The following is a 128984-nucleotide window of genomic DNA, read 5'->3' as shown; positions in this document are numbered from 1 at the left end:
CAATTGCACCACAAACTGGATGATTTCTGTTTGGGCTGTTTTTGTTTGTTTTTATTTTGGTTTGCTGTTGTTTTTTTTGTTGTTTGGGTTTTTTTGTTTGTGTTTGGTTTTTTTCCTGGTGGAGTCTTTTGGAGGTTTGCTTTGCTTTTTTTTTTTACTATTTCCTTCACCATAAGAAGCCAGACTTTTCTTTGTTTGCAAGGGTCAGGTAGAAAAATCCACACTTTCGGCATCATATTGTTCTTCAAAGCTCTTTAATTTTCAGCTTCACTTGCTGCCCACCTCCTCAGGTGGCAAAACCTCTGCCACAAGACCCCTAACTTTCTGCTGTAGATCATATTCAGCATTTTCCATGTCTTGGGACTGAGGAGCTATTCAAAAGGTTTAAAAAGCAAAAGTATCCTGAGAATCCTTCCCTCTTGCTTTTTAAGACCTTCTCCACTTCTGTCGCATACTATGGGACAAAGCACAGCTAAGGACACTATTGAGACTTACTTGATTTATTATTTATTTGTACTCTAATCATCTTCACAGTTTCAAGACACAAAACCTGGATTAAGCCCGCTGACTTGTTTTCACAATAAAAGCCTTAGCAGCTTGGGCATTTATGTCTGCGCTCAATTCACCTAACAGAAAACACACTCTTCAGAGCTAGTTACAAAGTCATGACAGGTCCAAGTTTCACAATAGGGATGTGCTCCTATCAATCCCTTATGGTGGGCTTATGAAGTAAGAAGAGCTTTATTTCTCCCCATTCTCTCTTTACTTGTGATATGCTCAGTCATGACAGTCACCTCTTCATTCTTTTCCAACGGTGTCATGCAGTGCAGTTCTTCACGCTTTTATTTTCTGCTTTCTTATAAGGTCCTGCATTTTAGACTTCTACTGCTGATGATACACGCAACTCTGCTCTATATGAAAAAACCCCTAACCGCGTAATTTTTCGTGCCTAATGATATAGTGTCATCATCCAAGTAGAACGAGATGAATAAAATCCACAACAACCTCAGAAGAGTACAAGCAGTTCTGAGCATCATAAATAGTTGCACATATCCCCCCCTTTGCCTTCTCTAAGGTCATGGGTACCAGTAACAATTCTTCTTTTGGTGGATTTACAATGCATTTTTCAGGCAATTCTATGGCCTACAAAGTCAGAGGGTCAGGTAGTCTCAATCATTTCCCATGTTTTCTTCAATAAATGTATATGAATATCAATGCAAAATTTCAATTTCTGAGCAATTTTATAATATGTCCAAAGGTCAGCTGGAATGATCCTCCAATACCCCTCAGAAAGGCTTCCGGTCACTTTTAATACAGCTGAGCTCTAAGACCTATCTGCCTCATTCCCTTAATGCTATAATCATCACTGCCTCATGAAGCAGAGAGCTGGGAATAGAGCACCTCAAGTCAGAATTCATTCAGTGAGCTTTGAACCTGTCTCCTGAGCTTCAGCTTATGCAGCTGAACGAGAACCAGTCTAAAAAAGTACAGCTATTAATGAAAATTATAGGAAGCAACACTCAAATACTCACAGGATGTAAGAAAAGAACTGACACAAAAAATTAATCTCAGCAGTGAATAATTTCCTTTGATATCCGTTATAAACTGAAAAAAGAACAGCAGGATTTATATAACAATAGATAATTAAAAAGTGGCATAGAAGATATTGAATATTTCACTAATATTATTTATTACAGTGTTGTTTGAATTCTGGAGTCAAATATAGGAGTACTCTGAGCCTGACAGAGATAAAGTAAAACCAACTGAATCTAATGCCTGTTTCTGAAACTTTTCCTTCAGTAAAGGATGTACTAATTTTAGAAAGCAAGATCTAACTTTCATTTTGTGCTGTACATGCTATCACACATGGGTGGAAATAATTAGAGATTATCAGAATTGTTTGGACTAAGAAAAGGTTGTGAAAGCCTAAATATTTCAGAGACTAATCAATAAACATCTCATTAGGAAAGGGTGGCTGGGGTTTGGTCTAAGCAAGAAAGTGAAACATTCTCATTGCACTAGCCTCAAAATTGAAGTCTTTGATGTACATAGGTAAATTCTCATTTAAAACCTGCTCTCAGCAGATAGCAGACAGAACACAGGTGTATGCACATGTGCCCATTCCCAAACCAGCTTTACCAGCCTAACTGGATGTGTATGCATCATCTTCTAATTGAAATCCCAAAGTTTGAATTCCAGAGATGACATCCCAGTACAGCTCTCGTGGTGGGAACGTATAAATGAAGCCAAACTCCTCCCAATGTAGAAGAAAATGAAATGTCAAAATCTCAAAAAAGTCTTATGAAACTAAGCTGGTGTTATGTAGCCAGCTGCTATTGTAACATTTTATGAGCAAAATTATCTTCTTACTGAAACAGATGGGAAGAATGAAAATCTATAGCTAATTTAAAATCTGCCTGGTACACACAACATCTAGAATATTTTGCAAACGCATAGTGGCAGAACAGTTCTCCTAAACAAGGGATTTGCCCAGCTACCCTCCAGATCATCAGCAACATTCTTTTAACTGTTCCTTAGTCTGTGAAAAGGAATTAGAAAGTTCATTAATTTTCTTTCAGAAGGTTTCCTGACCAATGTCCTGAGGGAAAAAAGGATTGAAAACTGAGTTATATGGAAGGACATGATATCTCCCAGCCTCAAAAAAGCTAAGGAACCTCTAGAAAAGTTAATATTCCTTCTCTCTTTAAAAAAAAAAAATAAAAATTCTTTTTTATAGTAATAAATTCTCACAGCAAACCAATAGCAACCTAGGATTTCACCTATGCTATACATTCCAGTCAGATAATCAAGGAATAGAAATCAGACCTGTATTCATGATAATAAAGCATTTCTAGGAAAGAAGGTTATACTAGTTAATAATTATACTTGTCCTGTAGTCACACAGATCCACAGTTCTTGCCTCAGTGAGCAGAGTTCAGCAGCACTCACATTAAGATTGAGCAGGTATTACTACCTTAATGCAATTCACAGATTTCTAACTCACTACAAGTCAAGTTTATTCACTGCCTAATTAGCAAGGCCTCAATATTCCTAGGAGACAGGAAAGCATTAATCCTGCTAACCCCTTTAACTAGAAACTGCAAACAAATACATATTTTCACACAGTAGGTCAGAAGCAGCTCCAAATATGCAAGTCTATGCAACAGTCTTTCAAGCAGCCTGAGAAAAGCCACTGGTGGCCTCTGTACAAAACCACCAGACTTTCAAATAAACATACAATACCAAACCAGAATATCACAATAAACGTTTGAGCTGGTCCCGTACAACAGAAGCACAAAACTTAAATGAGAAGTGAAACTCTAGAGTGTAAACAACCTTCTGGACTGAAACCACAGCAACCATATTATTCTAACACCACTCCTTAAAAAGTGATGGGAGTGAAGGATAATAGATCCAAATACAGTATACATGGTTTAGCATCAGTAATTAGGCCACCATCCTGAGACAAGCAGTATTTACTTTAGAGCTAATCTGAATTTCAGCAACAATGAAATTTTCAGTGACACTGCTGCAGCACCAAACAAGGCTACAAATATTGTTTTGGCAACTCAGAGAAACATTAGTATGTGGTGCTCCTAAAAAGTGACTCACACAGAACAAGAAACCAGCGCATTACAATGTTACCATCAACCTGAAGATTCACATGCAAACTTCCTGACTAAACTTAAACTCAGCCAGGATCACAAACTATCACATCTATTCCTGTTAGTTACTTCTTCACCTTCCAGAAGCATTTCTTAAAAATTAGGACAGATATGACTGATATTTTTCAACTGCCTTTTCTTAAAAGGGGGAGTTTCTTTCTAGTCCGCAAAAATCACAGACTTCATTTCTTCAGGTCTCTGTCCATCATAGAAAAACTCCAGCTAAGCCTCTCTGAAATGCAAATAAAGGAAAAGGGAGGCTAACAGTGGTGACTTTTTATCTCTTGAAGATATTCAGGCTGACAGGCACCTGCTGCTTTTCCTTTTTCGTTTGGTATTTTTATTCTGCACTGAAAACATAAAAATCTGTAGGTGTACATACATTCTTATTGCACGACCACCACACAAAATGGGAATCAAAAAGTGGTACACAAAAGTTGCAGCAAAGGAGAATGAGGACTCACAAAAACTACTGAAAAATCAATAGAGCTGAAGGATCTAGTTATTTCATGAATGCACAGAAAAGGAGGACCCTCCATCCCTGAATGCAAACTACAGATTACGTTCAAGTAGTAAAGATGGGACAGGAAACAAAGACTGACTGGAGAAGCAAATCCAACTTTTCACAATTAAGACATCATTTGCTAAAAGATACCAACCTTTTCTACATCTTATTTTTCATCATTTCAGTTAGCACACTTTTCCTAATTATGCAATGTCAGAACATAAACAGTGAGCAGATTAGAAAACAGTTTGTAACACCAGCCCTTACTCTTCTCAGTAGATGCTCACACACAGACTTTCAAGTGTCATTTGATCTTTAGCAGAGATGTTGCCTAGAGGTATTCTCTACGGCTATCAGTTTACAGTAGGCATAGGTATTTACTTTTCTGAGTAAATATGATTACTGACCTGATTGAAACTGCACAGCATTAAATGAATCCTGGATCCTTTGTGCAAAAAAGTACAGTCATACAACACAAGAAGATGAAAGCATATTACTATGAATTTATTGTTTCCTATGATGGAAAAATCTATGTTCCAGATAAAGATAAAACTTACAATGTGTGACAAAAAAACCGAAATGCTAAAAAAAAGCCAAACAACTTGAAAATAACCAGATAAACATTTTATGACCCAAAGTTTAAAAAGCATCTCTCTAAAGTTAGTGGGACACTTACACACAGAGAACAAGAGGCAATCACCTTAATTTTTGGCAGCCAAGGAATACAAAAAGATTCTAAAAGATGCCATAGTCAGCTGAGCTTGTTTACACTGAACCACGACTCCAAATTAAAACAACTTATTTTGAAGCAATTCATTTAAAAATCTTTTGTACAAGTGTCTCCACTATAAGTGTAAGAATTGCTGCTTTTAATTAATTAGGAATACCAACCTAGGTCAGTGAAAGTTGGAAAGTGAAATAAGAGTATTCAGAGGGCCCACTGTCTCAGTTTCATAAAGCCATGATTTTGTAATGGTTTGACAAGCTTTTGGTGGCCAAATTCTTCTCATAATATTGAAGGGATATGGGCAAAAACTTGAAGAAGTAGCAGTAACAACCGCAACTCATACACTCTTTCATTGACAAGACCTATTTTGCCATCAGGAAATTGGGTACATCCCAATACAACCCTGAAAGAATTGCCAGAACTCCAAACAAGGTCCCTAAATATGTGCAAATTTGGTCTCTAGCATGCACATTACAACCAGAGTGCTCCAGATACTGGAGTTAGAACTGTAAAAGAACAAGAAATCAAATATAAACAGTGTGCTCAGGTCACATCCAAAGTTGACAGAAGCAGGCACAGTAAATCCAGAGCACAGTAGAGGTGTGTGCTTCTTTCCAGGAAAACCATGACAGAACACCAGGAACTGTGGTTGTTTGTTGTTTTTACAGATAATAAATAAATAACAAGTTTCATAATAAATCAAAAGTGTACCTCTAAGCCCAGTAATGGTATTTGCTAATACAGATTATCCCACTGAAGTACTCAGTGATCTGAATTGCAGGGCAATAAATTGTCAATGTTGTCTACACTGTCAGAGCAGCACTGGGATTTCTGCAGCCAACTCCCTGTGTGATGATATGCCCCCTTGAAAAGAATGGCACTTGCTGCTGATCTTACTGGGATGTTGTAGATCAGCTAATTTCAAATTCTTTCCCAAAAAAAGTTTGCTGAAGCACGACCACAGGGACTAGCTCAAACCTCTGACATTCTCACCCTCTCCTCCAACTCCTCTGCTTTCCCTTCTGTTCTGTCAGATTTATTTCCATCATAGTTACAGAAATTTCATGCTGAGCAAATAAGCTGATGATAGTTCCTTCTCTAAAAATGCTTTGATTTTCCAAAAATAACTGCATTTACCAGACGTATGAAACAGACCAAAATATCTTTTTACTAGCATTCAAAGACAGAGAAGAAAAATGACACCATGTATGGAAGCCTAGTATATTTCTCAGTGCAGTCCTTTCCAATTAGTCTTCTTCTGCTACTTTACTGCTCAGATCAACACAGGTGTCCATTGTCCATTTTTTTTTCTGAAAAGAGGCCAGTTTACTTGAAGCTGTGATCAAATAAATCACATTCCCACCTTGTAAAAAATTAAAGCAGTAAATTAACCTTCAGATGAGAGATACACCAGAATGCAAAATATTAGATTCCATCAACTAAGAAAGAAATGTTCTTCCATTTATTCTAGATAACTGCTTTTGCCATAAGTTTTCTCACTGGCATCTGCAGAGAAAATAATTTCTTCCCATCTGTCAGACCTGGCATGTGCCCAGAAGAGGAGGCATAAACATACCTCAGATCCCCTCGGCAGAGTTTGTTTTGTTTCATAAGCTGCACAGGCACACAGTCAGTCTCAGACCCAAGCACATTGTCCCTTTCAGCAGTGCTGACTAACTAATGCTTCACAAAAGCAGAGCTTGGGCCTCCCTCACCTGAAGAACACCACCAGGTCCTCTCACTACGCTGCCACTGACCCTCCACCAGGTCACCAATGAGATATTTTCTGATTTTTCAGTTTGGTTGTAAACTTTGCCAGAGCAAAAAACTTCTCACTGCATTTGTACAGCACCTGGCATAACCAGCACCTGATGTTGGTAAGAACCTTCTGCCATACCTCTTACTGCAGGTTTGCAGGATTATATTCAAGCAGAAAGAGTACTTTAGCTCGACAGTGCTGTTCTGTAAGTTTGGATTCCCATATCATCTCATTTTGCTAAAATCTTCGTAACTGATCCGTTTGCATATAAAAAACAGTTCATTTGGCATAGGATTTCCATACCTGGCTACTTGTCAGAGCTTTGTGCAATATGATCAACCTGTGCTTTCCCTTTAGCATTCACTGCAGAAAGGTGATGAAAGACACCGAAGATGAGTTTATCCAATGTGATTTCTTACTCGTCTTCATCCATTTACTGTGTACCCCATTTTGTTTGCTTTGTTCTCTTTAATCTAACCTGTTACATTTTTTTCATTATTACCATTTTCTACATATCCATGTGCCTGACCCAATGTTACTTTGAAAAAATTCCCATTGCCTTCAAAAGACACTGGAACTGGCCCCTATGGAGACTGAAAGCTTCTGGCATACCTAATACTGCAGTAACACCACCTACTTGTCCCCTTTGTACTCTGTATACTGTCTTTTTTGGGGCTTCACCATTCACTGTGCCTGTCCACAAAATGCCAGCATTTACCCCTCTTCCTTGCATTTCATAAATGCCACCAGCTCTGCCCATGCTGACAACATGCAGCAATCCTGCGTGAGACTCGGTCTGCACTCTAACCTCCTTTGACAGCAGCATGTTTCACACCCCAAAGCAGCCAAGTATCAAATGAACTTGTCCATCCATGAACCAGCTGGAAGGTCACACCATTTTGTGACATGCAGCTTACACCATGACTGATCTTGGCCCCTTTTAAACAGTCAAACACTGAGCTCTACCCAGGAGGGGAGGAAGAACGTGTTGAAAGCTTGTGGCCAAGAATTAAGGGACATGTAAACGTGGCTGAAACTGTTCTGGGTGCCTACTATAGACCACCAAACCAGGAAGATGATGTTGATGAGGCTTTCTACAGTCAACTGGAAATAGGCTCTAGATCATGAGCCTTAGAGTTCATGGGTGACTTCAATCACCCAGATACTTGTTGGAAAGCTGACACAGCTAGGCATACTCAGTCCAGAAAGCTCTTGCAATTCATCAGTTATTACTTCCTGATGCAGGTAGTGGAGAAACCAACAAGAAAAGGTGCATTGCTGGACCTTGTATTAACAAATAAAGAAGATCTGGTTGGGGACATGAAGGTTGGGAACAACCTTGGCAACAGTGACCATGACATGGTAGAATTTAGTATTTTACTAGGAAGAAGCAGGGCACTAAGTAGGATTACAACCTTGGACTACTGGAGGGCTAATTTTATACTCTTCAGAGATATACTTGTAAGAATTCTGGGGGCTAAGACTCTGGAAGGTAGTGGGGCCCAAGAAAGTTGGTTAATTTTCAATATCACTTTGTCCAAACTCAAGATAGGTGCATTCCTTTGAGTAAAAAATCAGGCAGAGGAGGAAGAAGACCTGCATGGATGAGCAAGGAGCTCCTGAAGAAAATCTTGTGGAAGAAAGAAATTTACTGTTTGTGGAAGAAGGGTGTTGTCACTTGGAAGAAACACAAGAATGTTGTCAGACTATTAAGGAAGGCAACAAGGCAGGCCAAAACCCTCCTAGAACTAAACCTGGCTAAGGAAGTAAAGAACAAGATGTATCTTCAAATATATCAGCGGTAAAAGGAAGAATAGGGAAAAATGTGGACCCACTGCTGAATGAGGTGGGAGGTAACAGAGGATGCAGAGAAGGCAGAGCTACTGAATACCTTCTTTGCTTCAGTCTCTACTCCTAAGACCAGCCCCTGTGAATCCCAGACCCTGGATGTAAAGACAGAAAGCCTGGAGGAAGAAAGACTCTCCACTGGTCAATGAGGACTGGGTTAGAGATCAGTTAGGTAAACTGAATATACACAACTCCATGGGCCCTGATGGAATGCACACACGACTGCTGAGAGCTGGCTGATGTGTTGCTCTAGCACCTTCCAGCATTTTTGAAAGACAGTGGCAAACAGAAGAGGTCCTCCTGAGGACTGGAGGAAAGCCAAAGTCATTCCAGTCTTCAAAAAGAACAAAAAGGAAAATCCAGGAAATTACAGTCAGCCTCACCTCCATCCCTGGAAAAATGATGGAGCAGCTCATTCTGGAAGTCATCTCTGAGCACATGGAAGAGAAGGTTACCAGGGGTAGCCAGCATGGATTTACCAAGGGGAAACTAATTAAGATAGCCTTCTACAATGTTGTAACTGAATGGGTAGATGCAGGGAGAGCAGTGGATGTAGTCTACCTTGACCTTAGCAAGGCTTTTGACACTGTCATAGAATCATAGAATGATTTGGGTTGGAAAGGAGCTAGAAGATCATCTCGCTCCAACCCCCCTACAAGGGCAGGAACACCTTCCACTAGACCAGGTTGCACAAAGCCCTGTCTCCCATAACATTCTCATGAGCAAGCTCAGGAACTGTGGAGTAGAAGAGAGGACAGTGAGATGGATTAAGAATTGGCTAAACAATACAGCCCAGACGGTGGTGATCAATGGTGCAGTCCAGCTGGAGACCTGTAACTAGGGGTGTTCCCCAGGGATCAGAGCTGGGTCAACATCAGTTCTGTTCAAAATCTTCATCAACGACCTGGATGAGGGGACAGAGTGTATCCTCTGCAAATTTGCTGATGATACAAAGCTGGGAGGATTGGCTGATTCACCAGGAGGCTGTGCAGCCATTCAGCAAGATTTGGACAGACTGGAGAGCAGGACAAAGAGGAACCTAATGAGGTTCAACAGGAGTAAGTGTAGAGTCCTGCACCTGGAGAGGAATAACAACATGCACCAGTACAGGTTAGGAGATGACCTGCTTGAAAGCAGCTCCCTGTGGAGAAGGACCTTGGAGTCCTGGCAGACAACAAGTTATCCGTGGAACAACAATGTGGCCATGAGGGTCAATGGTATCCTGGGGTGCATCAAGAAGAGTGTGTCCAGCATCTGGAGGGACCTTCTCCTCCCCCACTACTCTGCCCTAGTGAGACCCCACCTGGAGTACTGTGTCCAGTTCTGGACTCTGCAGTTCAAGAGGGGCAGGGATCTACTCGAGGGAGTTCAACAGAAGGCTACAAGGATGATTAAGGGACTGAACACCTGTCTTATGAGGAAAGACTGAGGAAACACCTGTGGCTGTTTAGTTTTAAGAAAGGCTGAGAGGGGATCTTATTAACATATGCAAATATCTGAAGGGTGGGTGTCAAGAAGGAGGGGCCAATCACTTTTCAGTCATGCCCTGTGATAGGACAAGGGGCAATGGATGCAAACTAAAACACAGAAGTTCCACCTCAACAGGAGGAGAAACTTCTTTATAAGGGTTAAGGGCTAGGGAGCACTGGAACAGGCTGCCCAGAGAGGTTGTGGAGTGTCCTTTTACGCAGACTTTCAAGACCTATCTGGATGTGCTTCTGCATGACCTGACCTAAGGGGGGGTTGGACTTGATGATCTCCAGAGGTCTCTTCCAACCCCTAACATGCTATGATTCTTTGATAAGCTGTCCTTATTAGAGATTTCCTGAACTGAAGCACTTATTATTCTGTTCTTCTCTGAAGGTTGATTCTATATGCAAATATCTGAAGGGTGCGTGTCAAGAAGAAGGGACCAGTCTCTTTTCAGTCGTGTCCTGTGACAGGACGAAGGGTGATGGATGGAAACTAGAGCACAGGAAGTTCCACCTCAACATGAGGAGAAACTTCTTTACTGTAAGGGTTACAGAGCACTGCAAGAGGCTCCCCAGAGATGTTGTGGAGTCTCCTCTAGACACTTTCAAGTTCCATCTAGATGCATTTCTGGGTGACCTGCCCTAAATTCTATGGTGGTCCTGCTCTGGCATTCTGTGATTTCTCCACTATCTACAGAACACATTTTTTCCGAATGTAACAAAGCAAGTTTTCCCCATTACAAATAGTTATGTAGCAATCTTCACCTTAGGACTTTTATTTTCCTATTCATTTGCAACTTTGCAAAACACGCCACTACAATTGAAAAATAAATCCAGAAAGCATCCAGCTCAACCTCCCTCTCAACCAGCCCAGCCAAAGGGACCAACTTTTTAATTATCTAGCAAGAGTCAGTAAAATATCCCAACCTCCTTAAAAAGATCCTCAGGCTCCAAACTCATTATCAGATCACTTTTTATCTCTAAGAGTCAGCAGTTTAAACTCCCTCCACTGTTATAATCACCACAGCAATTATAGTTCCACAATGCAGTGAAGTTTTAGAAGGCTACAGAGTTGTAGCCCACTGCTACTACCACAAATGCTGTGATGCGCAGCCACCACCAGGCAGCACCACACTGGGAAGCTCAGTGTGCTTGCTGGAACAATCTCGAAATAGCATATAAACTGGCAGACAGTGTATCCTTTACTCATATTGCAGCAGTGCCAGGGGGATGTAATGCCTTCCAAAGAGAAGATAGCTTATGACTAGCACCTAGTGATAAGCAGCCCTATACTTGACTCTTACTTGAGAGGTTCATCTCTCCTGGAGCAGGAAAAGGCAACAGAAAAAAAAGTATATTTTAAAAACTCTTGCTTGAAAGAGAGCATTATTTTTTTGCAATAACAATTAACAACAACAACAAAAAAGGAGAATATTTTTTTTTAAATTCTAGTTGATTAGAAATAGTAACTCAGAGACAACAGCTCTAATGCTATTTTATCAAAGAGAAAAGAACACTCCCATACGTTTCAGCCACACAAACTTGAAAGGTGAATGTGAAGCAGAGTAAGATGAGTTTGGATCCAGCTTTATCAAGTGCTTAGCAGTTACCAGGTAAGATTCAGGTATTAGTACAGTTTGGCTAGACTTTAGAAGTAACTTCTATACCTACATGGTGTACCTAGATACCAGTGAGGGATCTGGTCTCTCTTGGAAATCTGTTCTTACTAGATTCAATAATCACTCTTCTGAATGACAGCAGAGGGGATTTTAATATAAATTAGTTTGAAGATCTGAAAAGCTCTCTTGCAGCATGATAATTACTGTGTTTCCATTTCTGTTAATGACATCTAAGAACTGGGAACACCAGCAGCAGTGAAGGATTAAGTAATTATAGCGTATTAGATGCATTTGAAGAGCAGGGTCACAGAAAAAGACAAGAGGAGAAAAGAGTGAGTGTGCTGAGGGCTGCTTATCAGTTTGAAAGCTATAAAACATCCCACCTTATTCACAGCTTGCTATCTGTAAAGGACAAAGGCTCACTGTATATACCAGCTATTCTTTATTGACCCCATTCTGAGAGATACAGCTTTTATGGGTAAGTAAAGCTCTTGTTAGCTATAGATAGATATGATCTCTAATACGTGATTAATTTTCTCTCATACAGGAACTGCAAATGTATGTGATAGAAATAGAAAACTAATCTAGGATAATTTAAAAATAGAAGTGTAGTTCTATGATAAATGCACTATAGGTGATATGAAATTCTTATGTCCTATTTCAAACAATACTTAACACTTAGTAACGTGAAAATTGAGGTTTGTTTAAAGAACACTAGCAACTTGTGAGAATGGCAATGAAAAATAAACTTAAAAGCATTGGAAATTTGAGAGTTGTTATTAAGTATTTTGAAGGGAACTAGAATTTGCCATTCACAATTGACAGTACAATGTTCATCAAAGCAAAGCTGCTCACATGTGCCTCTGCATAGTTGTTCCACTTCATCAAGTGCTGCTGAAAATACTGAAGCTGCATTTAAGTGGTCCAGACTTTGAATACGGCTCTCTATGGCTCAGTTCTTAGCCCAGATAAAGCTCGAGTGTAATTGCTCCATATGAAAGGGGTAACATTCATACTGGATTTAAAGTACACCTTTGAGATTTTAACTTCCATTATTCTCCAGATCACTCAAAGGTAACTGGATCAAGGGGTTCAGCCTTCCACCCTTCATTCACATGATAGTAAACTTACTCCACAATTAGACCTCATGACATCAATGGAACTAATCTTAGTATTACTCACCATGTTTAAAGGTGAAATAATCTGTCCCTAAGGATCATTTAAAGTAATTATTTTCCTAGTCGATTAAATACTTATTCAAATGAAGTTAAACATCTCAGTAGTTTTGGGACATCGATAAAACAGCAGATAAAAATTTAATTGAAAAGCACCTTAAAAAGTCAGAGGGATGGACAGAAAATGCATAGGGACTAAATTATCTTTTCACTATTCTAATAAGATCTATACAGAAAAACACTTAATTCAGGACCCAGTCCAGCAAAAGGCCAGAGACAGTATACTCCTATTTATAAAATTGGTCTGGAGACATTGCTAGGGCCTTTTGTAGACTGGAGTATAAAATTACTGTCCTATTTACCCTAAAAATATTTGGAGATAAAAGCTGCTCAGTTCTGTTTAAAGACCTCTAGAAACTTCTCCAAAGACATCGATTTCAGAAAGAACAAGTAAATACTTATCCACTTCAGAGAAATTAGGCCATGTTACAAATTAGAGAATATTTTACTTCTAAGATAGTAAGAAATATCAGAAGTATTTGGAATTAGCATACTTAAATTAATTTGTTGAAACATCTAGCACCCAAAAAACTCATCAAAAGCATTTTATTATTCTTTAACTTACGTCTGCAGGAAAAGTAAATCAATAGGAAGAAATCCAGTCATACTGTACTTAGACCAAAATGCACAATCTCACCACAGCAAAACAATCTTATGACTTTTTCATAGACACTTCCATTCTCCCCTATATTAGATGTTGTTGGTTTGTTTTTTTTTTCCCTTTCTCCAAATGCCCTCCCATAAACTTTGATATACATTTTGGTTTAAAAAAACTGACTTAGGTAATTTCTAATGAATGTGCTTCTTCCAGGCAAATAAAAGTGAGAGCACCTACAAAGACTTTTGTACCTGATAGATAGCTACTCTCAAAAAAGCTTATACAGCATTATTTACATTTAAGTTTGTACATTAAAACCTTATTGCACTATTCAGCTCAGGAAAAGATACCGAAGAAAGAAGTTATTAATGTTATCTCGCACAGGCTGGAACTATTGCAGACACAAACTCACATCTAAAATGCTGTTCAACTGATGGCATGCTAACTGCTTTATTGCATTTATTTCATTAATACAAGCAGGGTTTTCTCAAGATGTCAGTGCATATAGGCCTGCTCCCTTTCAAACAGCACTGTCTGCTATAAACACCCTCTTATTAAAGAGGGTGAGAGAACAAACAGCTACTGGGAGGTCCCAGAAGTAACTAAGTCCTCTGCAGAACTCAGACTGTACTCCCCCCTTTCAGTGCCCAGACAATGCCAACCCATTTGTGCAGCAGAGCTCAAACACATTCAAATAGCACAGGTAACACCGGGTCAACATATTTAAGGTAAAACAAAAAAAAAAGCAAATTGCCTTTTCAAGAGTGTTAGGACACCTGTGCCCATCTACATACCTTTAAAATCTGATTCTTCTTGCTCCACTGGGAATAAGCACAAAAGTAACAATTAAGAGGAACTGATAAAGTGAGGTACCAGTAAGCAGATTCTGCTGAGCAAGTCAGGGTTTGGAGAAGAGCTCTAAAATATAGGTCATATATTACACCAACATACTACTTAAGCAATGACAGATCTTGTAAGGCCTAATTTTTAAAGTGTGTCAGACCTCAGAATATGCTTTTCTCAGTATAAGGTATCTTATATTGCATAAAAATAGCCAAACACATAACCTCACTAAGCAGGAAAAAATATTACTAGCTTGTCCATTATTCAAACAACTTGAAGGCTATCCTCCATGGATCACCTTCACATCCCTATGAAGTCATAAAACAGGTTAAATACATGTCACGATTGACACTGTAACACTGGTACTTCAAAAGCTTTAGAAAGTGCCCTCCAAAAAAATTGCCAAATTTGATGAAGTTCCCACTACAATCTGCTTTATTCTGGAAACCTCTGAAATTAATAAGGAAACTCACTAACTGCAGCATAGGTCATGTGGCATGCTTATCTTCCTTAACAGTGCAGAGACAAGATCCTTCTCCCTCCATGGCTTTTTGGGATAGAGTCATATAAACAACTAGCATTGTATTAGAGAAGCAAAGGAAAAAGCCATGTCCTTTCAAGTCTGACAACAAAGCTTTTTACTATAGCCTCCTAAAGCTACATGACACACCTATCTCAAACACCACTTGTCACACTTAAATGGAACAAATGCTCAGGGCTATGAGTTGCCTTGCACAAACAATCATTTAACCCTCGAAGTTCAGGAGTCTGTGGGACCTTTGTGCTGTGCCTCTTTAGGTGGAGTCCAGGCATGAAAGGCCAATTTGGGACCAACCAAAATATCTAGAGGCAACCAGACAGCTTTGCAACAAGTCCCTGTGGAAAACCAGGTTACATTCACTGCCATGGCCAGGGAGATGAAGCTTCTCTGCCTCACTGCAGAGGTGGTAGACAGCTGGAGGTCAGGGATGGCACATCTTCAGCCCAACATGGAGGCCCAACACCCATCAGCATATTTTCTTATGACAAGACATTCTGGGGTCTGGACACCACCAGCTTTATTGTCACTGTCAGTAGTCTCTAACATCCACCTACACTTTTAACAGACTGTTTAGCGGGGATAGCTGAGGACTGGGCTGATGCTTTGATATCAGTGCAAAGGCTTATTTTTTTCACAGCTGTTCTTTTACTTGGCTAAAAAACCCCTTGTAGGAGTTGTCAGCCAAAGGAAATTAGTGTTTTCTCTGCTGTGGAGTCTAATTGGTTTTTCCTCCACTGACAGCTCTTCAAGCTAAATTTAGGGATCCAAGGAAATTAGACTGAATGCTCTTTGGCTGAGACTATGGCCTACTTCCCATACACATGTAATGACCAAAGGGTAGGGTTCCGATAATTGACTTCATGCTGCAAAACTACAGAATGTGAACAAATAACAATCCCATCATATAAAAGATAATCTACTTAAAATCTATAACTGTGATCAAAGGTACCCTTAGAGACCAACATCATGCAGAAAACTAGACCTCCAGTGACCAAGACAGAGGGATTTCATTCATTTCCATAAATGAAGTCAGACAATTTATACCTAGCTGTCACAATTTGTCTCAATACTTACCTGCTTACATTGTTGTAGTCAGCACATAGCCTTGCCAGCTCTGACAATTTACCTCTGCATTTCACAACACCTGGTGAAATCAACACCTCCTAAAACTAGAAAGACTATGAAAAAGCTGAATTTGTATTTATACCAGCAGCTTTCCTGACCTCTTGTTTACAAAGAAAAAACTTAAAATATGAGCCAAACACAAATTGTTCATGCTGAAATAAAGTAATTTTTAGGTGCCTTAGTCATTGCTTTCACACACAGTACATCTGTTGCTCTTCCTGCAAGTCTGACTTCTAAACCTGAAAGCTGGTGTTCCTCTTACTTGCGTAAGGAATTAGAGTGTCTGGGAGCTCAGGCTCAGCATTAGCCTAGGAAGCTGGCATATGTCAAACAGACCTACTCCATAAGCACTATCACATTTAAAGTATCAGGCACATATAAAAGGCCACATACCTGTACAGAAGTTTACAACAAAATTTTTATTCCTTTACACTAAAGTTAATTTTATTCCTGTCCTCCATCCCTCAAAAAAGGAGTAAATTTAGTAGAATAGGATTAAGCAGCTTTCCATGCTATAGGTCATCTCTTCAGCACATATGTTCTCCCTAATTGCACTCAGTTAGCTGTCTTTCAACTTAGTCACTGATCTGTTCTAAGTTATCCTAGAATAATTATATTTTTCCTCAGAGTCAGTGTTCTGCAGCCATTTTTGCTATTGACTCCACAGAGCACAGCATCAGCCACAGGCTACTAGGAACTGCTTTCTACTCCTAGCTTTCCAACACGTACACACTCATTTATTCTCTTCTTGGTGACATTAAATTATCCAAGAATACGTTTGCCAAAAATAAGAGTTGTTCTCCCCATCCCCCACCCTCTATCTTCATTCCATAATCAATTGCCATTTATCTCATCAGCAGCAATTTATCACTTTGTGTTACCACAAGGAGTATCAGTATCACCTTTTAACCAGGACAACCTCTGAGCCTGAGCTTCTCTTCAGGCTTTCTGCAAGTATCTTCTGATCATGTGAAGCATAGCTGAGTCTCTTAACAAAGAAAAAGGCCTTTCCTTGTTGATGCATTTACAGCCTTGTACTTCAGTCATTGCACTGTGAAGCTCTAACATTCAACCATGTAATTCCCACGCAAATAATGCAATATTTCTGTATTTCCTTTGCTTACATTTTCTTCACTCACTTCTGTTTTGCTCAATTAAAACTATGTGCAGGTTCTCAAAAGATAAATGTTACCAACTGAAACCCTTTCCTGCATCAGTGCATTCTCTTCTTTTTAAATTTATCAGCCATATAATGAAGCTGTCTTTCAACACACAGGGCAATCACACTGTTAGTAAAACTCTTGTTCAGAAGCAAGCAACTCTGTCCACCCATCTGTTCTCTGATACCCCCTTTGAATATGGCTGGAACCAAGCCTGGAATCAAAGCTAAGCTTTCTGGACAAACGGCAGGCCAAGCAGCAAATGAACGGTGGGAAGCCCTGCAGTAGCAAAGGCTGAGGGGTGGTGAGCAACAGCTGAGAGATGAAAGAACATATTGTAGACATGCCAGCACCGCAGTAAACTCCCTCTAGTACTTGGTGCTGCCCATCTCCTTGCAATGCTCTTGATTCAAGCATTAAAAATGCAACATTCAGTATCCTTCTGTGTCAACCAGATGCTGACCCACTGGTGTTAAGTACCTATTTCTTTTCTCTGCTTTACTGCAAGGTGGTTCCTATAGTTCTTTGCCTCATTTTTTGACCTAGCAGCTCAAAAAAAATAGTGCCAAACATGACAACACACCAAAGAAAGAGTGTTTGTGGCTGTCTTAGCTGATCTAGGACAACTAAGAGAATTTTAGACATGGATTATAGACAGTTTTCTTAAATTCTTATGATTAATAGAGAACACAAATCTAAGTACTAGCCAGTAAGGCCTGAATTCCTGTTTTCATCATCCTTTCAACCTGCAGCACGGCTAAACTGTAAAAATCTCCCTGAAAAGCCACTACATTCTCATGTTCTTTGAATAGTGAAATGTCCAAAAGCGCATCCCACAGGATCACAGACACTGAACAATGCTTTAAAGAGTTCAGGATGGGTCAGTGCAATCCAGAGAGGCTGCAAAAGAAATGGGCAAAGGCTATTTTTTGTGGACAACTCAGTGGGCTTTCCTCTATTTTCTAGTTCTTGGCAACAGGTATTTTTAAAGCATGCTTAGAAACTGTATTTGGCCAGGAACGCTGAGAATATTTAGCAACAGTCTAGACCAGGAAAAAAGAACATTGGAGAAAATACAGCCCTTTTCAGATTCTGAGAATGGGCAGAAGGAGAGATTCCAATTCCCAGATAATGACATGGCTCCAGACTCCTATGACAACCTATACTAGCCATTCATTCCTACTCTGTTCCTCCATGAAGAGCATTGCTGAGGGATGCAGGGGCAAGACAGACACATAGGCTATATATGCCCACATGATTGTCAACTACAGGCCTGCCCAGGCTGAATTCATTTAGAGTAGTGTTAGGTGCCATCCCAAACATCTTAGCTTTCAACCCCATGCTGCTAACCACACTGTTTCAAGCCTTAAGCTCAGTTCATCTTAATTAAAACAGGGACATGCCAGTGACCATCCAAGAGAACTGCAAATTAAAATGCTGCCTCAAGCTTTCAAAAATATTTTCAAGTATTTCTTACCCCTTTTCCAATTTTAATAAATGTGTTCATAATGCAGAATTCATTTTTTTTTCCACAGACAATTTCTGTCAAATAACTTCTATGCAGCAAAAAGTTTAAAACCTCATAGGAATCCTTAAAATGTACTTATATTGTGAATTCTTTATGGACACAGAAGAGATGTGAGTCACCTAAAACACTTGAAAGAAAAACAAAAAAAAAAACAGTTGGTGAGGAGTTGTTAATAATTATTTACCTGCCACCCTTAGGATATTGGTTTTAAATTTTCTCCCCAGATACTTTTTAATCTAATGATTTTTCTCCTGCACCTCATCATCCTTGAGTGCAGTGACAAAAACACAAAACATATCTTTTAACATGGCCGTAAGTGACTTTTCACAGAGACACAGATAATAGCTTATCTGATTTATAGGACAATTTTCTTGCCATGGGTTTGAAAGTCTGAAGAGATGGAGAATCTGTTCCTCCAATACTTTACTTCATGCACCAAGATAAGATAGTTCTATTGGAAAGTCTATAAGTCAGCCCAGTCCCAAGACAGCTGTATGCCTTTCTAGAGATGGAATACAATAATTCACTACTGGAGAAATTAAAAAGCCTTTCCTCAAATGGAACTGCACCCCTCTCCTCCCTTCCCTGGTAGGGCCACCAAAGTATAAAGCAGTAGCTTTTTCTTCCCCTGGTTACAGCAAAACTGCTATAAACATATAACCGTACCATTCATAGTCAGCAGGAATATATTTTACCTTATAGGCTTTATTTGCTCTTAACACAAATAAACTTACCAGCCCTTCTAGATTTCTTCATCTTTGCTTTATACCTCTTTTTTTTTATGTTTCATTATTAAGTGAATATAATACCACATTCCTAGAGGAGGAGACCTGGGGCCTTACTGCTTCTACTACTACTACTCATTCTTCTACTCAGCATACAGGCACATTTGTTACCATAGAGTTATGGGAGAGTATGTTACCATACCATGGGAGATGCCATGCACCAGGCATTATATTTGTTATTTCAAGAAAGACCATTAAAAAATACTGTGAGAAAATGACGGCTTACAGCTACACAATTTTGCAGGCAGCCACATGAATAAGAACATAGATCAACTTATTTCTTAATTATTAAATTGCTACACAGGCCCAACAACTACTTTCCAGCATTTTTACTTGAAATTTTAGTTTCTTCAGGACTCTTCTTATGCCACCCAGCTACTCTTGATTCACAGATCTCTAGAAGTTTATCAACGCGGACTCTTACCCTTCAACTGTTACACGGGCTGCATTTAATAGAGATTTGTTCCCTGCCCTGATAGTGATGACAACTTCAACAAGAGAAAACAAGAATTAATTATTTTCTCTCTCAAACCAAAATAACCTTGTGGAACTCATCACCAGACTATGTTCTGGAAGCTAAAATACACGCAAGTCCAAAAATAAATACTTTCATGAATTTCAGCGCAATTAAAGAAGATTAAACTTCCAGCAAAGAAAATTTGTAAAGAGTTGATTATTAAAAGTTAATTAAGTATACCAGAGAAAGGACATGCATACTGTCTTCTTTTACTGTTCTTTAATTATCTATTGCCAGAGACATTACACTGAGCTAAATGGGCCTTTGTCGTGAACAATTACCACACCGTTACGTTCTGCAAAACACCACTAACTTGTTTTCCATCTTTGAATAACTACAACAATAATAAAAGTCCATGGAAGAATCTTCCCAAGTCTACTAAATGTAAGTGGCAGAAGAATAAGTGTAGTATGTGAAATTACTAAAGGAAGAGGCAGTACTAAAGTAGACACACAAGGCAAGGCACTCAATTGAAGTAAGATGTTTCAAGCCCTCCAACAAACTGGATCATACTGACTTCACATTGCTCAAGATCCAAACAGTAATAAACAATACCTAACTTAGCATTTGGTGTTGCAAAATAGGGTCTCTATTTCCTCTAGAAAAAAGAGAAAATAGTTCCTACACGTGTGAAAGCGCATAAAATCAGGAAAATCACATAAGGCATACCTTACTAGGCAGGGCATAATCAGTCACTGAAAAACAGAGATGTGTGGGATTCCTTCTCCCTGAGGACTTTTAAGGGTCACAACTTGTGCTGGGTATTGATACAGGAATGGTCCAAGAGATCCAAAGAGCTCACACCTCATGGTTCTTTCCTCACTGCAGAAGCCAGATGAAATCTCTGTGGTGCAGCCTGTTTTCTGCATTACTGTTTCTGCTCTCATTAGGATGATCAAAACCTAACTCCTACAGCAAAAGTCTGGTTCCTAAGCCTCTAGTAAGTAGCTTATGCACAGATTTATACTTGAATTAATATAATCTAGCCCTTCAACTCAGGAAAAAAGCCTTTTGTACTTTAGTCTCCAGAGATTTCCAAATTCAGACCCTGCAGGTAATCAGTGAGAAAGTAAAATTAGAGCCTTCCAGGCCAGAGCCTGAATCCATTCTCCCACTTCTACAGTGAGTTACTAAAGCTGATCAACAACATTCTGATGAAAATGCTGATTCAAGAGAATTAAAAATATTCCTCGAGAATATGTCTACTCTGCTAAAACCACCCTCAGAAGCCAGACGGGCAGGCACTTCCCACTGCCCGACCAGCTGGCGAGCCTGGCTGGCTTCATTCCAGCTTGCCCACCCGCCGGCTGGGCTGGGGAGCGGCCAGCGCGCCAGGCAGCCCCTGCTGGGCAAGAAGCACAGTTGCAAAAAACAAACAAACAAACAAACAAACAAAACCCCACGTGTCTTAGTGTCTGCTTCAATCCCACTTCAGAAGTACAGAATTAAGACAATGCGTATTGATGAATCAAGTCCCATGTTGATTAAATTAATCAAGCTTTTATGAATAACATGCAACATAACACAATTGAGTGTCTGAGAAGAGGATTCGGTATTTTAAGACTGTTACAATTAAACAATGCCTTCTGCAAGGCTTTCTACTTGGTTGATTCTGCTTCTTACAGCACTAATCTCACAACACTACAGACTGTAACCAAGGGATATTTTACAAGAACTTTGTCATCACGCATATGGTGTTATTCTACTGATCTATTCCTTAGAGAAGTAACAAAGCACCTGGATTTCTAATTACTGCTCTGCCAAGCTAATCAGAGACCAGTAATGTAGACAGTTCCCTGCTATTTGTAAAACAGCCTCCTCTAGTCTAAGAGATCTGGTCACCTTTTCATCTTTCTATAACTGTATCAGAAATGTAGCTGCAAATATCAGCTATTAGATTCTTAAATATTAAATATTATTAATAAATATAAAATATTAGAGGATAGAGTACTAAAAGTTAAATGCATTACCTCTGGCCAACACATTTTGGGTCTTGATAAGGATGAAGTCAGAGTTCAGCAGATAATTCATTCTCACAGGCTCCTAATGTATTTTGTAGTGCTCTATCAGCAGTTGCAGCCTTCTGCCCAGTCCCACTAGATCTAGTTTAACATCATTTTGATCTAGTTTTGAGATGAAAGTTTTAAGATCAAATACCAAAGCTCATTCAACTGCCAGTTTGCTCAGGTGATTTTTTTTTTTTTTGTGGTAATAAAACTGCATTATACATTTACTTAATTCATACAAAATCATGTATTCAGTGAATTGTGGCAGGAGGACTGGACTGAAATGGAAACATGTGATTAATGTGTTGTTTTTTTTTTTATACAGGTCAAAGAAAATTATCCTTGTTGTAAATCTATCTATTCCAGGAGTTTCCAGACTGTTTTCATTAATAAAAACCCAACGCCATCTATTTTTCTTAAAAAACATTGATCTTTTATCAATTTTATGCTTGTGTTGCCCTTAGCACATGATTTTGAAGAGGTCACAGAACGCCAAACAGTAACTTCCAACTACAAAGCCTTTCCAAGAGACATCAGTACATACAGCTTCAGTCTCTTAAAATAAAAAATAAAATTTCCAATATAGATTTTTAACCTGATTAATCCAGTCATTTTTCTAAAGTTGGCATCTTGTTAAAGCATAAAACCAAAACCGTTATTGTTCATAAATAACTGATTTTAGTGTTTTAAGATAAAGAATTTTTCTTCTTAAAGGCTTGTAACAGTCTTTAATTATGTTCTACTTCACCTCCCTTTAATTCATCCTTTCTTCCAAACAGCTCAATACACTTCTCTTTTTTCTGCAGTAAATGCCTATGTGCATTAAAAATCTCACATTAACTAATGGACACATGAATTCATCCTCAGCTGAAGAATTTCCAGGCAGACTCATGACTCATCTTTTTCAATTAAATAGTTTGTGAATTAGAAATGCTATTTCACTACAGTTTTAGTAACACCTTACATTATATTCTACTGTAAGTTAACTACTTGAGCCATCGGTTTTTCAGCATTATTTCATACATTCATTTCAACAACTTCAGGTCTTTTCATTTACAGGAAGTAGATGGAAGAACCTTCACATTGAAAGGGAAGCAGATTGATTTTGAACCAATTAATAAAGTAAATGGTAACCTACTGTTAGTACTGGATGTTATTTCCCAGAGTTTACAAGAAATTAAAAACTGAATCATCAAATCAGGAACTATGACATGCAGAATGCCTATTTAAATAAACTATGGGATTAACAGGGCAGAAATCAGGCAGAGAGACATGAGGTTATCAAAACAGTTGCAAAGAATACAGTAAATTTAAGTGCAGAAATCTGATCTCTGCATAGACAAATGGTATGAATAGAGTAAAGCACAGAATTACTAAACACGTGATAAAAAGGAAAGAGTCTACATGACTTCTGTGGAGACAAGTAATGCTCAACCTCTCATTCTTTAAAAATACTTAAGGAGCTGGCAAGAAGCTGAACTAAGGAAATACTACTAACAATGCTTTTTGATTTCTAGAAACCTTTCAATAAGTTTTATCATCTAAGCTATCTTGGGACATGACAGAAGGTTATTTCAAGAAGTCTGAAGGGCAGAATAAAAACTGCTTGCACAATAGAGTGGTAATTATTCAAGGTTACTTTTGCTGGAACCAGTGTCATTCAATATATTAATAAACAATCTAGAACTGGCAGAATGGTAAAAGTGTTTATTGATTATTTGGAGTACTCAAAACTAGAACTAACTGTAGAAAGTTGCAGAAAAATCTTATAATCCTGTACAACTTGGGATAAAGAGGATCAGTTTCGATATCTGTAAACGCAGAACAACATATGTGGGGAAAAGACAGCCTAATTACGAACAAAGGTGGGGTCTAAATTAACTCCTTCTGCCCAGAAGAGATCAAATAATTCTGAATATCTGCAAACACATTTTCAAATAGACAAAGGACTAATAGAGTCAATCTCTGATTTAATCCCAGCCTACTTTCAAATTATAGCTCCTCACCTAAAATTATAGAATAAAAGTGAAATGGAAAAAGATTGAAGCAAGTTATCAAAGCTTTTGTAGAGGAAATATTAAGTGAATTGGCAGAAGAATTACAAAGGAGGGATATAATAAAAATCTATCCAATCATGACAAGCATGGAAAAGACAGATAGTGAAGGATCATTCGTTTCTTTTAGTACAGAAACTCAAAGACCATTAGCTTTGAGCTCTTCAACAGATGCTTTAAAATAATTATCTTACTCTTACAACAGGGAAACTATGAAACTTAACGTCAGTGTCCTGTGAAGATAAAAAGTATGAATTAAGTTAAATAGATAAACAAATTTATGGAATAGAAATCCATCCAAATGTATCCAATACATTGATACAAATATTAGGTATGTTCCTAAAGGCCAAGGTTGCCAGAAACGAAGAGGTAATTGTTACCCTATCTGTTTCATTCTTGCATTCATTCAGTACATGCTACTGCACATACTATCTTTATGATAAAGAGGTATTTAGAAGTGACAGGCTTGATTTAGATTCTCTAATTATTCCTCTCTCCTCCCTACCTCAAACTCTACCAGTTATATGTTAATTTATTTTTCCAGACAGAATTTATCTCTGCGTATTCATTCGTGCACAAGAGCCATGTGCTGAGGAGTAGATCAAGGCTTTGCCATCATGCTCTTGGATTAAATACATTATTTAATACGCATATTTACATCTGGACCTTTCCATAGATGATCTTATGGTCAGCCATTTTCACTGGCTCACCACAGTTTTCTATCCCTTTCTGTTCAGAAACCCTGAGTAAGCACCTGGAGTACCTTGGGCTCTGCAGAGATGACACAGAAGCTGAAGATCAGATCCTTGAAAGTCTGAATGGGATTCTCCTGGCTCTCACTGAAGATAGCTAAGTATCACTCTGGATGACTGTTCAACCATATGCACAATCTGAAAGCATTCACTGGAGGTTTTGGTCTGTTGTGATAATGTATTACAAGAATTGACTGCTCCTGGAACTATCACTATCCTCAGTCTGCTTTGTTTTTTCCCTTTCTCCTCATATACTCGAAAATCTATCTGTGATCAGATAAAGCTACAGGTCACTCAAACACCTGACGCTGCAGAGAAATTCCAAATTTTTATTATTATTATTTTTTTTTAATGCAAATTCCTAGGATTAAATTGGGGTGACACTATCAGATCAGGAATTTAAAAAGTAGTTCCTAGTTTTCTTTTAAGAAAGTCTTTAAGGTCTCTGCAGATTCTCCTGAAATGACAAACCTGCATTTATTTGAATCTCCTGGTTTCCTGGTTGATGGGGATTTACTACTTTATGAACAACTGGACATTTTAAATAATAATTAAAAAAAAAAAAAAACAAACAGCGAAAGGAATTGGTTGTTCTAAGTGCTAGTCTGATAAATAATGCTGTGCCTACCGACAAAACTAATTACTAGGCCATACCTCAGGAATGAAATCTTAATCCCTGACTTCTCATGCCTTATCCAAGCATCATTTTTAGTCAGAGAAGATGAAACTGCTTTCCTCTTCGCTTTGCTACCTATGCTTCAGTTCAGCATGAAGTACAATAATCAGCTGGAACTACACGTGCTGCAATGCAAGCAGGTGACTGTTCCCTTATATTTAGACTGAGACAGCCTTTAAATACCTCGTTAAATCAGAAGCTTGAATCTCACAAATATACACTCAGAACTCTAGGAAACAAAGCAACATGTAAATAAAGCATCTGCAAAGCTATTGCAACTGCTAACACTCTTATCATTACAGAGCAGAAATCCTTCAGCCTACTCCGAGAAAGTGGGATCTTCCTAACTTTGGCAAAAATCCTGAAGGGCAATCCACGATGTGCGGTAAAAGCAGCCCAAGTGCTTTCAGAGATAGTCAAGAACGGTATGTTGCACTGAAGTGTTGCTACGAGGCATATTATGGCACATTATCTGTGTGTTTCAACTCTGGAGTTTTGTTCCGTAACTACTGGCTATTTGTCTTGCAATTGTTTTATTTCAACATGGCAAAAAAATGCACAAGTCTCTCTCTTTTACATACACAGAGGAAATGAAGAAACCATGTATTGAAGCAGATTTGGTTCTAACTCTGATACCTTTGCTGGAGAGCACAGATCAAGAAATGCTGCTTCATGCTGGGAGAGCTATTGGACGCATGTGTTATGATAATCGTAAGTATCAACTTGAGAGAATCCTATTTTCCCAGACTGTAAGGCATTATCTTATAAGGCACTGTAACCTCTAACTCATTAAAATTTTCTTATGAGACCCAAGAACATCCTCCAGTTAGATACACAATTTACACAGCTCAGAGACACCAATCTGAATGCATCCCAAACACCTCCTCCACTCTGGTTTCCCCCTGCATTTTTTACTTCAAGGTGACACATCTTTGTCAAAACTGCCCTGCAACAGAGTAGCACAACCTCATATATATCTTAATAAATTTTGCAGAACTGCCTTGGGCTCAAATCTTGAATGGCTTTATCTTCTTTCAAAGTAATAACAGCTTCTATAAAGCAAAGCACTTGTTCAAAAAAAGTGTGTCAGAAAACTCATACTCTGAAAAATACTGAGATATATAAATAACTGTGCAAGGAATGGACTTCTCTGAGGACAATTCCTTGCATATAGATGTTTGTGCTCCACATCTTTCCATAAAGCCAGTACACTCGCTTACCTGCTGGTACACCAACATTACTACAGCATATGGCCATACTGCAAGTCTGCTTCACTTCTGTCAGAGCAGGCTTAGCACAGATTTGACAAGGTGACTGTGACTATATGATACATGCTCTACTATTTTTATTACTAACAGAGCAATAAATATATAATAGAAAAAATAACTTTGATGATTCTGATTGGATTACAATTACGTATGACACTTTCAAGTGTCTGTCATACATGCTGTCATCCAAGCTGCAGCCTAACTCTTAGGAAGACTGCAGCAAAAGCAGTGCCATTGTACTGTTAAGCAACCATCGCTGTCCAACTCTGTATTGGAGTTCTTCGCATTCTCAAAATCATTTTAAAAGTTTTCAATCATCACAAGACAAGCTACAAAAAAACACAGGAAAGTTTTCAGTGCTTCCCTCAGCAATTCTGCATGTGGATGCAGACAACTGCAGTTAGTATCCTCAAACCAGGACCAAACTAATATTTATTTCTCTTGTTGACTTCCCTTGAATTACATGAATTTACACCTGTTTGAAAACTTTACTAGGTCTACAAAAATGCCAAAGATACCTTGAATTGAAGCACTCCAAGACTCCTCACATGCTGAGCAACTAACATTCAAAAAACTAGAAGAGGATGATTCCTCTAGATCAATTTTAAAGCAGTCTGCCTGTCAGTGGTATCTTGTAATAAACCTGGGTGTTGGTAAAGTATCTTGGTTTACAAATTATTATTTTCTTTTAAGAAACAAGCAAGAATTATTATTCTAATAAGCAAAAGGCAGGTAAATGCTATATGCAGGACATTTGCTATATGATTCAACACTGTTGATCTCTGAAAGCAGAGCTATTGTTAGACTGTGCTTTATCTTCTGATTTCCTGTCCCTTCCATCTCCCTGCCCTTCGGAACAAAAGAAGCTGTAGGATAATAAAGTTGAGATTCTCATTTTCGGAGAGAAATAAGCCATCTGTCAGTTCCTCACTCAATTTTCAGATACATAGCAAGAGGTACAGTCCCTCAGAACTCATTTGAGAAGCTGCACACTCATAAAACTGCCCTTACATATTTTTATAGTGGCTTAATTCCTCAAGTCAAAGTAGAAGCAGGAGGCTTAGCATAAGTCTGTCCTGAACCTGCATTTCCCACATGCACACATTAGCCTGAACCCACAGCACAAAAGCTGTACGAATTCCAACAGTGTGAGAAAGAAGCAGATTATCCTGCTGCAAAGCACCTCAGTTGGACTCTTTTTACTTATTTAATTGGTCCCTATTTAATCACCTTTAACTTCTATGCTTACTATTACCAGGGGATCTTCAGGAAGAGCTGGTTAAGGTAGGAGTAATCACATCACTAGTCCGAATACTAACCGATTATGCAGAGAGCGAACCACTTGTCCATGTTGATCTGTTGGCTTTATGCAATCTTGCAGACCTTGGTAAGCAAACATTTCTCTCTCTTGGAGCAAGATACCATCTTCACAGTGTCACTGTCTCACCATGTACATGTAGAACACCCACAGGCTTGTGAGGGGTGTTGTTTCAGGGGTTTTTTTGTGGGGGTTTGTTTTTGTTGCGTTATTTGAGAAGGGTGAGCATTTTCGTTTTGGTTTGTTTTGGGTTCTGTTTTTTAAACACTACTGATACCTAACCAGGGACTGGCCACAGTATCTGGACTAGAGAAGTAACTACTCTTTCCTGGAGTACCACCAATTGCTGGTACATGGCTAAAACAATTAAGATTTAATAGCTTTTGGTCCAGACAAAAACATAAACGACATAAGTTCATGTGGTAAATTGACTGTCAGCTACTTCAGATATGGTACATTAAATACTAATTTATTTTAAATTAATTTATATTTAATAACTAAGTGTATATAACTTAGCGAAGCAGCATCCCTTTTCATTTACACTATTTTCAAAGCGAAGGCATCTCCACTGATTTAAAATACATCTGCCCTACTTTACACAAGTTGTAAGTAGTGATGGCAGAAAATGACCAAGTAGAAAAATATTACCACACTTCATATATTGTCTGACTATAATTTGATATACTGCTTCCTGCATCTAGGGATAGAGATGGAGAAGGGGGTATGGTATCACACTGTTACATCATCCCCTAATGAGGTCTGCCCTTCACAGATCTGTATCACTTAATGCTATATTCCATTGAAATGTGTTCTGTGTCAGACAGCAGCAAGCTTTAAAAAAATCTGATCTCTGTTATCATGTATTCTGTAGATGTTTGGGGTCCCAGCAAGACTAGAGCCATCTAATCAAGGCAGAAAATACACTACTGTGGCAAACTGGCCTGTGCCAATTTGATAAATTAAATAATCATACTACAGATGGATTTATAACAGTCAGCAGAATTAAGCCAGAATTAATTTGGCAGCTATTATAACATCATAGCTACAGGAATTACACAGTGTTAAGGAAAGAAGCGTTAAGAGAAAGAAAGAAAGCATTAGAGAAGAGCTTTGCCGTCTCAGTGCTGTCCAATGGGGCAGAAGCATCTATAAAAACAGAAAAAGCATGCAAAATCAAGGTAGTGTCTAGCCACTTCAGATTACAGGGAGATATGCTTTTAACATTTAATCAGACAAATACACATTAAAAAACCTGACTTTATCATATACACAGATACAGCCAAGGAAGCTCTCAGCAAGACAAAGGTTGCTGAACAGCTGGTGAAACAACTGAGAAGAGCAGACAACCATGAGAGGTTAGAAATGGTCTTTGAGGTCCTGCAAGCACTTGCAGAAAACGGTAAGGCTCCTTTCAGCTTGGGGGAATGAGGGGAGACAGTGTATTGATACTTAGCATGAGCTTTGAGTTTGCCATGGGATCCTCCATGGCAATCCCTTCAGTGGAAATATGCCACAAGACCATATAAAATCCTGGCCTGGGCAAGACTTTGAAGCTTAATAGATGAGGCAACAAAGAAAGGAGGGAGAAGAGTAGCATTCCTCTCTGTTTTGGTGGATCCATGAGATAGCAGATACACACCATGGAGAAGATGCGCTTGAAAGAGGGAAGCACACTAGACAGAGTATTTTTTATAAAAAAGTTACAACCAAGTACAATAGAAGTTATCTACTCTAAGTAGCGGTATAACAAGTATTGACAAGAATCACTAAATATATCTAGATGCCTGATTTAAAGACATGAAAACTCATGACTGATAATACAAGAAATGTCAAAGATCAATGCAGAATCTTTGCTCATTCTGCCAAGGTGTTATCCTAGTACCAGAATGTCTGTTTCCAACAAAAACTAAAAACGTGACTGCATCTGAAAAAAGACTGGCTAAAGTTCAAGGATTTAGATTCCTAGTTTGAGGCGTTTCAACAAAGATCCAAGAAGCTTCTAGTGTGCTTTTACTGTGATCTCTACAGATGCTCTGAAAGTGCAGTTGGTGGAGGCAGGCGTGCAAGAAGTGCTGTCTGAGATCCTGCTGAGGCTGCAGGGTAGATCACAAGCTGAAGACACATGCATTGTGAAGGCTGCGTCAGACCTCATTGTCTCTCTGCTTGTTGGAGGTAAAAAAAGGCAATACTGACAATCCAGATACATAAAGACAAAACATCAAAAAGTCCCCTTAGCTGAGTTGCTATTCACTATTGCTTTCATTTCCTTAACAATGACACATCCACGACCTGTTTCATAATCCTTAGGGGAATTACTCTCGGAAAACCACACTTTTTCACTTTTGATAAGAGCCTGGAGCTCACATTGCCACACTTCCCTTCAAGCATATGCATTCCTTGCCTCAAGTCATCTAACACACCACTGTGACTGCTCCTGCACAGAACACAAATGCAAGTTGAACTTCAGGCCACTGGAGCTGTACCTGTGGTTGTCAACTCATTTCCAGATTTTGTAACTTTACTTTCAAAGCTGGTCTGAAAGCCAGTTTTAAATTTAAAGCTAATAATCAGATTAAGTTCACATGGATTAAGTTCACTCATGTTTCCTCACTGACTATTACAAAACTGTGTACATACTTCAAGAATTTGGATTAACAAATGAAAAGTAAAAACTCTTCTGCAATCTAAGTTCTGTGTCTATCTAATAGAAACAGACCACACACATTGCTGACCCAGATTTTTCACTAAATCCTTAATCTCATTTCAGGAGCAACACAAAAAGGCTGGAGACCTAACAGCTACTTAGTTTAGGTGGCCCTGCCATGTTATATTTTGGGCAATACAGATTAAAGAATAAAAGTCAAGAGCTGGACACTTCTACTGCATCTCACCACCCCCAATTCCAATGCAACCAAAAATTTTAAAGTCTTAAATTATTAACACATGCAGCTACAGAAACAGGAGCAATGGCTACTGCTAATTTTACAAAAGATGGTTAAGGCTGGTTATTCCCCACTCTTCAAAGATGGAAAGCCATGGTTTGAGAGTGGAGCCATAAGCAACACTATTAGATTTCACTGTTCTATGGCTCTGAAATAGTAACATTCCTGTTTTTCTTCAGCCTGGAAACTAGCATACTTTAAGTTACAGATGCTAATGATACTGAAGAAGTTTGAGGGACAGAATTGTAAAAAATGGGGTGGTCAGGTATGCAAGCTTTCACATTTCCTTTCCCTCCCACCCCCCCACAATCACATGTTGTTAGAGTGGAGACTCTGGAAACGCTTTATGACAAATATAAAACAGTAACATATATTTAATGCTGATTTAGGTTTTAAGTCACTTCTAGGAAGTGACACATGGAGATGGAGGAAATCTCCAGATTAGCAATTTTATCTTTCACACTTTCCTATTATAGAAAGCAATGAGCCTTAAAACTATCAGAGAAACAGACTCTTTAGTCTTCTGAAAGGCATGCTGTGCTGAATCAGCCTGCAGAAGATACCCCACCATATTCTGTCCTTTCCCACCAATACCTACTGTACTGGGTTAAAACTCAAGTAACAAAAAGGAGCTTTTTCAACATTGCTCAGCTTTCGGCATTAATATAAGCTTAATTATCATAAAAGATTCCCTAGTTGCTATATGTAACTAGTCAGTCTCATCTGTTTTTTTTGGGGGGGTTGTTTTTTGTTGTTCTTAGGTTTTGTTTTTTGTTTAAGTGAGCTATCACACTCTCCAAATGCCCACCTCCCCATCCTTTCTAGACTCCTGTCACCATGTGACTCAGGTTCGACAACAATGCTCTCAATCCCCTCCCACCCAGGTAGGGAAGGAGAGAGAGAACAAGAGAGACACTGGGCTGGATTGAAAACTAAACTACACAGCTTTCATTAAACACTAATGATATAAGAAAATATATACAATTATATACAAATAGGTTCAGATATGTGCAAAAGCCTCTCGTCTCCCCCCAGCAACTCCCACAGCATCTCCTGAGCTGTGAACAGTCCTGGAAAAATCTCAGACTGCTGCTGGAGAAAGCAGAGAGTGATGAGGGTCAGGAGAGCTCGAGCCTAAGGGTTGACAGTGATGGAGGGACAGAGTCCTCCCTGGACCCTGGCCATGGACGGAAGAGAATGGAAGAAGAAGGAAGGAAGTTGTCTTCTGTGATCTCTGACCTTCCTCTGAGCTCACGTATATATAGGAATGGAATATCTCTGGCCAATTTTGCTGTCTAACTCGGCCTCCTATGGAGGGGGAGGTCATAGATCTCCCCGTAGAGTCTGAGCTGGCGGAGTAAAGATGTAACCTTGAAGCTAGTTAAAAGAAAGCTAACTGAAAAAAAAAAAAAAAAATCAGTAAAAGGAAAATTGGCTTCATCCTGGCTCAAACCAGAACAACTCTCTTTCTTCCTTGTCTCATACCTTGCTCTGAATCAGCCATTGTGAATCACGGCTCTACAAAGGCCACAGAAATGCCCCCAGTGCCTTTAAACTGGCTATCTTCAATTTATGCAGCTGAATGGCTTGCTTTGTCACTTGCTCTTCTCCCTTCATCTCCCCCATAACCCCATTAGAGTTCTCATGTGGAAAAAGTGAATAATCCCTTTCAGGCCCCACTATGTAGCACTGATGTATGCACAGCCTTTAATCTAAGGGAGAAAAAACCCCTGAAAACTGATTTCAGCAGCAAATGACTTCTGAAGCAGTGAAAAGATGACAGACAGCTTTTGCAGCTATGCAAGTGGCAGTTTCTATCAAATTTTATCTACGAGCCATTAAATTGAAGGTTCTGCTGCTATCCAAGCAAAAATCCATAGGAGAGAGAACCAATTTGGAGCTCTGTGACGATCAAAGCAATGCAACTACTAATGGGTTCTGCCTATTTGACTTTACTGCAAGAGAAAAAAAATGCTTTGCCATTCTTTCGTTTGAAAGGTAGGGGAAAAAGAGAAATTAAGTTCAATTAAGGTTAGACTATATTAAGATCAAAGTGCTTTGCCTTGCAGTACTTAGCCAGACCAAAAAATATTCCTAGAGAATCTACGTCTAAAGAGGACTGGACAATTTTTCTCATGTTCTCTGATCTACAAAGATCAAGATCAGGCAAGAGAACATTTGAAGAACCACAAGCAAAAAGCACCAGCTTTAGAGAATGCATACATGACTTGGCATCAAAAGATTTTCATATCAGAAGAACACATAGACTCACAATTCTCTCATTAAAATATCTACTCCCATTTTATAAGCATTTGACAAACTCTTATTTAACATATGTTGTATTACAGGAGAAAAATATGCTACTAACTAAAATGCTAAGTGATTAAAGGAATAGAAGGCATTGGTTCAAAAGACAGCATTTAAATCAGCACAGGTCTTATGAGAGCCATTTTTAACTGCTATACACACAAAAAGTAGAGGTTTGTGCATATTAGGAATGAAGTTAGTACCACAAGAAGCACATAAAGCCACTTTTGGCCAGATTCTGTATTTGTATGAAGTCTGTATAGTTCCACACAATTACCCCAGGTGAAGATGTGGTCTTCCTATATAAGTTTCACTTTGTTTTGCCACATTTAAACAAATGGCATTCACGTGGAAACAGGAAAGGATTAAAGAAATTTTGACTGGTGTCAGGAATATACTTCTCTTGCAGTATAATAAACTGCTTAAAACATAGAAAAATAATTGCCAAATGGCATCTTCAAAACACTTCCTTCAAGAAGAATACAGACTATATTATGGAGGGTTTCCTTTTGCTCTTCAGGAGAAGACTTTCTCATTTCCAGTCAAGGTGAGCTAAGGTCACCTCTGCAGAGCAAGTTCTCAGAGAGATATACAGGAATGCACTGAGAAAACACTCCAGAGAGTGCTGAGCAAAATGGTAGTGATTCTTCAGAGTGTACAAATCTGCTCTCTCACCAGCGTTAAAAAGAACCGAAATCTCTAGGTCAACTTGTATTTTCCAAACTTCATATGAGCAGAGCACAATTAGACTTCTCATTTCAGTTAGTGGGTTTCTCAAAACAGGTAAGAAAAAACGAGGCTTGACTCTTTTAATGATTAGCTAATGACAAATTATTTTATCTACTACAAGGAGTAACAACACTACAAAACTAGTAATCACTCACCACTGGTGGATAAGATTCCTGGTCTCACAGTAGTCTCTTACATCAGTAGAACAGCAACATTGGAGTATTAAAGCTACCCTGTAGGAAAAACACCACCAGTATTCCACCACATATGTAGTGGAAAATAAAGCAGTACTGAAGAAGAAATTAACTGGAGAACACATGATTTTGGATTTGGCAGTGACTGTCCACAGAAAGCTCTCTCAAGCTAAGCTTTACTGGACAGTGTCTTAGCACCAGTTCACAGGTGGCTGATGCCCACTTATCTCTAAAGACTGTAAAAAAACAATGCAAAAGCTCAATCTTATCAACACATGAAAATAGTCAAAGCAATGACTCCCTGAATTCTCAATTTGCATTATTCGTATCTGTTACTGTGTTTCTTATCTCTCTCACCTGGTTGCTTTTCTTGATCTCTTCAGATGGCAACTGTGTCCGAATGGTACAGCTGGGAGTCATACATCTGCTTCTGGATCTTTTGCAGAAACATGTGGAGAGTAAGGATGTGTCTGTTCAACATGCTGCACTCAGTGCTCTTCGAAATCTCGCTATACCAGGTATAGAGCCTAAAGATCATTGACTTACACTGATTCTTTGTAAAAACAGGTCATTTAACAAAGATCTGTGCAGCTCTGCTCAAGTCATCAATTCCAGTCCCTTGTACCTTGAAGGACAATTGACCTTTTTTCCCCCTGCAGAGACACATTTTTTAACATCAGGACTCATCTATTAAAGGGTCTAAACATAATACAGTGTGATCACATTGCCAGCTGCTGAAATGGTTTCATATAAACAGCATACAGCAGTTGAAGACAAAAATGCAGAACGGGGTTTACAGCTTAAAACAGAGTATAGGGGAGAGCTACCACATCACAGCCAGCAGGGATTTTGTAAATTTGCTACTCTTCTAGAAAGCCAATACTAATTGCAAATTTGGCCTTTGTAAAACAATTTAAAATTACAACACTTAAAGGGGGTGTATAAGAAAGATGGGGACAGACTTTTTAGCAGGACCCACTGTGGTAGGACAAGGTGTTATGGTTTTAAACTAAAAGAAGGTAGGTAGATTTACACTAGATATAAGGAAGAATTTTTTTTTACACTGAGGTTGGTGAAACACTGAAACAGGTTGCTCGGAGAGGTGCTAAATGCTCTGTCCCTGGAAACATTCAAGGTATGGTTGGATGGGGCTCTGAGCAACCTGCTGTAGTTGAACATGTCCCAGCCCACTGCAGGGGAGTTGGATTAGACAACTTTTAAAGGTCCCTTCCGACCCAAATGACTCTACAATTCTGCTCCTGTGATCTTTTCTTAATACACTTCAGAAATTCATGCTGCTTCTCATCTCAAACTTAAGGCTTCCATATTAAAGTGCAATTCAGACCAAAAACGCTCTGCTAGACTTAGTACAGCACCTTGCAACATAGTCCTCACACTGCCATGCAGTACTCCAGAGAAGAGAATGACACCGACACTATTTTTTAGAAACAAAAGAATGGAAGTTGTCTGCTGATTTTGTTATGTAAGCTAGCCAACATATCTGGTCTAACATTGCTTTGAACAAGTGAAAATGCCAGAATACACCAGTTGCTACTTTGCCTCCACTTCCTTTAAAAGCCTGATACACTCATAACTTCTTACAGATAGCCCTCTCCAGAACTTCACCTGTTTCTTTCAACTTATTTTTGTTCTATTCTCAAGTAATTTATTTAGTTTAGCTTGTAGCATTATCACTGTCTGGATCATTATAGGCAGCCATGTCTGCCTATTCAGTATTTTAATAGAGAGATTTCACACCTTAAGCCCCTCGCTGCTTCTATTTTATTTCTCTGTAAAGGGATTTTTTACCACCACTCTTATCAGCAGTTGGAAGCCTTTGCAAATTGCTTTTTTGTGCCAAGAGTGTGTAGTATTTTGACCAAGTTACAGCCTAACACAGAGCTATTGAAAAATTATCATACAGTCATGAAAAATCATGGAAAGCCATCCAGCTGAAATTAGGAGAGTAATCTAGCAGGCAAAATGTAACTATCTTTATTAGCATGAAAAGGTGATAGTTTTCTACAAGCCCGGGGGTGTCCAATACTTAATTCTCATTGATTTCACTCCTGCAATATGTACAATAGGATTCATTATTACAAGCAAAGTAACCAGTTAATCTCATTGTTAAAATAGTATTTTTTATTAATTTCCCTTAACAACAAGCAGAGATGATCACAATCTAACTCACAACCAAACCCATTCCTCACCAAATAGCCAGACCTGCTTTTTGCAATGCCAAGCCCAGGCACTCCTTGGGAATTCTTTAACAAAGCAATGAATACAGCTGATCTTGAAAAGATCAGAGGATCGAAAAGTAACAGTAATAGTAGATCTTTATGTTCTTCACAGTTGTACTTTAAAAGGCTCAACTATGAATTATAAAATATCAATGTACCATTACATTAAAAGATATTGAGTCTGTTCTGGTTATGTACTTTGTTCAAGTCTACTGAATCATAGAATCATAGAATCATAGGGGTTGGAAGGGACCTCGAAAAATCCTCTAGTCCAATCCCCCTGCTAGAGCAGGGTCACCTAGAGCACATCACACAGGAAGGCGTCCAGGTGGGTTTTGAATGTCTCCAGTGAAGAAGACTCCACAACCTCTCTGGGCAGCCTGTTCCAGTGCTCTGTCACTCTCACAGTAAAAAATTTTTTTCTGATATTCACCTTAAACCTTCTATACTCCAATGTGTATCCATTACTCCTTGTCCTATCACTGGTCATCACTGAAAAAAGCTTAACTCCATCTTCTTGACACTCACCCTTTACGTATTTGTAAACATTGATGAGGTCACCCCTCAGTCTCCTTTTCTCCAAACTAAAGAGACCCAGCTCCTTCAGACTTTCCTCATAAGGGAGATGTTCCACTCCCTTAATCATCTTTGTGGCTCTGCGCTGGACTCTTTCAAGCACTTCCCTGTCCTTCTTGAACTGAGGGGCCCAGAACTGGACACAATACTCCAGATGCGGCCTCACCAATGCAGAATAGAGGGGGAGGAGAACCTCTCTTGACCTACTAACCACACCCTTTCTAATACACCCCAGGATGCCATTGGCCTTCTTAGCCACAAGGGCACACTGCTGGCTCATGGTCATCCTCCTGTCTACCAGGACCCCCAGGTCCCTTTCACCTACACTGCTCTCCAGCAGGTCAGCCCCCAACCTGTACTGGTGCATGGCGTTTTTCTTCCCCAAATGCAAAACTCTACACTTGCCCTTGTTGAACTTCATCAGGTTTTTCCCTGCCCAAGCCTGTCTAGGTCCCTCTGAATGGCAGCACAGCCTTCTGGTGTGTCAGCCACTCCTCCCAGCTTGGTGTCATCAGCAAACTTGCTGAGGGTACATTCTGTGCCCTCATCCAGGTCGTTGATGAAGATGTTGAACAACACCGGTCCCAGTACCGACCCCTGAGGGACTCCGCTAGTCACAGGCCTCCAACTAGATTCTGCCCCATTGACTACAACTCTCTGACTTCTTCCTTTCAACCAGTTCTTGATCCACCTCACTGCCTGATCATCAAACCCATACTTGATCAACTTATCTACAAGGATGCTGTGGGAAAGCATTTTAGATCTTTCCAAGTGCATTGGCAATGTATAGCACTTAACATGCTATTCCTACACTGTGCTATTCCTCATAAATTAAAAAAAAAAAAATCAGAATAAGAAAGCTGTAAAACATTCCCTCACAATAATACACAAACTCTATGACTTTCAGCAATACATGTTCTGCTACTGGGAGGCAGAGGAAGAAAACAACTGAGTGTAAATCCAAATAAATAATTAAATTAAATATAGGCCAATACTTTCAAGTGGACAGTGGGGATGTCTTCAAGCAATTAAGGCACTGATCTTAAAAGAGAACAGGTGTTTTTATGTAAAATTCCGTGTCATTCTGTTCTAGTGAGTGGATTCAGTCTGTGTCACTGAAAAACAAAGACATTAACTGTTAACTGTTAGTTAACAGTCTCTACTTCTCTGCCCAACAGGAGGAGGAAGTTAAGAACAGTTATCTCCCTAATTTCACTGCCCTGTCATTTCCTCCCCTCCAAAAAAAGCCATGCAGAAGACAGGATGAAAATTCCACTGGAGGAGGAAGCTTTTGGTGGCTCAGTTAAGCAGCGTTTAAGACTCTTTACAGACAAGCTTCTGATTATTACCAGGGATTACTGAACTAATAACTGGAGCAGACACAAGAACAGGGCATCAGAGAGCTCAAAATACAAACAGAAAATTCATTCTCAAGAAATATGTCTATGTAAATAATTTCTGCCACCTGATTCAGTTAAGATGAGCAAGTATAGGAAAAGATTGTTCATGTGAGTGGGTGAGTGGATGGATAATCTATTATAACTATAAAAAGGAAGAAAAACAACAATGCTGTGTTGATCCTCTTACATGCTTCATTCCCAGCAAGGCTGAGAGAAAAAGTAATCAAAATGTCATAACAGCAACTCTTTGAAAGCTGTTAGCTCAAAAAAGAAGCCTGAACAGTCAGGCTGAAATTTCTGAGGGCTTTAACAAGTTGGGCCTTTTACTAAGACCATAACAGACTGTAACATTCAGAACAACAGTTATGTCCTATCTGTATTTTGGCATGCTTGTGTAGTTAGTGAGCTTCACATCAACACCGTTTTTTTCCCCCCCAATTTTTTTGTAGTTGTTAACAAGGTTCAAATACTGGAGGAAGGTGTGGCAGAACGGATCCAGACACTTCTAAGGTCAGAGGTGCCTCCTGTGCAGTTTAAACTTCTGGAAACATTACGAATGTTAGCAGATGGTCAAGGTAGGTAACTGCTACTGTTTGCTGATGGAACTATACATCCCTCCTCCCCTACTTCTGCAGGACAACGGATGTGCAAGGAGACTACAGGCTAAGTGTCCTGCTAACCTAATTCCATTCTATCTGGAGAGATTCCAACAGAGATTGCCAAAGGCTGCATGCCTTCCATACTGACCTAGACAGTCTCTGAGGTAAATAAGGAACAAACCAAATGGAAGAATCAGCAGGAGTCAGTGAGAAATACCAAAGGCCTAAAAGGAAGGTATTTTCCAACAGAGATACACCAACAAGGCACAAATGGGATGGAAAAGACTGAGCCTAAGGATTTACAGTACCAAATCATAGGAAAGTATATCAATAGAAAAACTAAAGAATATAAAAGGACCCAAGGGAGCTGGGGTGGAGAGAGGCAGGAGAAATTAGTTTCTACTCGTCACCCAGCCTCCATAAACATTGCCAGGTTTATCTTGCTGCTGTGGTACAAATGTTAAATTCACCTTGCATGCTGAAATTACAGGGTTTGAGATTTTTTAATGGTAAAAATGTTTTAATTCTTTCATATCACCAGAGCAGCTGCCTAAGAACACTACTCAGTAAAGACCTCCATGAGGTGCAGGAATAACAACAAATAAGCCAAAAACAAGATCAGAAAAGTTACGGTGATTTTGCAATGGGTACTGACAACCAGTACAGAACAATTACAATCACAAATACATTAGTTAGAAGGAAGGGGAAAAAACCCTCACTCTCCTACATTCCATGCTGCACTTATTTACACCACTGCAGACAACACTTTGATATGGCAGCTACTTGCATGCTTTTCCAACTGAATGTGCATGATATAAAATTTAGATCTAGTACTCATACTAATTCATACTGATTCCAGTCCAGTCAAAAGCTGGTTTAACTTATACTTCTCCACAACAGGAAATGGACATGGCACGACACACAGAAGCATAGCCTTGTCTTCTCAGTTGTTGAAGGAAGTCCTTAGAAGTTCATTTCTCTGAAGTTATACCTGAATTGTGACAGGAGACCTTTTAGCTTTTAAAACTGAGACATCAGAATAACACAGATCTAAATTATCAAACACCAGATTATCTTTTTTGCTTACTCAATATTATTTACTAGACCTAGTGTTAAGTTAGAATTTGGCACAACTTCTGGAACAAGACAGATACCAAAGTGTCAAGCAGAAAAAAAAGATGTAGAAGATTATTCAGTGTTTACTCATCCCTGCCTATGAGCACACAATTCTCCCACCTTTAATTGCTTTCAATTTTGTCAACTCATGAGCTAACATTGCCTTTAATTAACTCTGCCTGAATCTCTTACAAATACACATCTACTAAAAACTCCACAATCAATCAGTCTGAACAAATTAGGGGGGGAAAAAAAAAAAAAAGGAAGTGCCTGTCGTTCTTCACCTCCCTGTCTAAAAATACAGATAACAGGTCAACCTAGAGTTCCTGCAAAATAATAATGTAATTTACTGACACTGAACTTGTGGTCCATGCTCTATTTGACCCTTTCCAGAATACTTCAAAACAAAGACAACACAGACAGAAAGGGATAGGTAAAGAAGCAAGAATGACCTGATGCCCTTGTCAGATAAACCTGTATCTTCTGTTCCAGATCTTAACGCTGGTTCTTCCCCAAGTCTTTATTTCAGCAAAGCTCCAAGACACAAACTTCTCAGTATCTTAAAACCCTGCAGACTTTTTCCCACATTTTCCCTTTCTGAACTTCCTTCCAAAGGAGATCTCCCTGGCTACCTTTTTTTCAGGCCTGAAACTATCTCAATGGACTCACAGACCCTTTATAGCCCTTTGTTAGGGAATGTATGCTTCCCATGATGGTTCCAATTTCCAATCACACAGATTAATACTTCTAGCAAGATTTGAGATAGGGTTCCTGAAACATAGGGAAAGCAAAATTAAAAGGCTCCTCCAGACTATGTGAAGTTTTGATAATGCCTATTACACAGTTCAACACATATTCTAAAGACTTGAGACATGCAATTACAGATATGCTGTAATTCTGTACTGAGACCTGGCTTCCCATATGCCCACATGGTACCAACAGTAATTATCATCATTACCGAGTGCTGAAACAGCAAGAACAGACTCTGAGGAACCCATGATTACCTTTGTGTAGGGATCAAAGAGCAAGTGCAAGTAACCAAATGGGAGAGAGACAGTCCTCATGAAGAATTCAGTATAACAACAGAGTATTTGTTTTCAAAGATATGAAGCCGCTCATTTTAAGCCCTGCATCAGAAGCCTCTTAAAAAGAACAGGTCTATCAGAACAGTTTACTTTGTTTTTTACCTCCAAGTGTTGCCCTAACACAACAGGTATTGCTTAGGTAAAAATTTCCAAGATCCCTTGTAAGTCAGATACTTTCATTACAGCTCTTAAAGGATACTGAGCTCAGTCCTGTGGTCTTGACTACTTCTACACTCACATTTCTGTGGCAGAAAGACTGAAGAGTCTGACTGTGAGTGACTAACTGATGCTTTTCTCTTCAGCTGATGCTGCTGAAATCCTGGGCCAAGACCCCATGCTGCTGACCAGCCTCGTGCAGTGGTGCAACGCCAACGACCACACCGGTGTCCACAGAGAAGCAAACCGGCTGCTGGCATCCATCCTGCGCCACAACAGATCCCAAGTAGGAAAGCTATGGCTCTGACACATTGCTACTTGATCCTTCTCAAATGTTTTTAAAGCTTGACAATATAGCTATGGGTTAAGTATTGAACAGCGTATATAGCTTTATTGTTAAAACATGAAAATTCGCAGTAAAAAAAGCCTCCAGTCTGTCTCAATACTGGCAAGGGAGAGATGAGCAGGAAAGCAGTGCTTTGCACAGCCACAGGCAGTGCACAGTAACAAGCAACAGGGTTACTTACTGTCACTTGTCAACTTTTACCCTACTTGAGTAAGGCTTAACAAATGGTAAGTAGATAAATCTTTTCTATATCCATAAATATCAGTTTCAAATGTCAAATTAAAATGGCAAAGATAACCTAGACCTGACCACAATGTCAGTCCTCAAGAAGCTCCAGAAAGACCAGTTACCTATTTAGTGATGGATGAATCTGACATGATAGATATCTGCTGACGTATTAGGACAGGCTTCTGTTCCTTGTACATCATGCTGTTATACACATGGATCCCCATGATGCTTTACTTTGATGTAGTGATAAAAAAGGGTAGACAATATCTGCACAGGATTCAATACAGTAACACTGACCTTTGCTAATTTGAAGGCTTGAAATGAAAAATTGGAATAAGATCAAAGTAAAATTCTTGAGACAAAACATACCTATTCTTATCTTATATACATGCATATACCTTATTTTAAGTACTGACATTCCAAGTAAATTAGACCAGCACTAAGCAGACATATATAATCAGTGTCAAAATACATGTTACCTCTGCTCTTTAAATATCATCAGTTTGCATTACTGCAGGCAAATAATTTCCATCTATTCAGAGACTGAAGAATGCAATCTCATTTCTCTCTTCATTCTGCTTTATTCTTATGTCAGATTTTCATCTGTGATATTTTACCTTTGTTTTAATAGGAAGTGGTCAAAGCCATCCAGGAGGCACAAGGAGTGAAGCCTCTGGTTTCTATGACAACAAGCAAACATGATGCCACACAGAATGAGGCTCTGAATGCTCTGACAATAGCATCTGCACTTGATTTAGGTAATTTTCTCCTAAAAACATCTATCTGTGCACTATCTAAAGAAAGAAACACTGCCATGCTGTTAATTCTATATAACATGAAAAAAACCCATGTTTCTTGTCTAAACTTAAATCAAAGAGTTCAGCCATCCAGACAAAAAAGGCAGTAAGCTTCAGGAATTGCCTGAAGATTTTTTTGTTTAGCATAGAGTCAAGGAATCAGGCTGTGTGGACAGACACAATCTGTTGAGTAGCACACGTTAGAATTCTAGAAACCTAGATTCAAAAACATTAGAAAAAGCAAACCAGAAGTAAAGGTGATGACTAGTGAAAAAGATTATAAAGTTCAAATGAATAAAAAAGTAGGGAGAAATTATGGACTTGAATTGTCAATGAAGACTATGCATGAAGGAAATAATCTTCAAAGGCAGATACTGCAATGTAGAAGAGAATAAAGCAGAAGCATTGACAAAAGAGCCTTGGAGAAACTGCAGATGAAACAAGTGTGAAAACCATAAAGGCTCTTACTACTTTCACTGAGTCCATCTTCAAATATAATCTTTTTCTGATTTTTCCTTTATGACTGACAACATTTGAAAATAGGTCTCCATTTGTTGTAATAAAGCCAGTCACCACAGACATCTACATACATCAAAAGAAACTGAAAAGAAAATTGGAATTTTCTATACCAATAAGCAAGAAATTGAAAAGCCCATTTTACTGCTTGGTCCACCATTCAGGCTCTCAAACTCAATGTGTATCAACATTTCCAGCACTGATCATTGCAAGTTTCAACCTATTATGAGGTCATTTTAGACAATCTATAGTACAAAGGTTGTCTTCCAGAATGAGGCCAGTGAAGAAACACTGTTCAGAAAATAATACAAAAATTCTCCAGTACAGAAAACAGATGCCCAAGACATCTCTATATAGCAAATTTGAAATGAGCCAGTCAGGAAATTTATTTTTAAAAAGCAAGCATGTTCACTTTCTAGCTTCTTTTCAGGTAACATCTCAGGTATTTATTTTTCAGAAATCCTTGAGGAATCTTTTAAGGAATCACAGCTGGTTCAAAGCTTACACAAACTTCTACAAGATGATAATGCAAGTCCTGAGGTGAAATATAATTCATTGGGTCTTCTGTGCAGTCTTCTTAATTCAGGTAACTTTAAGTTGTCTGTGATGAAAGGATGAATATTGGATGAAAAAACAAGTGTTTTCTGTTACTGAAGCATGCTGCTTGTGATGTTGCAGACAGTAAGCAGCAAAGGATATTAAAGAGGTTCATTCTTTACTGATCACCAAAAATCCCAGCCAAGTAGCTGCTTTAAGAAAAGACGATTAAATCACCAGTTGAAAAAAAAAAAAAAAAAAAAAGAAAGGCTTTATTCCAGAGAGTCAGTGGCATAATCAAGTCCTAAAATAGCAAAACTAGAGCCTTGGAATAAAGGTATCTCTGACAAACATCTGGCAGTCTCAGGTCCTGTATATACCACAGCATTTTTCTGCTCAAAGAAACAGTCTGTATCATCTTGCACAGGCAGGTATACATTCAGCCTATGCCATGAGTAAGCCAGAAGCTGGGATAAAACCACAATTTAAGCAGTGCTGCCTTTGCACAGCAATTTTTAGTGGAATGTATGAAGGATATGATTTCACTTTTTCTCACTCTATGGTTAGGGAACACTGAAAAATTCTTCAAGCAAGATCTGACTCCTGCTGGATGTGTGGCACAGAACACAACTATATTGAAAACAGGAGTCCAAAGATCTCACGCCAATTTCTCCTTCCTTAATAAATAATGTAAATGGAAAATAATGACCATGCTCAGACAATGAACTGCCTAGGGGAGCTGCCTTTTAAATCCTGGAGCCACCTTGTATTGGCAGAGAAGCTGGAAGTTGCAGTATACTGTTTGTTTGTTTTTTCTTTCCTGTAGTTACACAGATATATAGGAATATGGATAAACATTTGCACCCTTCAGTGCTACTACAGAGTATTGACACAATAGATAAGACTATAAGACTTTTTTCCAGATGTGTATATATTTAGCACTTCAGAGGCTAGCTGCAACACTAAGAGTTGAATCTTACCAATATGGAAGGCTAACAAAGCATAAAGACAAAAAAATGCTGGAATTGTCCTGTATTATATATTCAAACTGCTTTTATTCCATCAGTTCTTGGAAGTCAAATAGAACAAAAAAAAATCTTAACATGTTCAATGCTTCCAATGGCTGAAAGGGTTATCTATTAAGAAAAATGTATTTAAAAGCAGCTCATTTTAAACAGCAAATACTCTAAACTTTTATCTTTCAATAATTATTGGGACCTATTACATCACTCCAAGTCAGCATTTCTTCTCTCATTCAGGTGATCTGAGACAAGAAATAGAAGAGGACAAGATTAAAGAAACCCTTGAACAACTCTGCAGTCACAGCAATGCAAATGTGGTCAAGGAAGCTGTCACAACATTACAGGTTTTGAGAGGAGAGACACCCCACTAAGCCTCCCTTCTTCCTCATGGCAACCCTGCACCGCTGCTGAGAAAAACGCAATAAAACACCAGCTTTGGCCACCCTACCTTGCATTTGTCATGTTGCTGCATAAACAATACTACTAAAGCCCGGGAACAGCTCTGGCACTTTTAAAGCTGTACATACAAAAACAACCTCACTTGTTCATCAATTTGTTCTACAGGTACTTGCATCATTGCTGCTTCTCAGTGAGTTACTAACACACAGCAGTAGGAATAAGCCCTGTCAAGCAAGTGGTCTTAGAAAATATCACAGGAGAAGCATCAGGCAATTACCAATTCTGTAATACATTTTTAAGCTACCTGGTTTTGGAAAACCAGTATATCGCTAGCAAATGTTTCTTATTTCAATAGGACTTACAAATAATTATGAAAAAGTCTCAAGCTTGTATCATGCAACCTAAAACAACTAGGTTTTAGATTACATGAAAGCTGTAGCTTAAACAATACAAAGGGCTAACTGGCTTGAACTCAACCTCTACACATTGTGAATCAACCTCTAAACTCAGCTGCTAACCAAAATGATCAAGAACACCACAAAGCTGTACCTTTAAACCATTTCCCCCTTTAATTTCCAATTTTAAAGCTCATCCCTGAGTTTTTACCTGCTAGCACTACAAGCTATATTCCCAAGTATCTTGAGGTCACGGTCTCAGAGTTGCAGCTATTGAAACCTGGAATGAGATTCAGCAGAAGCAAAGTTTACAGGGAACTGCAGTCAATATCCATACAGTGCTTAGATAAGACATAAATTAAAGCTAGTTAGAAATTACAGGTGGGCATGTATGAATATTTGGAGACAGCTGGCATTTCACTGAATTATCTCCAGTAAGAGAACGTGGGTTTAATGTTAGATAATAAAAGGCTGTAGTAAATTAAATGTCTCCAAACATTTCTACAAACCTTTCCTATTTAAAAATGGTCACTTGATAAAAAAAAGGTAAGAACAGCATCTATTGCACAACTTGTTCTTATGGGACCTTTTGAAACAGTTTCAAATAGGTTGCAGAGTCACACTGCCAAGACCTAGGAAAGCAAATTCAAAACCCTGCAGTGGTACATATTGAAGAGCTATGGAACTATTACTTTTTTAGCCAGCAATAAAAATTAGTGAGAAAAAAAACCCAGGAAGTACTGACCTCTAAAAATTGTTATAAAGCAGGGCATATTTAAAAGTCAACAAGGACTCCTGTTCTCAAACAATTAGAGAATAACAGGCTTATGTCTGCAAACAAACATTGCAACTGTTCTTGCAAAAGCTTTCCCACCTGCAAAACTTGTTTACACTCTTTAGTCCTCAACACTTCTACCCCAAATATCACTTTTAAGAGTACCCTTGACAAAGGGAATTTCCTAAAACTACCTGAAACAAGTCACTTGGTGAGTAACACACAAGCAGGTTTTGAACACATAGTAAGAGAAATGAAAAAGAGGTGGTGAATCACAAGAAGTTTCCTCTAGCTTAAAGCACAGAGTGATATGAGCATCACACACATTTCCAATGTCTAAATGAGATACAGCTTCAGACAATCTTGACTTCAGAGTAAGATCCGGGGTTGTGTCTAAACCAGGCATTAGTAGGAGATATATCAGAATCTATTACAAATTCTGTATATACACACACCAAACAGCCACATTCAAGTTAAGTCACCTTTCTCAGAAATTATCCAGCCTTAATTTTCTAGAGTATCTAGTTCCAGAAATTGCATTATTCTAATATAGCCACTATCTATTGATTAAATGTTTCTCTGACCTTATTAAAACTAAAGTCAGGTGTTATTGCATTAAAGAGATGTTGAAGTGTTCAAAGAAATAGACACAAACCTACTCCCACAAGCCTCGTCTTCAAATCTAGAAGTTAGTTCCCTTCTTAACTCTTAAAAGTAGTTTCAGGAACATTGCTCAGACATGACAAACCAAACCATGGACTGGATAAATAACAATAGTGGTAACTGTGGATAATGTCAGCCAAAGCTCAAACAGCAGTCTTAATTAGCTTTTTGGGTGTTGAGCGATTTAGTAATTTCTCTACACCATTCTGCAGCTCTTCACTTGCTCACTGCTTTCCATTAACAGTGGAGAGAAAAGTGCCAGACTTAACTGTTATTCAGCAGCCCACACTGGAAAAAAAATAATCAACAATTAGCTTCAGCAAAATATACACACAAACACCAGCAGACCTTTACCATTTCCGTAGTTATGCAGAAATTGCAGTCTCCTTAGCCAGTCCAAACCTTAAAAAGGGAAATCCTAGTGACTGGCTCGAACAAATCAACAGACAAATCTTAGAAATCAGACTCCAGGAGTAAAAAAACATTAAATTTTATTTATATCAAATTAAGGGTTGAGGGAAAAAAAATATATGAAAGTCACCCAGAAAAACCATCTCAGAAGAAGAGACAAAACCTCTTCCACTGTCTAAATAATGCTTAAGCTGTATGATAACCTACAAGTGGTAGTGGGAAGGAAGAGGAAAGAATGAAGTGGGGAGACAAAAAACAAGGCAATTCCACATATAAGCCAATTGTCACATGAATCTCAACAGACTGGAGGTACAAGTCTATCCACATGGCACTGTATGAAGGTCACCAAAATAAAAGACCCCTGGAAAATAAAATATTCAGATTTTCAGGAGGAAACAGAAGCTCCTTTGGTCACTGCACTTTATTCAGTGCTTATATTCATCCTCCTCTTCACATACACAAAAATTGTCCATGTGCAGGTTATTAGTAGAAAAAAAAGGGCAGCTGCACTGTCAAACATACTGACAAATAAATACATTGCTTCACAGAAATAAGTTGTGCTCATTTCTGAGAAATAAGTGATCACACTGAAAAGTTTCTCTCAGTCTAGTTATTCAAGTCTGATCTCCCAGTTGACATCTTTATTGAAAACCTTGCTTCCATTGTAGCGTTGGTTGAATTGTTTCACATGCAGCCACCGAAATCTTACCATGAACAATTTATCAAACCTCTGTTTGTGAAATAGTTGAATTGCTTCTCCTTCAAGGCTTTAGAGGCAAACTCACACCCAATTGATTTTGATGACAAGACTTTTTTAAACCATAACCTAAATCTTTGGCTATGAAGTCACTGCAGGTCCACAGAGAAGGTGCTAAATATAACAAGGTAGTAAGTGGTAAGAAAGTAATCCCATTCCAAGTCTGAAATTACACTAGCCACATGTACCACCAATGGGGCTGCACTTCAAAAGCCTAGAGCCCCAAGGTTTCAAAATTGATACTAAGGGCAGAGAAGTTTATTCACAATGGAAACAAATCCATCCATGAATTTAAAAAAAATCTCAAATAGGTTGAAGTGGCTCTCTTGAATTCAGTTTCACTGAAGCATGGATACAAAACTGGTGGTAGAATGGCTAAAGCCAGTAAGAACCAACTGTGGAAAGACATTTCAGTTCTGTTTCGCGGTACTTCAAAAATAAACTAAGCAGTCATTCGTCTACAGGCAACTTGGTGAGGTTTGCAGACACTGGAATCGTCATCTGTGGCACCAGTTCTTGTTGGCAGCTAATTTCAGTGCATGAACTCCATAGATATCTTTGACACCATGATGATTTTTACCAGCTGCTGAAATAACTTCCCAATATCAGGATCGTTCTGTTTCAAGAAGTGGCAAAAGGAAACTTATTCCCTAGATGCAATTTTCAATGTAGCATTTTACAAATAAAGAAGTTAGAAATAAGAAGTTACAAATAGAAAGTTACAAATAGGAAACTTCCTTCTTCAATTATATATACATCGGATAATTACACATAATCTCAGTGTAAGTTGATTGATGAGGTGTTGTAGAGTTTCAAGCACCAGACTTTAAAGCAAAGGTTGCCGGACACTGCTTCGCTGCTTGCAAAGTAGCAGTAACAGCAGCAAATTTTTGGCTGCTCCTGATGGACTAGATTCAACAAGTAATACAGACCTCAAATTCAAGGCTCTACAGAAGAAATGCCTCTTAGTCAAGCCCTCAGTGATCTACTGGTATTGTTTCCTCATATATCAAAGTTAAAAAAAAAGTGCACTTCTAGCGATTTTACATTCTGGTTTTTCAAATGAGTAATATCAGCCTGTTCTCAGCCACTGTAAGGAAATCAGCCATCCTTAGACAAGCTTCCTTTTCCTGTTGTGTCTCAGTCTCTGCCCAGAAAAACAACTATGAAAGCTGAATTGAAGTACAGAGAAGTACAGCTTTGTCTGTGAAGTACTTCAGAGATAAAAAGTCAGAAGGATGTCTGGACAATTAATATAGACACAAAGACTCTTATTGTTCATCAGCTTTTGCCAGTGAAATGTTCGTTAATACATGCACAACAGAAAAAAGGACATTAGAGAGAGGTTTAAGAGTTTGGCTTCCTAAGAAAGTAACTTCAGAAATAAAAGTATTAAATCCTTCAGGCACACTACATGTAGTGAAATATCATTATAAAAATATATACTTTTCTAAAATTTACACTATGTTAGGCACTGTTAATAAACCTGCTCTCCCTGAAAAAACAGGTGTCACTGGAAGCAGTAAACAATGTTAGTTATATGGCCCACAGCAGAACTGACAGCTACGGCTACTTCCAGAAACTTTTCACTCACATGCCTCTATCTTAAAGCTAAAAATATTATGCCAAGGTCTTTTAGAGAAGACTGGAACTCTTACTGAACTACAGATCCATCTACTGAACCCCCAAGAAGGAAAAACAGGAAGAATAATTTAGTTTTTTTCTGATAAAAATAAGAAATAGACTTCAGGAGTTGTTCAGTTTGATGCAGAAAATTACTGTGAGCAAATAATTCTGCTTCATCATATCGTGAATGGCATTTGAACCATGTATCCAAATACAAGCAGAACAGATGATTGAATAGCTTTGCAGAAGATGAAAAAAAGTCAACAATTCCAGTCTTTCACTAAACGTGTATTTCCTCATTAAAAAACAGACTGCAGAGGGATTAATGCTGAACTTGAATGTTTTTGATCAGTCCTGGTATTAGCACTTAGGACCTGTGAAGATCAACATAGCAGTTGTGAGAGAAACTAGAGGAAAAGCAAAAATCATCAACAGATAGCATAGCATGCTTGCTGCCTACTGAGACAAACTGCATTTTGAAAATTCTGAAGACAGTACTTTAAAAAGTTATTACTAATCCATAACAAACCAAGCATTTTGGAAGAGTTTTTTCTTCTATAAATAAAGAATACGTACATTTTTTTCAGACAGGAAATAGCATCAGGGATTCACATCCCCTTGCCTGAAATGGGAATTTCTAACATATAATGCTATAGTCAGATTTTCACCTTCTTCAGAAAAGGCCTGAATTTTCAAAATGGCATGGGTTACTTAATCTCTCTGATGCTGAGCACAAGTTCTGATACATCTGTTATTCCCAGTGAAACAAATATCCCTACTTCTGCACAGCTGAAAATCAAAGAACTAGAGAATTTGTGACTGGCTTTTTTTTTTCAGTTTCCAATAATATGATTATTATGGTTGCTGGGTATCTTAAAAAAAAATAAAAATAATCATTGTATGAGTCTACTTGTAGAGATTAAAATTACTTCAAGACTCTGAAGAAGTCAGCACACCTTCAGAATAGATTACGTTTTGAGACAAGCAAGAGTTGAGAGTGAAACCAGAACAATCTTCATGGCAATCCTTCAAGGAAAGAGTTTACAGCAGTTTCATGTCTCCTTGCTACAACCTTTAAAATTTGTTCCGTCAATGTCTTGGGAAATTCCATTTCTTCCTCAGAGATCAATGCTGGTGCACCAAGTTGTTAGAAAAAAAGGTAGACAGGCATGTATTCAAAGATCTTTTTGTACCAGCTTCTAACAAAAAGCATGAGTGGAGTAAAATCCACATAAGGCTTTTAATAAAAGGAGATTCATGGTCTGTGCATCTCTTCCACCTTGGTGTTCACCCCAGGAACTGAAAAATATACTTTGGCAACATGTGTCTGCTTTCATATTCAGAAGGCATTACCTGCCTTTACAGCTTCAATATCAGAGATCAATGTCCTGGCTAGGAAAATCCCAAAAATCTAAAAAGAAAAAAACAACAAACCACTTGTGAGATGAAATGCTTGTAATGTACAAGTCTGCAAGATGTTTCTAAAAATTAAAGCCTATTACCATTAGTCATTATCACAAAATGGGAACCTACTTCTGGAGTGCAAGTACTCTTGTGACTAAACATAAGCATTCATAAAGCGCTTGCAGGTTCAGATAACATTTCGCAACCTTGACTATCTGTCAAAGCCTGCCTACTGCTAAAAAGCAATAATGGCAGCAGGCTTTTGCAGGAAATAAAACTCATGAGAAGATTATTTCATGTAACACTTCAGAAGCATTCAAAATAATAAGCTTCTAGATGCCCTAGAGCTGGAAGAAATTGACTTAGCCAAGTTTACTTGAGTCTTATAACACTTGCCTATTGCTAAAATTACAAGTCAAGCATTTTCATTCATTTCATACCTTTTGATAAACCAGTCCATTTTCTGATATTTTTTTAAAAATATATAATGCAGTTATCTGTATTAAAATGAAATTCTTGTCACAAACAGTAGTGAGCAAAGTCCCAGATTATTCTGAGACATTAAAATTGAAATTTTAACATTCAGTCAAGTTCTTGGGAAAAAGCTTCCTTAACAAAATGAAGATAATTTCTTAACTAAGCAGATTTCCTGTAACATTCTTATAAACACAACAAAAGACTGAGGTGAAGTTTTGGAAAGGCCAAAAGGTTGGTTTTAGAAGTAGGCAAGTTATGCCTAATTTTCAGTTCTACCATGATAGCTTAATGCACAAAAAAGATTCAGTTTGAAAACACAAGTGATTGAAAGTGGTTTCACAGAAACTCAAGATGTAAATGACAACATCAAATGATTGTCAGTCAATTCACTGTCAAAAGATTAGACTTCATTTCTTAAACTTTAGCTTCCTAATTGAAGGTCTTCTCAAGACAGCAGCTCTCAAAGCCATATAAAGCAATATCATAAGATGGGGATAAAATGTCAATATGTCAAGCAGAGGGCAGTATTGCCAAGGCTGAGAAAAGGTATTTTACCAGCACTCTATGCTCAACTATTGTGCATTAAATGGAAAATCTCCACATACCTGTAATTAGTTTTTGACATATTATTCTCATACAGAAAAAAATCCACTGTGTCAAAATGTTTACCCCTTTTCGTAACTATTTTTGCCTTCAACAAGTCTGTAACTGCAAACTTAAAACTTTTTTCAAAGTAGTGTAACAAAAACAACTAACCTGGAGCAGCGAGATAGCTATGAAGACACCTGCAACCATGTAGATATTTCTGGGTAACCAAGCTTCAAGAGCAAGAATACATCCTTTGACAAAAATCTGATCGTCCCATTCATTCTTGCTCTGAATGTAGAAAGGAAGAATAAGAATATTACTTTTCTACTGATGTTTATTTTAAGATTAGTCAATCACATGATACAGCTACACTAATAATCTGTCACTTACGCAGCAATGTTTTTAACCCCACAGAATATACATGTATACCTAGATTAGATAAGAGAATGCTGGACATTGATGCTAGTATCTTCCTGCAAATCCTGTTGTTGCAGTACTTTAGAATTAGCAGATCATAGAATTCAGAGTTAGAGACTATTAGAACTAATAACTGAAATGCAGATTTGAAACTCAAGTCCTACTCCTTCTTGAAACACAGCTTTCCCTATGCCTCTTCCATCACTTGTTTTATCCACCCTCGCACAGTACAAGCTTATTTTAAATAAAGAACAATCTCTACCACACTCTACTTGCGATGTAGTACAGTCAATTACTTCCCAGAATTTAAGCTGATGAATCTACCAGCAATTCCACTGTTTTGCCAATACAGGCACAGAACATGACAGACAGCGAGATCCCAGCACCTTACCTTCTTTCTGATATCATAGCCACACTGTGTATTCACAACCTTTTGCTGCAAAGCAAAAAAGATTTAAAATAAATCAATTTAATACTACTCACTTCTGTTCAAATGTTTTTGTCTTTTAGATTCACAAACAAATCAGGATTGTTACATTGTTTTAAGAAGCTTTTTTAGTAAAAAGGAGCAAAGCACTAGCTGAACATGAGAAAAGTAATTATAAAGCAAAGGCGTGTATTAGCAGAAAAACATCTCCCACCAGAAATCCAAGCTGCTTCTAACGCTCGGTTTTAAACTAGCAATGACTATTCATACATGAAGTGTAGTAACTGTACTGCCAGCACACAGGTAACACATCTGCATTTCCAAGATCGGTTTTATGTTACTATTTCACATAACACTTAAACACTGAGGTAACAACAGAAGTACCAGGCTGATCTATTTGCACCTGCAGTAGAGAAATATGCCTTACAGTTCCATTATTTCAAGTGGCATACAATTTGCTACCACAATCAGTTAAAACAAGTAACAGCTGCAAGCTACTAGAGCCCCCTCAATTGACAGTGCAAAATCTCACGCATAACCCGGCTCCAAGATATATCTAGTTTTGAAGACAAGACACTCCAGCTGCAAATGCCAAGTAGAAAGACCGTAAACACCTTCCAGATCAAAACATCTCACAATCCAATGACAGTTTCTCTCAAGATGCAGACAGTCCTTTCACGACATTTTCTCTGTATGAGACTTTTGAAAATGTACGTATTACAAAACTCATAATTTACACAATGCATAATGAGTTATATTGAAGCACAAGGAATAGAATCTCATATTAAAAAGATTAGAATATTTATGTCTCTTTAAACAAAGAATAAGCAACAGAAAGTTGCAGTGGATTAGTACTGCTCCAAATTAAAGTTCTAAATAATGACCAGGGAACCTGAACATTGACTACTTCCCTGACAAAGTCTTTCCTTGGCTGATTTCCAAGAGAATCAAAGCCTTAGCCATTGGCAGGCCACACTATCTGCTCCACGCAAGTTTTGCTGGACTGACTTTGAGCCATAACTATTCTCACTAATACTATGAAGCATTATACGTTAGTTCCCGTCTCTTCAGTTTGGCTTCCACTGAAAGGGTCGTATTTCATAGAATCCTAGGGGTTGGAAGGGACCTCGAAAGATCATCCAGTCCAACCCCCCTGCCAGAGCAGGGTCACCTAGAGTACATCACACAGGAACGCATCCAGGCGGGTTTTGAATGTCTCCAGCGAAGGAGACTCCACAGCCTCTCTGGGCAGCCTGTTCCAGTGCTCTGTCACTCTTACAGTAAAAAAATTTTTCCTGATATTCCTCTTAAACCTCCTATGCTCCAACTTGTATCCATTACTCCTTGTCCTATCACTGGTCTTCACTGAAAAAAGCTTAACTCCATCGTCTTGACACTCACCCTTTACATATTTGTAAACATTGATGAGGTCCCCCCTCAGTCTCCTTTTCTCCAAACTAAAGAGACCCAGCTCCCTCAGCCTTTCCTCATAAGGGAGATGTTCCACTCCCTTAATCATCCTTGTGGCTCTGCGCTGGACTCTTTCAAGCACTTCCCTGTCCTTCTTGAACTGAGGGGCCCAGAACTGGACACAATATTCCAGATGTGGCCTCACCAATGCAGAATAGAGGGGGAGGAGAACCTCTCTTGACCTACTAACCACACCCTTTCTAATACACCCCAGGATGCCATTGGCCTTCTTAGCCACAAGGGCACACTGCTGACTCATGGTCATCCTCCTGTCTACCATGACCCCCAGGTCCCTTTCACCTACACTGCTCTCCAGCAGGTCAGCCCCCAACCTGTACTGGTGCATGGCGTTTTTCTTCCCCAAATGCAAAACTCTACACTTGCTCTTGTTAAACTTCATCAGGTTTTTCCCCGCCCAAGTCTCCAGCCTGTCTAAGTCTCTCTGAATGGCAGCACAGCCTTCTGGTGTGTCAGCCACTCCTCCCAGCTTGGTGTCATCAGCAAACTTGCTGAGGGTACATTCTGTGCCCTCATCCAGGTCGTTGATGAAGATATTGAACAACACCGGTCCCAGTACCGACCCCTGAGGGACTCCGCTAGTCACAGGCCTCCAACTAGATTCTGCCCCATTGACTACAACTCTCTGACTTCTTCCTTTCAACCAGTTCTTGATCCACCTCACTGCCTGATCATCAAACCCATACTTGATCAACTTATCTACAAGGATCCTGAAGTTTAGCAAACAGATCTAACCAAGAAGCACCGAACTCTTCCCAAAAACAGAGAATTGACTCAAATGCTTTAAACTGAGTTTCGGAAAGAGCACTTTAATAGTTAGTAATAAACAATCAGCAAATAAAGAGTTACTCCTACTTGTCTGGCAGACGGCGGTGTAACACTCATTCTAACAGGGGCAAACACATTGCTTAGAAGGTGCTCCCAGGTCCTTACAAGGGAGATAACAGAGGCCAGGAATGCTACAAAACAATGTGTTGGGACTAAAACAGTATCAGACATGAACACTTGCAGACTCAGGCTATACAAAAATAGATTTAATTCCTTGTGACAATACGTTTTCAGGCATATTAGAGGTTGCCACATTTGGATTCTAAGACGGATGGAAAAGAAACACGAAAAGAGTTTGTCTGCGCAAGAGCAATTTTTGATAATTTAGAAGAATTTCTAAAGGCCCAGTCATCACATCTTATTCAGGAAATACTTCCTCTCCCAACTCTTCAACGACATCAGAGCAATACAAAGCCAGGAAACAACTTACAGCAGGATCAGGGATACAACAGGAAAAAGGAACGCCACACTTCTCACGACTTTTGCTTTCACTGCTGCAGTTGAAGTATATGTTAAAGTCCCAGTCATCTGGACCTTGGGCACCACAGCAATGGTTCTGCAATACAGAAACCAACACTTAGCATTTGTGCATATTTGAGAGACCATGTATCCACCGAAAAAACTCTCTGGAATAATATTTGTTCATCATCATCACCTTCTGTAAGGCTGTACAGAATCAATAGTAACATCAAAATAAAAAGTGAGTAATCAATACTGTGGTTTTATCAAGTCAAAACAATGCATTTGGAATACTGCTCCTGGAAATAGTCGTCAGCATGACAAGCAAAATAACAAAGATTATCACTTTACATATAACTGCTAGATGCAATCAGTATACATCTATAACTGGTGCAATACAAGTCAGTAAATGGATTCAGAAGTTATCGAGTTGTGACAGACAGATGTGAATAGACAGCTGAATTGTTTACACAGTTTTTGCAGGAACTGGGACTAAACAGATCAGAATAGAATGGCCAGAATAGAAAAAACTCCAAAAAAAACCAACAAAACACTAATACGTGTACCATGAAGAAAGCAAGAGAGGTTCATTTTTGTCTTTCTAGTCCCTTCTTCCTCACACATCTGCACCTTTGTAAAAAGCCATATAATCACTAAACAGGCTAATCTGCCTGAGTAAGGTACAGACTATGAGGTCACTTACAGGCCTGAAAATAACTTAATTAGCCAGAGCAAGAAGCTGCCTACAAAAAGCTCACTAGGTCCCAAGGCCTACACAAAACAGAGCAAGTCAGCCTAAGGAGCATGGTTCATTAGAAGATGAGCTTCAGCGAGGCATTTGAACATACTGCTGCACCTCGCTGCTCAAGCCTTGCCAATCTGCACTGCGCACTGCCCCTCCTTCCTCAGTACTTTCAGGTATGGATCAATGACAGGCTGATTCAGAGATTTTTCTGGTGTTTCCTTTTACAGGTTTATTAGCTTGTCAGTCTGGCTACTTAACTCCTTTTAGTCAGCTCAGCCTTTTATTTTCTTTGAAAAGTACTTAACTGGAGTTCAACTGTAAATCAGCTTAGCGTATTAGCCTGGTTGACTGCACTGAAACGAGATAAACAGAACGAGCAAGAACAGAGCAAACAAGGCTGAGACAATTACTGGCTTTCTCCATGGCCAGGACGAGCCTCACCTTACAAAAAGGTGTCCTTAATACTAAAAGCTAAAGCAAAACAGCACTGAAATCCATCCAGGCAGCTTAGTAAGAGGATGCTTCAATATCACAGAATCACAGAATCTTAGGGGTTGGAAGGGACCTTGAAAGATCATCCAGTCCAACCCCCCTGCCAGAGCAGGATCACCCAGAGCACATCACACAGGAACATGTCCAGGCGGGTTTGAATGTCTCCAGAGAAGGAGACTCCACAGCCTCTCTGGGCAGCCTGTTCCAGTGCTCTGTCACTCTGACAGTAGAGAAGCTTTTCCTGATGTTCACATGGAACCTCCTATGTTCCAGTTTGCATTCATTGCCCCAGTGCACACAAGAGTGAATGAACAGGATAGGTAAGCTACTGGTAATACACAGCTGATCAAACTGGTATCCCACAGTGCTGCCCAAAATAAAGAGTGCAGACTACCAGTTCCATTGTACAATATTTTTCAAGATAAAGAGGTTTAGAGGTTTCATGTTTACTTCTCACTTAAACCAGTGCAACACTGATCAGAACAGGGGTGCAAGTCTAGAAAGTCAAAAAGCTGCTTTGCAGAGTTTCTACATTCACAATTAGAACAGCACTATCTCAGAATAACTTGCCTCCCTGATGTTTTCAATGCAGAAAGAGCAAAACAACACATGTGCAAGATGACATCCGTAAGATGACTACTATTAGCCACAGAATATGATAGCTCTGCAACAAAAAGACTTCCAAACCGTCATATTCTCCTAGCATGCATGAAAGAAATGTCAGGATATGAACTTACAATTTTTTGCAGAGAATCAATGAGGTTCTGGAGGTCAATATCGTCTCGGTAGGATTTAATATTATTCTCAAAGAATTCCTTGACCCTGTCCCTCACCCAGTCCTGGAAAAGGAAAGCCAGAACTGCCACTGCCAGCTCCAGCAGAAATATAAACACAATGGCTCCACAGAACTGGAAAAAGAAAAAAAGAAAAAACAAGTCCCAAATTAAAAAATACCCATTTATTTTGAATGCGTCCCTACTCCAAGTCCACCAGAAACAGACACAGAGAATAGGTTAAAATTCTCAGTACAGATACTGTGATAACACAGCCCATTCAAAGAGAACACGACATAAAGAAACACCCAAGAGGCAGTTATCTTCTTATTTTGGTCACCTGAATTAGTCAGTAATATGAGCACCATACCACAGTCATTTTGCACAGCAGTGAAAATATTAGTAAATGAGAATCTGCAAAACACAGGGCTAAAGTAGTCTTGACATTACCTCTTGAATGGTTTCCAACTTTATTTTTTTTCCTCCAGCTTAAGTGTTTTCACATCCAAAGCAAAGAAACAGCCTCAGTATAAAATCAACCATCCTAGATTTCACATCATTCACCGAAATCCCCAAGTTTTGTCCACCAACCATTTAGAAGAAAATTTTTAAGTTTTTAAGGGATTCTGTCCACCCTAAGCGACTATAACACCTCTCAGTAACTCCTAACTCACTGAATACATTCCAGCACATCCTGTCTTGTTATATTATATACACGTTATATTCTGATACCCGTACCTTAACGTCACTGTATAGTGGTTTATACCAAAATTATTGAAAAGGTGAAGGAATGTTCTTCAAAAAGGGGGAAATACACATAGGTTTGAACCTACACTGCTTTTAATATCATTACTCAGAGGCTCATCAGGAGCAAGACTGTCATATACATTGTTACAAACTGAATTCTAGAAAATAATTATCTGGGTTTGCTACTAGCTCTTCACCCATCATTCCCAGTTTTCACACACCTGATAATCCAGTTATATAATGACGCTACTTACAAATTTCAGAAGGCAGATGTTTTCTCTTAGTGCTCCTACACAACCTGCAAATCCCAAAGTAAACATCACTATTCCCACCATTAAGACAAGCACCACTGGATCCAGACCATGAAGACCAGTCACCTTTGTCAGATCAGACAATACACCCTGCAAGAGAAAAACAGGCTCAAGAAAAGGGACACCACTATAAGGATATTTTTCATTCCACATTCCTTTTTGAAGTCCATGACTTCCACATGATTCCAAATGAACTGGTAGCAAACCCTTGAGCTTGGCAACATCAACCCACACAGAAAAGTCATGGTGTAAAATGGTTATTGATGATACCAATTTCCTTCACCCTAGCAGAGGAAGTATTAGTGCAAAGTTATAGCTATTAATTCTTTTAATAAGTAAACCTAGTGCAGTCAGCTTCTCAGATTACATTCTCCTAGATGTATTTGCCAAACAAGCTTCCACAAGATGGTGCCAAAAGCTCAATATCCTCACTGAATATTAATTTTGTTTCAAGGCAAAAAAACTAATACCTTACATTAACTTGAAATATATCAATCAGAAGGGCATTTCCTATTTCAAAGTCTCTAAAAAACTTAGAGAAAATAATTTTTCCAATCCCATTATTTAGGTGAGAGAAAGTGAGAAATATTCTAACTAGAAAGCAGGTTATGGGTGACATTTTAAGGGAGTGGAACAAAACGTTTTGGTTTTCAAGGGAAAACCTGCAATTTGCCTAATTTAGAAACAATATAATAAATTTTTTGTTAATCATCCAGAGACACCATGTATCTTGATAATCACAGAATCACAATAACCTTACTTACTAAGCCTGTCTACCCAGATCTTAGGACAGAATTTCTAAGTCTGTGTTAAAGTAATGCTAACATAGTGAAGTCCCTACCTCTAGATAAGGTTTCAAGGAAACTTTAGTTTTTATACCAGCTACCACCAACATTCCATCAAATACATACAGAATAACATAATAGTTTGGTTTGGAAGGGGCATTAACAATCAACTAGTTCCAACCCCCCTGCATGGGCAAGGACACCTACACTAGGGGTTTAGGACAACCCTCTACCACCAGCTCTCCACAGGACAGCTCTTCACCACCAAACTGAGCAGATTGGCAGGTGACACGGGACTGTGCTGGTGTCCTGTTGCATAGATGTCCCTTCCTGCCCACTAGACCAGGTTGTCTGATCTGGCCTTAACAGGTCCAGGGACAAGACTATTTACAGGGATGATAAAATACAGGCTTCTCAAGTAATACGCATGAACAAAACACAACATGCAGAAAACAGATGGGACAAACAACAGAAACTCTTAAATTTAGCAAGAACAATTTGTAGGGACATCCAGGCAGCCTTCCAACAGTATGAGTGCTTATTATACACTTATCAGCACTATACATCTTCAATAACGACATACCCCTTAAAACAGTGAAATAACAAAAATCAACACAGTACAATACTCCATAATTACATGTTTACTATCTTCTGTTTTCTCTTTATGAAGTATATTCTCAGGCTAACTACATTTAGTGCACGAGAAAGATATCAGAGAGACTTGTAAAGTCATTCAGATAAGAGTCTAGTTCTGTCAAGTGAACGTAGATTTTAATCTTGCTACTCAGGTATTTGTGCTAGAGTTCAGTGCAAATAAAATACACCCTAAGAGAATACCTTGGAAAAAACCCCGTATCACTTTGTATTTAAGAGCCTACTTAACAAAAATAGTGTCTTCAAAACACAGCATTAGAAAAAAATTCATGTGGAGAAACTTCATCAGCTTATTGAAAAGACAGCAATAAACAGTACTGTAGTGATACGCAGCAGTTAAACTTCTATCGTGTTCTGTAACAGATCTCGTTAAGAGTTGTTAATCCAGCAACAGCAAGACAACCAAACTGCTTTTATCAAAACTGATTGAAAGGATGGAAAGAAAAAAATAAATAATTGAACTGTAGAATTTGGAATTGCCTTGCAATAGCTGGTAACTAACAATTGAAATAGCCTATTAAAAAGTAGACATGGTTTATACATTTCTCAGCGTTCAGAAAGCCTTGGGAAACGGACTTTTCTAGGTAAGTGTTACCAGTAACACACTTCCATTCTTACTAAGACCTCACATCTAACTATCAAATGGCGTACAGCATTAATCATGAAAGTCCCATCTAATCATGCTTTGGCTCAGACCCCACAATCAAGAAACACATACCAAGACTAGCTGGGCTAATTAAATGTCTTTGTAGTACCAATGCATGATGAAACTGAACACTTATTTCCAGTCACCTCCTTCACACACTCAAACAAACATTTTTCCAGACAATCTCACTCACCTTCTTCCCACTCTCAAGCTTCTTTTCAGACAACCTTACTTGCTGCTCAAGCAACATCTTTTGGAATAAAACTTTCTCTGATCAAAGAATGTTAGGAAGAAAAGTTGGCAGGAGCTGGGCTCTATTATTCTAACTCAGATGTTGCTGATTCACAGCAGTTTCTGCATCTAAGTATTTGATGTTTACAGCATTATCTTTTGAAAAGAGGATTGTGGGTTGTTTGGGGTTTTTTTGCCTAACAAAAGATGTTAAGTGAAAAATCCTGGAAGAAGGAAGTAAACAAGCAAATTAATTCAGAGGACTATCTCCTTTCATCTTACCCTTCTCTCTAAGAATGGTTCTGCCTGTGCCACCTGCAGGATGGTAAAAGCTCTTTGAACAGTCTGCCCATTACAAGAGCACCTAGATTTCCTACAGGGACACAGAAATCAAATCTGATACCTGAAGTTGGTGTTAAAAATTCAAGAGTAAAACACAGCCTTCAAGTCTTCCTTTCAGTCACTCAGAACGGTGAATTAGGAGTTCAACTTAACATGCTTTACTTGTTTTCCACTTTCTTTTAATATTCACCAACATTATGCCACCATCTCAACTGAAGTGTGTTGGCAACAGAAGGCAAATATGGATTTCCTTTAAAAAACAATCTCTAATACAAGCCCATTAACAAATGCCAAACCAGCTATTGTTTTGAGATACACTAGTATGGAAACTACAAAATACATCTAACACATAGTTTATTTCTTGTAACCAAGTTCCATACACTGGAAGTTCATTGTCACAGTATCACACTGCCACAGATTATAATACAAGTTACATGCAAATAGCCTAAGACAGTTCACATACCCCTGTGTACAAGCACAAAGATCAGCAGCCTAAAGACTAAGTACACTTAGTCATAGAGTAAGTTAAGGTGGAAAAGATCTCCCATTTATTGTTTTATCTGTAAACAGACAGATCCATACAGACACCATGGCAGAGAAGTGGCACTAGTATGAAAGACTGTCCACACAGCACAAAACAACAGACATAAAAAATTATGTATAGATTTCTTGAGCTATTTAGAAAATGGAAAATCTTTGAAGCACTTATTTGCAAAATAGAACAGAGAACAGAAATAGTTAAGGCAAAAATTAGGAAATAAAGACAGAGTCTGTCTTTCCCTTTCAGTAATTTCAGTGTACCATAAAGTCTATGTGGCAACTGGAGGCAGTTGCAAATGAGTAATTTCCAACCAAACAGATCCTATGTGCTTCTTCACAGAACAGAAGATAATGTCTGAGCATGAGAGAACACAAATTCAAAACAAGTTTAACACCCTCCCTAAAGGGTTGGAAAGAAAATCCTTTCATAACAATAGGAGGTAAATGGATTTCTGCGTGGAGACAGGCTGCTTACTATATATCAATGCTATCACTAATCTAGTTGTGAGAAAGTGTACATGCATGTAGGGAGTGAGAAGACAGAATAAATACCTCAGTGTTAAGATCATGGTAAAACTTTTTCACTTCCAAAAAGTGATGGAATCCCAGAACTCTATGTGGGTAGCTGCTGCATATAAGCACTATGATTAAGGATAAAACATGCCTACTCAGCAGCACAACCAAATAGTGAGGGCACCTGCCCTTCACTGTTAATTAAGATAGAGATCAGCAAATCTGCTAGTAATTGTCATTTTTTCCTACTGCTTGCAGCCATATTAAAGCCATGCTTTCATGTTGGTAACAAGAGGGTAAACCATTCACTTCCACAGCTATACCTTCTGTTCTGTTGCAACAGGACAATTCCATAGACTGATGCCCACTAAGACTTCCTCTGACTGAGGAAGCTATTCAGCTGAAAGAAACCTTTGCCAAAAATGAGAGTATTCCCCAATTTTCTTCTTCTACATGGAGACACAATCACTTAAGAACTTAAGAGAAAAGCAGAAGAGATGACCTGAAGAGTGGCATACTTCAGAAAGACTCTCAAATACTTTTTTTTTTTTATATATAAAAAGAGAGATCTTTTACATTCCTTCCAAATGCTGCTTTTTTTAAATAGAGGTGGCTAGACAAGTGCATTTTCAAAAACATGTTTGCAAAAGACAACCATGTTTGTGAGGACTATTCATTAAATTTAAACTCTCCCCAGAATCCTGCTCTTACAAGTTTATAAAAAAGGTCTAAACACCAAGGGCTACAGCTTAACACCTGATCACAGACAAGAATGGAACGCCAACTAAATTCCCTTTAGATCATTTGAATAGTCCTGAGCTCAGATGCTACATTTAACCTTTGCTGCTTTTCCTGAGAAAGTAGTTTTACTGGGGAAGGGGTCAGGATAGTGCAGCCACAAAACAAAGACCAGTCACTTCTACACTTACCTTTTCACTCCATGCCCACAGACCAGCTGCAAGAAAGGCCACCCCAGCTAGCTAAAACAAAAACAAAACAAAAAAATTAGATACAGAATTCAATTATTCTAAAACACTTAGCCAGTAGTACTGTTGCTCAAGTAAAATAAATACTGCCTTTAGGATCAGACAATAGCAGTTTGACATTCCTTCCCATGAGTCAATCTCATGCAAAAAGGAATTAAAGTGCTTTTATTCCACAGCATTCTTGTATCTTATAAACTACTTTAGAGCATTTCAATTATGTTATTCGTGATTACTCAAGAAGCACGCAGTACTAAATTAACTATTCGACATAGTAGCATGCAAGTGGGAGTTATCCTTGTCCTAGTGACTTGTTCTAAACCTACTGCCTGCACACTAATGAAAATTTCAGAATATTTAGTGCATTTTGAATTTATTCCCTATTTAGTCATTGTATAGTACCACCCCCAGACAGTAGCCAAGCTTGGCTCTTCGTAACTTCTCAGTGAGGAGGCCCATTACATTAGCCTCTTCTCTAATTAGATACACTTTGTCTTCTGAAAACTTACCTTGCTTAAGCTCTTTTGAATTAAGCTGAAGTAATGGTCCATCCACTTTCAATAAGCAACAAATCTAACTGACAACATGCAAACCCTACACCAAATTCCTATGTGTGTATAATAAATACTCCTAATTACATCAATCCACACGAAGCAGAAGTTTCTTGTTCTAGTCATTTATTCCCATTCTCCATTCTCAGGCAGTTTGTCTTTAATATCCAATTTCAATAATCAGGTTAAAATGACCTCTCTACAAACTGAGGGCAGCTCCCCATAATTACTTAAAATTACATTCTACCCTGCAATGTTCATACACCCTTAAAAGACACTGAGGTGCTGGAGCACGTCCAGAGAAGAGCAGCAAAGCTGCTGAAGCATCTGGAAAACAAATCCTATAAAGAGCAAAGGAGGGAACTGTGGTTGTTTAGTCTGGAGAACAGGAGGCTGAGGGGAGACCTTATCGCTCTCTCTACAGTTACCTGAAAGGAGATGGTAGCAAGGTGGAGGTTGGTCTCTTCTCCCAAGTAACAAGTGATAGGACAAGAGGAAACAGCCTCAAGTTGCACCAGGGGAGGTGTAGACTGGATATTAGAAATAATTCCTTCACTAAAAGGGTTGTCAAGCACTGTAACAAGTTGCACTGGAGGTATTTAAAAGACATGTAGATATGGTGCTTTAGGGCCATATGAAGGACTGAGGTTGCTCCCCACCCCTGAGCCTTACACACATTGACAAGTAAAACCCAGTAACAAAAAACACTTTGAAAAAGGTGTTTCCCCTATGAAATGCAGCACGTCCCATAAATTAAACCAGTATCACAGGAAATTCCCCATAAGCATAGGCTAGAAAGAAAAACACGACTCTCTTACAGTCACACAAGAAAATATATGTGTAGATTTTAAGTACTGATGGGTCCACTGCCTCCTGACCCTAAACTGCACTCAGGACAAATGAAGTTTGCTCTGCTGAAGGGAGTGGGAGAAAGGAAAGTCAAAAAAGGTTACAAGTGTCATTCATACCATTCCCTAAAAGTTACTCAAATTATGTGAAGCTTTGTCCAGGCATGAAGTGTTAGGTCATGTTTTATGGCTTAAGCACACAGGTTAACAAACCAAATCAACTACTAACACATGAACAGAGTTACAACTGGGCAATTTCCAGATGTTGCTTAATAATCAACAGCACAACAACTACTAATCTCAGACTCTGAACAAGCTGAGAAAATTTAAAGTGGTGATTTGGATCAAAGGACAACTTTAAAAATACTATTAAAAACCAAATGGATATGAACAGAATACTAACCCGGATTACCCCTACAGCTTAACGCTGTGATTTTCAGATGAAGAAGCAAAATAGTAAAAAAAAAAGATTAAAAAAAAATCAAACTGGTTTGTCATTACGCTACACGCTGCATGCAATTGATGCATCCTTCACCTTTTCTCATTCCAAAAGCTCTAGGACTGCTGGGAGAGAGGTGAAGACAGCTGGTGTAATTTCCAATTATCAGAGTAAGTAACACAGCAGACAGAACTAGATCTTTGGAAACTTCTTCTGAATAAATGAGGAAAAAAAGAATTGGGAAGACAAGTATCTTGCACACTTCGTATACAAACTAGTTTGTGTAACATTAATACAGTGCTATTAAATACACAAATAGGGTGTCCTCTTCAGACAGGCTGCCTTTCATGATAATTACCACTTAAATTAAATTGCAATAGAGTCTTGATTAACTAGATTTTCCACTAGCATGCTTCATCCTCACCTCTGAATACAAACTTTGCTCTCTATATAAAGTGTTCAGTTTCACAAAACTACACTATTTTTGCAAAGCTACTTCCATGAACAGCTACGCAAACTATCTGCAAGTGAAACAGTTTAACAGCAGAAAAATAAGTTTAGTGTCATAGAATCAACGTGGTTAAATCCAAAACGTAATTCAGCTAAGACAAAAGTGATTCATAATTCTCACTAGAAGCAGCCAAGCCACATGCATTAGGTTTCTTCAGCATAAAAAACCATAACAGTGGAGTATGATGTACTTGCAGAAAAAACAAAGCCATCAGCTACTACATTTACGGGCACAATTACCACGACAACTAATTTGCAAGGAAGTAAAATCATAGTTATCAAACCTAATGAGATTTATTTGCTTTAAATTCCACTTGCCAGATAAAGTATCTACTTGAAAACTATTGTAAAACCATGGTGATAAAACTACCTCAGAAGTTGGCATGATTGAGTATATCCAATACAGAGTTTTACAGCACATTAGCATCAGGAAAAGAGCCTCCTCTTTAACACTCTAGCAAAGAGGTATTCAAGTGACTGCTATGAGGCAGACCAGGGATCTGCCTAAATTCAAAAAGTTTTCACTTTTATCAGCTCTCTGAATTACTGGGCCATGCAAACGGGAGGACAGCTGAGAAGTAGCAGTGCTAAGCAAAAGTGTTCCCAGGCTGAGGTTGTCTCTGTTTCAATTGAGACATTTTGAAATCTGTCTTTCACCAGAATCGGGACGACACGCAAGCAAGAACAAACTGGACGACCCAACTTGCTTCTACGCTGAAGAGTCATTTAATCCATATCCTGCATGAAAGGTTAGATGGAAACATACACAAAGCAGCTCAACTGTACCCCTCTGAACAGGAAACTAAAACTAGTAACTAGCACTAGGTCATTTCCTGCTTTACAACTTATAAATACACATTATTAACATATTGCATAGAGCTGTAAGCTGTGCTCAGTAGACATGCAATACTGACATCAACTCCCAGACACCATGCACAAGAACACCTAGCTTAAGAATTATCCACTCCCAGCCACACTTGGAATTACTTTGACTATGCTACTGGAATCACTCTGCTAACCAATAAAACAAGTTTAATTTGTTTCTCAATTCCTGGTTGCAACTAAACATAATTCTTGCAAGACAATCCTTGCACACCAACTGATTTTGGGTCAGCCTCCCTCACAGTCCAATTAGAAGCAATGCGAATGCATTCTTACTGTACTCAGTTTTTGTAAGCACAAGATATTACTGCTACAGCAAACACTTCTTTTATCCCCTGGAAAAATCCTATTTTACATTGTAGCTCCACCCATGGTGGAGTAATCAGCAGCCTACAGCCCTTCCTTCCTACCCTTGTCTCTTCCCAGACTTTTCCTCTCTGGGTCAGGAAACCACCTGGTGGTGGAATGTTTCTTCTTCTTGGCACAGCATTGCCATTTTAGATGTTCCTGAAAAACAACATATGGTGCAAAAGCCAAAAAGAATTTTATGCACGCTTCAGTCTCGCCTTACTTCTCAAATATTACCTCTGAATTCTTTTCCAGAGCTTAAGAGAATGTCTGCACTTAATTCATCAGCATGTTCAGTGCAAAAATGTCATGTCTCCTACAGCGTGAGTGAAAAGTTGATGTTTTTTTTTTCTCCAAAAACCATTAAGAGCCACACCCAAAGCTACAGAGCATTAGACGATAAACCAAGATGACAGCACCTAAAAGCTACTTACCCTTTCCTCTCACTTCATCTGAGAGACACTGAGCTCACTCAACCTCAAATGCTTTGGCAGAGCACATATGTAATCCTTTACTTCACTGAAATAGCCATGTCCTGGCTGAGGTGCCATTCTTGGACTACCCCAAAAAATCCTTCAGGTACAGACAAAGAAACCAGCACCAGAGACAGGTGACTGGGGTACCTCCTTTTACCGCCCAGGCTTTCCCAAATCCAGGTTAGAAGGCATAGAGTACTGCTGCACCCCATGACAGGGCACCCCTGCACTGCCCCTGAGGTTAGCTGTCCACCCCCTGGCTCCTGCCTCCACCGGGGTTTTCACAGAAGTACTCAAATGCAAAATTACTAAGAACAGAAAGGTACCAGAACCAAGCTCTTTACCTTGTATTACTGCAGACTTAATTTCAGTATGACAAATGAAGCTATTTCTCACACACACACACAGGCTTTGAAAGAGGTCCAGCCTTGCTGCAAGGGGATAATTTCACTTAAACTTCTGAACATTTTATGGCTATCTTTATGGTTATTAAACCATACTTATTAAACCATACTTATTAAAACAAGTATACTTAGAGAAGCTAAAGCTTATTATCATGCTTAAAAAGCAAGATGAAAATAAAGTAACCTCACATTAAAATAATGCCTAGGAAGACAAAGCCTTCCTACGACCTCCATTCCCTTTCTTACATGGGAAAGCCAAGCACAAAGAATAGAAAAAATATTTTTGCAAACCAGTCACCCACGACTAATTCAAAGCCAGTAGAACTGAACCTTCTATTACCAAATTGCCCACCAGAAAAAAAAAAACACTTGCAAAGAAAGAAGATTTACGTATTTCTAAAAGCTGCTTAAACTGAGCTTGCTATTATTAAAATAGTCATATTCATCCTCTTGGAGTTCAATATTTTGTTTCACCCCAATTTGTACAAACTGTATTTGCACACGACTGAAGTAGCCACCCACTAAAAAGTTTAAATATTCTGTAAACTATTCACTGTCATTATATGCTCTAACACCAAAGTTTATACAGTCACTGATACTACCTTTAGAGCTAAATCAGGGAAGTCAACAGGGATCTTTAAATGTGACAGAAGAACAAATCCATCTCTTTTACATGCAAATTACCTGGCTGGTGAATAAAGTGTGTAGTAAGTTGAGACGCAAGTTTGATAGTGAGCTACCATCAAACCTCTAGTATCAGCTTAAATGGGCAAAAGGTTGTCTGCACAGCTATCTAACTACCATCTCTCATACCTTTTCTGAAGTGGCCACCCTCACTGTCACAAACACATAACAAGCTCACACAAGCACATGTACTGCCAGCCAAGCAAAATTAATCCATTTCCTCCTTAAATGCTGCTTTTCCAAGTCATGGCTACATTTCCCTTCTGATTTTGTAGTCCTTCAGTTTTTTTAAGGCACGTAGAAAATTTATTTTTTTCTACACACTATGGATTTGTCTAACTAAAGAGACTGTTAGACTTGTCATCCCAGCCAGATGTCACAGGCTCCTGAATCAGAGCTAAATGATTCATGCACTGGCTATAGAAGTGTTACCCTCCCACTCAACATTTACATAGCTTGTTTCACAACTAAAGGTGCCAAACTTATCAAAGAGCTGTACTTACATGTAACTCACTAGGTCACCCTGATAGTAACTTCTCAGTAGAAGCCTCAGACCATTCACTGAACAAGCTACCAAGACTACTAGCACCTGTTCAGAAAACCAGTTCCTCTCGCCAAAAGCCCAGCTGAAACACACAAGCTGTATTTCAAATTCTCCTCAAATTTTCTGTATATGTTCCTTAAAAAATATTTCTCAGGAAAAGAAAAAAAAACCCTTGGATCTTCATCATTAATTTCAAGAGAACACAGTAAAAAAAGAAATTTGAAATAAGTGCAATGTAATTACTCTGCAGGGAATAAAAAAAAACCCAAACAGAAAAATATAAAATTAAATCCTGTGAACAAGCAGAGGTAAATCCTTGATAGTCTTCCAAGTGAAGACAAAAATTTTCAGTTTTTCAAAGGTTGCTTTACCCATCACAAACAGTAACAGAGCTCACTTCATGAGGCACTCACCAAAGTGTAGAGGTCCAGAACAATCCTAATTTATTCATTAACAAAAGAGTGACCATTTCTCACATATTCCCCACACTAGCTGCTGAAAAGCATCCATGCAGTTATAAAGCTATTTATCTGAAAACCAGAACAGCCTGATGAGTATTACTTCTCTTTGCACCACACTCCACTATAGGTACACATTAGTTGTACCATAATAGAAGAAAAATAACTACAAAGCTGGTGGCCTTTAAGCACATACTTTAACATGAGGACATTATAAGAATCCCCAGCTGTGACAGGAAAAAAAGCATCACTAAAGAACTATGGCAACACTGTGGCAAATTAACCCTTACTGGTTTCCACACAAACCACTGACAGATTTTATGCCCTGTTATCCACACAAGAATAAACTCCTCTGTGGCTTAATACTACAGTAAATGCTACATGTGAATACTATATGTGAAAACATTGCACAGTTAACAAAAGGTGTCAAGAGTCGCAGAAGTTCTGTGGTTTTCAACAGCAATAGCCAGATATTGCAGTCTCAGTACTACCTGGTCCTCTAAGATGTTTATTAGGCTGGAGACAGCAGAAGATGGATGAGCAAGCAGCTCACAAGACTCCCAAATTTTCTCTTTGAGCAGCTATTTTCTACCCTACAGGTCTTGCTTTAAACAGAAAACTGGGCCAAATTACTTTGAGAAGTTCCGTCAAGCCCAGACTTTTCTACATTTCTAAATTAATTCAGAGTTTTGTCCATCATACATGCAGCTTTCAAAAAAGCTCATTTTCTACCTTAATTACTGCCAAAACAGTCAAAATGTGCAGAAACACCAACCTAGTTTACCAAAAGTTTATGTGGGTTAATCAATCAAAATACCAAGTAATTATTAAGAAGTAAAACAAGATTCTGCAGCCTGCAATTCACGTTCAGACACTAAATCCCTTTTTTTTTTGCTGAAGTTAAACACAAATTTGGGTAATAATTCTGCATACCTTAAATTTTAGGTAGCAAGAAGTATACATGGTTTAAGGAATCACAATAAACAAGTAGAATTATTATCGTCTTCTCTCGCACACCTACTGATCTCAGGCAAGTCAGGATCAGGAGAATTAATTTTAACTCTTAATTTGCTTCATACCATACCTTCATTCTTTACTATCTGAACCTTTTGGCTTTGAAAAAAAATCCATACTAAGAAATATTTCAACTCTGCATCAGAACAGTAATCCAAGCTGCTGGTACCACAAAGTCACTGTATCTGAACTTCTCCGTGACTATCCATGCCTTTCCACTACTGCAATTTCAATTACTTCAGGTGTGAACTACCATCTGACATGCAAGTTATGAAGAGAATTATCAAGTTTATCTGAACTGCATCCTTACCTTCATCTCCTCCTCACAGATATGTTAACTACTTCCAATGCAATGCTATGCACTAACCTTCGAATCACCTTCTTCTCCAAGGCAGTCAGGTGCTTCAGTGAACTTAAACATCTAAAACCATATACCTGGCTTTGAATCTCTTTCAACATTGACAATTCTGAACAAACACTATAGGCAAGCTAGTTCCTAGCTAAGTATTTCAAGATGGTATAAAACAACTTTGCGACCCAAAGAGCATTACATTTAAGATCTTGACTATGTTGTAATGTCACCTGTTGACACATCCCTGGAGCAGCTCCTTTCTTCTCTTATGCACAGTATTTACAGCTACACCACCTCAACCCAGAGATCAGATTATGTGAAGGGAGGTATTAGAAGAGACTTTTCCTAACAGGGAAGCAACTTAACATACCACTTAAGTGCACTTACAAAGGTAGCTCTAACATTTGCCCAAATAAACAGCATTTAATGGCCTCCATCATTGAAAAGACAAGAGGCCTTGCAACAACAAGAGACTATACTATTTTATTTTGACAAATCCTTTAATCAGATTTTTCCTTTCTCCATTAAAAAAAGAAAACTAGTTTTATCTGCTTCACTCCCTTATCTTCACTCAGAACGTAAGATAACGAGGAAGGGGCAAAAAAGGGATAGATTGTGAGGAATAATTATCCATATAGATTTCAATAATAATTACTTTCTCATACGGTATAAGCTGCTCCAATTCCAAAACACCTGGGACTTACCACACACCAGCTTCCTGCTTTCGGGAAATACTGCAGCCAGTCCTCTTTAAGAAATACGCAGCAAGTTAGTAACACTATTTCAGTATGTTTTGTACTCACCCAGAAGACAATGTTGTAGCTGAAGAGGAGGTATTTGTACCAACAGCTGACTTCTGCATTAGAATATCGGTAATAGTGCATCTTCTGTAGAATAGCGTCTGCACAGAAGAGAAAGGGTAAAAAGAATTAGGCAGCAAAGAATTTTAAGAATAAAGGATTTTTTCCCAGATCTCTTTTGCTCTGTTGAGAAGGGGATTATATCAACTGTACTGTATGCAATTCAGAAGTATGCTCAAAGGCAGCTCAGGAACTTCTGTTGACTCTAAACCCCCTCTAAACATATGTTGCTTAATAATACTATCTTTCTTAATGTAAGAAGATAATAACAGGGAGGACACCCAAAAAGGAAGCTAGCTATACAGTTAGCTTAGGAAGATCTGCATCAACAAGTTGATATTAATCCACTTTCTTACTCCTTCAAAACTATTTTACTTAAACAGATGGCTGCTTGGACCCAAGCCAAGTCTAAACACAGACCCTGTGGATTGCACATCCAACAATCCAGCAAGCAAGACGTTAGGAGTGGCTACCTGGAAAACGTCAGTGTCTACAGACTGCTAAAAACAATAAACTGTTGTACTCTTTCTTTACTAAATCTGTAACCTGTAAGAGGTTCTATTCTCAAGAACAAAAGCCCCACCATTAACAGCTGATCTGCTCTGCAGAGTTCAGTTTTCTAGCTTCCTTACATACACTAGAGATAAGGTCCAACTGCAACTGTTGCTCAAGTATTTCAGAGAACTAAGGCTCTTCAGACTATAATATCTAAACCACCTCTGCAGAAATGCCAAGCGTATTGAAAAAACAAAGGACAAGCTGTTAAACGGAGTGCTGGAGCACTGAAAACAAAGCACTTGCAGAGCCCTCATATTCTAGAGAACTGATCTCCTGAGTGCTGCCTTTGACAGTCAAGAAGCAGTTCCACATGTCAACCCTCCACCTGCTGCAAGTATTTAAGTCCCAAATTCAGCTAAACTATTCACAGGAATAAGAACATTGAAGCAAGCCTTACTTCACCATTCCCCACCTACTTCATCAGTTTGACTACCAGCTCATAAGACTTTTCTCTCCGCTTCCCCACAGAGCTGGCAAGATGCCCCAGTCAATACCAATCAGTATTGTCCCAGAAGGAAAAAGCAAAATTTTTTTAAATGCTGCGTGTTTGGGTTTTTTTAATGCTCTGCAGTGACAGGGTACCTCGGACTACCTAGTTCCTTGTTGAAATAAGCTGTGCTGTAACACCACATGGCTCCCCAGACAGATGTTACCTTCTGAAACATCTGCCAATATTAAGAGCAGATTTGACTCTCTTTGCTTATCCTCATAAGCAGTCTTTTGGGTTATTCTTGATGTACCACCAACACCATATGGAGCAGTATAATCACTACTGGTGTGGGAGTGACATTCTGACATAATAAATCTGAAGTGTAGGTGTGTCTGATTTTTTCAGTTAACCTTATAAACAAAAAGACCAAGCCATTCACCCAAGGCCACACAGAAACCTTCCCCATATTTATGCTAAAAGCAGTCATGTTTCCTAACATAGGAGGCATCTGTTACCAGTCTAGAAATCTGCTACATCAGTGTTTCATTTAATTTACCTTACAAGCTACATAACTATGGTTAGGCAATAACACAAAACACTTGGATACAGGGGCATCAGACTAGTAACTTTCTCTGCTGTGTTTCAGACAAAGCAAGTCATTATGTCAGCTGAGATTCATCACCCACTCACAGTAACAGAAATTTCTGAAAATTACATACAGAACACTGCTGCTTTGGTAGAATATATAATTTTGTCTTGGTGTTTACAGCTCTCTAGTGAGGGGAAAAAAATGTAGTCACTCATGAAGAGACTACTAGGCAGACCTAAGTCAAAATGATGTTCCAGGTTCAGCCAGTACTGCCACCACACAGTCCTGATATTCTTCCCTGCCCCCTCCTAAACCCACAACCATTAATCATCCTACTCAGTGGAACAAACAATCATACAGCAAATCATGTAGTAAGTCTTCAGATAAATCATGTGATCTTGTACCACGTACCAAGAAGAAAAAGAGTTTTAAGCCTTCCAATTTACCTCACCAGACCTCAGACAAATGCCAGTGTGGGTGCAGTCAGGAAAACTAGGATGGGAGGCCTGAAGCCCCATTAGCTTCTGAGAGTTCTCATGGAAATGCAGCACTCCTGCAATTCCAGCCTAATCCAGCACCACAGGCTACGCCACACTTGAAGCTAACACTCTGAAATGGATGAAGCTGGGGGAGCAGGAACAGAACTGAAGCAAAATAAAAGAAAGATAAAAAATTGTTTTGTAAGCTGTCAGCTGCTCCCCCATCATTCATCAATACAAAGCATCAAGTCTATATGAAGCTGGTGAAGCAAATAAAAATTAACAGAATGCATTGAGAAGATGAACTTTTGCCTATAATTTGTTTTGATATGACTACTTAATTCTGTCAACATTCACTACTCCATCAACACCAAATCTATATTAAAAACATTGGTTTATTAATTCAATACATGGTGTCATTTAAAATAATTACTATATTTTTTTGGATATGCTCCATCAGAAGAGGTTTTTTGTGAAGTTTAAAGACAGACTTGTCCCTGACCAGGGATAGTTCTGAGATTTTCTGAAGACCTTCTGAAAATGGAGCAACTAAGAGACACCTAAGGACTGCTCTTTCCACATCCCAGAGAGAAGATGACCACTTAATGTTCACACGGTATCAGGGTGTTAGGGATCAAATCTTCACACATAAAAACTGAGGCTGGTGCAACATAAAGGCAAGAAAAACAGACAGGATTTGTAGCTCTTGCAGGCTAATCTGTTCCTGGAAACAGATGAACAGCCCTGCAGACGATTCAGGAGCTCCCTGCAAGAATGTGTCATCTTTGTTTTTGTAATTTTGCCCGCAAGGAGCTCTGGGGCCTCACAAAGAAAAGAAAAGCTTCTCTTAAGGAGTATGAGTATAGTTTATTTACTTCTCCTGCAGTCTAGAGAGTAGAGAAATATTTGCTCATGTTTAGAGGAAACCTGAGGATTATTCAACAAAAAGGTATTTTTAACATGAAAGACTCCTGATGCAACACAAATATTATCCCGGTTTTACTAGGACAACAATGGCAGATAACGTATCTCTGAACTCAGTGGAAAACATGACCAACTCCAGAAAGATTTCTTAAAATGTCATCTTTTGGGGCTCTTATTTTTGTAGTGTGCTCTAGACTCAAAGTCCTCAAGGTATTTGAAGCATATTTCAAGCACAAATACAATACAAACTATCAGAGCCAACCCAATCCCTATACATGAGAAGAGTTTCAGTGACAAGGCTTTAATTACTACAGCACGAACTTAGAAAAACTTCTAAGGAACATATACCAGTGTTCCCAAAATATGGAAGCAGAAATTCAGAAGAGCTCAAGCTCTACAGACAACTCACACTAAAGTTATGTGTGTGCTTTTGATGACACCACTGCTTTAGGCGGGTGAGTTGCATTTGAAATACCATGTAAAAATACTCTGAACTTAAACTAAGATTCAGGATGTAGATACCTTAAATTCTGTAAAGTAATCTACACAGGCATGAAGAAGCCTAATGTTTTAACCTTTTCTGAACTGCCCACTTGACTAGCACCACCAATATTCTGGCATAAAAGCTCTACATTGCACAATTGTAACTCAAGGAGCTATTCAAGCTATCACTCATGAGATATCTAAATCTCCATTTGATTTCTTAAACTAACAGAAATAGAACAAAGGAATACTTGAAAAAAGCATGCAGAATTAGGGATCGCTCCCACAGCATTTAGGAAGCACTAATGGAGGACAACAGCAGTTTTAACAATTTCACTTTTCACAGCTCCTTCACAGAAGCTACCAAAAGATACAGCTGGCTGACCTTGCTTTCACATGTTAAAGTATTACTTAGCTATAAAATTAATAGGAATGCTAAAAAAAAAAATAAAAATAAATTCACAAAACAAAGGCACCTCCAAAACCTCCGTATTTTAATTTATGTATTATGTAAACTGGACAGGATGAAAAATCAGTAACACTCTAGAATGCAATTATTAAACATGTAAATTCAAACTGCAAATGTTTTTAGTTATAGACGCTGAGGAGAGTTACATCTCTATCCAGCTATCATTGAATTTTATTAGGCTTATGCCACTTCTGCTCTCCAGACCTCAGGTTCACTGAAGTCATAAGTGAACAAATAAAGACTTTCTGCTTCAACACACAACTGCACTTCTCAAAGGCAGCAGCTAAGAGGCATGGATTGTCTTACCTACTCCAAGGGAAATGTGCCCAAAGTAGCTGACTGCAAATAGAGTATACTCCATATTCTGACCTAATGCATGGGATAGATAGCACAGGAAGCAAGAAGAAATGTCACAAGTAAACTAAATCTAAAATCCAGTGATTTTCCAAACACAAGCAAAAGAGTGAAAGACAGCAGAAGAGAAAAGGCTCTTTTTGTAAGCTGTCAGGCTCTTAATATTTAAGAATTGCAGGCAACAACAGGAGTACAGGATGCAGAGCCTTCACTGACCCTGACCTCAGACGAGTTAAACTTCAGTCAAATTACACCAGGATAAATGAAACCAACATTAGACACTGTCCCTGCAGTTCAATGAATGGCTCACTAACACCTTGGGAAAGTTTGGAAATAATCTTTCACACCTATGAAAATTTTCTCTATCAAAACTATTGACCATTTTCACCTGAATAGGAGTTTGCCTGTGTTATAATTTATTTAGTATACAAAATGAACCACAAGTTACCTTTTCCTTTTACTTTGCAGAAAGTCCAGGTATAGTGGAATGCATAGAAGCATGTCAGTCATTCTGACCAGCAGTTTATTCACTTGTTAGAACAAGTAGCTACAATAATCTTAGCCGATCAAAACTCAACAGCAGCTTTCTATAACCTCTCATGAAAGCAGACACATACCTACTCCCTATAACATCAATAGCAGCAGGACAAAACTCAAGGTCTCAAACTAAAGCAATCATATAATTTTGACTTTTTGCTTCCAACAGGTTTTGGAACCCTTACAAAGTAGCATTTGAGGAGCCAGAACTTCCAGTCCAGAGAATAATTCTCTCTTTATTTAGTTAATCAACAGTAACAGAAACTATTCCAAAACATACTGCCTGTTCCTTCTCATACCTCCATACAGACCCAGATATTACAAGAACAAAATGGGTCCTTCAGTTACTGTACCACTTCGTATCATAAAAGACAGGAAGCCACCAACTTTCTTTGCTGACTCATCCACTCTCTGTGCAGGGAATATCCTACACTTTTAGACATATTGTGGCTTTCCTCAACTTCCAGCTTACATTTCAGCCAAAAAGGATATGCTTTAATTTTATTTTTTCCCCAAAAGAGAACACTATGAGATTGATTACAGTAATCTACACTGAAAAAAATTTGAGCATATGAAATTTTGTTTGGTTTTGTTGTGGTGTTTGTTTTTTTTTTTCCTTAAAAACATTCCTTGCTTTGGGTATAACACGTAACCTGTCCACATCCACAGCATATTTCTTAGCCTTTACACTGAACATTCCTATATATGTACTTATATAAATATGTAATATGTATAATAAACATATATTTTAAAAATTTTAACCAGATCAAGGTATACGTTATGTTAAAAAGAATCCCAGCACTGACATCTGTTCTCTGGTAATAAGCATGTGAAGAAATTAATCCATCTATCTGTACAATACTAGTTACATTCATCACTTATTCTGGTTAATTCATGCTGTCTTCACGTCATGGAGACATGATGTAGAGCATTCAGCTCTACATCTAACTCATAATTAAAAAGTAAAACGTTTCTCCCCTAGCACCCCAACTAACAGGGCCCATGATTTCAAACACCAGAGGAATACTCATTCAAAATAAGGCACCCTGGCAGTACCACAAGGATGCTACTTTGGGGGGGGGATAGGGCATTAACGTGTGTTGGGTTTGGGGATGCTTTCAAAGCCTACTTTCTTTGTCTGTCCTCTGCCTCGAGTGCCAATCACATTCACAACACACCCAGAACCACCTTATTATAGGTGCTGACCAGGGCGACTGCCAGCTCAGAGGCCACAAGAGAAAATAGTTTTGTGGCCACATAAACAGCTCAACAACCATGTAATTACTCTCCCTACCAAATGACTTTCTGGTAAAGAAACACACTTGTGCAACTTTCAAAAAAAATACCAGCAAAAAAATCTCTAACTCAACACCAGAAAACATCACAGATGTAACAAAACGGGCTTCAAACATCTCACAAGCCTAACCACCAGCAGCACTTCAGCAGACCAGATGTCACAGACAAAGACATAGAAGTAAGCTAATGCTTCAGGAGGCATAGCAGGTAGCTTTGCAGAGCACCCTGCACATGCTACCACAACACAAGGAAAAAGAACGAAAAAGACAAACACCAAAGCTGCTCCAGGCCACCAAGCCCCATGCCTGAACAGCTCCAGCCCTTCCCCCAAGAGTCAGTGCTCAGGCAGGTCGTGAGAAACCCTCGACTGTCTCACTGGAAGCTGCATCCGCCCCAGGGGAAGGAGGAAAATCAGGCTTTCCACCTCTCAGCAGTACGCCAAGAACAACACGGTGTCACTTAAAGAGATCAGGGTAGCAAAGGCTGTGAAGTGACACTGTCGGAGCTCCTTCCAGTGCAGACATTATAGCCTCTGCAGTAACAGCAAATGCACCACCAGAATTAGAAGGTGCAGAGGTTAGACACAAACATTTCCAAATCTGTGTTTTTAATTAAAAAAAAAAAAAAACAAACAACAAAACAAGTACCCTCAGAGGGGAAAAAAAAAAAGAACACAGGAAACTGCCATCTTAACAGGCTAACAGCATGACTGCCTAACACATCAGCACAGATCAGGAGAAAAGAGCTGACCACCACGTTCCCTTCTCACAAGGTCTTTCAGTTGAACCCCCTTCTGCTTTGCAGAACCGGACCACAGCTACGACCACTTTGCCAAACTACCTTTTGCAACCTCAGCGTGCTGTGTGCTTTTCAAAGCAAGCCACTTCTTAGAGTCATCTCACTAACTGGCTATCCACTAGTTTCAAGTCAGATGACTTCTTAGATGAACCTCTCCACAGAGGAGACAGTTTGTCAGAGACAAACTGAAGTAACTGAATACACAGGGCAGGTTAGAAAGCTTTGGTGTTTTGTACCCTTTATTATATACCACTGCATTCACCTTCCACACAGCATTAAGTACTTCCCTGAGCACCAGTTAATAACAAATTGCCGAGAGAGAGAAGAAATGTGCGTCAAGAGAATTAGCTCCATAACCTGGCAGTCAGAGACTGAAGTCCAACATCTCAGGTGTCTTCCTTCAGATTCAAGTTACTTAAGGCTATTTTCTTTATTTTCTATTCTTGGACTTTCTAGATATCAATGCACGTTTCAGAACTGATTTTATACCCCAAAGCAAGAGCAGACAGCGCTTGCCAGGCAGAACAAGTCACACTATTTTTTAAATATTAAAATTCACAGCATTCAGCTGCCTCTGAATAGTGTTCTTCATCCTGCTTCTGGTAGCTATGACTGCAGCCACTGGAAGCTGACTTGTTATCTCCAAATCTATCAATTATTTAGATAAAACACCTTGCCAGAGAGACCAAGTATCAATTATTTAGTCTTTGAGCAGGAAACAAAAGCCTTTAAAATAGGAAAAAAATTTTTTTGAAAGGGCTGTTGGGCCCCATGAACAAATTTGGGTTTGTACACTAGTAACCTGAGGGAAAGAGAATGAAAAAGCTAACAACCCATACAGAAGCTCACATGCACACACAAGATCAGCAAGTGTCTGAGCCTATTAGTGCCAAAGGAAGAGCCCCAACTCAATCAGGCAGCTTTAGCACAGGTCTTGACATGGAGGACCCTTTGTCAATTTGTTCTAAATGCCTGCTCTCTAGACTGGGAGTGTAAAACAGAAAAGCTCCCTTGTAATACCAGGACAACATTCAAAAACATCTACAGTGAAGATCAAGAGGAAACAGAGCCCTATGTTTATTACACCCTTGCCTTTCACATTCAGGTTCAGATTAAGGATGAAGATAGCCCTAAGATTTTCAGCTTTTGCACACAATCCTAAAGATGAGGACACAGAAACAGCTCTCAGAAGAAACAAATGTAAGCAGGCACTCTGGAAAATACTCATTTACACAGATGTTTGAGTTTTAGTACAAAGAAAGGGATAAAATACTGCTGCTTTGCCCTCAAAAAGGATCAGAAACAGGAAACACTGAAGCAAATCAGGTGGTTCCCCCTTACAAACAGGCAGTGAGACACACTCTGAACCAGAAAGGAAAATAAAACTACTTTTAAATCCAAAATCCCTGAATTTGGATACAGTTTCTCCAGCGTCAGCATATTTTATTTTCATGTGCTAAAAGTTTTCTGCATAAGTGATAACATAATTCAAGCCTGAAATCATGAGCAGAATGATACTTTTCCTCTCTCTAAGGGCTCCCATTCCAAGATTAATGTTGGCTTGGTAAAGAAGGTCAGCAAAAGCCTGGCCCTTCAAGTCAGTGGTTTCAACTGTAAATATTGCAATCCCTTATCATGTCAATATTTCAGGATCACCGTTTTCTGCAGGTTAAATCCTTTGCTGTAATTCTTATCTGTGACATGCCTAAAATAGAATTACCCAACAATATTTTTTTAGCTCACTGACCATACTGAAAACAGGTTTTGTTCAGTCATCCAGAATAAAGAGATGTTGCTGTTTTACAATGCAAAAAATAAAATAAAAATTCAACTATATTTAAGTAACTAAACTGTGGCCATTCTCAAAATTAAGTCATCTGAACCCAGACACTTCAGTTTTTCCCATCTTTTTGATTGCTAGAATAAAATCAGATCTCAGCCCTTTTGGGGGAGCCCAAGCTATTCAGCTTTAAAACCCACACATATCTAACCTTGATGAGCTTTACTCTGATCACCTCCAACATTGCTCTTAACCTTTCCTTTATCAGATGCTTTTGTCTGAGCAAGAGCCAAAGAGTCAATGAGGATCCTGTTCCTGCCGGAGCTGCATTATGGTCTGAAAAGCTGTATCATACCATCCAACACAAACTAACAACTCTGCAGCTCCAGAAGAGCCATACATTTTAGGACTGTGTACTACTAGTGTGGAAGACACATGACCATCCTTTGGACATACAATCGGAAGACACATGGAAAAGGACCGTTTTTTAATTCCCCCTACATTACTACAAAGTAATGAAAATTCTTGCTTGAGGTTTTGATTTACTTTATCCTAGGTACTTCAGTAAAAGAGCTTACAGCAACATGAGAAACATGTTCATGGATTTTGTGAATTGCAGCCTTTTAGCCTTGGAAATTCACAACAAATGCCAAAGTACAGAAGTCCATTCTACCAGAAGCAGGAAGTTTTGACCCAGGAAGCCACAGTGCAACACAGTATGGCACAAAAAGCCCACAAATAAAAATATTCTCGATTCATGCACAAGTGAGGCTTAAGTGCCTCCTTTGTCTGGTGTCTGAAACCCACATATTTTAAGATAACCCACTCAAATAGAACTTGTTCACAAAAGCAGAAAATTACATAAAGGCATAATCTGCAGTAAGTCTTGACAATAACTCTGTGATCTATGCCTCCCCCCCACCTCAATGAGATTTCTAATCTAACACAGTGATATTAGAACGAGTTTAATTTATTCACTCTCAGCAGTGCTCAAATACCTAATACATGACAGCAAACTTGACAGAAGTAAAGTCTGACAGAAATCCTCCTCCCACTTTCCCCCCTAAACATTCCCTTTCCAGATAATGTCCAACTGGTAGCCACACACTGAAGCTTCATAAACTAAATATAACTACACTTGAAAAAAAACAGAGGCCAACCTCAAGACAAAATGATCTATAAAGGATCAAAACCCATCTTCTTCAGTTAGCCTAAAACTTAAAACTTCTTCATCCAGATTATCTACACATTCACACAACATGCCACATCAATCACAATCTTACAACACCTAAGAGCAAAAAGTCACATCTTTGATACCAAAGAAAGTGTCCCAATTTGATAGAATTTCACGGCTCAGATAAAGGGCTTTTTATTATCTGTGTTCAGTTTTATCACCTGTGTTCTGTTTTGGGTCCCTCACTGCAAGACAGACATTGAGGCACTGGAGCAAGTCCAAAGGAGAGTGAAAAAGCTGGTGAAGGGCCTAGAGCACAAGTCTTAGGAGGAGTGGCTGAGGGAACCGGGGTTGTTTAGTCAGGAAAAAGTAGACTGACAGAAGACCTTATTCCTCTCTACAAATACCTGAAAGGGGGTTGTAGCGAGGTGGGTGTTGGTCTCTTTTCCCAAGAAACAAGTGATAGGATAAAAGGAAATGTCCTCAAGTTGCACCAAGGGAGGTTTACATTGGATATTTCAAAAAACTTAAGTCACTAAGAAGCTTGTCACGCATTGGAACAAGCTGCCCAGTGAAGTGATGGAGTCAACATCACTGAAGGTTTTAAGAGATGTAGATATGGTGCTTAGGGAAATGCTCTAGTGGTGGCCTTAGCAGTACTAGGGTAATAGACTCTTATCTTAAAGGTCTTTTCCAATCTAAACAATTCTATGACCCTTCCATTAATTATTACAAGGCCTAAATCTAGCAAAAGGCAGCCCAGAACATAAAGCATTTTATTCCTGTCAGGTACGTTACATATATGAAGGCTCTTGAACAGACACTGCTTCTAACACAGTGTTCACAAAAAATACTTTCCTTTCTGTCCCACTCCTACCTCATGTCCCCACAAGCAGTCAGGGAGGAAAGAGGCTTTGAAGAGGAAAGGCATGTAACATTAATTCTACAATGCAGTAAATGTCAAGCAAAGCCTATGCCCAGAGACAAGAATAAAACTCCAGTTAAGACTGAAGTGAGGTTTCCTCTGATTTGGTCATCTTACATGGGGGCTGGAGATAATGTTTCAACACAAAGGAAGCCACAAAGGAAGCTAACTGGATCAACAGCACTAAATAAATGTCACACAGAGCACACATCAGACAAAGAAGAGCAATTTTCAAATTATTTTCAAATTATTTTGGTTAAGTTCTAGATCTCACCTTTAGCAACTCTTTGTCCATCCATAAATGAGATCAACAAAGATTAAAAAAATGTGAAACACATAACTTACTTGCACATTGTTTTTTGCGACTAGTATAAACGCACTCCCAAACTTCTAGGAAGCTATTTTTAAGAACTGTTGTTTCAGTGGCACTGTAATTTTAAACACCAATGTTCTTCCCTCCCCACCTGGAAAGAACAGAGCTAAAAGGAATCACACCCTAGAACTGCCTTCTTCCATTGTCACTGGCTAGAAAATAGGTAACATTGAAACAAGCAAGATGTCCTGGATTTGTTTAACGACATAACAAAAAAAGAAAAAAGCTGCCGAGTAGTTTCCCCCACAGCTCATTCCTACTTCACACCAATGACTTGACCCAGTCCCTTCTCTCCCCACACAATTTCCCTGTCAAGTAGATAGTGTTAAGCATCTCAATCATTCACACCCATGCATTAAAAGATTTGCACGTTTACTGTAAGTATTAAGTGGCTCAGAAAGTCCTAAGAACATGGGACTACTGATGCCTAACTTGCTGATGGAGATAGCCAGAAACGAGAACACTTATGAACAAGATAGACCTTCTATTTCCATTCTCTAGGAGCTGGTTTCCTTCCATTTTATCCAGCACTCTAGGTCACAAGCTTTATGTCCCTACAAAACAACAAAAAAAAGTACTGGAAAAATCGTATCCTGACAGTTATCTTAAAAAATCCTTCCCTCCTCAACTACCTTTAAGATCTACTAAGGAAGGGAAAACCCAAAACAAGTAACTGGCTGTATTTTTAGAAGTTTCTTTATTCAGACAGGCTCAAAATTAAACCATTAAGTCTGCACTGAGTATGCGAGGTGAAGTCAGACACGTGCTAACAGCCTTATGCAGCTACTCTGAAAGTGTAAGATTGCAGTCTGTTCTATACCAAAAAAAAAGCCTGTACTGAAGTCAGGCAGGTGCAATACCTGGTATAAACACCAGGCCTTTTCCAGCTTAGCTTCAGCCTTCTCCATAAAAACACAAAAGGGCCATTCCCTTCCTTACCAAAAAAGTCTGCAAAAGCAAAAAGCCCACTTTGCCCACATTAACCACACATTTTTACGTGATCTCTCCTCATACGGTGTGTATGCAGCAGCTTCTCCACAGCACCCTGCAGCTGCCACAGACCAGACACATTCACCTGAAACTACAATGACAACCCGCTAGAAGACAAATGACCATCTGGGAACTGCTGATGTGTTAATTACCCAAACACCCATCCTGGGATCCCTCCAGAGCCCAAACAGGCCCGGCTGTTCAGCACAGCTCACCTCAGGTGATGGGAGTGCTCGACGGCCAGGGCTGCTTTGGCAGGGAGCTGAAAGGGTGACAGAGGTCCCTTGCTAACACAGCTTACAAGTAATTTAAATTGAAATTTAAAAAAAAAAAAAAGTTACAGGCCTCTGTGCACACGGGCAGGGAGCAGCTGCCTCAGCTCCCGGCGAGGCCTGGGTGGAGGGCAGGGCTGGCAGCAGCCAGCGCCAGCAGCAGCACGAGAAGCGCGCACGCAGCGCCCTGCCCCTGCACCGCCCTAAAAGGTCTTCCTTTAAAATAAATAATTTTCTCCCTTGTGGCACCTCACTCAACGAAACAACTTCGCGTCAACTCCCAGAGGAAGCCTCGCCCGGCCACGCCGGCTGCCTTGAATGGACAATGGCAGTTTCGCCACAGCCCCGCGCTTTCGGGAAAGCTGGGAAGCCGGAGGGCAGCTGCCCGCCCCGCGGAGGGCAGCCGGGCAGCCGCCGCTCCACATCCGTTTCAATGGCTGCCAGCTCCCAGGGGATGTTGCAGGGAAGAGCCGTCCTCCAGAAAGGAGTTCAAACGCCGATGCTTTAAGACGCGGGGGGAGAAAGGGACATTCCGTTCGGCGGGGACGCGGGGCAGGGCAGACGGCTGAGAGGGATGCCCGGGCCAGCGGCGGGCGGGCAGTGACTCACCGGGGGCAGCAGCCGGCTCGCTAAGTTTTGCCAAGTTGGGCGGAGAGCGAGGCGGCGGTCGGCGACTCAAGCGTCCCTCCACTGCCTCGACTAGTCCATGGGCACGGCGCGGCCCCGACCTTCCCCGCCTCAGCGCGGCCGGCCACCAGCGCCAGGCAGCCCCCGCACAGCCTCCAGGCAGCCCCGGCACAGCCCCCGCGCAGCCCCCACACAGCCTCCAGGCAGCCCCCGCACAGACCCCGCACAGCCTCCAGGCAGCCCCCGCGCAGCCGCTCCGCCGCCGCGGCCCAGGCAGCGCGGAAATGCACGCCCGTCCCTCCGGCCACGCCCGCTCCCCACACGCAGCCGTGCTCCGCACAAAGGGGACGCGCCAGAGGCCCAGCTCTCTCTCCTTCCTAATCCCCGGACTCTCCCTGGTCCTCCGGGCGGCTGCGCCCGCTGTGACCCCCACAGTCGTCCCCGCAGGTGGCGGGGCAGCTCCAGCGCCCGCTTAAAAACCCCCGAGGCCGGGCAGAAGCTGCGAGCGCCAGCGGCGGGAACGGCGGCCCCTGCCCTGCGGGGCTCCTCGGCAGCCCCCTCGGGCGGCTGCGCTCTCAGCTTTTTAATTTCAAACGAGTTCTCCGCTGGAGGTGGCCGAACCGTGCTCCCTGCGGAAGAGGCTCAGCCGGGCGGCCCGTGCCTTCCCCGGGCCGGGCTGAGGGAGCGCGGCCCGGCCCCCCCACCGACTTTTCTCCGGCCTCGGGGACCTCAGCGGCAAGAACCAGCTTGTCAGGGGCCTGCACTTTCAGGGTAATGTCGAAAGCACAATTGAGCTTTACCTGGAAAGCCAGAAGGCGAAGGAAAAAGACTGATAATAATAAACAACTACCTCATAAAGTGTTTTGGAGTCTTCACATGTCTCAGGGCTTTAAAATCTGTCCTTCGACGTTCTGGGAGGATAGGTGGGAAGGGAAGGAGGGGCTGACTCGTGGTTTTTAAACTCTCTGGTGAGCAAGTGATAGCTCACACCTGAGGTAATTCCCAGCTGGCAGGTGCGGGAATGTTTGCTCACTCTCCCTGTCTAGCTTCGGGCCTAACTTCCATGCACTGGTTCTCTTCTTTTTGGCACCTTACAATCTCTCTTGACACAGAGAAACACACTTGTCGCCCTCTCTTCCTCATATATATAGCAAAACTGTTTTCTTAAGTGCCTCACCAACTATGAAAATGCATTGCGTGCAGGAAGGCGAGGCTGAGGAAGGCAGTTCAACACCAGAGGCTGTCTCATATTCTCCACACTTCCTTCATTTTCTCCAGGGCTTGGATTTTAGGGATTTTTTTCATTGCCCCTAGACCAGGAACAATGACAGCAGCAACCCCACCAAGTGCTCAGCTAAAGGGTGAAAGGAATGGTTGAGCAATTACATGGGGTGAGCTTAGAGCTGCTTTTTTGTGATTAATTCTCTGCGAAGTCAAGGCTTACAACCAAAGGCATAAATGCACAGTTCCTCTCACCCACACCCATCTGAAGTCAGAAAAAGCAGATAAGACACCAGTGCATCAACCACCCTCTGATCCTGTTATCAAGATTCCTTCTTATCCTCTACATGCAGTTGCTCAAAAGTTGCTCAAATAAATGTTAATTAAAAAAAAAACACACCACAAAACAACACAGAAGGGGGGGGGGGGGGGGGGGGGTGTGTGTGTGTGGATGGATTGCAGGCCTCCCCAGCCTTGCTCAAGGCTTCTTAGAAACCAAAATAAAATGGAATTGACTGGTAAATCTGAAAGAAGAGACTAGGAAAAGAATCACCTGAATTTTAGGGAGGCTCTAAGTGAGGAAACAGAGCTAGAAAAAGTCATTGGATTATCAGGTGGTAAAAATGACTGGAAGAGAGAATTTCTCCATCTCAGGAGTACTTAAGTCATCTCATAGAGCACCAAGTCATATCTCCAGAAAGCCCAGAGCCAAAGCAGAAAATTCCAGTGCAGTTTCTGGAAGAGATGGAAAGATGGAGGGTGCAATAGTAACTGCTAAGATTTAGCAGGAGAAATAGGAAATCTGGGAAAAATTCAGCAGCTATAAGATGTAATGACTGCAGAATTAGGAAGAGCATTCATCAATAAGGGTCTCTTGCAATTTCAAAGTCTTGTGTTTGCAGAGTAGTTGAATTGACTGTCACTGTTAGTATGGAGATAATTTGAACAACCTCTCTTTGTCCCATTTACTTGCCTTTGATATTATCTCTGTTTTGTGTGCTTCACTGTGTTTCCAAGAAAATTAGAGTAAAAATCTCATCCATCACAGAAACATTAACTAAGTTTTGAAGCACATTGGAAGGTTTTCAAAAGACAATCACTTCAGCAGTAAAAGGGTGCAGTAATACTGCAGGAATTAAAATGGAAAATCTGGTTAGTAAACTTGTGTAAGCTGATGTTCCTGTATTGCTTGTCAATGCTGTTCCCTCAGGCCACTACAAAAAGTTTCCTGAAATTAATGAATGATCCATTATGAGGAGTAGCTTGTGGAAAATGGCATGACCAGAGCTGTTCACCAATTTCACTATATCTGCTCAGGGTTATCATTGTCATCAAACACAACTTTTCGGTGGAAAAATTTTCTATTTATGCAAGGAGATTTCTGGAAATCAGAGTTAAAGTTGGAATTATCGTGTGGCTTTTATATTTATGACATTAAGAGAGATAAGGGTGTGCAGGAAAAAAAAAAAAACCCACAGAAGCTCCTGAGAGACTTTAAACAGCTTTAAATCCTAATATATCAGTAGCTGGACTTAAAAGAGAAAGTAGAAATATTATAGGGAAGACTTTTGTAAAGAAGAACAACAAATTTGGATGGAACTATTCAGGTATCAATCGAAATGAGAGTGGATAAGACTGAGTCAGTGCTGTCACGTTATTATCATTTCTCCACCTCCCCGGCTCCCTCTGCTGTTACCACTTGGCTCTTGCACCTTTCTACTCCGGCTCCACTAAATCCGCCTCTGACAGACGTCTGTGGGGTAAATGAAGTCACTCGCACATTGGCAGCATCTCAAATTAATATAACTAAAACATAAGGCATTATTAAGGATTTCAGTGAGTCTGTTAATAATTTATTCCCTCCACAGTTATTTAGAAATACCTGTATACTACAGACTGTATCGGTCAGCACAGTATATCCTTAATTTTCTTGTTTAAAAAGGAAAACGTCCACACAAATAAAACAATCGCAGAGGTAGACGTCTTTTCTAAACACCTTCTAGCCTAACCGGAATCTAGAGTCGTCTTTTTCTGGCATCTTTGTTATGCAAATCTTTTACTGCAGAAAAAAACCCTGGGTTTACTGCTGGCCTTCATAGTAGCTGGGGTAGCAGTGACATCCAGCGGTGCAGAGAGAAAAAGAAATTGCTCATTCTTTTCACCGAAGTGCAATAAAGACTTAGCCGGGATCCCTTGGCATTGACACAAATGCAGGCAGAATAGATAACCCACACAGGAAAACAAAAATGCAGAATAGGAAATAAACAGAAAACACCCTCTGAGGCAGACTGTCTTTCTAATGGCTTTAAAAGGACACCACAGATAGGAAATGTAATCAATATTTTTAAGTAAAAACAAACTTTCTGTATTACACCTGCTCCTTTGGCTTCACAGCATTCTTCTTCTTAAAAGTGTTTTAATTAATCCTATATTTTACTGAAAAAAAATAATGGGGTTACAAACAAGGAAAAGATGATTGAAGATTAAATTACTACAGGGAAGTTTTGTTTCTCAAGCCCAGGATAAACTTTCAATTATTAGTTTCCAGTAACTACCCGAGTGTTGAACTGTGATATTTAATGCATTGAGAAGTGATCTACATTTTGTGTACATTATTAGAAAATAATGAAAACATGACATGCATACAAGGAACTGGGCCAGCAGAGGTAGCTGTTGGTACAGTAACATCAACAACTACAAAAAAATATTTTAAAATTAACATTCTATTTAAGAAAGAAAACATTTTTGTAAACCAGATAGTCAGACCTCGCAGTCTCCAGCATTGGAAATGCACTTAGAAGGAATTTGTTCCTTCTTCAGCATTTTGCTGTCATGTTTATTTCTTTGGGACTGCCCATTTCAAATTCCTATTAACTGTTCCTAGCTCCTTGGCATCACATATTTTCTATCCTTTTCATATGCATTTTGCCAACATTGAATTCAGAAAGGACGAGGCAACTCCAAACAATCCCAAGGCTAGCTTAAAAAAAGCCCACAGATTTATCAATAAGAGTTCTTCAGAACATTTCCAATTATCATTTGGACTCTTCGTGGCACCAAGTTTTGACCTAATCTCTGAAAGACAGATTAGAAAACTTTGAAATGTAATTTACATAACATTCAAATAAAGAAGTACACTGTTCCACTAGCTGTTCACAGGAAATACCCATTAGCAGTAGGAAAACACACTATCCCAGACCAATGTCTGACATGGTTACCATACCTATACCTTTGCTGAAGCTGACAGGGCAGAGAACTTTCAGTCTCCATTAGTATTTTTAATAAACACTCTCAAAAAGACTTCATGGATCTTTCTAAAAATATTTATACACTAAATTAGCATTTCATCTTTGCTGCATTAGTGATTTGTATGTTATTATACATATTTATTATACCTATATAACCATTATAGGACAAGGGGCAACGGGTGCAAACCGCAACATAGGAGGTTCCACGAAAACATCAGAAAAAACTTCTCTACTGTTAGGTGACAGAGCACTGGAACAGGCTGCCCAGAGAGGCTGTGGAGTCTCCTCCTCTGGAGACATTCAAACCTGCCTGGACACATTCCTGTGTGATGTGCTCTAGGTGACCCTGCTCTGGCAGGGGGGTTGGACTGGATGATCTTTCAAGGTCCCCTCCAACCCCTAAGATTCTATGATTGTACTCCAGCAAAACATTCTAAATGCTGGACCTGATTTTGTTTCCAAGATCACAAAATGTGGTCCCTTTGGGTAGGCTAACAGCAGGGCTGCAACCCTGTAGAACCCTTATCTAGGACATTCTGCAGCCTGACTGAAGGATCGGTGGCCAGGTCTTTCAGAGTGGGAGGAATTCAATTTTGCATGCACAAAATTGTAATGTTTTCCAGATTTAGCAGGTTCTAAAGGCACTTCACTTTATCTTCAATTTCTTGGAATTTGTCTGGCTTCCATCCCATTCTCCAAGGACTGTATATGACTTTCACATTTCATGATTATGTGAAATGCATTAACAGCCCTTGGAACAAGGCCTGAAATCCAGGTCTAAGATCAGTACCTTTTTTGCTGGTCTCTGTGCAAGATCTGTCCTCTGCAAATGGCAAAGCTTTCCAGTTCCCTCTGGAAAGAAAACTCAAAAACTCAACAGGAGCCATGATTCACAATTCTCCTCCTACTGGAAGCAAGATCTTTGTTATCTTGCAACTGTAGGAGACATCTCTTATGTTTCCTACCATTTGCACTCCAAAGTAAAAACATACCTACAGCAGACAAGTGGCCACTTACACAATGCTTTGAACTTTGTGGGTTTGCAGAAGACGTTTCAGATGCCTGTGTCAGGCAAGCACTTCGGATAAAAGTACTTCCTTTCAGTTGCAAAACTTAGAAGAAAAAGCCCTCCGGCAGAATTCTTTATTTCATGGAGCAAAGTCTTGGCAGCTGTCTGGCTGCTCTGGATGCCATTCAGAGGAGCCCACCTCCCATCAGACATTGTATGTCTCTGAGGACCCAACGGCTTTTAGACACCATCTTAAGGGCATGCTTACCCAGGCAGCTCCAAACACGGACAGAAATAAGACAATTTTCTGTGCCTGTTCAGGAACCTTAGGAGAGACGTTATAAACAAAGTTCATACCATGTAGTCAATTTACTGTAGACTTTGCTGCTCTACTTTCCAAACTCTGTTCCCTTCTCCACCTGCCCAAACAGTCAAACAAAAATTTAAGCTGATAGTAGCATGCATGAATCAAATTTCCATTTAGTTTTCAAATTAAACATCTTGGTGAACATATAAATCACTCAGAATCCTCACTGCTAGTGTTGTTTCAGGGAACTGTGAAGAACAGACTATGAAAAGCACAAAAATATTTTTTAGTTAAAATTATTTGAGTGGACTTAAATATAAAAAAAAATAATCAGGATTTCATCCATAATGATACAATTTTAAAACCAACATAATTGATTTAAGACCAAGGCTAGGCCTCAGTGTTGTGAAATTTTAGAGTTTTGGGCATTTAAGTTTCATACAATCAGCATCACGTATGATGATTTTTTTTGCACACAGGGTAAGCAATACAGGTCAACAGACACTAGAACACAGAGCAAAAATCAGCATATTATAAAGTTTCAGAGGTGCAAACTATCCCTGCTCTCAGTACCAACAAGACATGGAGATTTCATTAATTTTACGGTGAGAAGAAAGCAGAATGACAGTTCAGACTGACCTGCAGCCTGGAGAAAACAATCCTTCCCCTTTAATTCTGCTAGCTTAGCATGTTCTACCCAACACATTTTTCCAGTTATCTAGTCTTTTATATACACCAGCTAATGAAGGATACCCAACTCTTGATAATCCTAAGTGTACTGTAAAAAATTTTCTTTAGACTTGGAAACATCAGCACATTTGAAAAATTCCTGCTGTCCTGTTCATACTTCAGTCTAGGCATGTATACGTGGCTATGTATGATACTGGCTCTCATCAATCATATTGTGCAACACTACATCTATTTTTAGAATTAACAGCCCAGCCTTTCTACTGTAGAACTCAAGTCAGAATGGAAACTCCACCTAATCTGCCTTCTTATTTATTTAGATTTGTAACACACAAGAAGGAACTTGCCCTCATGCCACAATTATCTTGTGGAGTGAACACTGGATGTCTTCAGTTTTCTTTGCAGGGACTCACACAAAGAGTTTAAGATCTAGCGCTAGTAGTTAACTAACAAGAAACTTACTTGGAAGACACAGTGACATGTCTTGAATGCAGATCTCAGAATAATCTAGACTGACAGGATTTAGTCTTCTAGAGACACAGACATGTTTACACATCAATGAAAAAGCAAAGGCATTTCATCTACATAAAATTTTATTACCATTCAACCTTAGCAGATACTCCATTACTCCAGCCTTAGCAGAGTTTTGCTCCCCTAGGCGGACAGGCTCTCAACTGACTGTCTCTGACTGAAAACATCAGGGCTAGGTCAGATTTTAGACCCAGCCTTTCATTAATACAGTCAAACACAAAAGAACAGTTGTAATCCTGACCACCTGAAATGCTGCTAAGCAACAAAAACAAATTCAGGAGGATTTTCATCATCTACTATGTTTGAATAGAGAATCTTTCCTCTGCATTGATCACAAAATAATTAAGAAGCCATTATACCGCATGTTCAAGAAACAGATGCATTCTGCACTTCAATCTCTGATCAGAAACATGGGCAACTATTTTTCCACTTAGGAGGCTTGTGGTTCTATCTTCTCCAGAGCTTCAAGGACAGATGGAAGGCTGACTTTGTCTCCGAATTCTTTCTCCCGATGCTCCAGTAAAACACCCTAGTCAAAGACAAAGGACAGAAATTCATACACTAGTCTCCCCAGGGGAGATCAACTGAACAATTCCAGAAAAAAAAAAACAACAACAAAAAAACAACACCAAAAAACTTTTCGTCTCTCAGGAGACAGAAAAGCCTCCTAGATAGCCTGCAGTACCTGTCTTTCTGCCCCAATCACATATACTCCTCCCAGGGTGAAACCTTCTCCTTCCAGGTTACCACTATATCCACTTTTCCAAGCACGGAAGAAATTTTGCCAGACCCCAAGGCGGAACAAGCCTGACAGCATCATTTTTCGTCTGCGTGGACCATAGAAGCTTTTCTGCAGGAAAACAGAAAATACCTCAGCAAACCAAGTGAAAAGGACTTTTCCTTTCAAATGAAATTCAGGAAACCAGGCAACCCTGTATCCAAGTAAGGTCAGAACACAAAAAAACCTGACCAGGCAGAGCTAAAAAGCTGAACCTAACTAACGGCTTTAACACACACTGCACGACAATTTACCTCCATACAGCCAACTAGTGGTACTGCCACATACACGTTACTGACAACAAAGGCGCTTTGTGATAAACATCTTTTTCCTTATTTTTTAAGTATGGCAATAAAAATGCTGGTAAAGATGTAATAGTAGTGCCAAGTCCTGTAACTATCAGCCATCAGATTTATTTTTTTTTTTACATCAGCCTGATTCTTTCATGCAAGCACAGTGAGGAGGGAATACTAAGGTATCTTCTAGTTCAAGCATTATGTATTCTTCTTCCTTCAGAAGCTAAATGATTTCTAAATGCATCTTCTGGGTTAAGGGAGTAAGCAGGGCTGTAGTTACTGGCAATACAGCACGTGCCAGTGTACTGGGACAAGCCACATCACTGCAATTTGGCCTGTAAATTATAAATTATGTTTGTCACCTTCAGGCCTTAATGTATCATATAAACATCAGCAATTCATACAGCCAGTGAAAAAAAGAAACAAGTATTAATGGCCATACTGTTACAGGTGAGGGAAGGAATAATCCTGCAACATGTTATCAGTGCATAGCTACAGAGCAGTTCGTAAGCTGAGCAGGATATATATAGAGAAAAGCAAAGCTAATTAACTTCTTAAACTACCATGCTACTAAATCCTTTTTCATTTAGACCACGTTCTATCTATATTACTTATACAAGCTCTGCAAAGAGGACATTCATAAGCTTGTTTTTTAACAAAAGAACACAGATTTGACTATACCTTTTCATCCAGAAAGATTTCTCCTTTGAAATAATGCTGAAAATCCTCCACTTCAGTCCCTATCTTCTCTTTCACAACAGCAAAGAGAGGGACACCCAGCTTGGATAGCTGAGGTTGCAGAGAGGAGAGCTCAGAAGCCTCCTAAGAAAGGAAAAAAACCCAAACATTTCAGGCAGTAAACAGAGGTTGGAAAGCTTCACCTTAAATTTCACAAATGTCAGAAACATAAGTAAATTCTAGCTTGAGGTGCAAAAGAAACAGATATTTAAGCTAACTCTAATCCTAGGCAAGTCTTCACTACGTTTACTAAAGCTGTCTTCATTTAGTATGGAGGAAGGAGATTTTTTGAGCATTTACTGAATATAAAAATCCTGGAGAAAACATTTTGTTAACTCCAAGCTTAGGGCTTCAACTATCTTCTAAAATGTTTACAGAACAGTGAAAAGATACTTAACTTCCCCAGGCCAGAATTTCCAATCCTTTCTTCCAACTACGAATACACCATTATCAGGCCTTTTGCAAAGTATTTTGAGGACCATGTGCAGGAGCAGGCCATACAAGTCCAAAGTAAGAAACAAAATGAAGATGCACTCTCCTTCCTAGACCACCCGGTGAAAATAATCAGGGAATCCCTTCATTCACCATCAGTATCTCAGAGGCAATGTGGTGTGTAAGACTGTAAGGTGTCACCACTCTTCTGCCACGTTTATTTTCTCACTGGAGGAATCCCAGCTCCCACTGTTTGTACAAAGACCTCTGAGGTTTCCCACAACAGATCAGAGTGCACACTGCAAATGTTTCTTCTCATTTCAAATGGAGAAAGGCTATTTTTACTGGACTTAACTCACACGAAGAACTCCACACTTGAAAAAATTGAGAGTTTACATGAACACCCGCTCAGCAACCTAACCAAAACACCTTAACTCAAAGGCTTGCAGGACACCTAGAATTTACTGAGTATCAAGTAGAAGACAGATAGGTGTGAACAGAGAGTAGAAAAGACACTAGAGAAAGGCATCAGTAGGTGATAGGTCAAGGGCAGTTTTTCTGTTTATTACAGTCTTTTCAGAGGAAATGAAAGAGGATGAATCAGCATCACAAGCAAACACTAAGTAGTGAGCATGAGAGTTAAAGGATCATAGCCTACACTTGTTACATCATTCCCTCTTTTCTGTTCTTAGAGGTCTGGTAATTATTTTCTATTTTCCTTCAACAAAATGCCTTATGATCTTCCTAAAATGGGGGTTAATAACAATTGTCTGGAATTTTTTATATAGTTCAAAACTCTCATAACCAGCAAAACAAACAAACAAACAAAAAAATTGAAGTTTTGATCCAAAAAATAAGCATTAGAAAATTAAGTTTCTCTCTCCTCATTTTTTTTCTGAAAGAAACAAAGCCCCACAATTATTTGAGCTGGGCTCTTCATTTCTACTTGGGAAGTTAGCATGAAAAAAATAAATAAATAATGAATTCCTGTCTGACTGTGTGCAAAAGACACAGAGTCAGGTACGCAGTTGCACTCTCCTCCTGCCTACACTACACCTGCTCAGAGAGCAAAGTCCTTTAATGTTTAACCTGCCATGAATTCTACACATACTTAAGCAGTTACTACTGATGGGAGCAAATCCCTTAATTAAGGGATCTTAAGGCATATTAATTACTTCTTGTTACAGAGTAGTGAGTTACAGCGTAATAGCTATTTTGCCCCATAGCTATGAGAAAAATAATGGCCATGGTGCAAATAATGACTGTTCCCAGGCACACGGTACATTTAAATCTTATTTTAACTATCTCCTCCCACCTCCACCCAAGGAACCTAATGCCAGCTTGCTAAGGATCAAATTTTGTTTCCCAACCCACTTTGTTATGAAAGAGTAACTCCTTGTCTTCAGACTCCTTACTTTTCTGCCTCACTTTCAGCATGCAGAACATCTCTTACGCACATCTCTTTTTTGATGGAGTTTTATCTGATGGCTTTCTGCCAGTCCAGTCTTTGACTGCTTTTGACCAGAGACTGCCTGGCTCACAGAGATATATTTTGGACATATGGAATACAACTAGCTCATAAGACTCATTACTGAATGGACTTGGTGTAATTTCTCTTTCTAATTACCATGGGCTAGTAAAAATCATGTAACTATCACCTTCAGAAGGAATAATGCTCAGGACCTAGACTATACGAACCAGCTGCAAAGAAAACTAAGTATGCTGATAACTGGCAACCAGTTTGGGCTAGGAAACAAGACCTTTCAGATACCTTAGATGTATTGGTGACTATCCTAGTCATCCCCTCTCTTTATTTAAAGTTAATGTATGCAAGTAGAGTTCAACTCTTCCTAATTAATCCCCAACCCCTCTGCAAGTACCTCTCTGCACAAAAATCATCCAGGTCTTCGCACAGCCATGATAACTGCACCATTCTTCTTCCAGAGTTCACCTGCTTTGAATGTTCTTTGTTCTGTTTATACAAGAGAAACAACATCAACAATAATAGCAACCGTTCTTGTCTATAATGATTAATGCTTTAAGGACCAACACAAAGCACTGCAGAGAATTCCACATTCAATCAGAAAACACTTCTATATGTATAACAGAGGATTATTGCTTTATTGATTCTTAGAAGTATGTCATGTTTCATCCAGAAATACCATTTTTGGTTGCTTTTCCTCCAGCAGATTTACCTGTTTACAAGAACACCCAAGTATGTGTTATAACTAGGACAGACCAAGAAAAACTCTTCCATCTGAGGAACCAAAGTTCTTATAAAAGCCCAATTATCAAATAGCGTGAGCTGAAACATCCAAAATCTTACCTGTTCCTAAAGTTTTTAGCTCTATCTCCTCTAAAAACTCCAGTGTAGCCTTTTCTGGCTTGGACAAAAATAAGTCAGTGTTAGCAAGGACAATCCCTGTCACAGCTGCACCGATGGCTCCTAGACCAAAAGACCACATGCCCATGGTGAAGATCCCAAACTCAGGCAGGAAGGACATTTCTGGAAAGAGAAAGAAGAAAACTGCTCTAGCGATCAACATCAATGATGCCAGATGAGGAGGAACTGGATTAAAACAACAACTAAAAGCTTATGGGTATTTTTATGGTATAATTATTAACATACTGAACAGGGTTTTAGAATTAGATTACATTCCAGTTCTGCACCTGACCTACGTAGAAACTATTAACAAAATACTTAGATGCACTGGGGTAAAGGATGATTGAAGTATATGTGTGTAATAAAGAACCTCTAACAAGATGACCTCTATGTTAGCCAGTAACTTGAATTATTACACTAAGACAGTGATTTATTTTTAAAAAGAGAAGTCTGTAGATTAAATGGGTTTCCCCCAAACTAATCTATACTAAACAGTGAATTTTACAAACACACCACCGAAGACTTAAAGAAAAGTAATCTATATGTGGTAACCTTTCCTATTCCTTACAGTTCCAGACTAAAACTAAAGCAGGCACCAAGCCAAAATTAGAGCTCATCAGTCATGTTTGCAGACAGAAGTATGTAGACTTGCAACCATTTTATTAGACAGAGCGATACAACATTACAAACATGCCCTGGACAGTACCTCTTATATGCTAATCAATTCCCACTCTTGCTAAAGCAGAAACAACATCAGGAACAAACAACTTAAACTCACACCCATCAGTGAGAACTGATAACATTGCAATGGAAGCTATTACATATGCTAGCTTGAGTTTTAAAATACAAACACTGCTTGTTGTTACCAACAACTCTAGTTTGGTGGCAATTTTGTCTAACTACCATCCATCCACAAACCCCACCACAACACAATCCTGCAGGTTTCACAAGCCTGGAAAGGGCTGACAGACACCTTGCAATGAAGCAGTATCAGTTCTGACAATGCAGGAAACCACACTTAGCCATCCCTCATGGACAGCAATCCAGATCCAGCTCTGAGCAATAACTGGTACAACAGTCACCGAAATTCTGGCAATGTAAGAAGTCACTGTAAACTTAACATCACAGCAGTTATGTGTTACAAAGGGCTGTAGATCTGCAGTCACCCAGCATTAGTATTGCACAATATGAAGGTCAATTTTTTTTCAGAGCCATCTGCAAAAACCTACGCCCTGATAGACTGTTTTGGTAAATTCTGGCATCTGTATATATTTTTGTATAGGAGGTTTTTTGCACCCTCATAAGTACAGCAAAATATTAGCTTTTTGAACCGTAACTGGAAAAAACTATAATGTAATCTTTATTCCCGCAGCTAGCTGCTGCCAGGATTCCCAAAGTAAGAACTAGAAGTAGTTCCTCACTTTTGTGTCAGAGCTATGGTGGCCAGAATTTTCTGGGAGACAGTCTCTTTCCTAAAACTAGCTCCAGAATACTACTGACAAACAAATACAGCCAACTGCCTACCTACAAAAATAGCTAGAAAAAATGTGAAAAAAAAAAAAAAAGTGGCTTTGTTCTTTTAACAGCATACTGGGTTCCAAGGAAGACAGTTTTGCAGTATCTAGAAACATAAGTAATCCATGATTCCGAGCAGGAAACAAGGCCAGTTTACACAAATATAACACAGACAAGAGAACAGATTCTACCCCATTTCACCACTTATTTCTAAGCAAGGGAAACCTTCCTTGACCGTATCTGCTTTTTCTACTTACTTTTTTCAAACAAAGTCATACTGTAATGACAATTTTTAAATATCTGCCTCTGACTCATATCAGAGACCATCCTGACCCCCAAAATGTGACTCAAAACATACTGCTGTAATGCAACAATATCCTTGAGTAAGTCTTAACATCTCTGTAGCATACCCAAAAGGCTATTAGCCCTGCTCCCTCCCTCCCAGCATCGGCTTATCCAGCTGTTCTTTGGCCTTGACTGCTTTTTGGTCAAGAACTGTTTTTCTCTAAATTCTTAGTTAAAAGGCGGGGGGGGGGGGGAGGGGAACCAAGTATTAATCCCTTGTGCATGTCATTTTTGTACAAACATGTTGCCATATTTGTGGCAACTGATTAATAAGTGGTTCTCATATAGCTTTTTATTTTTATTAGCATTATTATTATTGTTAGCATTATTAGTATAGTTAAAAGCCAACTTCTACTCACTTGCAGCTGAGAGAGAAGACATTATTAAGTTTAGTCAACACTCCTCTTCAGTTTAATTGGTCTTCAGTCAGTGACAAAAAAAAATATCACTATTCAAATATGCAAATCTTTTGCTATTTAAATAAATAGAGGAATGGAAGAAGCAGCTCTACATGATGATACCAAAATTCCTCCCCTGCTATGTGAACACCATAGTGGGCCACTTTGAAAAATAATGTACGGGAAACAACAGCCAGGATTATTAAAATATTTGGTAACAAGACAGGCTGAGCCCTGACACATCTCTGTCACTGAACTCCAAGTGAAGAGATTAAATAGAAAACAGCTGAATGTTTGCAACTAGCAGCTCACTTCTGTTTAGCTGCTGCTTATTAAGGAAATCTGAAGCTCAGAAACACTTCACAACTGTCCACCCCACCTTAAAATACAAACGTTATTGCTTTGTGATCAAACTCTGAGCTTTTAAACAACAATCCAGAATAAGAAGATACAACAAAGCGTTCCATAAACCATAATCCACGAAGAGAAGAAACATCTGAGCATCCCATAAGCCTGTAACATTTAGGTGCACACACTCACCAGAACCCATACAGCCTGCACGAGCATCAGCCACCACCAGCTCGCCCCGACAGCGAGCTCAGGCAGGAGAGAAGGAAAACTGCTGCCACGGGTGGCAAGTGGGCAGGACTAGGCAGGAGTCCAGCTCCAGAGCCTTTGCCTTGCGGCCAGGACTGGGCTCTCAGAGCCTTTGAGCAATACGTGCCACAGTCACTGCAGTGGTTACGAAAGAACAGCTGTCCAATCCATGGCAAGATTGTTTTAACAGGGTGGGTGAGTGGGGACAGGGAAGTACAGAAAGCTTATCTGAAGCTGGGAACACAGCACTAAACTTTAAGATCTGCGTACTGAACTGTGCTTTCTGCAGAGCTGTGCATTTTCACAAGTAATATTTTCCCTGTTTCTGCCTATTCTAACACCCCCCCGTACACTGTGTTCCAAAACACTACAAACAACCCTGGAAATTATTAAAAATCCATCAAAATGCACAATGTTAGAAAAAAGCTTGAATAAAAATGTTGTACTGGTGAATTAACCCAGTGTTTCGCTGCTAGATAACGTGCTTTAGTGTCAGCATTCCTTGGCTAAAGAGCTTAATTTTCTCTGTAACTATCAGGTCTACAAGCTCACAACTCTGCTAAAATCTTCAGAAAGGAACTAGTACTTCTCTTTACAGAGAGGAGAGGCCAAAGAAAAATGGAAAAACATCCTTTTGTGTGATTTTGTTGTGACCACAAGAGATCTCCAAGATAATAGTTATTTTATGATCTGTCAGTACTCAGCTAACCAGAATTTAAACAAGCTTAGTCTTAATCCTGTCATAAGTGCCAGCTGATGGTCTTTGTGTCAAGAAGAGCCCTTAAAACCTGGTTTTCTAGATGTCTCATTTTCCTCCCACCCACAACCAGAGAAAAAATTGTCATTAAGAGGATAGCTATCCTTAAACATTTACTTTAGCAGTGTAAACAGGACCCAAAGCATCTGTGTCATAAAAAAACTGGGAATGCTGTGTTTTCAAATTGCCAATAAAACTCGGGCTAGCATACAGATTTACTAACATTCTTCCTAAGAAGACAGCTGAGCAAAAGTGGAAAAACTCAGTGGACACTCATAAACTGGACTGCACTAGCACATATACCCTAGAATGAAATGGCTTTGACCATTATTTTTCCCTTTTCTCCCACTCCCAACTTCCCCAAGACATTCCATATTGAATCTAAAAATACTTCAGAGCTTTGTCACATCTTGCACAACCCAAATGTAAGCTGATTATTTTTATGAGACATTCTGCCTGAAATGAATCCTGTAACTCCCTATTAAAAAAAATTTACAATTCACCATAACCTGCTAACATGCTCCTCAAGATTTCATGAGCCTTTAAATACCATTAAGAATTACAAACTACATCATCCTAAACAATCTTGAAAATCAGCCATGCTATAAGTGGGGATTTGACTGGAGAAACTTCAGAGGTCACTTCCAAGTTGAATTGTCCCTTCAATGCCAAAATCAATGCACAAAGAAACCTACTAACAATTCTGATGGCTTGAGTGTGAGTAAAATTCACAACACTAGGGATTTTTTATTTTCTTTTAACCACTGTCAAGTTCCTGTAACAAACTATTCCTTGTGTCAAGACTAACAATCATCTTTTCAGGTTACTTCCCAGACTGTGTGTACATGTTTCGTTGCTGAATTCAGTACAACACTGTGCTTGGCTTTTAGCTGAAGAGAAAGTTGCTGTGTCAAGCAAGCAAACCATACAGCTTGCTTTGAAAGATAGTTGCTAGACGAAATAACCTCCCCCATTCTGAGAATGTTTTAAAGAAACCAAACATCTCAATAGCCCTTTTCTTCTGATCAAGGCAGAGCAAAGAGCTCTGGCATAATACTCTGGAAGTCTTCCAACTCTCTAGCTGTATTCAGAGGGAACAGGCAGCTAGATACATGTATGGGAAAACTAGTCTCTGTTCAGTCAGCAAAATGGAGATACCATGCAGACGGGAGGAAACACTGGAGCACAAAACTGCAAAAAGTACTACTGGGGAGACTACAGGCTATGCTCACTGTTGGGGATCCAGAGCAGGAAAGCTGCATGCTGTGGCAGTCTGCCAAGGTGGAGGAAGAAAAGGAATACCAACAGACCCACTAATAATGCAAATCAGTGTTCACCAAAAACACAGCAACCTGCTAGGCAGCAAGTGGTCCCTCCTGTTCTAACCCAGACATAACTCCTGCAGATTCAAGCTTTAATTAGGAATTATCTTTCCACCTTTTTGGATTTTTAGGCCATGCTTCTATTTTAACTTTCATATTCATTACATTACACCATTTGTAACAGCAAAATTATTCATTACTAAAAGCAAAAATACAAGATGATATATCTAAGTTTCAACTCCTACCTATGCAGAAGGGGTGGTTCTATGTATAAATTGGGCTGTAACACATTAGTGTCAGTAGATACGCCCAGCTGAGAAACATTTCCTCACAACCTAGTTTACTCTTTCTGTTGTCTGCTATAAACAAGGTCGGATGGGCAGATTGCCTGTGTGGTTCTAGAGGAGAAGGCTGGGAGGATCCCGCACTAGTACTTCAACCAGCCTGAAGGTGCATTCAGTGGGTTTCCGAAGCCTGAGTAGTGCAGTGGCACCCAAGACCAAACCAACACATTAGGAACGACACAAGAAACAAAGCATGGACCAGTCTTTCACTAATCTTGGTGTCCCTACCTACACCCAGGTTAAGTTAGGTAAGAAAGCAAGGATCAATCACAATATTAAATCACAAGGACAGGCATAAGCAGAACTCCAGACCTCAAAACATCGGGGGAAGCTGCAAACCACTGATGCGAGGGCAACCACCCAAAAGGCCACTAGGGTCGTTCAGCGCGGGGCGGGAGGAGCCCTCACCCCGCAAGACCTCTCACACCTGCCCTGCACGGCCGCCCCAGACCCTCGTTTCTCACAAGTCAGTGATCGCCTCCTCCTCCTCGCCGCGCTGGCAGGGCCGGCCCCGCCGCCAGGCACCGCAGCCGGGACAAGGTCGACGAGCGGCGATGGCGAGAAGCGCCGGGCAGGCCGGGGCAGCAGCGGGCGGGGACAGGGCGCAGGCCCGGTGGCAGCGCGGGGACAGCCCGGCCCCAGCCGCGCCGGCACCCACCGCCCCATCCCACCCACCCCGCCCCGCACAGCCGCCCCAGAGCCCGCACTCACGCTGCCGCCCCGCACAGCCGCCCCAGAGCCCGCACTCACGCTGCCGCCCCGCACAGCCGCTCTGTCGCTGCGGGCGCTGCGGCGGCGTAAGACACGTGCGGTGCGCAGGCACCGCCCCCAGCGCCCTCCGCGCAGGCACCGCGCCTCGCCGCGCAGCGGGATCAGCGCCCCTTGCAGCGCCTGGCAGCGCGGGTGCCCTTCGCACTAGAGGCCCCAGGGCTCTGCGCTGGGCTCAACACGGATTATCCCGGCTGTGAGGGATTGGAACGAATCCCTCCCAGGACCCATTTTCCCCCCCACTAGGATTTTTTTAGTTTATGGCTCAGCAAAGAGAGTAAAGAAATATGTCTAACATAACACCGCATAAATATGTTTAAGGCAAAAAAACCTCGAAACTACTGAAATCCAAGAAGGTAGAGGGATTATCATTCAAGTAGTCTGATTAATGGGGCACTTAAAATGCTTACATACATATTATGTTCAAGAATTTACTTGCTCAGATAAGCCAGCCAGTAACATGTCAGAACTTCATTGAACCAACACACCCTTCAGTTGCTCCCAGTCATTAGGCACCACTCCAGCCAGAAACTCAGAGGACTTGTCTTAACTACCTTGAAACTGTTTCCTCGGATCAGTTAACCCAGTACTTGCAATGCCAAAAAAAAGCAACAAAAGGTAGTAGCAATGACAACACAGACAGTCGCACAAACAGCAGCTCAGGAGGATGAACATAACCTCTTTTAATTGTATAGGACAGTCTACATTCCCAACAGTTGAGAGCCACTGCTCTTCAGCATGTCCCAACCTTAGCTAGACCAAATGGCCTTTCTTATTTCTCAACTAGGAGTCACCAGCCATTCTGGTTAGACCCACTCAGTTTACCTCTTTACATGCACTTTTCTGTTAATCTTCAGTGCAGAGCTTGGTTTTTTTTCAGGAATCTCACCACAAAACAAGTCCTCCCCTAACTGGAAGCAACAGCAGCATCACATGTGCTGTGATGCACAAGCAAACATCATTTGGAAGCCTGCCTGGGCACCCCAGCAGGTAGGCTGAGCACATAACTCTCAAAGGGCACTCCAGGCCCTTTGAGTACAAGACCACACTACTTCCCAGAGCTTGGGTATTCCCTGTCCAGCTGCCCTGCTTCTACAGGAGCACCTGGCACCCCTGCACTGCTACAGGACACAACACCCAGCAGCAGCTTTGCTGGAGAGCCCCATTGCATCATGTCACTTAGTGAACAGGGAAGAGATTTTGGATCTTTTTGCTCAAAAATTTCTGTGTATGTACTTTTAGAAGTCAGACTGTAAAAAAGTACTAGTCACTCAGACTTATCAGCAATTAAAAAAAAAATAACTAACGGAATCTTCATGGCAGAAGGAGCATTACTGGGCTACTTGAAGAGTTGGTGAATCTGGAAGGACTGCAGGGTTTAGGGCTGCTTATTTTCCCTTGGAAATACATGAAACCAAATAACATCTCTACTTGTTATCCTTAACCAGTGTGGTAAGGGTCTCTGTCAGCACCCAACTTCATATGCTGAAGTGTCTCACTATTTCTGAAATGCAATCAGCATTAGAATATATGCATCTTTGCCACTTAGAGCAATCTTCAGAAAAACATTGACAAAAATATACTGATAATTTTAGTCAGCCATCATGATGTAATTAAAACCCTAATTTCTACAGGCTGTCAACATTCCTTTCTTCTGAATTTTATAATGGTTGTGGCTCCACCTGTCAACATTTGGCAACAGTAGAATTGCAGCTCCATTATTTTAGTTGCCATAATAAGCATGCAAAACAAAAAAAAATTTCTTAATGGAACTTCTGCACGTTACACCCCTAACAATGTCAGCTGGCCTTCACAATTCAAAGATAGCAAGTATGCCTGAGGAAACAAAGCCAACCTATCACAAGATGAAAACATCTTTTTATTTATTCTTTGCTCTGTGTAGGCATCCATGACGAGGCACCAGGCAAGAACAATAGAGCAGTTAATCACAGGAAGTGACTCTGACTTGACTGTCCCTATTGTAAAAAGTAAAAATGCAGAAATATCTGAGTCCATACATCTGGATTCCATCCAAGAACATCTTACTACTTTACAGCACAGTGAAACCCCTTGAATGCAACACAGTTGTGCTAGACAAAGAACTCAAAGAAAAATGGTGTCATGAAAATACCAGACTTTAACCTTCTCCAACAATGTCTCCAGAAAATCTTGCTTTCCCCAAAAAAGCAACTGTTGCATAAATGGAGCTGCAGCAACAATTACTTTGTCCTTATTAGCTGACCTTTGCCTTCATGGCTTTAGAAAGGCAGCGAGATTTTGGTACAGATGTTGAATGGGAATTAGTTATTTGGTTTGTTTTTACCTTTTGATAAACTCATATTATGATTGGTATATAATAGCTTAGCTTTTCCATACACCTATTCAGATGTTACTCACATTTTTCCTGTTAAAAAAAAAAAAAATCAAGTCCCTAACACACACATTTCACAGAGCAACATACACTGAAATACAATCTTCTAGTTCTCAGGTTTAGAATAGTGCTCTTAAGCACATCAAGCCCTTTTCTTCCTGCTTTCATAATTCAGATTTTGTAGCAGCTAAACTGAATGAAGAATATAATTCTGCAAACTGCTTGTGTATCAGTTAATTAAATTTTCCTAACATGTCTGTGCAGAAGTCACCCAGTTAGCACTGTATCAGCACCTCTGCTAAAACATGATCTAGAATTGCAAAACTTCCAATTTACACACTGAATGACAAAGCAGTGTCTTATTTCAGAAATATTTATATTTCTTGTCAGATCATGCTTCTATAGATCAGCTTTAGAACAAAGGCATTGTTAGACAAATGGCTTATATAAAACTGTATTTTCCATCAGGAAACAGGAGACCTCAAAAGCAACAAGGATACAGTGGTGGGCCAAGGCAGGATCTAGGCCCCATGTCTGTAGGATTTCCAGACTAATGAAGCTTTTTGACTCTAAGACAATTAGATTGGATGCAGATATACAAAAATATAGCTTGAACTTTTCACCCATGTGCTTCAAAAGGCATATCCACACAGATGCTGACTGACACAGGTTTCAGCTAGACAAGGCAAATGCCATCTCCTCTCTGGAGGCTGTACAGCAATGAGATACGTGCTCATGTGGTGGTGTTTAGACATCATCCTGATTCTAAGGAAATAAAAGGTATAGACAGCCTGGACACAGGATCTTAGGTTTATCTCAAGATCAGGGTGCAGTAGTCACTAAAGAAACCAGCAGACCTACAGGTCTTCCGAAATACTTTAACCAACCTGAGTGGTTCACAGTGGAACACCAAGCAGATTGATGAAACATCCTCCATCTGGACAAGAGCAGGAAGACAGATTTACCAAGTCTTTTTAACAGGTATACAGATGCTGATAGAAAACTTCAGTCAACAGCCTAATAAACACTGAATCAAAGAAATGCCTACAATTTACAACAATGCAACCAAAGCATTTGGAAAGAGAGGATGATCTCGTTAGTCTTTCTGCTTGTCCTTCTCTCTTCAATAATCTCCATGGCCAATTTTTTATTTGGCCTGCTTACTGCAGTGTTACCTACACTGTTACCCTATTCATTGTGTTTTTCTCATACTTGGTAGGACACTGAGGCCTAGTAAAAAGTTACTTATAATGACAAATCAAACCACTAGAAGAGTGGCTTTGTAAACAAAAACAGGCTCTTGAACATCCCAAAATACCCAAACTGATAGCACCAAAAAGGCAGCAACTGCACTTCTGTGAGATCAGGACAGAGGAAAACAGTAACTCTGCAGTGGTCTTTGTTATCATCCACACCTGAGACTTCATTTCTATTAAAATCCAGGCACTCAACAAGTTTCTAGGAGTCTAGGTTTCTAGGTTTGTTTAGACTTATGTGGGGAAGAAGAACTATTTCCCACACTAGGCTATTTCTCTTTCAAGCTGTTGGGCAAAATTGACATGTTCAATTCCTTACTAGAAAACTCAATAGTAGCTATACATCTTGCAGTCTATACATGTCATTAGTAAGGACAAGGCCGCTTGTGTTACTACAACAAAACAGTGTCCTACAAGGTGTTTAAAGCACCTTGTTTCTATACTCAAATAACATCTCACCAAGTTGTTTGTATGTAGCTAGAAAAAAAACAGTGCAAATATATTTTATATAATTATATAAACCTGAGAGGTGACCTATTAGTCAGAAGGATTTGTTCCATCACTAAGGATAGGAACTAGGCTTTCTCTAATATACACTCCTCCAATAGTAGATGAGCGACTCTTAATACTTAAAATCTGAGAGAAAAATTCCATTACCTCTTCTGCTAAGGGGTTGGGCTCATCTCTGTGGATACAGACTGTGTCCACATTGATATCTACAATCTTTACCTCTAAACTTTCACGACCACCTGAAAGAAAAGCAATGTAATCAAGCACCCAATGCACAATCACCTAGTATCTGAAATTCATGCATCTAAATAATGACTTACACACACATCATGCAGATGATCACAACAGAAAGATATTTACTAAGCAAGGTACATATCAAGTCAATGGCATCACTTCTGCAAGTTCCATTTCCTGAACAGATGCGTTTATGTGCCCTTCAGGGCAATGTGAAGGACTTCCTGTAACATTTCCAGCTAAATTCATAATTAATTCATGACCAGTTTTTCTTCCTAGAACCAAGTGATAATCTATGTCACTCTTTGGCAATAGTGGTTCAGTCACCAAGCCAGACCTCAAAGCTCAGACAACATAATCTTGAAGATTTTTAGATAAAGCTTGTCAAAGCTATTAAGGAATGAGATTATTTTCTCCACATAAATAAAGATACCTCAATTAGTATTGCTGCCTTTCAGTAATGTGTTTAAATGTATTTGCTTTTGGACATTTTTCCCCACACCCATTTTGCTCACATCCACTGTCATTTTTGCCACTGTGTAAATTGGCTAACAAATTTAAGTGCAATGCATACTGATGATTTTGAACAGGGTAAAACTAATACTTTGTGGGTACACAAGTTTGTTAAACTAAAACCAAACAGTTTTAATACCTATTGTTTCCAGCTTTTGATTTAACTAAGGTTATATTTAAGTGACAAGCAGTTGGGCAGTGGGAAATAGGGTACTGAGGATGTTGAAAACTTTCAGTGTCATTTGCTATGCTGCACCACCAAAACAGCGTTTTTAAACAAGGGAGTGTTCATCTATCTCACAAGGAGAAAAGGGAGGTTGCTTACACAGGTAAAAGGGGGAGTGGTAAGACTAATTGCCTTTCAAGCCACAACTCTTCAGGAAACCATCCACATCATTCCCCATTCCTGTGGTTTTACTATTATGAGCCAAGAATAATCACAGAAAACAAAGTAGCACCCTGAAATGATCTGGCAAGTGCTTTTCTGCTTATGCCAGCCATTGTTCTAATAACAGAAAACCTGCAGGGACTCTAGTTAAAGTTGAAAAAAATGCTAGAGAAAAGCAGAGTTAGCAAAATCCTTATTAAAATACAGCTTTCCATGCATAGTAAGAGAAATTACAGGCCTAAAGAATTTATGAGATGTGAATTAAAGTCTCCTCAGCTGGGAGAACACAGGCAGAAAACAAAAATTACTAAAAATGCACAAGCCAGATTAGCAATATCCTAAATGCTCAACAGGGAGGCCAGTGAAACTCAAACTGTACCCATTAGACTCATATGAAAACCACAAGTTGTGTTATTGAATCGGGGGAAGCCCTAGGTAAGCATATTAAAGATGAGTCAGAGAAGTGGATCTGAATGGAAGCAATTTCTAGGTGAGAGATGCCAAAGAAAACAGTATCAGCAAATCCCACAGGCTAAACTTTGGATTAAACACAGAATAAGTAAGAATTTTGCTTCCACTTGGAATTAACCTTTTTACCTCCAGTGAGCCATCGAGCTTCCTGAATGTTCATATGCAAATTATGCCTTAATCACCACTTCCTTAAGACTACTAGGCAGGTTCTTTTATGGAAAGTGGGAAAGTCACTGTGACCATTTGTGGGGTGTTATCTGATCATCTGCCTTAAGCACCCTATAATTAATTTATATTACACCCTGTAATTATTTTCTGGTATTCTCCACCTGCATTTCTATTCCTGAATTCTGTAAAACATTAAATAATCACATTTTGTCACTGTAAAAATAGAGCACCTGACTAGAAGGAATGACATGCAGGATTACTTTCTGCTATATCAAGTTACTGTGTATTGTTTGAAATTTTAATATTTATGATTAAAAAAGCAAATATATGCAGTTTACAATTATACCAGTTTTCATATAGTTAAGTAGTTACACCTCAAAACTCTGAGCTAATAGAATCTTTTATAAACTGTCTCCACATCAGTCAGAAAATTCATAAAGACAAAGTTTGATAATCACAAGTCAGTAAAACGAGAGTTCCTAAACAAGACAAAACAAGCTGAGTAGATACAGAAGGGAATTGAATAACAGAAGTCTAACACATCATTAAAAATGGCTTTTAATATAAATCTGAATACAAAAATAACCAAAACACTCTGCAGTCATCTCAAATACTCAAGGTTTTCTTATATCAATTCCTTGATAATTTGGCAAGAGCTTGTTTTCTCTGCTCTGCAGTCATGTATTCACAGGCTTCCAAAATATTTACTATAATTAAAGTCTGTTGAACTGTTTTTGCTTTAACCCATATTCTTCCATTCATTCCCAGCACCAGCTCAAACGGGTACAATTGTGACAGCTCCTGAATTATTTCACATTTGGGAGCCAAGAGTCTGTAAATAAGATTTTAAAAAGTCAGAGGAAGAAGTAAATGCTCACATTCTCTCGACATTGCATTACTACCTCTCACTAACTAAACTGCAGCACTAGTGTTAGGGAGCTACTACAGCGACACCAATAGCCAAGATGATCAAGTTGCATATGCATCCAAAGGAGCAATACAGAATCAGATTTTTAATTCTCCTCTCATATAAAACATATACACCTAAAAAAGGCACTCATTTAGTTGTTTGGGGTTTTTTTTCGAATTAGATTAAGTAGTAATAGCTGACAAATTTTAACTGAATTGATACTTTTGTAACAACTCTGATTTAATCAATTCTAAAACTATATAATTTGACCAAGTGATATTTTTAAAGTACTAGTTATAAATTTGACAACAGAGTTAAAGATGTCTTTTAAAACATAGCTTTCCTTTTCCTTCAGGTGACAATATTAACAGTAGTAAATACAGTAATATGTTTTTAAGTGACAACATACTGGAAAATGAAAGTATAAAGAAAACTGTCATAAACCTAGAATTAAATCAAACTTCAACAGGCTTTCTCATAGAAGAACACATCAGGATTTAGCAATTTACTTGTAACATAATGATATTTCTTCACTTGCATAAAGACAAAATTTGGAACACAAGCAGAATAAAGTAAAAAACCTCCACCTGTTCATAGTGACATCTCATGGGACATGTAAACCAGACAAATCATTACTCAAAAAATAAGGTAGGAAATAGCTGCTCTGCATCTCCAGATTGTTTTTCCATAAAAAACTAAACAAGAAACCCCACCCAAAAACAAAAACAAAGCTTGACTACCATTTATCTATATAATCTGGTATTCTTGGATAGTCACAAAAACCATGCATTTCTATCAGTGTAACTCGAAAGTTCACACTACATTTAAAAGCTCACAAAATGGTTCCTGGACTGACTTGTCAGTTTTAAATGAAAACCTCAAATATTTTTTGTCTGTATGCTTACTTCAATGCACTTTCTTATTCTTTGCAAAGCAGAATATAGTGTATTAATGTTGCAACATCCCTTTGATGAGCTGTCAGCCAAATTTACATCACCTGCTATAACGTTATGCAGAAAAATGAGAGTAAGCATTTCCAATTTGTGAACTCCAAGGTAGTAAGTACATACCTGAAACTCTAGTTTGAATGTTTGATTTCCCCAGATCAAGAGTTTTATTTTCCCCACTGCCTTGGCAACCACATCACTTTTTTAAATATGTCACACAACACCTACAAAAGAGCACCTAAATCTCTCAAAGGGGTAAGAAAACTGCTCTTTCTAGGTCAATATCCATATTATCTTCAGTAAAAGTGGTATAAATGCTCTAAAAGAATTACACACACTGATTACCAAATTATACACACTGCTCATAGAAAATAGTTGTGTGACTCCTATTCATTATATTACATGTGAGAGTGACTACATACTCTTATCAGTACTTACTTTCTTATTAGGCCTAAGGAAACTTTAAAGAGGAAGCCATCTTGTCCAATTATTCCCATTCCACTTGATCTTCCACTGCTGTCTATGCAGACCATCTCTGGTTCCATGTCTTTATTTGCTACAAGGAACTGACCATAAATAAGATCTCCCACCTAAAGACAGCAGTGTCAAAAAGGAAAAGTAGTGGAAAAGATCATCTGGCACATTTGCAAGAAATACTCAGCTGATGAAAATACTTGCATAAGGCAACAGAATAGTTTTAAAACATTGGTGACAGAAAAATAAACTGGTCTAACAGGAATTTCATTTTCTCTTCTACCAAAAGCAACTTCTTCTATAAATTATTTCATATCACTACTACCATTTTAAAGATAGAATAAAAGTATGGAATTTTATTTCATTAAATTATTCCTCTTTTCTTTTTAACACGAATCATTAATTCCTCTTTCTTCAGACTTGAACGGAACTTTAAGTCCAAGCAACCTGCTCTTATAATCCTTGATCAGGACAACAAAAACAAAAAACACACAAACTTATTTTGTTTCTCTTTACAGTCCATTTTTACATTCTGCTGATGACATTCCAGATGAATGCAGCAGCTGTGGCATGCATGTGCACAACTGTTTATAAACAGTGTCATTAAAAATCCACTTCTCACCAGTATTAGACAGTGTAAAAGATTGTTTTACAAAAAACCCTTAGCTTCAGAGTGCCCCCATAGATGCACTTGACTCACAAGCTGCATCTACAGCTTGCAATCTCCTGGGCAAGTTAAACAGCAACAAGAGCCCACCACCTGACAGCTGTAGTGCCACCTTCTCACACACCTCAAAGCCCAGAGCCTAATCATGAAACGGCCTCCAAGGAGGGACACAGCAAAACTATTGCAAGTGAGCCTCCATTCCCCCCTCTTAGGTGTGGCTTATGAAAACAGCTTCCACTAAAAAGAACCACGAACATGTAACAGAAGCACCACCAAACGAAACGGCCACAGCACCCCCACCAGCAAACAAGCGCGTTACCTGCACGTTGGGCCTGTTCCTCTTCGTGGCGCCTTCGAAGGCCAAGTAGGACAGCGAGGCCTGCTCGCTCCCCCCCACGTCCAGCTTGAACACATCTCCCGCTTTGCCCGTCACTATCCCGATGACGTGGTCGCCCTTCACCGGAACATACTGCGAACGGGAGCGGTGGGCAAAAGGGTCAGGCAAGCGCGGACAGGACAGGACAGGGGCCCCCACGCGTCCCTCCCCGCCCTCACCCGCTTCTGCTGCGAGTCCACCCAGTAGGCGCCTCCCGCCGCCGCGCCGCCCGCCGCGCGGTGCCGCAGCAGCCCGCACTTGGTCACCAGCAGCCCGGCCGCGCCCCGCCGCAGGCCCGGCCCGCAGAGCAGCCGGCCCCGCGGAGCCACGCCGGCGCCCAGCCGCAGCCGCTCGCCGTCCTCGTCGGGGTGGGCGGGCAGGAGAAGCAGGTCCCCGGGAAGCACCACCTGCCCGACGCAGGCCTCGGCCGCCACACCGCGACCCGCCGCCATCGCCGGAAGCGGAACGGCCGCCGGAGCCGCTGCGCATGCGCGGGAGCGGCCGGGCGGGGCTGCCGCGGCTCCTCCCCGGGCGCGCCGGAAGGGCCCGGAGCCGCCCCCGGGAACGGCTGCTGCGCTGCCGCCCGCCCGCAGGCGCCCTGCTGCCGTGCGTGTTCCACCCGAGCGGATGACACGGGAAGCACTGCAGCCAGCTCCTTACCCATCTACAGCCGGGATTGCCGCCCGCTTGCTGCACTCCTCCGGTGCGGGCTTCCATGCTGGAAAGGCTTCCTCCCGCAACCCTTCATTTCTGCTAGGGAGACACGGTGTTCATGCAATCAAGCTTCAGAATTAATACAGACACTGAATTAACTGCTCCAGCTGCCGTTATTTGCAGGGGTTTTAAACACCTGATTAAAAGTTGCCAGGAAAGCAAACAGCTGGCCGAATTTTAGGCGCAAGTCAGCACATTTATCCGTGAGGAGCTAGGCTAACTGGGCTAGCGTCAGCCACACGGCAGCACCACCCACCGTGCTTGGGCTACAGAACCGTCACCCCTTGTTAGCTCAGCGTCCTTAAGCTAAAAATTCCGGTGATAGCTGCCTTCATAAATTGATTTCTAGCTTTTTTCTACGTGTGTACACATATTTATACACACACAAACTGATTCGGTCTCTGAAGTAACCAGGAAAAGCCAGAACGTCAGCAACTGCTTGCACCAGGACTGACGGCAGATTTTCTTTTTGCAGAAACCCCTTCTGTCCCCAGGGTGAGCTCCCCGGGGAGAGACGCCGTCACACGTAGCTCGAAACGGGTTCGTCCCCACGGTGACACGACAAAGCAGCAGCGGACGCCCCGCTTCAGCCGCCGGGCGGTGGCGGGGGCAGCAGCTCCCGGGCCCCACGCCGGCCGCGCGGCAGGGCCGCCCGCAGCGGTTGCTTAGCAACGCAGCGCGTTGCGGGGCGGCAGGCACCGCGGCCTCTCCGCCGTGGCCGTTGCGGAGCCGGAGCGGGCGGCGGGGAGCCCCAGGAGGCGGCCGGTAGGAGGGGGTGCCGGGGTGGGGGCTGCCGCCTGGGGTTGTGCTCGGAGCCCCGGGGGCTCGCGTCGGGGAGCAGCGGCAGTGCGGCTGCCCTCTGAGGGGCGGCGGGAACCGAGGGCAGGCGCGGCGCGGGCCGTGACCTCACCCGGGCTAGGGCCGTGGTGGTGACAGCGCTGGATCCCGGTGACAGCCCACGGAGCGCTAGATGAGGCACGGTACCGTGCTAGGTCCGCTCAGGAAACCCGAATGGCACCACGGCAGCGGAACGGAGGGTCGGGCCCGCCCAGCGTGCCACTCCGGGAAAGGGGGGAGGCCCCGGCCTGACCTTAAGTAGAGCCCGGGGCAGAGGGCGTGCGTGGAGGCACCAGGTGCAAAGGGTTAGGGTAATGAAGGTCTGCTGGCGGCCTCAGGGTCCTGACAGCGAGCTCCGCAGTTGTCACTTCGGGAGCCGGTGTGAACAGTGAGAGGTGTTCTGGGTCCCGGATCCTGGCTCCGCCGGGCTAGGGCTGCCTGGCACGGGTTCAGACCCGTTGACAGCAAACGAAGGGTCTTTCAGCATTGCAAAAGTCAGATTTCAGATGTACTGTGTGTTGACTGGTGCAGGGCCAGTCAAACCTTGTGTGTGCCCAGAGACTTGTTCCTTTCATAACTTACAGAGTGACTGCTTTACACCCTGGTCTTGCGAGCCTGTCCCAAAGATAACTTTGTTAGTTCAAAATAAAATCTGCCCTTAATCATTAACAGAGCTACTTCACTGTTCTTCAAATATCTGTATAGAAGTTTTTTTTCATGTCCAGTTGTGGTTCCAAGGTGGTTTTTTTTTTTTGCTGTCATGCTGACCAGTGTATTTCCAAGCAGTTCCTGAATTACGTGTGCCAAACAGTATAAGACTGTGATTGATATAACTGACCTATGGTTGGAGCTTTAAAAAAAGTAAACCAATATTAAATAACTTTCATTAATTGTCAGGTTAATGAAAGGAGTAATGTCGCATTCACTATCCGATGCCTGAGGCAATAATTCTTAAAAAGCCCTAATTTAATTCTGATGGCTAATGTCTGTTTGTTGTTAGTAGATGTGAATGGAGTCACAGTATCTGAAGAGATGCTTGGGAAGTTGCTTGACAAAGGGCCTGGCAGAGATTGTAGAGCATCGGCCAGCAGATCCAATAGAGTATCTGGCACGTTGGATTTACAATTACAGAAGAATCTTAGATGAAGAAAAAAAGGTGGTTCCATCTTGGGCAAAAAAATTCATGCCAATGTAGTTGATGCTGTTTATTTTTTTAATTGATTCTATGTTATGTCTGAAATAGAGAATGTTGGAGAGGATTGAGCTGGAAAAAGAACGGGAGGCAGCTCTGGCAGAACTCGAAATGTTAAGGAAAATGAAGGAAGAAGAGTTAATGATCCAGGAGAAACTTGAAGAACAGCGTCAGGTTAATAATACTTAATAATATATAATTATAAATACTATGTGATGCTGTGGCATCTTGTAGTGCTCTGTATACTTCTAATCTCTGTATAATTATTTTCAGAGAGGGTAGCATAAACCAAGTATTTTAATCTCACTTTTCTAAATAATAACTGAAATTATTAGTCAGCACATGGGATGGAAAACTTACATAACTGTGCTGTAAAATGTTATACAAAAATTAAGGAGCCTAAGATAAAAAGCAATCAATGTAAGACTTGCACGAGAAGCAATATCAAATAAGTAGACTGTCTTTTGTAGTTATTTATGAACAAGTGCTTGTGTAAATGGAGCTAGAAATCATTGAAAAAATGTTGACAGGCCTGCTGGGAGGCATGGGAATAATAACCAGTCATTGTCTCAAGCTACTTCAGTGTAATAGATCTAAGACAAAAAAGAAGCTAATGTGAATATATACACTCAGAGTCCTGAACATGGTTGGGAATCAGTGAATTATGATTGCATATTTTAGCTTGAGCCAATGAGGTGCCTTTTTCTTTATCTACCCAAGCATTCTGTTGGCATAAAGCACTTTGAATCCTATACTATGTGGACTTGAAATATGAAAAATAAAGATAACATCTGTGTTTCCAGCTAGCCTTTATAAAGGAGTCACAGGAATTTGCCCACATGTAACAGCCTCTGTTGCTATGGTAATGTTGACATTGTCTAACTGGATTTTTTTATCTGGCTGACTTTCACAATGTTAAAATCAAAAGTGAAATTTTAAGTCTGTGCTGATCATGTTAAGCCCAGTTCTAGTGTAAGGGACATTAATTCTATTTCATTTACACTTTTTAAATTTGGAATTTGCTAATTCGCAGACCAAAAGTTATGTGCTTAGGATTTCATGAGTCATTTAAAGTAGTAAATGCAATTAAGAACATGAGATTGTGTCTTAGAGATAATTAACAGACAATTAAAAAAATTATGACATGTAAAGGAAAGATGTATTCTCTAAGGCCCAGTATTTTCTAAGGCCCTAGTATTGTTGAATGGAAATGCTTAGATTATGCAGTTTCTGAACTTTAGATGTAATAGGAGTTAGGCTTACCAAGAATAAACTTTGTATTAGATATTTCCAACTGGAAATTTTAAAGGTTGATAATTAAGATGATTAATGTTAGTGAAATTGCTTACCAATCTTTTCTATAGATTTGATTCTATATGGATTCATTGGTCTGTGTTAGATACCGTAGGAAGTATCAAAGAGCTTAAGCCAAACGACAGGAAATAATGAATATAGGCTGACAAAGAGCATGAGCAATGAGACAGTATCTTAAGTGTGTACACTAACTTCATGTGTCTGTTTCTTGTTTCTTGGTGGTAAAGCCTGTCTATCCATCTGAGTCTGAAACCTATTAAAAGGTTGAGTCAGATGATACTTGAAAGGGCTTTGTGTTATGAACATTGCAGTTACATTTTATCCTTCCTTTTTTATTTTATTATAATTCCAATAATGAAACACATTGTGAGCAATGGAGTGGGGAAGATTAAGCTGGTTGTTTTTTTTATTATTATTTGTTCTTTCTTGAAATGTCTGCAGAGCCAGTTGGAACAAAAACGCAAGGAGTTGGAACTGCAGAAGGAAGAAGAAAAAATGCCGTTGCAACAGCAAGATCAAGAGGTTTAAAGCCAAAGCTTAATCAGTGGTTTGAAAATACTGTTAATCAGCTGTCTTTTCCTCATGCAGGCACTAAATATGAAACACAAGGCAGAAGCCCATGGGTGTTGAACTAACACATAATTTAAAAAAAATAAAATGAAAATGTGGGAAGCATGTCTAACACCTTGCTTCCAGCCAGGTTTTGATACTTGAATTCTAGTCTGTTCAGTTAGGTATATTTAGTTTACATTCAGAACAGAACACAAATTTATTGCAAAGTTTGGCCGTAAGGTTAGCTTCCTGGATACTTTCACATTCCTTGACAGTATTTATGGGAAAGTATTATAACTTAAGCATGTCTATTTTAAGTGTCTAGACAGTAATGTTTTACTACGAGTCAGCACAAAGTCCATTAGCTGTACTGAGAAAGGAACTGTTTTTTGGAATTGGGATGCCTCTTGATTCTGAAATCCTCCTGGTGCGCAGGAATTTATAGTAACGGAAGAATGCTAATACAGATGTCTGTGTAAATGTATGGTCTTTTATTGCTATTTCAATTAAACCGTACACTGATAATTTACATGTTTATCTCAATAAAGCTCTTAATTGTGAATATCTCTTAAGTTTATCTGGAGCACATAATATTTTAGATATAACATGTTTTTAGAGTACTCGGTTAAAATCCTGACAGAACATAACTGTAGAAAGATGACAGTATGAAAGTGACAGGAAAAATGGATATGCAGAAATTTAAACCAAAATTTCTGTATTTAAAAAAAACTAATAAAAAAATGTCTTAACAAGCATATGAACACCATGTTCACATACCAGCACATTTAAATAGCACACACCTAACGTGTTATCTTTATATTAATACATAATGTCATTTTAACATGTCTGAGATATTCTCTATAGATAATTATGGGAATGCTTTTAATGAAGATTGGTTTTCATTACCACAGGAAAATGAAACTATGATAGCTGAACTTACAGATACACCTGAAGTGCCTGACTTGACCGAAGTTGAGGAGGTAGATGAGAGTAGTCAGATTCAGGTAAGTGTTTAGAAAGGAGACTATAAATGATTGATTCTTACAGATTTGCTTTTCTGTGCCAGCATATCAAAGGTTTAAACTGTTGCCATTCAGACTGTGCTGTATCTTTCCTATGGTTTTAAGGGACGGTATTTTGGTGACAACCTCCAGATTTTCTTTAGCTAGTTCTCTGGTACAAGGTAAGCCATTCTAAAAGACTGTGTGGTGCTGACTGGCTAAATTATCAAGATTTAAAATATCCTTTTGTATTCATATATGTTTCAAATGAAAGTGAGAATTCTCAAAGAGAAGGCAGCCTTCCTTTGCCATTTGAACAGGCAGTCTTATACAACGTGTGCTAAATCACAAAAGATGACTCATTTTGGGTGATTTAAGTTTTGTTTTTTTTTCTGGTTGGTGTGAAGTGTATTTTTTGTGCAGCATAATAGACTCTTATGCAGAGATATCTGAGCAAACATTTAATATAAAAGACCAGATACTATGGACACACAGTGCTCACTAAGGCTGGGACCTGCTGAGAATGAGGTTTTCTGAGTCCTGTGCCAACATAAATGTACTGCTTTCAGTACTGCAACTAGAGCTCTATATTGTGATCCTCAGACATCTGCCTATGCCCAGCTTTTTTTTTGTTTGCTTTGTTTTTGTATTCCTTTTGTACTTGACAGTCCAGGGAAACGAGAAGCCATGACTTCAGATTTTTATGTACTAATTTTAGTACATCAATATCAGAACCATTTTTCCTTTATTAACCTTAATCATTTGCACAGTTGACTTCTGGTATCAGTAGTGTAATTCTAGCTCAGAATTTTTATTGGTATATCAATATGCTTTATGTTTAAGGTTACTTTAATAACAGCTTGTTTTATTAGTGTTTTCGAACTATAACTGAGAACATACGATTATTCTTACAGTCGGGTTTTCGTAGGTGCTTTTTTCACTAAGGTAAATCAGATGAGTTCTCAAGGTCTTGTGTAGCCCCAGTTTTTATAGTTTTTTGATAATTACATATTAAAATGTAGGTTTGAGTCTTCACGCATATTTTATGTGTTCTTAAATAAGTGAATTTCACTTCAACAGAAGTGAAAAGGAGTAGTAAACTTACCTGCTTCTCCTTATATGGTGCCGTTTTCCAAGTGTTTATGCCACAAGTCATTTGAAGTTGGATTACATTGGCCTTTGGTGATATTTCAGGTTTATAGTAATATGTTTATTGAGTTAAACTACACATTAAGAACCGATCAACAAAATTGAAACATATAGGCTTGTACTGTTAAAGCTATTCTGTTCTCAGAATCGTAATACTTCATCCAGACTCACTCGTGTTTATAATAGAAGTCTGGTGATAAACTTCATCATATGCCACTGAATGGAAGAATATGTAATTATATTGATAAATACCTACTTGTCTTTCATGCGGGTTTTTCTTTTTTCTTCTTTTTTTTTCTTTTTACAAAGTTCAGTTAATGCTGTCAACTGATAGGATTTCTTTTTTTGTTGTTGTTTTTAGAGTATAACAGATGTCCCAGCAGAGTCAGAAGAAGAGAATTCCTAACTGATCTGAAAGCAGTAAATATTTTCCACTTGTTACTTGCTGATCCAGAAGTGTAATGTCTTCATTTATGTATTTTATATACTGAAGTGATTTACATGCCTGTTGTTTCAATTTCTGTACTTTCTGACTGTTTGCATAAAGTCTGTTAATTCTGGCATGTGATGCTTCCTTTTTGTTCTTAAACCATTGTGGCGAGCACAGCTGACTCAGGAAGAAAATTGTAGTTGAAAGCAGTAAATATATTTTCTACCTATTGCCCATTGATTCTTGAAGGATTACAACCATAATTATAGATATAATTAATGTGTCAAGATTATTTTGGAGCAGAGGCTATGATATGATAATTTGATTCAATATTAAAAGAAAAAAGGTTATTAAAAAAGGATTTTAATATAATTTGAATGGTTTCTGGTAGAAAGAGGTAATGCTTTATAGATTAGAAATGGAGAGAGAGTTCTACACATCAAACTAGAGATGGAAAAATTAAATCAGAAGATTTACCAGTTTATCTGGAAGAGTTTTCAACTCTATGTGACTCAGTAGACAGATGTACTAAAAGATGCTTTTTCTAGCACTAAGTGTTTGGTCTAGGATTTAATTAGGAAATATGTTCAAATTATAAGACAGTATTTTAAAACATACTAGTAAATAATTCTAACTACTACTTCCAATATGTGACTTTCATTTTCTATGTTTTAATAACATTTGTATCTTTTGTTATATGTGTGTCCACTAGAGTGCATCCTAAATAAGCACACTAGTGGCTCAGACAATTACAACCTAGGAAAACTACAACATTTTTTTGTCATTTTGTTTCAGCTTATTTTTAACTGTGACTTTTTCTTTGTGATTCTGCAGGTCATATTCCCTATTTTCTTTCTAGATAAGAACTGAATTTTTTAATAGAAACTTCTATCAGAAAATTGCTTTGCAGGGGTCACCATAAAATGGTAGAGTGCAGTTTATCTGTTCCTTTGCTGTTATATTAACATAAAGAAGACATAAATTGCTCAAATATTCTAGAAATTCCCTTTTTTTTCAGGATTTGATATGCGTAGATTTAGTGCATTGATTACCATCTACAGCTTTATAGGAATTCTTATGTTGGATATGGGACCAGAGGGTAAATAATTACTGGCTCAGTGCTTTCTTAAGGTACAAAACAGCCTGTATGTAACTTGGAAATGTAGTTCAAAACACAGATGACTTCTGCTTGGGTGTCTAAACCTGGAGGGAAATTAAGGCAGCTTAAAATAATCTTTGCCTTCTTCTGAAATGTAACCTTCTTTGGAGTATAGCAAGCTAGAGCCTGGAACAGGAAAAGAACAGCAGGTAAGATACTATTTGGTTTTTACTGCATGAGATGTGATTCCAGAAGTGGTAACACAGTTTAACTTCTGCATAATATTGAAAGTCATATATTGGAAAGAAAAATGCAAATACCTAATTTAATTTAACTTAAGCTACAGATTGAATTCCCTTTTAATACATTGTTGTGGAATGAAGAAGATGGAATTCAGACAGATGATGGCAAATGTTGCTGAAAATAAAATGCTAAGTACTGACAGAAGATTTATTAAATTGTCATTTTTCCTTGCTTCAGAACAGGAGCAGACTTATTTAGGCTGTTATCAGACCCCATGTACCCCAAAGAACGTGATGCGAGGAACGTGCCCATTCACAGCTGTTCTCATTCCAGCAATACTGAGGTGTAAGGATGAAAACAGATATGAAGCCAAGAATAGGACAAAATAAATCGGATAAACTATCAGTCTGCTCACAAGCATGGAAAATCAGCTCTGCAATGTGAGATCTTCACCTTGAAAGAGATACACATGCTGCAGCAAGCATGTTTTAGTGTTAGTTTTTAACAGAGTAGATTTTATTAAGTGTGCAGTCCCCTTTCTTATGAGGAATGATTTTCCTTCATAGTCTAAAGGAATTAACTTACCATCTTGTAAGCAAAACCTTTATACATTAATTTGCTAATGGTAATGAGAGTCAGATTAATTAGTTTGCATTAAATGTAAAATTTAATTCCTCTGAACTTTGCTAATGCAGTCTACTTATATTTGAAGTCAGCTATTAATTTCTTCACTTCTGTGAAGTTTTTCCTATGCTTAGGTTAGATAAAGAACAGTGTTGTCTATTGACTACAGCTAGAAAAGAGACTTTAATCCTGTTATTTGCTGATAAGGACTAAGCTACTTGTAAAAATATCTTACCAGTACACTTCTTGGATGTTTTTTTACTTTTGCTTGTTTTCAGCATTACCATTATACACCCATATATACAGTCTTTGTGCTTTATACCTATGTATGTGTTTCGGTTCATATGATGGAAGAAGCTATTCTATTATAAACCTTTATGTAGGTATTACTGGGCCAATATTAGTGGAAGAAAGGGAAGGTAGAGGAACATGTCATTTGATTGAGCTGTGTCACAGTGAGCAAACTTTTTAAGAAGCAGAAAACTGATTAACAGAATTGAACTCTCAAGTTTACATCCATTTTAAATGCTGCTGGTCTTCCCTCTTAACTTACACCTTGCAGAGCCATTGTCGTAAACCAAAATCAGTCTTTAACTTCAATCAGAGGTCAGAATTTTTGTCATTAATACTACATTTTATCTGAATGAAGTTACTCTAGAAGATGCTACATCATGAGAAATTACATTTATACGGGCATGTGTGGATACGCCAAGTGTTTCCATTTTAACTGTAGTTATAGGGCACCCAAAATCAATGATCTTTTTGAAAAACAACACAAGGCAACTGTTTCTTTAGGTTAGTCCTTTTACTATACGGACATGAATTAACTGAGGGGGAGGTAGAAAAAGGAGTTATGCTGATAAACCATTTTATTATTAATTCCATGCATGTTTTGTATTATCACCTCAAAGTAAATCCACAAACAGTGAAGTAATGTAATAAGTAGAGAAGATTGCCATTTGCTTCTTGTTGGTCAATCTTTTTTTAGTTGTTATCTATTATAAAGGCTGTACTGATGTCTCTAGTGACACAGGAATAACACTGCACTAGAAATTAAAACTTCCCCATCATTTTGCATATGGCATAATTTACAATTTCAGTACTTTAAATGATGATGTGAAGCTCAGGTTTGATTTAGAAAAGAACTAATATTTAGGAATATCATACTGAAGTTATCTGGATAATCTTACCCTCTCTGAGGAGTATTTAAACGGTTTAGGAATCTTATCACAAACTCTCCAAGGAGATTTTGCCACTTTCTGCATGTAGTCGTTCATGGGTCTCAACAGAAGTTGCCATTATAAAACACTGGGTTTTTTCCATAATCTTGGAGAAGTAAATGTGAAAAATGTCATTTTAGCTTGATACAAGAACCCATTGGTGTTTGAGTTCAGCAAGCTGTATTCTAGATACTCTGTCGTTCCTCTATAATTTAAATATAGTCTAGCAGATTCCAGATAAAGACATGAAATTTTTCTGGGGAAGGAGGAGGAATTATGTCTGAACTTGATCAATATCATGGTTAGTCTGTTTTTCTTAAAGAACTGAATCATATTTTCAGCTCTATAATGATGCTATTTTGTTTAAAAATAAATTGAAGCAAAACATTTTTTTGTGCACTGAAGAAGCAGTCTGTATCTCCATTTTGTTCTCACTGAAGTTGCTGAAAAAGCTGTGGTTGAAATGATAAGAGGATTGAACTCTCTACTAACATGAGCATGAGTTATACTTCTGCAAAGCTGTGTCATATGTATGAAACTTTTAATATACTTAATATAAAAACATGAGAGATTTGATTGACCCAAACTACATGTAGAGAAAGATACTAAAGAAGAAGACAGAGATTAATTGTTGTGGGGAGGGCAGGAGAGAGGAAATAATCAGATAGTAAATAATTCCCTTTGCACGAAGGGGGCACAGCAGCTCCCCTTTGCTCGCTTTCAAGTCACATTCCTGGGAGTGTGTTTGGCTTCTCCAATCATTCTGCTTCATTTCCACTCCACCTCCTGAATGTACTTTCTTCCAGAAATGACTGGCTGCATGCAGACACACCTGTATTTGGTTCATTATTACTGTAAGCAATTGTGGTTTTGCCACCAGTGTGTTTAGCAGATAAGTTTAAAAAATTCTATTTATTTAGCTGATAATTGTAACTCTGGAAACAGGATCTGATGTTTGTTTCATTGTAAACCTAGCTGCATGGAAAAGTTACCCTTAGGCACTGACAGCTGAAAATTTCTAAGGCTGGAACTACTGTGAAGTTCTGAGGCAGCTGTTCTTCAACATTGTTTCAGAGGGCATATTTATCTATCTAAGTGGAGCCTACAGAAAAATGCACTATTATTTTGTTTCTCACTTGAGCTTAAGTGTTACTGTATTTGCTTCAATTTTAAATTTTTTTAGCCAAGTTTCTCGGTAAGAACTAGACCTGTCATCCCTCTGAAACACTATTATCTCAGTAGATCATGTTTTTATAGACACTTATCTCTTAGGATAAATGTTTTCACCACTGCTCAGACGTAGGCCGTTGTTAACTCAAACATGTATTCGCCTTGCCCTTCTTATGTACATTTCTAGCTCTTTTGATTTTTTTTTTTTTTTAAACTATCACTTGGAAACTCAGCATAGACACATGTTGTATCAATGTGTCTTAGAATTTGCCCAAGCTGTGCTTGGCACAAAAAACCCCAGGAGACTACAGACAGAGTTATATATTTCTATGTACTTGACTTGACTCTTGACATAGAGTACTGTAAAGGCAGCTTTCCTACCACACCCTGCCATTACCTCTCCCTGCATTTTCTTCAAATGTCTCTCCAGCAGCTACAACTGTCTCATCATTCCATGACTACAAGAAATTTGCCACTTGTAAGTGTGGCAAACTTCTGTAGCTGGGAGCAATACACCAATATCCCTTTTCACACTTCTTTCAGTCAAAGCACCATCTAAACTTTAAAAAGAAATCCATTGACTATTCTGTATTTTGCTTGGATAGGACCAGTGAATTCCTAGTATTAAGTAAAAGTTTTGTTTATTACAGTATTTCAGTGTTGTAAAGTCTGTAGAAATGAAACCTGGAGCTTTGAATAGGTTCAAATATTTGTTGATTCAAAATCTGGAATTGAATTTTTAATCTAGTTTTCTGTCCATGTAGAGAATATTTGCATTTCTAAGGAGATCAGGTCTGTGCTTACTGAACTTACTGAAAGGACTCCCACTTGAGTTCTGGCAAAATATTAATGCCAGCTGTGTGGGAATGTCTGTATGTATCTTAAAAGAAATGACATGTTGCAAGGGCATAGATTGCATGACTCCATTCTGCACTTAGCCCAGTATATAGGAAAGTTTATAAGAATATCTGTAACAAGCTCCATGATACTGTCTCGAAAGTTTAGAGCCGAATTATTCTAAGCATCTTCAACTCCTCTGTCTCATTTCAAGGTATGGTCATAATTAGGTGCTTCCAAGCATCCTGTGCTGTCAAAGTACTTGTTTAGAGATGGAGAAAGTAACAGGAAAAATTCCTTATGCTGCAGAAAAAGTATGTATCCATATAAATATACATATGTATCCATATGAAAAAAAATGCTTGCAGAGACCTCTTTAACCCTTATTGTTCCTTTCTAGTTGATTATGAACCAATTCTTACTCTAATAATTTTTGGAAAATAAAGCCAAAACAAAGATGGCAGGCACAGTGGGAGCAGGAGAGGCATAGTGATATTCTGCACTGCACATCTTGTGAGCTTTTGCAGACATTCCCCAGAGTTTCCTCTGAACACAAAGTTGCAAAACTAATTTTAAAAAGCACAAGTCTGGAATGCCATTTAGAATGTCAACAGGGCATGGTAATAGATATTTGACTCTTATTTGCCTTGTTCTAGGAAAGCAAATTTATTTATTTACAAATCTTGTAGTTTGTTTCAGGGCAAACAACTTGAAAAATGAGCATCATAATGAATTTGTGAGATTGTGATTATGTCTATAAGCCTGAAGATCTCTTGGTCTTGATATTTTCTATTCGTTATTCCATCCGTGCATGGGAACCTGTAGAAATGTTTGTGTGTTCTTGCTACTGTAAGCATTTTTGTCTAGTACAATTTATGTACAATTTATGTATGTTGGTTGATGCTAAATACCCTTCATCCACTATCTAATGTCCCCTGTTTAGACATATCCAAGAATATTTTTGGTTGTGTTTTGTTTCAGACTTGTTTACCTGAAACTGCTAAATGACTAGTTGCAGTGAAATCTTTCAGACATAAAAGATAATTATGTTTGCTGTCCGCTAATATATTTGCCCAGGTGAAGTCTGTGAAATTTCTACTTGAATGGCAACCTTTCCTGGCTAAACCAGCTGTGGTAACAAGGTCAGGTTGGGGAATTTCTGAAATATGTGATTGATCAGATTATTTAGTTAGCAGTTGCCTGCAGACCTCAGAGCACCAGGAGCGTGTTTGAGTTCTGTAGCAATGATGATGGGAGCATTTCTGAAAAAGCTGTGAATAACCCATGGATAGGAATCACAACTAAAAAGGTTGCTGGATGTTTGCTTATCTTCTTTTCCAGAGAGCAATACAAGCCTAATTCTGGAACTCACAACATCGAGCAGTCATTTTCAGTCATGCAAAATGAATGTAAAATCCTTCTATGCATTACTTACTAGACTAGTACTGAGTGTGTTTGCCTGTATTAAGCAGTTTAAGTATGTAAATATTTTCATTGCAAGCATAAAAGAGAAATGATGCAAATACTGGTTATTGTATCACATATACTATGCATATACGGTAGACTTATATGAAGGTTTCTGATCACTGAATGCTTTAGAAAAGTAATTACAGTCCTATGCCACATGAAAGAAAAGTATCTTCTAGCAATATATATCTAGAAAAAGTCCAAAGTGTCTGAATTTAACCTAATGTTCCAGACAGAATTTGCAAATTCCACAACTGTTCTTGCAGAGAGGTTCCTGAAACTTAACTTCATGTACTAGAGTCAATATTTGTTTCAAAGTCCAAAGACCACCTGTACTGTAAACATCTGTGCAACACTGCAGCAAAATCTCTTGAGTAACGGCTGTTTAAATGCATCAGTCTTGTTTCCTAAGGTACTGAGGAAATCCTAATGGTTTACATATATACACTAATAATGTCACATGACATGAGAAAGCAGAAGATCATACAAATCCCAAGCTGGTGGAAAACAGCTGAAACTCCCTAGCCAAAGTGGGTTTGAGATACGGATCTATGACTGTAATGGGGTTTAGTCTGGTCAGGTGATCAGACCTGTTATTAACAGCAGGGAGTCCTGACTGTTCCCCCAGAAAGGAGCTGCACCCTGTTGTGTATCTGATGCGTGGTCACACCCCACACAACTGAAATTAAGGGTTGTGCTTTTTTATCTGTCTGAAGACAATCTTTCCCTAGCCAAACAACTGACCATAGCAACTGGAAAAAAAAAAAAAAATCCAGGGAAAATACATAGGTGGCTTTCTGTAAGAATAAAGGGAGACCATTTCTAATGGAAGACACTTCCTGTCCTGTCCATGGCATAGCGTAACTTGATCAATGAATGTGTTAATTTCTTAAATTTAGCATAATAGCTTGTGAGCAAAATGGTAAATCTGGAAGTTATATATTGTTACATTTGCACACTGAAAATGAGGTGAAGATGGAATAGGGCTTCATTCTTTCTCATTTACCCCCTCATCATTTATGGAGGACCAGAGAGTTTGTGATTCTGTTGTAACAGGGCTCCATGTAGGGATGTAACACAAACAAATGCTTGTACGTTGCTCTGTAGAGTGTATAATTTACACAGGAAAAGCCACCAAACACTAAAGGCAGAACTAATTATATACCAGTAATTTTAATGCTGTTTAAATGAAGCAATAAAAAAACATCAGTGTAAGGAAAACCTTAAACTAATCTTGCTATTTTTCCACCCTTTCTGGTACAACAATGCTAATTTAAGAAGACTGATTAGAAAACAGAGACTTCCTGTTCATTATTATTATGCAGGATACCGAAGTGTCTATGTATTTGTAAACAGGTGTTTAGTTTACGGAGCCTTGAGGAACGATCTGGGGATTAAGACATAAACAGTTAGGACTTTTATTAAGTAAATAAAGAGAAAATTAAGTTCTATTTAATTTTGTCTAGTGTCCCAGTTCTGAGGAAACAACGCTTCCAGAGAACTTGGTACCAAGACTACAGTTAACTTTAATGAAAGCAAAATTTAGCCCCCAAAGTAGCTTAAATTATTTTCTAAGAAGTAACTCAAAGTTGCTACCTCATGTATAAGACCCTGGCACTTGTTACTTCACAACATACCAATGAGCAACCTGTTCAAGTTGGTCCTGCTTTGAGTTGGTTGGACTAGAGACCATCCAGTCTTAAAGATCTATGATTTAGTGATGTGTCAGATGCGAAGCGGACAAGCAGGTGGGAGAGGAGCAAAATAATTTCTTTTCTTTGATGATAGTAATGGAAGAACCTGGGAAGGCTTCTTAGGGAGTGGAAGGGAAGGCAGATGTGAGACAGTAGAGGATCTCTCTGAAGTTGAAGTAACTCTGAAATAAGTTATATAGAATGTACACGAAGAAATTGTTGTGACTGGAATTGGTATTTACTCAAAAAGTTGCAATATCACTTGAGAGTGAAAGAGCTGAATTGCTTGTACAGAGGTTGCAGGAGGCCCCATACTTGGAGGAGGAGAAAGGTGACATGAAATAACAAATGCTGGGTGATAAACACCCATCTCAGAATATGTACTACTTCCTTTCCTTCTACAATCATAATCTGTTTTTGGTTTTTTTTCTGCCCCAAAATATTTATTTTGCCCTGGACTTTTATGGGCCAGTGAAATTCTACACCTGCACATCTGAGAGACCTTGAGCCACCCTCAGGTATTAATAGAGGCAAGAGTTCTGAAGCAGGTGGGAGTTCTGTGTTGAGTTCTTGATGTTCAAGCTCTATTGCTCTGACCAGGCTTGTCATGTTGCATGCAAAATAAATAAATAAATAAATATTAATTGTGTCAACTTTAAAACCAAAATAAAACATCCGCCTCCCCCAAACTAAAATATACAGGCTAAATCAAGTCCACCAGTAAACTTAAAAGCTCTCAAAGACATCCCTGTAAGGCTTCTATAATGTAGTGCTTATTTCCATCAGGAAAAAAGATTAACTTCTTGAAAACATACTATTTGTATTATATGAACTACTCATTAGTAGCACAAATGAAGCTAGTATTACAGTTGTTTTTATAAACACCTGCAAACTATTTCCACAGGCACAAATTAGGATTAAATTCCTTGCATGATTTTGTAAATTAAGAATAAAATAGCAAGGTAAACTACCTACTTTCTTCCTTCCCTGTGATAGTTTTTGGGGTTTTTTTATCTGTAAGCTGTTAGCTCCAACTTGTTTTCTCATTTCTATGAATGTCATTTGTCAATGTAGGCTCCATTCTCAGTGGTTTATAACATAAATGGGACATCAGTAGAGATAGGGAAATGGAAAGGAGTAAAAGGAGTAAGTAAAGGGAGAAAAAAAAAAGCAAAATGTGTTTTAACTAAAATTATATAAGCAAGACAACATGAGGGGAGTAGAAAAGAAAAGCAGGTAAGGGCAGGAAAGGAGAAGGTGGGCAAGTAAACAATGTAATGAGAATATGTAATGAGACGTCTAGGGTCAGGACAATTTATCAGTCATATCTGTCTAGAGAATCAGCAACATCAATAACTCATTAAAAAATGTTCTTAGTTAATCTT

General features: G+C 39.3%; 5 protein-coding genes and 1 long non-coding RNA gene across 12 annotated transcripts; 2 read left to right on the top strand and 4 right to left on the bottom strand.

The window, feature by feature from the left end:
- The first annotated feature begins 25937 nt into the window (after positions 1 to 25937).
- On the top strand, positions 25938 to 45162 carry LOC127384043 (rap1 GTPase-GDP dissociation stimulator 1-like). The gene is made up of 10 exons (XM_051617936.1): positions 25938 to 26126; positions 27942 to 28070; positions 29275 to 29400; positions 30030 to 30173; positions 34557 to 34691; positions 38839 to 38964; positions 41492 to 41631; positions 42551 to 42677; positions 43690 to 43818; positions 45029 to 45162. Exons 1-10 carry the CDS (start codon positions 25970 to 25972, stop codon positions 45160 to 45162), a joined length of 1347 nt encoding a protein of 448 aa, XP_051473896.1. The 5' UTR covers positions 25938 to 25969.
- Positions 45163 to 47497: 2335 nt separating this feature from the next.
- Positions 47498 to 102460, bottom strand: TSPAN14 (tetraspanin 14). 2 transcript variants are annotated; one of them, XM_051618420.1, is made up of 9 exons: positions 102316 to 102460; positions 71981 to 72078; positions 63614 to 63664; positions 58917 to 59063; positions 57880 to 58050; positions 55877 to 56002; positions 53095 to 53139; positions 52455 to 52574; positions 47498 to 51228 (listed from the first exon to the last, which is right to left on the bottom strand). In XM_051618420.1, exons 2-9 carry the CDS (start codon positions 72059 to 72061, stop codon positions 51157 to 51159), a joined length of 813 nt encoding a protein of 270 aa, XP_051474380.1. In that variant the 5' UTR covers positions 72062 to 72078; positions 102316 to 102460; the 3' UTR covers positions 47498 to 51156. The 2 variants fall into 2 exon arrangements, with proteins under 2 accessions (XP_051474380.1, XP_051474379.1); XM_051618419.1 differs by lacking the exon at positions 102316 to 102460 and adding an exon at positions 85078 to 85268.
- On the bottom strand, positions 92143 to 99629 carry PRXL2A (peroxiredoxin like 2A). The gene is made up of 6 exons (XM_051618423.1): positions 99524 to 99629; positions 96669 to 96848; positions 96223 to 96314; positions 93854 to 93994; positions 92784 to 92948; positions 92143 to 92627 (listed from the first exon to the last, which is right to left on the bottom strand). Exons 1-6 carry the CDS (start codon positions 99531 to 99533, stop codon positions 92529 to 92531), a joined length of 687 nt encoding a protein of 228 aa, XP_051474383.1. The 5' UTR covers positions 99534 to 99629; the 3' UTR covers positions 92143 to 92528.
- On the bottom strand, positions 96669 to 112663 carry EXOSC3 (exosome component 3). Of its 2 annotated transcripts, none has more exons than XM_051618422.1 (4): positions 112236 to 112663; positions 112000 to 112149; positions 110978 to 111129; positions 96669 to 96848 (listed from the first exon to the last, which is right to left on the bottom strand). In XM_051618422.1, exons 1-4 carry the CDS (start codon positions 112506 to 112508, stop codon positions 96830 to 96832), a joined length of 594 nt encoding a protein of 197 aa, XP_051474382.1. In that variant the 5' UTR covers positions 112509 to 112663; the 3' UTR covers positions 96669 to 96829. The 2 variants fall into 2 exon arrangements, with proteins under 2 accessions (XP_051474382.1, XP_051474381.1); XM_051618421.1 differs by lacking the exon at positions 96669 to 96848 and adding an exon at positions 109223 to 109514 and having other exon boundaries at positions 112236 to 112656.
- Positions 112664 to 112953: 290 nt separating this feature from the next.
- LOC127384287 (DPY30 domain-containing protein 1-like) lies at positions 112954 to 119378 on the top strand. 4 transcript variants are annotated; one of them, XM_051618425.1, is made up of 6 exons: positions 112954 to 113265; positions 114611 to 114763; positions 114851 to 114973; positions 116555 to 116635; positions 117577 to 117669; positions 119177 to 119378. In XM_051618425.1, exons 2-6 carry the CDS (start codon positions 114617 to 114619, stop codon positions 119219 to 119221), a joined length of 489 nt encoding a protein of 162 aa, XP_051474385.1. In that variant the 5' UTR covers positions 112954 to 113265; positions 114611 to 114616; the 3' UTR covers positions 119222 to 119378. The 4 variants fall into 4 exon arrangements, with proteins under 4 accessions (XP_051474385.1, XP_051474388.1, XP_051474387.1 ...); XM_051618428.1 differs by lacking the exon at positions 112954 to 113265 and adding an exon at positions 113290 to 113310; XM_051618427.1 differs by lacking the exon at positions 112954 to 113265 and adding an exon at positions 113347 to 113535 and having other exon boundaries at positions 114608 to 114763.
- LOC127384288 (uncharacterized) lies at positions 116493 to 119178 on the bottom strand. Of its 2 annotated transcripts, none has more exons than XR_007889403.1 (2): positions 119068 to 119178; positions 116493 to 116587 (listed from the first exon to the last, which is right to left on the bottom strand). It is a non-coding gene; the product is annotated as an uncharacterized LOC127384288 (long non-coding RNA). The 2 variants fall into 2 exon arrangements; XR_007889402.1 differs by having other exon boundaries at positions 119072 to 119178.
- Positions 119379 to 128984: the final 9606 nt, after the last annotated feature.

This window comes from Apus apus, chromosome 4 (assembly GCF_020740795.1).
Source record: "Apus apus isolate bApuApu2 chromosome 4, bApuApu2.pri.cur, whole genome shotgun sequence".
NCBI classification, from domain to species: Eukaryota; Metazoa; Chordata; class Aves; order Apodiformes; family Apodidae; genus Apus; species Apus apus.
The sequence above is the reverse complement of the archived record's forward strand: the minus strand, read 5'-3'. Positions and strand labels throughout refer to the sequence as shown.

Bases quoted from the DNA above. Each gene is read 5' to 3' on its own strand.
- LOC127384043 (XM_051617936.1), top strand. From the start codon at position 25,970: ATGCACAAGTCTCTCTCTTTTACATACACAGAGGAAATGAAGAAACCA. The intron at 30,174-34,556 runs GTAAAAAAAGGC...TGATCTCTTCAG, and splicing joins TGTCTCTCTGCTTGTTGGAG to ATGGCAACTGTGTCCGAATG. The intron at 41,632-42,550 runs GTAGGAAAGCTA...TTGTTTTAATAG, and splicing joins TGCGCCACAACAGATCCCAA to GAAGTGGTCAAAGCCATCCA.
- TSPAN14 (XM_051618420.1), bottom strand. From the start codon at position 72,061: ATGCACTATTACCGATATTCTAATGCAGAAGTCAGCTGTTGGTACAAA. The intron at 58,051-58,916 runs GTAAGTAGCGTC...TTCTTTTTCCAG, and splicing joins ACATCTGCCTTCTGAAATTT to TTCTGTGGAGCCATTGTGTT. The intron at 53,140-55,876 runs GTAAGTTGTTTC...TTTGCTTTGCAG, and splicing joins GTTGTATCCCTGATCCTGCT to CAAAAGGTTGTGAATACACA.
- EXOSC3 (XM_051618421.1), bottom strand. From the start codon at position 112,508: ATGGCGGCGGGTCGCGGTGTGGCGGCCGAGGCCTGCGTCGGGCAGGTG. The intron at 112,150-112,235 runs GTGAGGGCGGGG...TCCCGTTCGCAG, and splicing joins TGGACTCGCAGCAGAAGCGG to TATGTTCCGGTGAAGGGCGA. The intron at 111,130-111,999 runs GTAACGCGCTTG...TGCTGTCTTTAG, and splicing joins GGAACAGGCCCAACGTGCAG to GTGGGAGATCTTATTTATGG.
- LOC127384287 (XM_051618425.1), top strand. From the start codon at position 114,617: ATGGAGTCACAGTATCTGAAGAGATGCTTGGGAAGTTGCTTGACAAAG. The intron at 116,636-117,576 runs GTTTAAAGCCAA...TCATTACCACAG, and splicing joins TGCAACAGCAAGATCAAGAG to GAAAATGAAACTATGATAGC. The intron at 117,670-119,176 runs GTAAGTGTTTAG...TGTTGTTTTTAG, and splicing joins ATGAGAGTAGTCAGATTCAG to AGTATAACAGATGTCCCAGC.